Source organism: Uranotaenia lowii, chromosome 3 (assembly GCF_029784155.1).
Source record: "Uranotaenia lowii strain MFRU-FL chromosome 3, ASM2978415v1, whole genome shotgun sequence".
NCBI classification, from domain to species: Eukaryota; Metazoa; Arthropoda; class Insecta; order Diptera; family Culicidae; genus Uranotaenia; species Uranotaenia lowii.
The window spans coordinates 366,148,750-366,292,928 of record NC_073693.1 but is presented as its reverse complement, the minus strand read 5'-3'; the positions used below and the strand labels follow the sequence as shown (position 1 = coordinate 366,292,928).

The following is a 144,179-nucleotide window of genomic DNA, read 5'->3' as shown; positions in this document are numbered from 1 at the left end:
CGCATTTCAACTGCATAGTTGAAAGATCATATAAAATGTCGTCTGAAGTCAGTTTAAATCGGAAATGATAGAAAGCCCACCATGTTTGTAAATTTTGAAATGATTCTGCTCCCGCGCGGGCTTCAAGTGAGAAAGTCATCATCATGTCATGTTTTCTCTGAAACCAGCAGTGCATCCCGATGGTTAAAAATTAGATGAAAAAAGAGTAATATTGACCAATGAAAGAACTGGAAAATATTGTTGCTGTCGTGAGAGCAAAATCTTGCGCCCTCTTGCATTCTTCCGATATGTAGGAATAAGCCTGAATAAGGTGTCAAATAATGCCCAATTGGTGTAGTTTTCGTCGCTTTAGAAAGAAAGGAAACTCATGTAGGGGAGATGGGGGCATAATGGCCACCTTAAGGAAAACGGTTATTTAACCATAGAAAATAGCTATAATATGGAGGTTACATTATTGTTTCGTGTTCAGACACTTGAAAAGCCTATCCCCTAACGGGCTGAAACGTGAAAAACTAGATAAAAACGTTAAAAAATGCATTTTAAAAAATTTTGCCAAAAGCTGAAAACCAGCCACTGTGGAGGCATAATGAGAACCCCCCCTGAGGCAGTATGAGCACCATTAATCAGAGCAAGATGTACGTTTTTGCCGGGGAATCTAGCAGCGAATTCAATTCGATGAAGTCAGGTGAGTCGTAGATTCATCAAACAAAGCAATAACAAAATAATCTAGGTCCGTTTGTAGAATACAAACAATTCACGCACGCTCATACATTAAGTGCTTTGTTCGGAGGATGATGCTACTAGCCGTATAATGTAACAATAAAAAAATTGATCATGAATTGTGAATCGAAAAAAATCACCTCGAACAGAAATCTAACTCTAGTCTTTTGATTACCTCTCCGACACCTTACCAATAGGCTAAATTGTCGGATGAAAACTAGTCAAGGTGTGGCGCTATAATTCAATTTTGATTCGCTGCTAGATTCTACGGCAGAAAATGCTCATTATGCCTCGATAATATGGTGCTCTATATGCCCCTAGTCAACAAATTTAAGTAAAAACGTGTTTTAAAATTGATAAAAGTGAAAAATCAAAAATTTTATGATGGTAAAAATTGAGAAACAATGTGCACATCATGTTGCAGTGCGTACATTATAGATCAAGGTTATTTTAAGATCATAAGAGCTTATTTCGTGGTGCTCAAAAATTATAATATTTTCGTAACTTGAGAACCAAGCTATTTTTTTTAAATATCTCTGTAAAGATGATAAGGAGATTCCTTTTTTTGTCAAAAATTAATACTATAGGAAGTACGAAACAAATCCTCATGAAAATTTATTTAAGAAAATACGCACTTTCGTAGAAAAGCGTAGTTCTCATTATGCCTCGGGTGCTCGTTATGCCCTCATCTCCCCTATCTATGTATATTGCCTCTATTTTGTTGGTAAAAGCTGTTTTTTCAACTTTCATACAATCATTCTATAATTTATATGGAGCTACAGAAATGTTTGCTGTGCTGCATTTTTTCAAATTTTTATAATTTTTTTTTATTGGTTTAGATTCGGTTGGATTATTTAGTAAATAAAATAAAAGCATATTTGAAAGCTATATATCTCTTTTATTTTTCAACGGAGATCATAAAATAGCACATCGAAACGCATTGAAATTTTATCAGCTTTTCAGTTTATTCAATTGCTTTCTGCAAATAAAATTGGTGTGGTAAACTAATCAAACATCTGTACTTCAGGATTCACAATGATATCTTGAACGTTTTTGGATAGTGTAATTTGAGATCACAAAATTAGACATTATAGAGAATAATCTTAAAGACTTCTATGGTCTCTTTGAACCAATCTATAAAATAATCTGTCGATAAAAACATACGGAGCCTTCCGTATCTACGGTTGACAAATTTCGCTTTACTCGTGCTTTTCCTCTACCTTATGAGCTGAATCGTTTAACTCAATTTGACCGCATCATCGATGTCCTAGTCCTACTCTTCTTCACTTCGCTCCAACAAAACTCCCCGGTGGCGAACAGCCATTGCTCTTTTCATATAAGTTTATATAATGACCCCTGTGTGTTCATATAGGTGTGTTATCTATTATAGGGTTGAACAAAAAGGTGAGTTTTGTGACAAGTCCATATGTGACGATTAGGGTGGTTCAACATAAACAATTTTTGGACTTTTACTTTTTATCGTGCCGTATTACTTTTGCTGGGAGGCAAAATCCATCCATTTGGAATTAACTTCCTTATTTGGTAACAACCGAAAATAAACAACGATGAACTCCACTAACCTCACCTCCGGCATACAAGTCCGTTTATACATATGTGACAAGAAAACTCCATAATCCGGAAAAGAGACTCAAATCGTTTGATGCCAAGAGCCCGGGCGGGCAAGTGTTATCATCGTACCGTTTAACTTTGCCCACACACAAAACGGAAACATTTGGCGCTTTGAACCCTCTTCTGACTCTTCTGACGATGCTTCCGACACCCGGACCAAAGTTGACCAGAAGACCGCCTCCAGCTCCTGACATAATACTTCAGCAGTCAGCACATATCGTATAGCTCACTTTTTGTAGTAAGGGAGGATACACGAACCCCATCTCACACATCCTAGAGCTAGAGTAGGTAGGTTAGGCACCGAATTAAGGGAGAAACCGAGCGAGAGGATTGCCTTTATGGTTCGGTGAACGATTTTCTCGCTTCGGTTCCATGCCATGCAGGAAAGATCCCCACCACACCGCACCATACAAAGTGTGGTGTGATAACATTTTCTTCCCTAATGCCCCGACGAAAAGTTCCACTGGATTGGGGAGAGGGAGGGACAGAGCGAAAACATGAACGAGTCCTATTGCCACTCGAGCCGAAACGGGAAATGGACGACATGCTACTGGTGGCACTATCGGCGATTTTCCGACGACGGCCACCAATAATAATACACCTTAATCGCTTGCTGTAGTGGGTCATTTTAATGGTGTTGTAGCTGCCGCTACGATGATAAATTGCTGTTTAATTTTCGGGGCCAAAATAGAGTGCGTCACCTCTGAAGCCCAGCAAAAGGACAATATGTTGCCTGGGTGAGTTTGAACGTGCTTGTGTGTTTATAGGACCTGTCATGTTCTCACTTACGGTCGAGCGAGTTTTAATCACACTAGCGGTTTTGCACACGTGCAAATTATGTTATGGGATTTTTGTTGGCTTTTTAAAGAATGCCAATTAACTCAATTTTTAGCAAACAGAACGTGTCGTCCAAAATGGGCGTAAATCAAGTAAGAATAAAAAAAAAATTAAAAAAAAACTGAAAAAGTTGAAGGGCATGATTTTTTATATTTTTAGTGCTATGTCGACCGATAGATTTTTGGGTAAAATTTTCATTTATTTAACACTTCGGTTTTCTATATTATGATGATTATTTTATTAAACCTATTGTATCTAGTCTCATATGCAGGAAATTACAAAAAAATTCTGCATCCCAAGCATGTTAATACACGATAATCTACACCCACAGATCAGGATCTACTTCAATCACGACATAAAGATATTCGTACATAATTGGCACAGGATTCGCAACACCGCACAATGGAGAAAAAGTGTGTAACCGGGAAAAAATAAAATATCTTCCCTCCTACACGAACCAAGTCTATTGAAATATACTTTCCTTTAGCGAAGCGTTTCAGACGCCGTACAAGCTTACGAACGAAGATATAGTCCTTTTTAACCACTAATTCCCCTTTATTTTGTAAAAAATCCATAAAAACACTGATTTGGACTGAAATTTTTATACAAAAACATACTTTTCTTGTGTTTTTTTAAGGAATCAAATGAAGGCTGTTTGAGCCATTGCACGCATCGCAATAGAGTTATGGCTGATTTTACGCCCCATTCCCCTTGCTTGCTTATTGTTCCGAAAAAACTTGTTCCGACTGAAAATTTTTCAACCAAATGATACCTATCTAGTTTGTTTTTTTTTTTTCGAGGAAGGCTAATTGAATCACCGCACGCATGAGAAAATGGAGTTATGGCTGTTTTACACTCAATTGTCCTACATTTTTAAATATTTCAGAAAAAGATTGTTCGGACTTGAAAATTTTAAATACAATGAAACTTATGTTATGTATTTTTTTCCGAGGAATCATGTTAAGGCTGTTTGAGCCACCGCACGCTTCGTTAAATGGTGTTATGGCTGATTTTACCCTCGATTTCCCTATATTCTTCACTTAATTCAGAAAAAATCATGTCTGGACTTGAAAATTTTCTACCAAATGAGATTTATCCTGTGTGATTTTTTTTCAAGGAATACGAATTACCCTCAATTCCCCTACATTTTTCCAATAGTTAAGCCTTAACTTGATTCTTCGGAAAAAATCACAAAAGATAAGTTTCATTTGATTTAAAATTTTCAAGTCCAAACAAGCTTTTTCTGAAATATTTATCAGAAAAATGTAGGGGAGTTGAGGGTAAAAGGCAACTCATTTTTCCCATGCGTGCGGTGGCTCAAATAGCCTTCATTCGATTCCTCGAAAAAAACCACACAAAATAAATCTCATTTGTTTTAAAATTTTCGAGGCCGATCATGCATTTTTTCTGGAATATTTGAAAATTGTAGGGCAATTCAGGGTAAAACCGCCATAACTCTATTTTTCGATGCGTGCGATTGCTCAAATAGCCTTAATTTGATTCCTCGAGAGAAATTACACCAGATAGATCTCATTTGTTCCAAATGTTTCCTGTGCGAACATGCATTATTCTGAATTAAATGAAAACTGTTTGGAAATTGAAGGTAAAACAGTCATAACTCCAGTTTCCCATGCGTGCTGTGGCTCAAATAGCCTTCGCTGGATATAAAAAAACACACAAGATAAGTCTCATTTGGTTCAATATTTTCCTCCACGAGCGTGTTTTTTTCGGAATTAATTGGATAATGTAGGGAAATTGAAGGTAAAAATAGCCATAGCTCCATTTTCCAAAACGCGCGGAGGCTCACAAAGCCTCGATTAATCAGAAAAAAATTACATAACATAAGTCTCTTTTGGTTCTAAATTTTCAAGTCCGAACATGCTTTTCTGTAACATTTAAAACTTTTGGGGAACTGGGGTTGCTCAATTAGCCTTCATTCGATTTTTCAGCAAAAAATCACACAAGATAGGTCTCATTTAGTCCAAAATTTTCTAGTCCGTACAAGCTTTTTCTGAACTATATTAAAAAGTAAAGGAAATTGAAGGTAAAACAGTCTTAACTCCATTTTCCAATGCGTCCAGTGACTCAAACAGCCTTCACTCGATTTCTCGAATAAAAAATTACACACTTAAAAAAAATACTTTTTTCATAATAAATTGAAAAATATAGGGAAATCGGGGGTAACATCAACCATAATTCCATTTTGCGAAGCGTGTGTTAGCTAAACAGCCTTCATTTAATTTCTCGGAAAAAATCACACTTGATAGGTCTGCCTTTGTTTAAAATTTTCTAGTACGATTCAGTGTTTTTCTGGATTGTTTACAAAATATAGGGGAATTAGTGGCTATAAAGGGACTATACCTCCGTTCGTAAGCTTGTACGGCGTATGAAACTGTATATTTAATAGACTAGGTTCATGTAGGAGGAAAGATATTGAATTTCTTCGTGGTTTATACACTTTTCGCCTATTGTGCACCGTTTCAAAGTTAATAGGTGATATGAATAAGAAAATAGCTATTGCTTTGATAGCTTTTACTTAGCTCGAACTTTAGAATGGCAAAATTTGAAAGCATTTGCCCAACTAGATATGAAAAATTAGTGTAGATCATTTACTTTCAACTAGCTCTGGATTAAAAATATGCATGCCATTCGAAGTATTTGACTCACAAAACTGCTCGAAAACAGCAAAAGCAATTACTAGAGCTTTATTCATATCAGCCAATGTCTGACATAATCGTGCGACCCGTAAGCCAAAGAGCTTATTCCTGAAGATGACAAATCGATTTTGTGCTAGTAAAAGCTACGTGTACTAGTATCGGTAAGGAATAGTATATGTATGATTGGGTGAAAGGCCTCGTAATGAAGATGACAAAAATCGATGTTAGAAGTGTACATCGGCTGGTGGATCAGTTTTCTCTCAATCTGATCCACGCATTTTTCGTTTTAATTATTCATCACGTTGATCTTGTAGATGGAATTCTAACCAATGTTCCTAAAATCAATCATTTTCGATCAGCCATGCTTTACTGCATTCAGAGCCATAAAATCGAAGCAGTCAATTTTTCCTCTCGCACCAAATCATATAAACAATCAACCATGACAACGACGCTGCTGTATTTGAACCATTCCCGCAAAACATGATGTGGTAAAGATGGACGCAGACTATCAGCAACGAACGTCTCGATGCTGATTTTCTTCCTTGACGACTTTCAACGTTTAGGATCATAACTGATGTGTATCAGTTTTGAGCGATCTATGTAGGCTATCAGATGATTTTTTTATTTTTCGCTTTGCGTAGAAGGACAAAATCATGACTAGGTAACCGCAATGAACTGTCCAGCATGTGCTATGGCTTTTTTGAACATGTGGTCCTGGTATTTCTTCAGATTTTTCCTTCTGAAACATTCATGATCGTCTATCAATAACGAACATTATCAACAATGATGCGAGGATAGACGTTCGGAAATGATTGAGAGAGCGACGTTCAAAATGTATCACCAAGTATGTCGATAACTGTCGATTAGCCACGTGACGAATAGCAACGGTAGCCCCCGATGGGGCATGGTATATTTTCTTGTATCAAGTTAGTGTTGATTTTTGACATGTATTCAATGGGTACTTTTACCACGTGCGTATCACAGCACTCGGAGATATCAGTATTCTAGCTAGAAACCAATCCTGATTGCTTTTCTTGAGCGATTTTCTGAACATTGATTCTAACCGTCGAAAAAGAATATTAACATGTTATCTGAATCACGTTCAAGTTTGGAAGCATATTTCAAATGTTGGTTCTGTTGAAGTTGAAAGATTTACACTGCCGGCCAAAAGTTTGGGATCACCCGCTAAAAACATGCAAATTTTGATCGTTCATACCTCAGCCGTCTTAGGACATATTGCAAATCTTCTGATCTCATTTGAAAGATAATGAGCAATAGCTATTTCGGAGTTATTTTGCCCATAAATTATGTTTTAGTTTTGCACCTAAAACTTAACCTAAAGTTAGAACATTTTCAAAAAATCGCACTCAATATTCAAAGCCAATCATCTAGCGATAGGGTGAACCAAATTTCAAAATTTGAGTTGCATTAGAATCCTTATTCTATACTTCTCAAAATACAATCAAAAAATTGTGTGCAAAAATAAAAGAATGTACTTTTAATTAATAAAATAGACACTTAAGTTACCGTCCAAAAGTTTGGGATCACCCCTAGTATGGTGTATCGGCCAAAAGTTTGGGATCATTTTTTAAAAAACATGCAAATTTATTTCATTCATATCTTTCTCATCTTACATCGTATTGCAGATCTGAAGGGTGCATTTGAAAGCTTAGGAATTGTTGTTTTTTCATAAATTCATTAAAAAATTATATTTTAAATCCATAACCATAAAAAATTCACAATCATAAGTGTGAATTTTCAAAAAACAATGATTTTCAGGTAACTTTTTTAAGGTTAACACTTTAAAATATAATTTTTTAATGAATTTATGAAAAAACAACAATTCCTAAGCTTTCAGATGCACCCTTCAGATCTGCAATACGATGTTAGATGAGAAAGATATTAATGAGATAAATTTACATGTTTTTGGCCGATAAACCATACTGAGGGGTGATCCCAAACTTTTGGACGATAACTTTATTTTATTAATTAAAAGTACATTCTACAATATTTGCTCCAAATTTTTTGATTGTGTTTTGAGAAATATAGAATAAGGATTCTAATGCAACTCAAATTATGAAATTTGGTCCACCCTATCGCGAGATGATTGGCTTTGAATATTGAGTGCGATTTTTTGAAAATGTTCTAACTTTAGGTTAAGTTTTAGGTGCAAAACTAAAACATAATTTATGGGCAAAATAACTCCGAAATAGCTATTGCTCATTATCTTTCAAATGAGATCGGAAGATTTGCAATATGTCCTAAGACGGTTGAGATATGAACGATCAAAATTTGCATGTTTTTTAGCGGGTGATCCCAAACTTTTGGCCGGCAGTGTACTTGATCATGGCCAACAAGCGAGACATTCGGAATAGCGTCTTCGAGATTACACAATAAAGGTCCAAAATACGTCGAGAAGGTTCTACAGCGATTCGGTATGGCCGAATGTGAACTCGTGACACTAACGTTCGTTAGACGAAGCGTTCAAAGAATTGACCGCTTGTTTACAGAATTCGGCCACATCTTCGAGAACATGTATGTTTACTCCAATTATTTTCCGGGTGCATCTAATACATTGTTGGCATACTACGAAACGGAAATACTGATCAAATATGCGGATGCAGATTTCGCTTAAGATTTCTATTTCTGTAGATTGATCTGATTGACTCTTAAATTAGATTCTTAACCGATCTTAAATAAAATTATAGTTTAGGTATCCTTGTAAAGTACTAAAATATGATTCATATACTATACTCTGCTATGGTAAAATTTTCCCGTTTTCCGGTGTCGGAGTGAAAAACACATGCTTCAGAAAACCAGCCATAATGCATTGAAAACAATTGTTTTGAATGCATTTAAAAATCTTTTCGAAGCATCTAAAATATGATTTTAAACAATACATATTTCAAGAAAAATTGCAGGAATGAGAGTGATTTACCAAATTATACAGATTTTAAAATTTGAATACTTCATCATTTGCACAGAGCGAAATGAAAGAACCTAATTGAATAAATCCACCATCATCCTCGCGCCACCAGTTAAACTTCGCTCGTGTTCAAAGTGAGACAAATTATGCAGTTAATCTCCTGCTAAAAATTACCTTTTTAACACATTCCCCTTTCGAGTGTCCCCGGGGAAAACGGAACGAAAGAATGAAAGAACCGGAGACTCATTTAATATTCTTGGCTTGGATTGAAATATTTATACACCCAGTTCGCGCGCGCCAACCTTTCCTTCAACCTCTCTCTCATTTCCCGCACTTTCATTTGTAGAAATTTGGTTCCAAAGGTACAAAGCCCGTTGAACCAACCGCGCGGAGAAAATCATGATTGTGCTGCTCTCCGGGAAAAAAAGTTTCCGGAAAATCCCGCACAGGCGGCAGCAGTTGTCGGGCAGCCGACCAGACCAGACCATAGTGTTCATTCCGAGCTGAGGGGATTTTATTTTACGACATGTTTCCCGAAGCACCGATTTTCAGCATTTTCGCTCTCCGGTTTGTGTGTGTGTTCCGGTAGAACAAAAAACAAACAGAAAAAAACGAGTAGAAAGAAACAACTGAACCGACAAAGTGGTTTTTCGAGGGATTCACGCAATGCCGGAAGGAGGAAAAACTTTTTAATATGTTTTCGTGCCCGGCGATAACTGACTGTGCTCAGCTCTCTAAAGTGTTTCCCATCTAAAAACACACAAAGGGAAATTAAAATCATAATACCAACAACAATAGAAAAACCGGAGGCACACGACAGACATGGTTCCTACCACTCCATTATCATATGGGAACCGAACCGATGAGAGCACCCATACATTCAGAGAGTGTTGTTGCTGTTCTGGTACTAGTACATAAAGTTGGGCTCAGCTGGATATGGATGAGGGAAGGATGGTTGGATGCAAAAGAGTGTGTTTTCCTTCAACGCAAAACATTTTTATTTTTCTTTCATTCCAGCCCGAAGTAGCGAAAGACATTGGTGTCTCGAATAAAAGGGGAGGAACAACTGGAAAAAACAATAACATAAATTAAAACTAGCTGACCCGGTGTGCTTTGCCTAACCATCCTAAAACTGTTCAAACTTATTAAAATTAGGAACAAATATCAATTTCTTCTTTTGTCAAAACCCCCCTCCCCCTTTCGAAATTTCCAAAAAACTCGAAGGGGGGAATAAATACAGTTTGATGTATTTTATGTAAATTTCGAAAAAAAAACCAAAACTTATTATGGAAGATGGAAGTTATTTCACCATTTGTATTCTAAATTTTATTGAGCTTTTCGATAAAAAATAACTGTAGTGTAATGATGTAGTATGCAATTTTATTGCATACAAGCTTTTGAGCAGTTTATTCCGGTTTATTTGTTTTTCGCTTTATTTTTTATTATTCCTTCCCCTTCCTCGCGAAGTTCCAACTCCGAGTGTCAAAAAAAAGTATTTTAAATTTGCTCCGGCCTTATAAGGATTTTTAAAAAAATGAAAGCTTAGCTTGAGTTTGTGTTTGAGTTAGGATTGGTCGATCTTGGATCGATCTTTGCGAGATCGATCTTTTGAACTCAAATTTTCGATTTTTTTGATCGACTCTTAAGCCTTAAAATAATCGATTAAATCGGTTTATTTTCGATCCGATATTTCGATCTTTTGAAGTTTTTTTTCTATGTATGGAGATTTCGATGTTCAGTTTCGTGCAAAATGTTGATTCCTACACCATCCAAAAGAATGCTTTTCATTTTCGGTGCTTAAATGCCAATAAAATCGAGACCGACTTAAAATGTAGCGTTTTTTATTTCTTTACTCTTGAGGGGAGCCAGAAATTTTATTAAATGCTTTAGTAATCGAATCCGAGTCTCATCAAGGTTTCCGAAATCACAGAATAATCTCTAATTTTACGGAATGTTTAACAAACTGTCGTCACAGATCACAGAATATTAAAAGTTGCCACATAATGCACAGAACTTATGCATTTGGTACATATTTTTGAAATATGAATTGTGATATCACAATTACCCCCTCATATTTTTAATGAAATATTAGTGCATTTGTTTTAAATTAATTTTTTCCAATGAAATTATTTTAAAAAAACGTGTGAATATTTGTGATTTTTTTATAAAATTCATGACAACAGCATCACTGAAACCCGTCACAGAGTTTTGAGGCAAAAAAACACAACTACAGATTTTAATTAAAAACACAGAATTTTTTTTTCGGCAACCTTGTCTTTTAGTCCAAACTCAGTAGAACGCTGTTCAGCATTTAAATAAGATAATAGAAAAGTATTTCTAGAAAAATAAAGCGTTCAATTTTATACTTACATTTGAATTAATACATTCCTCAAATTAATATTTTCATATTGTCCTCAATCTACACTCATTGAAAATTATACTTGAAAAATTTGGATTCTTAAAGAATTGAGCATGAGCCTTCCAGATAAATGCTTAACACGTTACCTTTGTGTCATGACCTTTGACTGAATTGATGGTATTTTCTATTTTTGATATGTCATATACACTCAACTAAAATTATGAAAAGTTAAACATTCTGATGTTGAATTGGAAAACCTATTTTTTATTGCTCATACATTTGATTTTCAAATGCTTTCCAGTTGATATTCACTAATTTCTTCAGCATAAAGCAGCCCTCAGGTAATATCCCTCTAAAATAACTGAATGCAATTTAGCAATTTTGCTTCGATTTTTTTAGGTGGATCGATCCTAGAACCATTCAGCTGAATCGATCTTTTTCAGAAGATCGAACAATTCTAGTTTGAGTTTCAATATCGAATAAGATTAGTTAAGGCTTAATATGATTATGAACTTTCACGAAAGAAGCAATTATGGTTTTTACTTTATAGTAAGGTTGCTAGGCTGGACGAATCCCGGATATTTTTTTTATAAAAATCTGGCATTATCAGGGCATTTGATGTCAAAATTGTCGACCAAAAATTCGGGCAATATCTCGACAAATTTGGGTATTTAAAACTCAGGAATTATTAACTCAATAAAAATCAAGAAAAAGAAAATCGAAAAAAAAGTGTTGTCATCAAAAGTTATCAGCAGATTTTCAGATTTAAAGCTTCCAAAAAAACTCTCATGATTATCTTAAAAAAACTTGCTCAAAAAACTTTGTTTTGAATGCATAGAGGGAATGAATAAGGGCATAATGGCCACCTAAATAAAGAGGACGCTTATTCAACCATAGAAAACAGCTATAAGTTACTCCGGTTTAGGGTCTCCGACAATACAGAAGCGTCGTTGTCATGCTGAATTGATTGGACTTGTTGACTGCTTCGATTTTTGGCTCTGATTGTAGTAAAGCATGGCTCAGTGAAAATAATTGATTTTCAAAACCTTGGGTAAAATACAAATTAGCAGTACCTACGCACGACGCCCATGGCTTGCAATCTCCCACCATCAGCGAAATTTTCCCTTAGAAAAGCTCGCGCAAAGGAGTCTTCTAGTCAAGTGGGTGAGTTTTCAGTCCGGTCCCCTCCCCCTATCGACCGAGTGATGGTGGTCATCATTAGTCCTCCCCGGTGTTTGTTAACTTGACGTGCAGGAGGTGGAAGACTCGAAAAACTGTTTCAGTATGATACTCACGCAAAGCCCATAATTTTGAACCGTTCCAAGCAGGTCCCGAGTTTCGATTGCCGACCAGGAGAACACCGAAAATTCCTTTTCATTTCGTCACCAAACCCATGACCAACATATGGCATCGGCATATCGAACACCCAGCTTTCCTCGGTACCGGATATGGACAGGCTCCGATGCATTGAGGTTGATCAGAGAGAGCGTATCCTTTTCACACCAACACCATCGTCAAGTTCTATTCTCACACATCGAAACGTGGAGGAGAACACGTTTCGTCCTCATCGTCATCTACAGGGCGAGGATGTGTTGCCTGCCGCCTGTCATGTCGCATAAGTCTTTCGCTTTTTCGCGCGTGTAGGTATTATGCACGAAGCAGCAAACGAGCTCACGGTATGGTGTGTGCAAAACCACTTCATGTTGTGGTTTTTCTTTCAATTTATGGTAATTTGTATGTTCTAGATAATTTGCGCAAACTCTTGGCTCCCGATCCTGGCCGCGATTGCCACGGGAGGGTGATGAGGTTGCAGGAAAGCGCAAAGGGTAAAGAGATGACTCGGGAGAATTTGTTACAGCAGCAAAGGGTCGGTCGGAAAGACTATAACCTCGCATAAAATATGTATTTCCCGATGGCTGACAGGCGAACACTTTTCCGACAGTATAAGTACTTTGTGGAGCTCCCTCATCCTTCTGATGACGGTGGGGGGAGAAAAGGTAAAGCCAAGGGTTACAGGACAGGACCAACAACAAACAGTCGGTCGGTCGTACACTGAGAGAAAAGACGCACACAAACATCATCCACAACAGGATGTTGTACTCCCAGCCCAGCCCACCTTTTCAAAGGGGGTTGATTCTCAGACTCCTTCTTCCGCTAAGAAAGAGAAGAGTTGCTTGGTTGCTTGCTACTTGTAGCAGACAAAACAGATGTGTAACTAAAGCTAAGAGTATAGCTTACCCCGAACACGGACAATTTCATTGCGGGGTGCTTTGGAGTAGGTACCAATGAAGGTATGTTCCTACTTGCACCGTGTCATGATGACGCAGATACACCAAGCCAGCGTTCTTTTCACATTTTATGAGCTTCCGTAGCGGAGGAAATTTATGAACTTTGCGGTTGCACAGTGGCGTTTTCGTAATTTGTGTGGGAAATCTTGAAATATCATGGAAAATAAATTTTAATGATTTCATGGGATGAATCATCCAATAGGATGAAAATCCCGGAAAAAAAAATTCATGATTTCAAAGCAGGATGAACAATTTGCAAAATATCATCTTTGATTCAAAAAATCTCTAAATTATTATGGGATGTTTTCTCAACATTATTTTGACCTCATTTCGAAATAAGATTTTGAATGGTGAATCCTAAATTATGTACCACTAGCTGACCCGGTGAACTTCGTTTTACCTTTAAATAAATAAAAAATAATAAATGTTTTATTTTATCTACACGTCCTTAAAATCGTTACAAAATTGTACGGGTTGTGTCCCATTTAATGTTGATTTTGTATGGGGAACCTCTTCCATAAAAAGTGAGTTTCTTGAAACTATTATATAAACCATCTCTGACCAAAAAAACTCCTCGGATACCCAATTTCACTTCATTCCGACAGACCGTTTATACGTGATGTTGTTACAAAGAAAACGTATCCATTTTTATGTATAAGATGTGTAGAAGAGCTTTTGTATGGAGACCCCCCTTCCATGAAAAGTGAGATTCTTGAAACTATTATACAAACTATCTCCGACCCAAAAAACCCTCGGATACCAAATTTCACTTCATTCCGACCGACCATTCATACGTGATGTTGTTACAAAGAAAACGCCTCCATTTTTATATATATAAGAAGATGTGAAGAAGAGATAATTTTGTATGGGACCCCTTTTTCATAAAAAGTGAGATTCTTGAAACTATTATACAAACCATCTCTGACCCAAAAAACCCTCGGATACCAAATTTCACTTCATTCCGACCGACCATTCATACGTGATGTTGTTACAAAGAAAATGCCTCCATTTTTATATATAAGATTATAATTAAGTCTGTGTAGCGCCAAGGTCTTGCAAGACGGTGTCTTGTCGGAACCAATCCCGGTAACTGCTGGAGTGAGACAGGGATGTATTTTGTCACCGCTGCTTTTTCTCATCGTAGTGGATGAGAACTTGACTGGATCGAATGACTGTATACCAAACCGAGGATTACCGTGGAATCCTTTAGCGATTGAGCAACTGAACGACCTTGACCTGGCAGACGATATTGTTTTGCTCGCCCAAACACAACAAGACACGCAGAGCAAACTCGACGACCTCACCGAAAGCTCCAAGGCAGCAGGTCTCAAAATCAATGTCGGAAAGACCAAGTCGATGGAAATCAACACAGAAAATCGTTCCAATTTCGTGGTAGCTGGACAACAGGTTGAGACAGTGGATTGCTTCTTGTAGTATCTTGGTAGCCAGATAACGCCTGATGGTGGTACCAAGAAGGACGCTCACGCCAGATCTCTCTACGAACTAAGATCCGAATCTTCAACTCAAACGTCAAATCCGTATTGCTGTACGGGTGTGAAACTTGGTGCACATATGCGGTGACGACGCGAAAACTGCAAGTTTTTGTGAATCGCTGCCTGCGGAACATCATCCGCGCTTGGTGACCTGGCAACTGGATCTCAAACGTTGAACTTCATCGCCGGTGTCATCAAAAGGCGCTAGAAATCGAGATTCGGGAACGTAAGTGGAGATGGATTGGGCACACGCTGCGAAGAGATGAAAACGAGATTTGCAGAGAGGCGCTTGACTGGAATCCAGATGGGCATCGAAGAAGAGGCAGACCCAAAAGCTCGTGACGGCGAAGTCTAGCCGCTGAAATCCGCACAGTTGACGAGAACCTTGGCTGGCAGCAAGTGAAGACGCTGGCTCCGGATCGCCAGCAGTGGAGATCTTTTATCTCAGCCCTATGCGTCGGTCAATCGGCGCCGGACCCTTAGGTCGGTAGGTAGGTTCTGAGGGTACCCTACTATTAGAGTTAACAGTAGACTGAATAATGAGTGTTTAGAACTAAGAGTGTAAATGTCAAACGCACACAGAGAGATATAGCTTCGCAGCCTCGAGATATGGCAAAGGTGTCGTGTTTCCAGTGAACCACGCAGCGGACGGTAGCCTATAAATCTAGCAGAAGACAATGGCCTCATTGGGCCCTATAAGCGCTTAAAATGCTTAAAGGACCTTCAAAAGGGTCGTTTTTGGGAGCTGAACGGATCGCTTTTCGGGACTCGATGCGGACGTCGTAAAAGCCAGCCGGATCGAGCCTGAAGTCGTCGAAGGTGCTCTGAGAAGCTGCGGTACGCCCGTTAAAGCAGTTCAACCAGACAGGGTTGCCAGTTTACCAGATGCGACTGTGATATTAGGAATGAAAGCTGTAATACACCTGTGGTGTCCAAGTTGTGATATGATTGTTGTGCGTTTTGTTGATATATGGTAGGAAAAACGGGCCCGTGAGTAGATCTTATGTAAGCTAGTTTATGTTTTTAAGATGTCGTGTGTTAGTAAATAATTATAAATGCTACCAGATTCGGGTTTTGTGTTTTGGGTTAGAGTTAGCCGTGTAACATACACTGAAAGTCAGTGGTGCTCAAATTGTTTCAACTTAACTAAAATAAACTAATCAACAAACAATCTGGATTCTTAATCTAAGTTTTGAGTTATTTTTTGTTTCGAAATTTCAAGGAAGTTAATAGTGGATGTTTGATGAAACGCTTAAACATTGATCTGAAATTTGAGATTGTCGTGTCTGAGCTTTTCCGTTAACGAGAGAGTCGATCTAAGATCGTTCGCGAGTGACCCGACTTCGAATGTCATATACAAAGAATAAACAAGTCAGTCGAAGCTGGACTATCGAGCTGAACAGTAACTATAACTCGTGTGTTTTATTTCCCCTATCGCAGGAAGCCCCAGACACATTAGTGGCGACGAGTGGAAAAAATTAAAAATCTTATTTATTCGTTCGTGTAATTGGCAAGCTGATTTAAAGTGCGTCAGGAAGTTTAAGCTGATTTGGTAAGCTGATGTAAAGTGCGTCAGAAAGTTTGAGGCCATAAAACGTTGTTTTATAACGTGGGTTTCTGATCGGCTACCGTTTCGGACGCGGGATTTAGCATTGCATTTTGGATTTGTGAACAATCAAAAGTAGCTACCAGCGGTGTGCAGTGTGTATTAAACAGTAAGAAACGCTTGGGTTTCGCTAAGCATTGTTTCAGTGCTATTATTCACTGTGGCATTGTTGTAACATCATCAGCGTCGTTTGCCATCAGCATCCGCCATCGCTATTTATCGCCGTCCGTCATCGTCATCGTAATCGTCACTCGCCACCGTCAGAATCAGTCATCTTCATCGTCATCCATCGCCATCATCAGCGGTCGTCAAGCACCAAGTCAACAGTTGTTTAACTGGTGTTGGGTTCCTCGGAGTTGGGAGAGTATATAGTGAGAGGTGAGTTACTAGACTTAGTAAGTTGTTTAATATTATTCTCTCTTGTGATATCGTTGCTATAAATCGTGTGCTGCCGTGTGCAACAAAAGGGTGTGACAAAATTATTGAGTGCCACGCAACACTGTTAATGAGAGATTCACTCATTGTTTACTACACGCTAACTTTTGGCTACCCCTTAAAGGCGTAAAATTGACCCGTTATTGAGAACCCCCATGATCTGTCAAATAACGGGTCATTATATCGGATCAATATTACCCCTTATTTTAAAAGGCTCGATTCCCTTCAAAAAGGGCAGTTTTAGATGCGTTACATTAAAAGCGTTGAATTCGGCATGATGAGAGATGTTGTGGTAAGTTTTAATTGTAACAATTTGAATTGTATTCTTTCCGAATTTATATTCATTCATTTTATTTCAGCAGCACAGCAAAGTTCCGGACGAGCCAGGCAGACACAAATAGAATTTAACATGAAGACACGCACCGAGGCGATCTAAAATTGAAGGTAAGATTGATGGTTAATGTTTTCTTAGCTTAAAATCTAATCTTTTCTTTTCTTTCAGGATGCATCGTAAGATAATTATAATTTTATTTAAGTGAATCCAAATTTGAAAAAAATTGGCATCTCAATAAACTAAATGAAATAAAACATGTTGTTTTTATTTATTTTCCAGGGGACACATTCTCTATAAATAGAACCTTTAATTTCCACCATACGGAAGCTTTTGGAATAAGGGGTAATTTTCATCCGCTGCGTTTGAAATAAGGGGTAAATTTTATCCGGTGCAAGCGTTATCAAGCTGAGTACCCCTTAAAGGGTACAGCGGCTGTATCCTTTAAAAGGAGTTCTCCCAGTCTCATCGAATAACGGGTCAAAAGTATTCGTTAAGGGGTAGCCAAAAGTTAGCGTGTAAAGCAATCATTGCTTGTTTTTCTACGCAGGTAGTGTGAAGTGAAGATTGCTGTTCAGCATCTGTTTACGGCAAGCTTTGAAGCGAGATGTCTACGTTCATCGGTTCGGTTGAGCCGTTTGTACCTGGTACATCGTTTTCAAATTACGCAGAACGCCTACAATATGTATTTGATTACAATAATGTTCCCGAAGCAAACCGAAAATCGTTATTCATTACGGTTGGGGGAGCTGTAGTTTTTGCTGAAATTAAAAAACTTTATCCCGGTGTTGAATTAAATACCCTTAATTATGAAGACATAATAATGAAGCTAAAAACGCGTTTTGATAAAACCAGCGGAAAAATGGATCAAAGAAAAAAGTTTTATGAACGTCAGCAGGGAGCGCAAGAGTCTGCTGAAGATTTTATCTTGGATGTCAAACTGCTCGCGGAAAATTGTAATTTTGCTGAACAAGAAAAAAACACCTTGATCAGAGATAGGCTTGTTTTAGGGGCACATGACAGCAAGGCCCAAGAGCGTTTATATGAATTGGAAGATCCAAGTCTTGATGAGACTGAAAAGGTGTTGATAGCTAGAGAACAAATGATGAAGAATTCGGAACTTTTGGGCAGCTACGACAACAGAGTGAGTGCTATAGATCGCTTGGGTCCGAAGTATGATTCTGGTAGGCCTTCTGGAAATCGAAACGGTCGAAGAGAAATGTACCCAAACCGAATGAGACACAGTTCGGACAGGTACCAATACAGAAGCAGGAGCCGTTCGTATAGCCGTCAGGATAGAAGGAACGAAGGTGTTCCTGTCTGTAGCTTTTGTCGTCAAAGAGGACATGTTCGTCGGAACTGTTTTGAAAGGCAAAGACAACATCAATCCATAAGATTTGTCAACGAATCCACGGAAATAACTTCAGAGAATTCAAACTTCAAGCGTACCGAGAGGCTGCAGGATAGTGACTCAGATGACGATCTGGAGTGTATGACGATAACTGCTGGAATACAGGTAAATAAACCCGTTTTTCTTTTTGTGAAAATGGCTGGGAAAGTTTTTAGAATGGAAGTAGACAGCGGATCTGCTGTTTCGGTTGTAAGCGAACAAATTTATAGAGAAAATTTTAAACATTATAAATTGAAACCATGCAAAAGAAATTTATCCGTTGTGGATGGTAACAAACTTTCGATACTTGGGTTTTTTGACATTGACGTATCATTGAATGGTTTTTGTAAAACAGTCATGCTTATAGTGATCGAAGTTGCAGGTAATTTCGTACCGTTAATTGGCCGTGACTGGCTGGATTCATTTTTCAATGGTTGGAGATCTAGTTTTGTTGAGACTGTGGCGGTAAGAAATGTTAAAACTGTAGATATCAACCAAAAATTAATTGATGATTTGAAAAATAAATTCAAGTCTGTTTTTGATAAAGATTTCACGGTTCCGATTCAGGGTTTCAAAGGTGATCTAGTCATTAAAGATCAAAGACCCATTTTCAAAAAGGCCTATTCAGTTCCTCTAAGACTCAAAGACAAGGTGGTCGAGCATCTGGATTATTTAGAAAAAAATGGAATAATTACACCAATAAAAGCAAGCGAATGGGCTTCGCCCGTAGTAGCAATTGTAAAAAAAGATAACGATATTAGGCTCGTTATCGACTGCAAAGTCTCAATCAATAAAGTAATTGTACCTAATACATATCCTCTACCCTTAGCTCAAGACATTTTTTCCACCTTGTCAGGGTCAAAAATATTTTGCTCGCTCGACCTTGCAGGAGCATATACCCAGCTCGAGCTGTCTGAACAGTCTAAAGAAATTATGACGATAAACACAATTAAAGGACTTTACACCTACAATCATCTGCCCCAAGGTGTAGCATCTAGTACTGCAATTTTCCAACAAATTATTGAACAGGTGCTACACGGTATTCAAGGCGTTTCATGTTACCTGGATGACGTTCTTATTTCTGGAAAAGACAAGGAAGAATGTAAAGTACGATTATTTATGGTTATGAAGCGTTTACAGACAGCAAACATTAAAGTTAAACTTAATAAATGCCAATTTTTCGTAAAAGAGCTCACATTTCTTGGACACATTATTAGTGCTGATGGACTGAAACCATGTCCAGACAAAATTGAGACAATTGTGAAAGCAACTGCACCTAAAAACACTACTGAACTAAAAGCATTTCTAGGTCTAATAAATTTTTATGGGAAGTTCATTCCAAACCTTTCTGTTAAATTAAACTGTTTTTATAATCTGTTGAAAAAGGACTCAAAATATGTTTGGGATCAGCATTGTAGTGAAGCTTTTGAAAAATGCAAACATTATGTGGTTGCATCTAATGTCTTAGAATATTTTGATCCTAAGAAGCCACTGATAGTTGTTACAGATGCGTGTAATTACGGTCTAGGAGGAGTACTAGCACATGTGGTTAATGATCAAGAAAAACCTATTTGCTTCACGTCATTTAGTCTCAATGAAGCACAAAAGAAATATCCTATACTACACCTAGAAGCTCTTGCGGTAGTGAGTTGTATAAAAAAATTTCACCGCTATCTATACGGTCAAAAATTTATCGTGTATACAGACCACAAACCACTTCTAGGTGTATTTGGTAAAGACGGAAAAAATTCCATCTTTGTAACACGTCTGCAACGCTATGTTATGGAACTCTCCATCTACGATTTTGAAATTCGTTATAGGCCATCCAGCAGAATGGGTAATGCAGATTTCTGCTCCCGGTTTCCTCTTCCCTCTGCTGTTCCAAAAAGTATTGACAAGGACTATGTAAATAGTCTGAACTTCACTGACGAACTACCAATCAATTTTTTAAATATTGCTGATGAAACAAAAAAAGATTATATCTTGACAAAAATTATGAAATATCTTAGACAAGGTTGGCCAGAGAAAGTAGAGAAAGAGTTTAAAGATGCAAAATCTCAAGCGCATGACTTTGAACTGCATTCTGATTGCCTTTTGTACAGAAACAGAGTAGTTGTGCCAAAAACCTTACAGGAAAATACTTTAAAACTACTTCATGCAAATCATGCCGGAATAGTTAAGATTAAACAATTAGCGCGTAAAACTGTATTTTGGTTTGGTATAAATGAGGATATAGAGAAATTTGTAAAAAATTGTACAATATGTAATCGAACTTTAATAACTCCCAAGAAAAAACTCGAAACCTCATGGATACCTACGACTCGTCCATTCAGTCGTGTACACGCTGATTTTTTTTATTTCGGTGAGAAAGTATTCCTTTTATTCGTTGATAGCTTCTCTAAGTGGGTGGAAATTGATTATATGCGATTTGGAACAGATGCTAAGAAAGTTATAAGGAAATTCATGAATATTTTTGCTCGTTTCGGATTACCTGACGTACTAGTCACAGATGGAGGACCACCATTTAATTCAGCAGAATTTGTTAATTTCATGAAGAATCAGGGAATATTGGTATTAAAAAGTCCTCCTTATCACCCTGAATCTAATGGGCAAGCAGAAAGGTCCGTGAGAACAATTAAAGAGGTTTTAAAGAAATTTCTTCTTGATCCACAAATTAACAAATTCGACATTGAACAGCAAATAAATTACTTCCTGATTAACTATCGAAATGGCTGTCTAACAAGAACGGGTTCTTTCCCTTCTGAAAATGTCTTTAATTATAAGCCTAAAATGCTGCTTGATCTCATGAACCCTAAGAATCACTACTCGAATAATCTGGATACTAGCTGCCAGAAATCGAAAAGAATACTAAAACCTGATGTCAGCGACAGAGCTGATTATTCAGGACAGAAAATACAACCTGATGCAAGAGATAGAATTGATCATTTCAATCATTTAGTCCCAGGTGATAAAATATGGTATCGCAATCATCAAAAAGGTGCTGAGCGATGGTTAGAAGCCCAGTATGTGAAAAGATGTTCACTAAATACTTTTCAAATTTCTATTAAGGGTCACATTAGATCTGCGCATCGCGATCAGTTAAGGTTGTGCTTGAACAGAATACCTCCTGGAAATTCGATGATCAAAATTGTTAATCGAAAACGAAAATTTGTAGAAGATGACTACGAACCAGACTTTGCAGGATTTCCGGAAAGTCCATCAAATCCTACTGATTCAGGACCGCATTTCGATTCTCTAATTACAGGCGTTAGAAGGTCCGACCGAATAAAGCGGAGGCGTCAACAGGCCATAGGTTCTACAGCTGCATGAATTATGTTTGAATTAAATGAATAGTTTTCGAATTACAAGAATTTGTATGAATAATGATTAGTAAACATACTTGAAGAATAAAGGATTGTCGTGTCTGAGCTTTTCCGTTAACGAGAGAGTCGATCTAAGATCGTTCGCGAGTGACCCGACTTCGAATGTCATATACAAAGAATAAACAAGTCAGTCGAAGCTGGACTATCGAGCTGAACAGTAACTATAACTCGTGTGTTTTATTTCCCCTATCGCAGGAAGCCCCAGACACATTAGAGATAACAAATGCATAAGGTAACTAACCATTTGTTTCCTACTAAAACTTCTGTAGATCTATGTTATTCATTTTTATTTCATTTAATGAACTCTATCATTAAAAATTATAGAAATTTTCTTAGCAATATTTTGACTAAATTTACAACCAGAAGAACCCACAGTGTCTTGTTTCCGCCCTCGCCCACACACCAGCGTCATCCTCGGCAAGAAAGGAGCCCCATTATGGTTGAGAGCTCAATTTTTCACTTTATTAGGTGGTGTCACGGTGTGAACAACTGCCATATCGGACAAGTGTATCAGTAGCAGAGAATTTGCCCTTCCCTCCCACTCCATTTTCCTCTTTGTTCAATTCCTACAATTTTCCCAATTACGTGGGCACTTGATGAAAGAGATCCTTCCCGCTCTCATGGAAAATCGAGTGGCATGGGGAACAAGCAAAAATAGTATTAGGGATCGATCGGTCCCCGAGAAGTGAAAATTTCGAGAGAAGCTGTTGAAGCACTAGAGAACGAAAAAAAAAGTTCCAATAGCTTCAAAACGCTTTCCTCCGTTTTCCAAGGAAAAGCACATCAAGTGGTAACGAGCAAAAAAGAAAAAAAAACTGTTAGCCTGAACTTTCGGTGCGAGACAAGTATACAAAAAATATACTCATCGGGGAGAGCAGATATTTTACATCTGACTGGCACTTTTGCATAGCTTTACACCCGCCCCCACACCTAAGAGAGGACACACTCACACAGCGGTGAATCACATTGCCGCAACATACAATTTTGCCCCGACACGACACCGAACAAACACCGGAACACGGATGAAATCCCTAACTTTTCGCAGGTTGTCGTGTTTATTTTAATTTTGTATGAAATTACACAAAGTTTTCACTTGGGGTTCATTTTCGACTTCCGTCCGCACGTTTTCCTCCACTTTCACCTGGTCACGTTCCTGATTCGCAACTATGGGCGAATCTTTTGGAGTATAGATTGTGGCGCGTTGCAAACTTATTAAAAAACTTTTTTTTTTTGAAAATTATTGAGTCAGTAAGTAGATATTTATTAAAATTTAATTTTAAAATTTATTTGAAAAATTGTTTGAATTTAAAAATTGAAAAAAATCGAACCTCACTGTGCCAGGAATACTTAAGCTCCGCGCTTCCAAGCAGCTTCGGTTACAAAAAAAGGTGGGTGAAAAGTTAAACAAAACCGGAGTAAAAATGGTTTCACACTTTGCTGAGCCATTTTGTTCAAATTTTGTAAAGAAACAGCACCAAAAAAAAACAACTCAGGGACACATTATATGAAAAGCGAAAGACGCGACTTGATTTTTGTGTTCAGTCAGGGGGTGTTATTTCCTGTGTTGCTGTAATCAGTTTTTGGAGGCGAAAAAGTTGTTCGACCGCAATAAGAGAGCGAATCATTTATTTGCTGATAAACTTTTCATCATTCGCGAAACGAAATATATTGATTGATTGACGGTAGTTCGATCGACCCACGGAAGTCAATATTTGTATGAGGATGATTTTTTGTTGTTTTGTATAACTTTTTATTGCGAATTAAACGTTTTATTTCAAAGTAATTGAGAAATGTTGTTTGAAGTTTGAACGTATGTTTTTTTTTAATAATAAAGTTAATTAGAGGCAATTTGAAAGAGCAAAACATAAATTGAAACTTTTGGTGTTTGTATCATATGTTCATACCTACTGAAAAATTAACAAAGTTAAGGATCACGTGAGAAAACTAGTTGTTCAACTCAAAATGGGTCATTCAATTATAGAAGCCATGAGACCTGAGATCTAAAATCTTGACCTGGGACATGCAAACTTAGACATGGGGCGTAAGACCTACGACACGAGACTTTGGTCCTGAGACTTGAGGCCTGTGACATAAGGCAAGGGACTTATGACTTGAGATTTGAAACTAGAGAAGTGAATCATGAGGAATGACGCAAGAGAAGTGAGACGTAAGACCTGAGAGTGGGAAATGATTCGTAAGAAGAGAGTATTTCTAAACTTTATCCTGTAACTGGTGCTGCTAAAAGTTTAAAAATGATATACATAAAGCTAAATTCGTCTTAGCATGTTGTTTGTTGAGGCGAAATTACAAATCTGTAGGAATAGAACTGCATCCAACATCGATAACGACTGGATGACGATCAGTTTTTCGATGTGGACATAAATCATATGAAAATGCGAGATTTTCCATTTTCACATCACGGTTTACCATTGATTAGAATCAAAGGAATCTGAAGAGTATTTCTATACGACTTTCATAAAAAATGAAAACTTTTGATGAACATTTCCGTCTAAATGTGATATAGGATCTCTCTCAATATCCGACGAATGAATAAAAAAAATCCAACGTCAGTTAAAATATTTGAAAATTCGTAAGAGTACTCACGTGCATCGCCCCGCTTATCACCGCCCGGTTGCTTTGGAGAACAGTTTTTCTTATTTGGTATTGGACGTAGATTTACTTGAGACTGAAATACAAGCAAGAGAATTGAAAAGTTCGATCATTCAAAGTTTTTCTCCAACCCCGATGACCCCAGAAACCTACTCTTACATTTTTAATGACTTTATCGCTCCGTTCCCCGCTCGGCAGGCGGGCAACGGACACCTCCGGACTGTCCTCTGGTGGCGGCGGCTGCGCCACCCAGTTGTACTCTCGCTTTTCGATCGCAACGCCCCACCGATCGTACTCAGCTGATTGTTGTCTGCAAAAAAAAAGTTTTACGACCGATCCAATTTGGAAATGAGTGAAAATTAGACATTTTACCTCAGACCCTCGTAGCAATCCAGACACACCACGGCAAACTCTCCGTTCTCCAGCAGCAGCCCGTCGCTTTTCCGATTCGCCACAAAGGGATACTCTCGTATCGGTAGCGCTCGGACCCGCTTCCGGTACGTCGTGATCCCGCACAGGTGGCAGCAGTAGTCGTGGAAGTTGTACTCCCGGCTCGTCGGGGGTACATTGTTTTGAGCTTCATATCTGGAAGGAGTAATGGAATTCACTAAGCACACTTCAAATACAAAAAGGAAATCTAGACAGTGTTTTGAAGTTCTAACACGCTGTAACAACTAATGAGAGATTTGCGAAACTACTAAATTTTACTTTATCGTGACTAGCTCCTTGGGTGGTCAGAAAAAGAATGGTAGAAATTTTTCACATTTGTTACCTCATAGCCATGACATCAAGTCATGGCTAACGTGATCATTCTTTCTGCTATTAATTCCGCCAAATCTTCGAATGGCATCGGATTAAATTTCGGTTAGAAATCTAATTTGTTCCAAGGACCATCCAAATATTATGTAAAGCGTTCAGGGGGTGAGTGAGTATAACAGCTTCTTACATTGTGTGTATTACGTATATGGAAGTGAGATCTAAAATGATAGAAGCCTTACGAAACATTTTAACGGCCCCCAGACATTTTTCGTCGACGATACCTTGAGATTTTCTGACTATTCTACTAGAACTAGGCAAGTACTAATTCATAAAGCTACATATTCGTGATTTGGAACGAGTTGAAATTTATCTTAATGTCTTGGAGAAATTAAAGATTTCTGAGGTAGTACATTAATAAAGAAACAAGAAGTACTTACTTGCGCCATTGATTCAATAGCGAGTGATAACAAAATGTACACACCAACGCTGAACTGTCACTACGTAACTGTTCCTCGTTGGGGGATGACTTAAGTTTTAACAGGAAAGGAAAATAAGGTCTAGAACCCTGAAATGGAAATTAAAATTAGAAATTAGTAACACCTTCCAACAGTATTATGCTTCATTGAAACCCACCTCTTTATTGGCGTATAATAATCTAGCAAAGCTTAACTCCGAATGTAGGCCACAGACAAAGCAGTAGACGGAGGTGCTGGCCGCATTGGATCCGGCCGGCGTCGTCGGTGGTGTGGCCAGCGTGATCGATGGCCGGTGGTGCTGCTGACCCAGGAGGGCACCCCCGGCTGCCGTACCGCCGCTGGGCGACACCGAGCTGCTGCTGTTGGGCGTCGGCGACGGAATGATGTACTTGCGGTGCTCCAGCGGCACCCGCTCGGCATCCATCGTCTCCCACTGGACGGTGAGGTTGTGGACGCAGGACTTGCACGCCAGCACCCGGCCCGGTCCCTGATCGTTGCTGCCTTTGAGGCAGGGAAAATGCATTGCATGCGAATTCATATGCTCGGCACTCGTCGACAGCCACTCCATCGAGTAGGGTGGAAAACTATTCTTACAAATGTAACACCTGTCGAGGAGATAAGACAATTCGTTAATTTTATCTGGAAACTTTATTCGAGGGGTAAAACTTACGAAAAAACATGACCGTTTTCAACGGGTCCTTGAGAGTGAGGCGGTGTATTTGGTCTTGAATCTCTTCGGTAGTCTTTCTGGTCCCGTAACGGTCCCGGAAGGGCGGAGGCGGATTCATAAGGCTGAAAAATAAGTGTGATAATTAGTATTGTGAATTATTGAATTATTGAAAATAAATTAAGAGATGGTAAGCTGTAAAGTTCTATGATCGATGGACTTCAATTATGTAACCTAACAAAAGTAAGAGCTTCCTAATTTCCAATTATTTTGTTTAGTTTTCCTTAGATAGGTTACAAAAGTGTAGTAATAACTGAAATCTTTTCACGTAATTGTTGCAATTGCTGTGCCTTACATCCGGGCAGAAACGCTTCATGCGCCAAATTAAAATGTTTTGGGGAAATGTTCCCCAAAAAACTGTGCAATTTTGCAATGAAATCTTTTAACAGATCGTCAGGATTAGCACTGGATCATTAAGGTCTAATGAAAGTATTCGCTCCAATTATGGCTCCATAGAGTAGCTGGTTTAAGGAGCAGATTAGATTTTGCTCAACGTTTTTTTGTGGCTGATCCCGCGGTGAAAGATGAGGATTCAAAATACTCGACTTGAGCTTTCGAAGGCACTTGAACGAAAAAAACATCCTGTCCGGTGTGCTTCGAGAACCTTTTGAAGCTTATCCTAAGAATTTGTTTTTCTGTCTGCTGGAAGCCGCGGGAATCAGGCGAAGTTAATATTTTGATTCATCTCACGCAGCGCGGGATAAGCCCTTTTTTAATTAAAGCTGTTAAATGATGATGGTCTAATACGTCCTCTACAATCGCTAATGTGGCCACTTCCATCTGTACCGTTGAGCCGTCAACACGTACGCCGGAGCATCGTATCGTTGCTGTGTACCTACAGGAACATTTTTACATTATTTATTTTTTTCTTACCTGTTTTTCAATCAGCACTTTTCAGTGCTAAAATTATTTCTATTTTCTTTTATTCATATTTTTCTCTTTTCTTTCCAGCATGGGGAAGTCATCGGCCGGTTCAAGGGCCGGAAGAAAACGGATTGCCGAACCTAATTCTGGTCCATCGCCCAAAAAAGTTGAAATTTCCAATTCATTCGATGTCCTTCATAACATCGGTGATGAGGAAATATTCATATTTAATTCTGATAAGAGAACCAAGAAACCTTCTTCTTCTTATACTCTTAAAAACGAAAAGATTCCACCAATTACGGTCACAATTCCTGACTTCAATGCATTTCGAAAAGAAATCGTCACTTCCGTCAAGGATGTGAAGATTTCTTTTCAGATCGGTCGAAGGGGAACTGCTCGTATTTTGGCGGAATCTTTTAATGATTTTCAAAAAATTTTAAATTATTTGAATAATAAAAAACACCAATTTTTTACGTACGATACAAGAAGTGATCGTCCTTTTAAAGTTGTACTTCGTGGTCTCACCGGCGATCAGACACCGGATGAGATCACAACTGAATTAAATTCTTTGTTAGGTTTATCTCCGATTCAAGTAATTCAAATGAGGAAAAGAACCAACACGAATAATATCAGTAGTGTTGGTTTTGCTCCTGAGCTCTATTTGATCCATTTTAAAAAGGATCAGGTGAATAATTTGCAAATTCTTGAAAAGGCTCGTCTTATGTTTCATTGTCGAGTCAAATTCGAACCTTTTCGAAAATCTTCTACCAACTTCCTTCAAAATATTACGCAATGTCGTCGTTGTCAAGCTTTTTGTCACGGCACTAAAAATTGTAGAATGAATGCCAGATGCATGCTTTGCGGCTCATTCGATCATGAAAAATCTAAATGCCTTTTTGGTGGTGATAAACCACAAACAGAATTTTTCAAGTGTGCGAATTGCGCAGGTAATCACTCCTCGAATTCTCTAGACTGTCCCATCAGGGCAAAAATTATTGCTTCTAGGAAAAATCCCAAAGTTTCCAGAAAAGTTTCTTCCTCTTTTTCGTCTTCACACGTCGGGCCGGCAAACTACCTGCCTGTTCGCGGTCAGCCTCGGTCTACATTGGAATCACGGCTGGGTAATACCCGAAGTGATTTTAATGTTACCTGTGCTGATTCTGCGCCACAAACTCGTTGTTTATCGTTCTCAGAGGTGGTTGAAAATGGGTTGCCCTCTCCAGGCATAACTAATAAAAAATGGGAAAAAACCAAGTCTCAACGTTCATGCGAAGGCTTGGGAAAATCCCCGAAATTCAAATACTTGTTCTTCTCCTTCATTTTCTGATCCTAACAATTTTGTTGATTTGGGTGAGATTACTGAGGAAAAATTAAAATTTTTGCATCAAAATTTAATGGAAATGATGCAACTTATGTTGAAAGCAAATTCAATGTTTGAAGCTTTCCAAACTTCTTTTAATTATGCTAACAAAATTATTATGATTTTACGATTCCCTCATGGATCCAAATAGATGTTTAAATATTATTGACAATTCGCATATTGACGATCGCTAGTGGAACGAGTAATCGCTAGGATAAAGTGTACCTATGTAATGTTGAATAAAGAATTAACTCTATTACACCACTGAAACGTGCGTTGTTACATGGTTTTAACAGGACCGTACCTTTTAGAGCGGCCTTCTTAGTACCATGGACCTGGATCATTTTCAAAAGGAGGAGTACCAAGCGATGGGATGCTTCATGGGATGAAAATATCAGAAAAAAACGTAGGAAGCATTGACATCCGAATTTGTCTGTGGGAGAGCTTAAGGAGAATAATGTTGATAGGTTCAAATTATCCTCCTATGTTTCACAGCCCGATCCGGATTTCAATGCCTCCTATAACTTTTTTTTTCTGGGGGGGGAGGGATTTTCATCCTTTTGGATGATTCATCGCTTGCTACACTTTCTGTTGAAATGGTCCCGGACAGCATAGCAGGCCGATTTGAAAGATACGGTCCTGTTGAAATGATCCCGAACGATGCAAATTGTATACTTAGGAAAACATGGAGAAGAAGATTTTCACAAGACGCGATTTCTGACTGGGACAGATGTTTTATAAAGAACCACGTACTCATGCCACTCTGACTTCTACTTACAGGACGAAAACTCCGAATAAGTAATGTTTAACTGTCCATTAGACTGCCTCAAATTTGTATGGGAAATTCAAAACCTGTGGAATGTTATGCGCTACAGGCTAAAATTAATCCTAGGCCTAGTACAAGATCTCATGCCAAATTTGGGTCAGATCGGATCACGGGAAGTGGTCGCTCAACGAGCCTGAAGTTTGTATGGGATTTTGAGGCATTTTGTTCGGAAGAAACATGAAATACCAGTTTTTCATCAATAACTTTAGTTCCCGTCGGCCGATTTCTTTCGGTTTTTCTTAAAGCCTAAGTTATGAAAAATATTTCATCCGAAGACTGCATATCGAAAAGAGTTGAGATAAAAAAGTTATTAGGCTTCAAAAATGGGCTAACTTTTTTAAGGATGGTATACCACCGTAAAAAAAGGTTAGCCCATTTTTTGAGCCTAATAACTTTTTTATCTTAACTCTTATCGATATGCAGTCTTTGGATGAAATATTTTTCATAATTTAGGCATTAAGAAAAACCATTTTTGTTAACCGTTTTTGATGAAAAACTGCTATTTCATGTTTCTTCCGAACAAAATGTCTCAAAATCCCATACAAATTTCAGGCTCGTTGAGCGACCCCTTCCCGTGATCCGATCTGGCCCAAATTTGGCATGAGATCTTGTACTAAACCTAGGATCAATTTTAGCCTGCAGCGCATAACTTTTTCAAAAGTCGGGTCATTTGGGCACTCTACTGTCCATGGTGTGAGGTGACCCATCTCAACATACTTGAAGTGGGAGCCATCACTTGGATTGTGGTCAGTGATGGGTTCGTTTGAATAATGACACCCTTGAAGACGGAGGCTCTTGACGCCAGATGAACGACACTTAATCTGAAGACGACGGGGAAGATGTTGAGTAGACTGTGTGAGATTCCACGGAGCTCTGAGTAAAATCTACGACGTAGAGAATGCGTGAGTAGAGTAACTCAACTTCCGGGTAGTATTCCAGTAGTAACTTTTCACGATTCAAGCTGAGAATAGGACTTGGACATTGGAGCAGTGACATCGAAGACAAGCAGTTTTTCACTGACGGGAAATATGCCCAGAGTGAGTATTGCAGTAGAGCGCTCTAGGACGAGAATGGTCTCTCATCCGAAGTAATGGACTAGCGCAGTCCCTGGATGAAATTGGGGTCGAAATTACCAGAGTACTCTAAGACGTTCACCAGAATCGCACAAGTCTATCGTTTGGTGAGTAATATATTTAGACTAAAAGCTGCCCTCAGCCAGCCATAATTTCTCTCAACGAGTGAACTTATTTTTTCAGGATATTCGGCTGTCCTGAAAAATTTTTCTAACAAAAACCTTTGGATTTTAAAAGCATTGTGACATAAGGTTTTGAATTGATCTTCTCGTTGAATACTCTGTAGTGCATTAATAGCATTTTTTTTTCAATTGTTTCTTGTCCAAGCCATGACTTTATGTAAGGATGGAGGACTACTCTGAAACATCAGGTAAACAGAGCTGAATTTTCCACCGGAGGGGGTTGCGCTGCGCAACAACAACAACGCCAAAAAAGGGAATTTTACTTTGATTCTGCGACAAATAAAAAATCCTTTGTTTATAATCTGTTTTCCTTTACTTCAAAGAATTTTCCACCTTTAAAGCCATAGAAATGTATGCGGAGTCAAAGCTCTCAAGTTGAAGCCGCTTCATTGGATGTGGAAAGTTCGTACACATGCTCTATTTGTATTCGGTTGAACTTCCAGGATCCAGAATTCGTGGTTCTGAGAGCGATAAGTGAATTTTAACTACCGGCCTACATACAACTTCCACCGACAACGCCTCGTGCCTGGTTCAGCACCCAAGGTGAGGTCAAGGTCTGATACTGCATTTTAATTACCACAACCTGCAGGTCTGCTTACTCGTACCTGCCTAGGAAGTATGTATGTATGTATGTAGTGGAACCCACCAGTGGCTGATAGGTCTTTCGACCCGAGGCGGTACGGGAAGTCTCGATCACACATTCAAATATTGTTCATGCTTAACTCACAAACAATAATTGCAGCACAACCAAGGGGTCCGTTACCACTGGCTTGGGGCAGGTTTGACTCATCTTACTCACTTCAAACTGTTCGAAACAAATAAAGATACCTAGAAAGGTCCCTAAGAAACCTATTCCAGATTCCAAATTTGCCGAGATACTCCGGCTGGCTTGAACCCACAATCCATTGTATATCAGTTTTCCGCTCGTTTTGTAGGGCTTCAATCCCTGTTGCCTGCACCGAAATGATGCGTTGTTGAATGCAGAATGCTGCAGACAGAACCTTCTTAAATTTTAGTCGAACTACAATAATAACTTCCGAAAAAAGTTACAAAAACTCACCTTATATCGAACAACCTCGTTTATCACACTAGTAGACGTCATTTTCGTAGGAGACGGATACCTATCATCAACATTGTTGTTGCTATTGTTGTTAGCACTACTGCTGCTACTATTGTTGATGTTACTGTTACTGTTGTTATTATTATTATTGTTGTTGCTGTTGTTACTGTTGTTGTTGCTACTACTATTATTGTTGTTGTTGTTCACGTTGATGTGGCTATTGTTGCTGCCACTGCTGACGGTTCCACCTTCAGCTTTCGGGCGGTTCTTTTCATTGCACGTTAAACATATTTGCACCATACCTAAAAAGAAAGTAAGCATATTATATTTGTTGTACCGATTTTTCATTTAAGAAACAAGAAAAAATCCTACCTTGGGGACTGATTGGACTAGCATTGGCCGGCGCTTTCATTGCTTTGATAAAGGGATAGTACGGCTCGCGTTCGGCATTCGGGCAGCAGTAGACGAGCCGCAGCTGCGAGGACGGCGTATCGAAGCCGCACGTGTAGCAGACGAAGGTGGCAGCCCGCTCCTGGGTCGTCTGGCGCTTCCTGATCTGATACTTCCGTTGGTTCTCCGGCATGCAGCGGGCCTGGTGGAAGAAATGAGAGGGGAAACAAGAATACACAATGAGCACTTTGTTCCATGAATTGAAACCATCTGTATTTGGTTGTTATCAGACGCAATTCGTTGAAAGGAAAAGAAAAAAGTGTTCCTAATCTACACCGGTCACACACATGGTAATAAATTTGTTTCTGGCTGATAAACAGGTCCGAACCGGATATTGCAGAACGAGGCGATGTTTATTGGTAAGTTAAAAAGTTGCTGACATATGTTCAGAGTCCATGGTAGGCGATAAGTTGAAATGCGTATAATCTTAGATAGAATATCGATTTGCTATAAATAAAATTTAACAATTTTGGGAAAACCAGACTTATTCAGTTGATTAGGCTTGTCGGATTGAATTTAATCTAGAGTTGATAAGTCATCGGAATGCAGATAACTACTCAATTATGACTTGTTAAAAAAGCAATTCAGCCTCGACGATTAATTCTGTTGAAAACAAGTTTGCAAAAACTTAAGTTGGGGAATACCCATTCCAATAATCCTAAACACGAAGAATATGGGATATTTTTAACTTGCAAAGGCTAAAAATAACACCCACCACCACCTGTTGTTGACTTTTGATGTTCCATGCTCAAACAACGATTAAAAAAAACTTTCAAAGTATGGGCTATCAAACATTGAAGAAAAGCGCAGAAAAACAACAAGAAAATAAATATTTTATTGAATAGGATCGGCTGAATCAGTTTGTTGTTTGTTCCTGGTAAACGAGACTTTCAAATTTCAAATTAAAGACACTTTTTTGCTGGTTCTTAGGCTAGGATGTAAATTAGGGTAACAATGGATGTATAGGTAAAAATTTATTAGCGAATTTCTAAAACGGATCGTGATTTTTGTCATTTTTCGTTTTTGTCCTTTCTGTCCATTCGGTCATTTTTATGATTGCTGCACTGTGCCATTTTTGTAAATTCTATCATTTCTGTTATTTTCAAAAGGATCAAAAACTGTTTCAAGTCAAAAACGATAAAATTTTAATTTTTATCATTTTCGCCATTTTTGTCATTCTCGTCGTGATCATCATTTGCGTCATTTTTTGCTATTTAAGTTAATTACAACATGTAAATGTATGCATTTGCTGTAAATGTCATTGATGGTATTTTTTATGCAAACTATGTCATTTTCGTCGTTTTCATTAATTGCGTCGTTTCTGTCATCGATGTCATTCATGCTTTTTATAGCATTTATGTCTCTTTTTGTAATTTTTGTAATTTTTAACAAATTTCTAATTTTGTCATTTTTGTATTTTTTGTAAGTTTTGACGATTAGATAATTTTATTCATTTTTGTCATAATTGTATTTTTTGTCATTTTTGAGACTTTTATCTTTTTTTTTTATCAATTTTGTCATTTATGTTGTCATTTTTGCCATTATTGTCGTTTTCATCATTTTCGTCATTTTTGTCGTTTTTGTCATTTTTGTGATTTTTGTCAATAAGTCATTTTTGTCATTTAAGTCGTTTTAGTCATTTTTGACAATTTAATTCATTTTTGTCATTTTTGTCATTTTTGTCATTTTTGTCACTTTTGTCATATAAGTCATTTATGCCATTATTTCATGTTTGTCATTTTATCCCTTTTTGTAATTTTAGTCATTTATGCCATTTTGGTCTTTTTTATTCATTTTTGTCACTTTTATCATTTTTGTCATTTTTACCATTTTTGTCATTTCTTGTTTCTTGTAATTTAATTCATATTTGTCCTTTTTCTCTTTTATGTAATTTTGGCACAATAGTTATTTTTATAATTGTTGTCATTTTAACCATCTTTGTCGCTTTTGTTATTTTCGTCATATTTATCATTTCTGTCATTTCTGTCAGTTTTGTAATTTTTTTCATTTTTGGCATTTTTGTAATATTTGTCATTTTTGTAAGCTTTATCACTATTGTCGTTTTTGTGATTTTTGTCATTTATGAAATTTTGTCATTTTTGTTACTTTCGTCATTTTCGTCATTTTCGTCATTTCTGTCATTTTTGTCATTTTGGTCATTTTGGTCATTTTGGTCATTTTGGTCATTTTTGTCATTTTTGTCATTTTTGTCATTTTTGTCATTTTGTCATTTTTGTCATGTTTGTCATTTTTGCCATTTTCATCATTTTTGTTATTTTGGTCATTTTGATTATTTTGGTCATTTTGGTCATTTTAGTCATTTTGGTCGATTTGGTCATTTTTGTCATTTTTGTCATTTTTGTCATTTTTGTCATTTTTGTCATTTTTGTCGTTTTTGTCATTTTTGTCATTTTTGTCATTTTTGTCATTTTTGTCATTTTTGTCATTTTTGTCATTTTTGTCATTTTTGTCATTTTTGTCATTTTTGTCATTTTTGTCATTTTTGTCATTTTTGTCATTTTTGTCATTTTTGTCATTTTTGTAATTTTTGTCATTTTTGTAATTTTTGTAATTTTTGTCTTTTTTGTCATTTTTGTCATTTTTGTCATTTTTGTCATTTTTGTCATTTTTGTCATTTTTGTCATTTTTGTCATTTTTGTCATTTTTGTCATTTTTGTCATTTTTGTCATTTTTGTCATTTTTGTCATTTTTGTCATTTTTGTCATTTTTGTCATTTTTGTCATTTTGGTCATTTTGGTCATTTTGGTCATTTTGGTCATTTTGGTCATTTTGGTCATTTTGGTCATTTTGGTCATTTTTGTCATTTTGGTCATTTTTGTCATTTTTGCCAATTTTGTCATTTTTGTCATTTTTGTAATTTTTTGTAATTTTTGTAATTTTTGTAATTTTTGTAATTTTTGTAATTTTTGTCATTTTTGTCATTTTTGTCATTTTTGTCATTTTTGTCATTTTTGTCATTTTTGTCATTTTTGTCATTTTTGTCATTTTTGTCATTATTGTCATTTTTGTCATTTTTGTCATTTTTGTCATTTTTGTCATTTTTGTCATTTTTGTCATTTTTGTCATTTTTGTCATTTTTGTCATTTTTGTCATTTTTGTCATTTTTGTCATTTTTGTCATTTTTGTCATTTTTGTCATTTTTGTCATTTTTGTCATTTTTGTCATTTTTGTCATTTTTGTCATTTTTGTCATTTTTGTCATTTTTGTCATTTTTGTCATTTTTGTCATTTTTGTCATTTTTGTCATTTTTGTCATTTTTGTCATTTTTGTCATTTTTGTCATTTTTGTCATTTTTGTCATTTTTGTCAATTTTGTCATCTTTGTCATTTTTGTCATTTTTGTTATTTTTGTCATTTTTGTTATTTTTGTCATTTCTGCCATTTTTGTCATTTCTGTCATTTTGTCATTTATGCCATTAAGTCATGTTTGTCATTTTATCCCTTTTTGTAATTTTAGTCATTTATGCCATTTTGGTCATTTTTATTCATTTTTGTCACTTTTATCATTTTTGTCATTTTTACCATTTTTGTCATTTCTTGTTTCTTGTAATTTAATTCATTTTTGTCATTTTTTTTCTTTTATATAATTTTGGCACAATAGTTATTTTTATAACTGTTGTCATTTTAACCATCTTTGTCGCTTTTGTCATTTTTGTCATATTTATCATTTTTGTCAGTTTTGTAATTTTTTTCATTTTTGGCATTTTTGTAAGCTTTATCACTATTGTCGTTTTTGTGATTTTTGTCATTTATGAAATTTTGTCATTTTTGTTACTTTTGTCATTTTCGTCATTTTCGTCATTTCTGTCATTTTTGTCATTATGGTCATTTTGGTCATTTTGGTCATTTTGGTCATTTTTGTCATTTTGGTCATTTTTGCCATTTTCATCATTTTTGTTATTTTGGTCATTTTTGTCATTTCTGTCATTTTTGTCATTTTTGTCATTTTTTGTCATTTTTTGTCATTTTTTGTCATTTTTGTCATTTTTGTCATTTTTGTCATTTTGGTCATTTTGGTCATTTTTGTCATTTTGGTCATTTTTGCCATTTTCATCATTTTTGTTATTTTGGTCATTTTTGTCATTTTTGTCATTTTTGTCATTTTTGTCATTTTTGTCATTTTTGTCATTTTTGTCATTTTGGTCATTTTGGATATTTTGGTCATTATGGTCATTTTGATCATTTTTGTCATTTTTGTCATTTTTGTCATTTTTGTCATTTTTGTCATTTTTGTCATTTTTTGTCATTTTTTGTCATTTTTGTCATTTATGTCATTTTTGTCATTTTTGTCATTTTTGTCATTTTTGTCATTTTGGTCATTTTGGTCATTTTGGTCATATTGGTCATTTTTGTCATTTTTGTCATTTTGGTCATTTTTCTCATTTTTGTCATTTTGGTCATTTTTGACATTTTTGTCATTTTTGTAATTTTTGTCATTTTTGTCTTTTTGTCATTTTTATCATTTTTGTCATTTTTGTCATTTTTGTCATTTTTGTCATTTTTGTCATTTTTGTCATTTTTGTCATTTTTGTCATTTTTGTCATTTTTGTCATTTTTGTCATTTTTGTCATTTTTGTCATTTTTGTCATTTTTGTCATTTTTGTCATTTTTGTCATTTTTGTCATTTTTGTCATTTTTGTCATTTTTGTCATTTTTTGTCATTTTTGTCATTTTTGTCATTTTTGTCATTTTTGTCATTTTTGTCATTTTTGTCATTTTTGTCATTTTTGTCATTTTTGTCATTTTTGTCATTTTTGTCATTTTTGTCATTTTTGTCATTTTTGTCATTTTTGTCATTTTTGTCATTTTTGTCATTTTTGTCATTTTTGTCATTTTTGTCATTTTTGTCATTTTTGTCATTTTTGTCATTTTTGTCATTTTTGTCATTTTTGTCATTTTTGTCATTTTTGTCATTTTTGTCATTTTTGTCATTTTTGTCATTTTTGTCTTTTTTTTTCATTTTTGTATTTTTTTTCACTTTTGTCATTTTTGTATTTTTTGTCATTTTTGTCATTTTTGTCATTTTTGTCATTTTTGTCATTTTTGTAATTTTTGTCATTTTTGTCATTTTTGTCATTTTTGTCATTTTTGTCATTTTGGTCATTTTGGTAATTTTGGTAATTTTGATCATTTTTGTCATTTTTTGTCATTTTTGTCATTTTTGTCATTTATGTCATTTTTGTCATTTTTGTCATTTTTGTCATTTTTGTCATTTTGGTCATTTTTGTCAATTTTGTCATTTTTGTCATTTTTTGTCATTTTTGTCATTTTTGTCATTTTTGTCATTTTGGTCATTTTGGTCATATGTGTCCTTTTTGTCATTTTTGTCATTTTAGTCATTTTTGTCATTTTTGTCACTTTTGTCATTTTTGATATTTTTAAAATTTTTGTCCTTTTTATCATTTTGGTCATTTTTGTCAATTTTGTTCATTTTGTATTTTTTGTCATTTATGGCAATATTGTTATTTTTTGTAATTATTGTCATTTTGGTCATTTTGGTTAATTTTGTCATTTTTGTCATTTTAGTCATTTTGGTCATTTTTATAATTTTTGACATTTTTGTTATTTTTGTCATTTTCATCATTCTTGTCGTTTTGGTCATTTCTGCCATTTTTATCATTTTTGTCATTTTTGTCATTTTCGTCCTTTTTGTCATTTTGGTCATTTTGGCCATTTTTCTCATTTTTGTCCTATTAATCATTCTTGCCATTTTTCTCATTTTTATCACTTTGATCATTTTGGTCATGACAAAAATCATTTTAGTCATTTATGATATTAGTCATTTGTTATTTTAGTCATCTTTCATTTTAGACATTGTTGTCATTTTTATCATTCTTTTTTTTTGTCATTTTTGTATTTTTTGTCATTTTCGTCATTTTGGTCCTTTTAATCATTCTTGCCATTTTTGTCATTTTGGTCATGACAAAAATCATTTAAGTCATTTATGATTTTTGTCATTTGTCTTTTTTGTCATTTTTGTTATTTTTATCATTTTTTTCCTTTTTTTCATTTTTGTATTTTTTTGTCATTTTAGACATTTTGTCATTCTTGTCATATTTGTCATTTGTGTTGTATTTGTCATTTTTGTCATTTTTCTCGTTTTTGTCATTTCAATTATTTTTGTCATTTTTCAGTTTTGTCATTTTTGTCATTTTGGCCATTTCTGACATTTTCGTCAATTTTGTAATTTTTGTTATTTTCGTCTATTTTTGTTATATTTGTCATTTCCGTAATTTTTGTAAATTTTGTCATTATTATATTATTTGTCATTTTTGTCCTTTTTGCTCATTTTTGGCTTTTTGTCATTTTTGTAATTTTTGTCATTCTTGTTTGAACATTTTTGCAATTTTTATCATTTTAATCATTCTTGACATATGTGTCATTTTAGTGTCATTTTTGTAATTTCTGTCATTTTTATCATTTTTGTCATATGTTTCATTTTTGTAGTTTTTGTCATTTTTGTCCTTCTAGTCATTCTTGTCAATTTTGTCATTTGTGTCATATTTGTAATTATTGTCATATTTGTCATTTTTGTTGGTTTTTTCATATTTGTCATTTCTGGCTATTTTATTTTTGACGTTTTTGTCATTTTTGTCGTTTTTGTCATTTTTGTCATTTTTATCATTTTCGTCATTTTTTCACATTTGTGGAATATGAGAAACAATAAAAGATTTTGTTTTTAATTTATATATAAAATACCTCGATTTTTCGATTGTACATATGGAATTTTGTTGCATGCAATCTTTTGTAAAATTCATTCCACTTTTTATTTTATTTTTTTCTATTTTCTCTGTAATCCTCCCTCGTGATGTTTGAATTTGAAATTTGATCAACTAAGTTATCCGCGTAAAAAGCAGCTGATCAATATCTTCAAAAATCTACAGATTATTATCACGTAATGCATGTTAAGCATATAAAAGCAAAACGGCAAAAAGGCAATTATACATTCAAACGGAAATAACACATTCATTAATCGTATTCAAATTATTCCGAGAATACTCATCACAAAACATTTGATATTCGAACGTTAAACGTTACACCAAACTGAGAGATTCCCCATTAAAGATGACTCTAAATGGACAGCGCTTATATTGTTGGAAAAGTTTGTTTTAATTATGACAGGCAGGAGCGGGGCGGATATCACAGACCAGTTACTACAAGTGTGAATTCCCGTCCAACCAAATCCGCCTGAAACTGGTATCAATTTGACCGGCACAGCCGGTAAGTTCCAGACTTCAATTGGTGACGACGATGACAGTCACAAATTGGTCGTGTTGGTTGTCTTTTTGCTGCTGTTTTTTTTTTGTTTATCACAGAGCTGCTATTTTTAGAGCATCCTTTACGGAATGGTTTTTGATTTGAGTGGGTGGGATGATGAAGTGGCTCGATTATCACACGAAATTTAAAAAAAGCTTTTTATTTTAAAATAGTTGGGATAGATTACCCATTGATTCAAAAGATAAGATTATTTCAACATAAAAAAACCCCCAATTGTAAGAGGCAATCATAAATTTAAGATTTCTTGAAAACTTTTCTATTCAATTGGACTTGAGGTATTACAATGGAAAGATTGTTCCGCAGGAGAGTGCCTTTCATTATACATGAAATGTTGGTATATTTAAAATCTTCCACACATACCACTCTTCAATAGAAGAAGTAAAAAAGATTGTTTTTGTTATCCGAAATATTTTCGATACTCTCGAAGTGGTTTAAACTGGTTTCCCCGTGACATTGATTGGTTTATTTGGCCGGTTTGATTGTTCATTCGTGGGGGGATAGCTGTCTGTCTCGCTGTTTCGGCATTTTTTTTGTACGATTCATGGCAATTAGCGCTCAACGGATGCGAAGTTATTGTTGTTGAATGATGATATTTTCATGGTTTCTAAAAATAAACAACTCACGAAGTTAGGTCGAATCAATTTGATTGGAATTCGGCACAAGTTTTTTTTTGCATCCTTTTCCATACATTGTAGGTCGCAATTGAGCAAAAAAATGTGGTCATTTATTTTATGTGAATTTAAGCCTGAACGAACAAAAACAAAAAAAAAACAAAAATATATGAATAATACGTCAATCGCAAGACATCCTTTTATTGCCCAGAGTGGGATGAAAATAGTGCACCGCGCATAATAATAACACGTCATCGTATTATTGATAACGTGTAGCCACTGAAATTCATTTGAAAAGTATAAACGATGATGACCCGCCTAACCCCAGGGGAGTTTCCGAGGTTATCAATCGGTGGCCATCACTCGACAGGAGTATGGGTTTAAACAGCAAAGTGATCGAACGCAGGCATTGAAATTTTACTCATCTTGATGGGAATTCGCACTGGATTGTTAACTTTATATGAATAAAACATCACCTCTTGATAGTCGTTCGTTTGTCAACACAGAAATAGTTAGACCATTGTTTACTTTCCTTTTAGCGGGTCAGATGTTTGACAATCGGAATGGCACGGTGATTGGATGGCTAGGTCAGTAACAACACAAACGCGAGATAACAAGATTAATCGAGAAGGAATACTTCCAACACTTTAGGATCGCCATCATAGGAAAAGTCTTATCGTTTATTTTTCATGATTTCTATTTTCTACTATCCGTAAATTTGACTATGGTTAAACTGAACAAATCTACTTATCCTTCTAGACTAAAGTTGCCAGAGTTTTTCTTAGCACGTATCCGGGCTGGACAAATCCGGGACATTTTGTTCAAAAACCTGGACATTTGATTCAAAAATCGACGACCGAAAATCCGGCAATATCCGGGCAAATTTTGTCAAAACCCAGAAATTACTCAACAAAAATTAACAAAAAAAAAAACCATCAAAACTCATCGACAGATTTTAAATCGCTTTTTAGGCTTCCAAACAACCTACCATGATTATTCTTATGAAACTTGCTTGAAAACATTTCGTTTTGGAGGCATAAATAAAAAAAATATTTTTAAATCTTATCTGATTGTATTTCATGAATTTTGTACAACTATGCTTTTGAAGAAATTAGATTGATTTTCTAAACGTAAATTCATTTTAAAAATTGGTTTGATTTCACCTTGTGAATATAGGTTAGAAAGTTATTGATGTGTCTTCGTTGATTTTATCCATACAACTGCAATGATAACAAAGTTTACAATTCTTAACCCTTAATTTTTCTGAATATACAGTTGCGTTCAAAAAAGAATGAAATCGCGTGAAGTTGCGCACCCACTTCCAACTTTGACAAGCTGCCATTTCTCTCTCAGTTAATATTTTTTCATGAAAATTTCACACAATTTTGTTCAACTATCCAACTAACACTCTACAAAGTTTGAAGTCCTTACAATGCCGGGAAACAAAGATACAGCTATTCCCGTAAAAAAGGGAAATTTGGAATTGCTTCACTAAATTTGCTGTATTTTCGACAATTTTCATTGAAAAATCTTGAAATTTGGTCCAAAGATGTAAAAATGTTTGATCTAATATCAGGCCAAGTTTCGTCGAAATCGATGAACGTGATCAAAAATGGTGCCGGGTAGAAAAATGGGTTCATTATCGCCCAGCAGACGATTTCATTCTTTTTTGGACGGATGTTTGTATGGAAAACATCGTAATCCATGTATTCTTGCTTTTTCTTTCACCAAATCAAAATTTATCACAAAGACTGTTGTAAATTGATAGGAACTTCGTTCGTGCTTTGTTTAGAAATAGAAATTGTTCCAACAGAGCTGGTATTGAAACACAAGAACGAATAGAACACTCGCTGTAATTGTGTATCAAATTTGTTTATTGGTATAATTAGCAGGTCTTTTTTGAAACTCTGTTCTTCTTAGTTGGAACATTTTCTCTTCAGAAACAAAGCACGAATTAAGTTTTTAACAATTTACAACATTCTACAATAAATTTTGATTTTGCGAAAGAAAAACCAAGAATACATGGATTACGATATTTTTCATACAAACATCCGTCCAAAAAAGAATGAAATCGTCTGCTGGGCGATAATGAACCCATTTTTCTACCCGGCACCATTTTTGATCACGTTCATCGATTACACGAAACTTGGCCTGATATTAGATCAAACATTTTTACATCTTTGGACCAAATTTCAAGATTTTTCAATGAAAATTGTCAAAGATACATCAAATTTAGTGAAGCAATACCAAATTTCCCTTTTTTACGGGAATAGCTGTATCTTTGTTTCCCGGCGTTGTAAAGACTTAAAGTTTTGTAAAGTGTTAGTTGGATAGTTGAACTAAATTGCGTGAAATTTTCATGAAAAAATATTAACTGAGAGAGAAATGGCAGCTTGTCAAAGTTGGAAGTGGGTGCGTAGCTTCAAGCGATTTCATTCTTTTTTGAACGCAACTGTACATATTTGATGAGTTACAAATTGCTGAGGACAAGTTGTCGGAATTCAACCAGACCTCATCGGCATTTTTTGAGATATGGACCAGAATTAGTAGTTTTTAATCCACTTAACTATTAACAATCATTTTCGCTTTTTAGGTTTTGTAAATGATATTCAAATTCTGTTGTTTCTATTTTTTTAGAGGCGATGGTGCTCAGTTCGAAAGTTCACTAAAGGTTCAAAATGTTAAATTCTAGCATAAATTAGAAAAAAGCCCCTGAGCTCGAAAATATGCTAGGTTTTCATTGAGAGTTTCAATAATCAAAGTTTAATAATCCAGAACATAGTTAGGGTGTTAGTTTCACAAATTTAGATAGGATTTTAAATCCTGACTTTTTCCCACATTTCCCTGTTCCTACTTCTCTCAGAATTTTGTGATATCGTCTGACGTACCACAAGGTAATCATCTTGGACCGTTACGATTCATTCTGTTTGTGAACGATTTGTGCGACCAAATGACCTCACATAAGCTTTCTCGGCCAATTACGTCACTAACAGTAGACTGTCTTTTACTATAGAATGACCTTAATGCTGTTACGAGATGGTGCATGACAAATGGTATGCTGGTGAATGTTGAGAAATGTAAAACAGTGAGTTTTTCAAGATCACACCTGACCATAAGAACGAAAATTATCGTCCTATTTCTATTCTTAACTGTTTAGCGAAAGTATTCGAGACCTCAGTGTATGATGCTGTTTACCCGTCCGCTATTAATAAATGGCGTCCAGAACGGTTTAATCACCTCAAACCAGATGACATTCACTAATTTTCTAATACAAAAACTCGAGAAATGTAAGCAGGTAGATGTTAATTACATTGATTTATCTTAAGGCTTTGATCGAGTGTCTCACAGATTATTGATAGAGAAACTCCGACGCTTGGGACTACCTGAATGGATTACGGCTTGGTTTGCGTCGTACTTGAATTCCCGCACAACCTCAGAGTCAGAATAAACTCCTACTTCTCTTAGAATTTCGTGATACCGTCCGGCGAACCACAAGGTAGTCATCTTGGACCGTTACGATTCAGTCTGTTCGTGAACGATTTGTGCGACCAAATGACCTCACATAAGCTATTCTAAGCAGATGATCTGAAGCTTTCTCGGCCAATTACGTCACCTCTAGCACAGTTCATTTCAAAGATGTATACACCCAAAAAACGCTTTATTGCTCGATCGTCAGAAGCTTTCTTGAGGCGCAGCTCCTGTTTGGGCCCGTACTAATCGACCCTAAGTCAATCCACAGTGGTGCAGAGCATCAATCTAGCTGTACGAAATTAATAGCGCCCAGGGATGAAGAGGTAGACAGTTGATGTTTTCAGCAACATTATTACATCATTACATCACTCTCAGAAGCTACCCCAAGTAACCAAAAGTTCCATAAAACAGTCTCTTAAAAGCTTACTCAGCCCTTCTCGAAGGCTGTATAGTATTCTATTCAGCTGAAAATTTAAGTTCTTATCTACACTTTCAATTTCTATAATCGAAGCTGAGTAGAAGGCTATTCAGCCTTTGCATGAAACTTTCAATAAAGAGAAAAAAGGAAGAAAAAAACATAGCGTTCACTTTTTACGTACTTTGAAATCTATCAACTTTCAAATCTGTTGTAGGCTAATTTTAACTGTTTTCTAAATTCATATCATACTTACTTAAAATTATTGGCATGTTTGAAGATTTGAACCTGGACCTACGTAGTGAGAACTGAACACGCTACCGCTGTACCATGGCCAATGCTTAAATTGATGTTCTTAAAAACATCAATTTATAGTTTTCACTTTTTCTAAGCAGGCTAAATTTAAAAATGTAAACATTTGTTTTCATCAAATTATGCATAACATATTTTCAAACAAGACCGGCACGATTCGAAATCAAACTAAGTTTATTTAAGTTTTATTTTTCTTTTAATGATTTGTGTGCCTTACTTTTTCTTTGAAAGAAGGAATAGTCCTTGCGGTTGGTCGGCAAGGTGCTGCGGAATCAGTTTCGAAAAAAATAAATGGAATGCCAAATGGAGCTCGTGAAGAAGTACGGTATTTCAAATGAGTATTTTGTTTTGTTTTTTTTTTTGTACCACTAACGATTATTTTGCAAATTTTAGATTCTTGATTGGAGACTAAAATCGCTGTTTTTCAAAATAGATCTGAAAAAAAAAAACACAAAAGATGCATATATTTGATTATTCTCAGCAGTAACAAACCAAGTAAACGGTTGGTATTAATATTATGTGTGCTTCCGGTCGCATTAAACCATCCGTGTCAGCCAGTGACGACCTTGCTGTAGGTGCGGAGGTGTTGCTCTGTTTCTACCGTGACAATTTTTTTTTTCTAAAGAAACAATCAAGGAGACTCGGTGTGTGGAATATAAACAAAGAAAATTTTCAAAACAAAATGTAAATAAAATATCAAACTATTATGTTCGTTTGGTGAAAAAAAACTATACTTTCAATGATTATGATGTATGACCCTGTGATAGATTAATGATGTTGCTAGAGTTAGGCTGATGTCATGCTGAAACAACTAGCAACGCAACGCAACGCAACGTTCCAATAAGATTGCGTTGCATTGCATTGGTATGTCATGCTGGCGCGACCTGTCACTTTGAAATTCCCTACAAATCATCACTTCTCTACATCTGATAATGCTTTGAATCGTCTCCTTTCTTTCCGGAGCCATCAAAAACTCATCAAATCACGACCCGGATTGCAAGAATGCCGAAATTTGAACCGACAAAATTCCTTGTTTTTTTGCCGGAACTAAGAATTCATGAAAATTTTCTCGCCGATTAGGATAGTTTTTAGTTTATTATCACAAGTTCGGACAGATCTTCGTAATATTGTGCTTAAAACCCGGAATCACTGCTTCAAATCGAGAAAAAACAATGTTCCTATTGGATTTCCTACTAGTCGCGCTACTAAACACATTGGCATCAGATTGGTCGCGCTACTCAAAGCGACCAGTATGACAGGTCTGCGCGATTTCCATGGAGATCAAATGAGAGCTGGTTAGTCGTGTGAACGTTGCGTTGTAGGTCGCGTTGCTAGTTGCTTCAGCATGACATCAGCCTTAACGTCGTGATGCGTTTTCCTAAGCCAAATTTTGTTCAAATTACGGGCTTCTTTATTTTCCGAATAATCCATATAACATTCGCTGTTAAAAATTGAGAACAACTCCGAAAAGTTTTCAGGAGAGTGTTAAAAACCATCGAAAAGTTATCGACAAAATTCAATACACATGGAGTTCCATAGAAGTTCAGAATAGAACCAATTAGTTCGTTGGGAGTTCAGAATGGAACCAAAAAGTTCGTTAGGAATCCAGAATGGAACCAAAAAGTTCGTAAGGAGTTCATTAGAAAGTACGACGGTTAAAATTGATATTCAAACTACACAAGTCACTTAGAACGCACAAACATGAACTATGATACTTCTAGGGACTATTCATGTTCGTTCAGAAGTACAAATTGAGCACTTACGAGAATCGGTTATCATTTCTCTCGAGTACTTTTTACTCAGCCAAATGTGAACTTTTATTGTACACGATTAAGTAACTATGTGACTTTTGGTTACTTGGGTACAATCAAAGTAAAATTATACCTTGAAAAAGCAGATTTTAAATCTGACGCGTTGTAGATTGGATAAAAAAAGTTCGCTGGGTTGACAATTATCGAAGATTTCTTTACGTAATATTTGAACGGTCCCAAGAATGTAAAAAATACCTTATTCCCCTGCAGTTTTCATATTTTTAATTTTTTTGAAAATTAATTTAAGTTTATTAATATTTGTCACGCAGGAGCATTCAAATACATTTTGCTTAGAAAGCATATCATCAATGCAAGGGAAATTTGAGATTCAATTGAACTTACAACGTTTAAATTAAAATCATGAGCAGACTCAAATTGTTGGGCTAATTTTTTAGCTTTTCTGGGATTAGTTAAAAGAAGTTTATCCCATCCTTCAAAGTAAGAATTGGCTTTTGGGGCTTTTTCAGAATATTAGGTTATTTCCAAAATGGTTTTGAGTAGGGTTTTTGCAAAATTTTCATTGCGAATAAAATTCAAACGAATTTAAATCTCTTTTTGAAGATCGCAATAAATAAATTTCAAATAAGGATATAATTCGTTGATTTTGGCGTTGACGAATGTTTTTCAGTCGTATCAAAAACTGAAGATCATAATCGATCAAAGGTAGATTAAATTATATTTAACTATGGGTATAGAAGCGGCTTTAGCGTTGACTTTTTAAGATGTCAGTGGAACGTTCACATCCAAATTACGTTCAATAAAATTCCTATATCGCTATTGATTTTAAAGAGTTTTCAATGGGACTTTAGGATATAGAAAAATTACTGGAAGGCTGGTCTGAATGGAGGTCCGCATGAGTAACTAATTGACTACAATACTCGCCTAAATACGTTAGAACCAATTCAATTGTGGAAAGATTTCTAATTGAAGAGAAACAAGTATGCCCATTAGGATATTTTTTTTTTTAAATATTGTTAAAAATCAATTACATTTTTTTTTATTTTTTTTTATTTTTATTTTTTTTTTTATAATAATAGTAATAATTTATTTAAAACTAACGTTCGGGTTAACAATTAATTCCATTACATTTCATATCACTATCTTACACCAATAAAGACTAATTAAATATCATTAATTCGTTATTTCATAATGTTGAAACATTTTATCTAGCTAAAACTTTATTCATTGAGAATTTGCTACACTGTTCGGCTTTGTTCTAAGTACACGATCGTTCTTGGGTGCACAAGCATTGTTGTTCACATTTCCATTGCTGACGCGCATTTTCAGTACCTTCTTCTTCTGATTCCTAGTAAGAGTTGACTGCTGTTCGCTTATAGTTTTTGGACTTTCTGATCCACTGTCAGAATCCGATGCATCATACGAAGTTTGTTCCTGTTCAGTTGTCATTCCACATTTCTCACCTTTCCTGTCACGTTTCAAGCTTCTCTCCATCTGCATATCAACCGTCATCGTATCCACTTTTTCCGCCAACGAAGTTTCCTTTATAGTCGAATGGTCCACTGCCGTTTCCAGTGACTTGTTATTTTCCAAAGCGACTGGGAGTGAGTTCCGTTTGGGGTTTATTTTCGGGTGTAGCTCATTTGGATTCGTCGTAGAACTCTGAGTGACTACACTGTCTGTAGTTACTAGAGGAGACGCAGTATGGGATCTTCCTTTCGTCCATGTGCTAACCACAATACTATAGGTTGGCTGCGCTAGAGTAGCATTATCGTCGACCACGTGGTGAACTGATTCTACATCATCAGGCTGCAATCTTTCGTTAGGTGTTCGTTTGTTTGGGCAATTCGCTTTCAAATGTCCGACGCTGCCACAATGGAAGCATTTGTTTATCAAACCTTCATAAAAAATGCGAGCACGAATGTTCCGAATGTTTATCGAAGCGGGTATCTCCACACCGTCAGCAACCTCCATGTAAACACCTCTTACGGAAGTCCAAATAGGGAATCCCGTATCTGCCCCGTATTTCTCTCGTACCGTCCTTTGCACCTTCCCAAATCGTTCCAAAACTGTCCATATTTCACGATCTTGAATTTCAGGAGGCAAATTGAAAATTCTTACATATCGCACACCTGCGTTAGCTAACGACAATTCCACCGGGCAGCTCTGGTGTTCGTTGAAAACGAAATCTATTGAACCTGGATTACTTGGCATCACTTTCACACTTGAATTTTATAATCACCGAACATTCCAATTTATCTTTATACATAGCTAGCAAGTTTTCAGGTTTCAAACTGAGTTTAACTTTCATAAACTGAAACACCTGAACGTCACTTGGTTCTCTAGATCCCCGAGGAAAACGGATGCGTAATGAATTAGATTTTAATTCCATATCCGCCATTTTCCTTTTTGTCCACTAAAAAGAACTCCAACAGCAATACACCGCTCAGCACAATAGCTGATAACGAAAACTATAGGAACTCGAACAAGCCAGTATTTGTAAGTCTGACTTGCACGAGATCTAAACACGAACTGATATTCAACAGTATAATAACCTGCAGAGCAGTCATTAAATAAAATATTCCCATTAGAATTTGATGAAATATTATTCCAAGATCGGTGTTTTGCATTTAGGACTTTAGGCTAACAACCTACTGCTCCTGATTTGAAATTGTTACGGAATCCGAAAGAAATGACCGACCTGGAACTTTGGCGACGACTTTTAGCATGAAAACACGGACACGAATTGGAACTTGGAATGTTTTAACCCTTGCCCAACAAGGCAAACTGGAACAACTTGCTAGAGAGGCTAGCCGCCTCAAGCTTGAAATTCTGGGACTGAGCGAAGTCCGTTGGCCTAATACTGGAGAACACAAGACACAATCCGGGCAAGTCCTGCTTTACTCTGGCATACGAGGAGAACATGCTACTCGGGAACGAGGAGTTGGTTTTCTGTTAAGCCCGCAGGCCTACGCGGCCCTCATTAGATGGGAACCGATAAACGAAAGAATAATCGTAGCCAGATTTAGAACACGGGTTAGAAACCTTACAATGGTCCAGTGTTATGCGCCAACTGACGTTGCCGACTTGCAGGAGAAAGAGCAGTTTTACAGTCAACTGAACAGCGTGGTAGAGAGAATTCCGAAGGGTGACATTCAAATCCATTTGGGCGACTTCAACGCAAAGATTGGCTCCGACAATCAGGACCTTGAGCGCATCATGGGGCGCCATGGCCTAGGACAGATGAGCGAAAACGGAGAGCTGTTCGTAGAATTTTGTGGCAACAACAACATGGTGATCGGTGGATCGCTCTTCCCCCATCGACCAGCACATAAGGTCACTTGGGTATCCCGAGATGGCCGAACAGAAAATCAAATTGACCACATCTGCATCAGCCGAAAATGGAGAAGGAGCCTTCTTGATGTCCGCAACAAGCGAAGCGCAGACATTGCATCTGACCATCACCTCGTCCTTGGCGAGATACGACTGAGAGTTGCACGTGTCCAACGGCGCGAGGAGAAAGTAGGGTGTCGATACGACGTCCGCCGGTTGGAGAATCCAGAGGTGAAAAACGCATACGTTGAACAGCTAGAATCCCGGGCCTCGGAGCTGCCGACAGACGGAACAGTCGAAGAACAGTGGTGTGGAATCAAGAATGCCTTTATCACGACGAGCCATGGTACTCTCGGTAAAGTTTGTGGAAGAAGGAGTGAATGGATGTCGGATGAAACTTGGAGGATGGTCGATGATCGGAGAAAGGCGAAAGTCGGAATTGAGCAGGCATGTACCGGGTCAGCCAAAGCAGCCGCCCGCTTACGATATGCGGAGCTGGAAAAGGCAGTTAAACGAGCTTGTAGACGAGACAAGAGAGCCTGGACAAACTCCCTAGCCGAAGAGGGAGAAAGAGCCGCCGCCAATGGAGATATCCGATTACTTTATGACATTTCTCGCCGCCTCAGTGGTGCTAGGACTAATGCAAGAATGCCGCTAAAAGACCGAGCAGGTCAGTTACTGACCGATCGAACAGATCAGCTCAAACGATGGACTGAGCACTTCGAACAACTCTTCCGAGTCACGAATAGCGATGGCCAACAGAATCTGCAGCTCGAAGCGCCAACAGTAAGTCGCATAAATGGCGTCAACTCGGAAGCGCCTTCGCTGGCTGAAATAGAAGCGGCAATCAAAAACATGAAATCCAACAAAGCACCTGGGATCGATTGCATCCCTGCTGAAATGCTGAAAGCCGACCCTGCCCTATCAGCACAAATGTTGCACCGTCTTTTCGCTGACATCTGGGATACTGCAACATTCCCGGCCGACTGGATGCAGGGTATCCTCGTAAAGGTCCCGAAGAAAGGAGACCTGACAGAGTGCGGTAACTGGCGAGGCATAACGTTGATCTGTACAACCCTCAAAGTACTCTGCAAAGTGATTCTGAACAGGATCCAGGAGAAAATAGACGCTACACTCCGACGGCAACAAGCTGGATTCCGATCTCGACGACCATGTGTGGACCACATCACAACGCTACGAATCATACTGGAACAAATCAACGAATTCCAGGACTCTCTTCTGCTGGTGTTCGTTGATTTCGAAAAAGCATTCGACCGACTTAACCATGAAAACATCTGGGCGGCTCTAAGGCGACGAGGGGTCCCAGAGAAACTAGTCCATCTCATCGAAGCACAGTATGAGGCATTTTCGTGCAAGGCCTTGCACGACGGTGTCTTGTCCGAACCAATCCCGGTAACTGCTGGAGTGAGACAAGGATGTATTCTATCACCGCTACTTTTTCTAATCGTAATGGATGAGATTCTGATTGGATCGATTGACTGTGCACCGAACCGAGGATTGCCGTGGAATCCTTCAACAATGGAGCAACTGAACGACCTTGACCTGGCTGACGATATTGTTTTGCTCGCCCAAACACAACCAGATATGCAGAGCAAACTCGACGACCTCACCGAAAGTTCCAAGGCAGCAGGTCTCAAAGTCAATGTCGGAAAGACCAAGTCGATGGAGATCAACACAGGAAATCCCTCCAGTTTCATGGTAGCTGGGCAACAAGTTGAGAAAGTGGAGTGCTTCCAGTATCTTGGTAGCCAGATTACGCCTGATGGTGGTACCAGAAAAGATATCGAAACACGGATCAGAAAGGCCCGATTTGCGTTTGCGAGTCTCCGAAACATCTGGCGGTCACGCCAGATCTCTCTACGAACAAAAATCCGAATCTTCAACTCAAACGTCAAATCCGTATTGCTGTACGGGTGCGAAACTTGGTGCACATATGCGGTAACGACGCGAAAACTGCAAGTATTTGTAAATCGCTGCCTGCGGAATATCATCCGCGCTTGGTGGCCTGGCAACTGGATCTCGAATGAGGAACTACATCGCCGGTGTCATCAAAAGGCGCTAGAAATCGAGATTCGGGAACGTAAGTGGAGATGGATTGGGCACACGCTGCGAAGAGATGAAAACGAGATTTGCAGAGAGGCGCTAGATTGGAATCCAGAAGGTCATCGAAGAAGAGGCAGACCCAGAAACTCGTGGCGGCGGAGCCTAGCCGCTGAAATCCGAACTGTCGACGAGAATCTTGACTGGGACCAGGTGAAGACGCTGGCTCCGGATCGTCAACAGTGGAGGTCTTTTACCACGGCCCTATGCACCGGAGGATCGGCGCGGGATCATTAAGTAAGTAAGTAAGGTGTTTTGCATTAAAGTAACCAATAATGAAAAAAATAGATTTATTTCTGGTGATTTTTTTGTAAATCTCCCTTCACTAAATTTTTCTGTTCACCGCTACATTGGATAGGCAAATATGCGGCAACAATCATAATTTTCCCTATAGAAGTTTCTTATTCAATTCTTGTTTCTAAGCTTCTTGTGTTGAAAAAAAGGAAACAGTCTTAATTTGAGACGACTATTAATTGATGACAATAGCTACACCCCCACCTTGTCAATCAAGTCAGCCATTTCGAAAAATTTTAAAGAAAGCATTGCTTTTCAAGTTATTGTCTGGCTTTCAAAAATTTTCAGTGATGGCAGCAATATGTATGTTTTGAGTTTTCAAAAAATCCAAAAACAAATCATCTTGGTTAGCCAGCAATGATCTAGCGATGAAATTCGTGATATTTAAAAATCTATTTGGATCCATAAGGGAATTGCAAAGCTGTAATAATTTTGTTAGCAAACTGAAAAAAAGTTTGGAAAGCTTCAAACATAGAATTAGCATTCAACCTAAGTTGCATCATTTCCGTTGAAGTTTGATGCAGAAATTTTAATTTTCCTCGGAAATTTCACCCAAATCAACAGAATGATCAAAAATTAAAAAAGAAGAGAAGGTTCCTGGGACTTTCCCAAGCATTCGCATTTGCGTTAAGACTTGTTTTTTTCTCGATTAACTATACCCAAAGCAGACAATCCATTTTCAACAACCTCTGAGAACATCAAACAACGAGCCTGTGGCGATGAATCAGCCAAGGTAACATTGAAATCACTTTGAGCATTACCAAGACGTGATTCCAAGGTAGACCGAGGCTGACCGCGAACAGGCAGATTGTTGGTCGGCTTGACGTGTGAAGACGAGAAAGAGTAAGGAGGAGAAGAAACTTTTCTGGCAACTTCAGAATTTTCCCTAGAAGCCATAACTTTAGCTCTAACGGGACAGTTGATGGAATTAAAGGAATGATTACCTGCGAAATTCACACACCTGAAAAATTTAGATTTTGGTTTATGACCCTCAAAAAGGCATTTCGATTTTTCGTGATCGCAAAGCATCCATTTGGCAATCATTCTACAGTTTTTAGTGCTGTGATCAAAAGCTTGACTACGTTCACATTGTGTAATATTTTGGAAGAAAGATTTTCTAAACGATTCAAATTTGACTTGACAATGAAACAAGAGGCGAGCCTTTTCAAGAATTTGCAAGTCCTGATTCTTTTTTAAATGGATCAAATAAAGCTCAGGAGCCAAACCAACACTACTGGTGTGTATTATTCGTGTTAGTCATTTTCCTTATTTGAATTACTTGAATTGCAAAAAACTTAACAAAGAATTTAATTCGGTTGTGATTTCATCCGGTGATACCACGAAGTACAACTTTGAAAGGACTATCGCTTTTAGTGTCGTAGGTAAAAAATAGGTAATTTTTCATATTTAAATAATTTGAAAAAAAATTGAAAATCATCAAAAGATTCCACCAATATACAGACAGTTCCACTTCGACCGATCTGAAAAGAAATCTTCACATCCTTGACGGAAGTGACGATTTCTTTCCTAAAGGCATTGAAGTCAGGAATCGTGACCGTAGTTGGTGGAACCATTTAATTTTCAAGAGTATAAGAAGAAGAAGGATTCTTATTACTCTCATCAGAATTAAATATGAATATTTCCTTATCATCGTTGTTATGAAGAACATCGAATAAATTGGAAATTTCAACTTTTTTGGTCGATGGACCAGAATTAGGTTCGGCAATTTTTTTTCTTCCGGCTTTTGCGCCGGCCGAGAACTTCCCATTGTTGTGAAAGAACAGAGAAAAATATGAATAAAAGAAAATGAAAATAATTTTAGCACTAGAAAGTCGTGATTGAAAAACAAGTAAGAACATAAAATAAATAATGTAAATGTTCCTTAAGGTACACAGCAATGATACGATGCTCCGGCGTACGTGTTGACGGCTCAACGGTACAGATGGAAATGGAACTGAGAGATCGATAATGCAGGTTCTTAAGGCTGTTATTAAAACAAAAAAGGTTCGGCATATATTTTCAAAAGTTTCTTGCGTAGTTCCTCCGACGAAACCGTAGCCGTTCCTCAAATGCTGACCCAACCTTATCGAGAAGATAGTGAAAATCAAAAACAGTTTTGCATTACGGAAAAAATGCTTTGAAACTCGTAAAACGCTCCAGTAAACATTGAATGAACAGTTGCGAAAGTTGATTTGCAAATATTGGTACTTCTCGGCAGAAAACAAGACAATCGCCCGGCATTGTATTCCAGAAGACACCACGCGGTATCCCACTTGCCCACTGTCTCTGTCTGCTGTGGGTAAACATTAGAGCACGGGAAAATCGTGATGTTGTTTATAAGTTCCGGTTGGTACCCGCTTGGGTCGCTGCTCCCCGACTGGGACGTTTCGAACAACATGTGCCGCTGACAGCAAAAAAAAACTCATTCGCCAATTAGCGGCAATTATCAGCTTTATCAAAGAGCACGAGGTTGCACGCCCAATACCAGACTAGTAGACCCGTCTCCTCCTCAGTAGTGGTTGTGATTTTTAGTGAGAAGAAAAATATTGACAAATGCCACTTCTGCTGGTCGAAGGATGGTTATCAGATTTAAAGATGAGTGACACTGATTGTAAATATTTATTGGCAGTTCTGAAGTTTCAGCCTTATAATAAAATAATTGATATTCTAAACAAATCCATAAAAAATGGAATATTATTACTGGAAAATTACAGTTGACATCTCAAAACTGTTATCTAAAGTGCTATACATTAGATTTTGATTGCAGGCGTTGTTCGAACAAGCTTAATTATCACTTTGTAATGATTGGATGTTCCCACCCTTTGGAAGAGCGTACATTTTGGTGTGAACCTCAACTCATTCATGATGATGACTACCAGTTTACTCGTGTTTTCTTCTTGATACTACTAGCAATACAAGCTGGCTTACAAAGATAGCACATCGATGATACAGTCAGTCTCTATGTTACCGATACACGCTTAAACTACTGGCTCTTCACATAATTATCTTTTTGAGAAGCCGGTAAGGTAAAGAGGCGGTCCAAACCAGTTATACAAATGTGATTCCCAGTTAGGAATCCAGTTTGCACCACTCAAATCAGCGATGATGGCGCCATTCAAGTCTCTTGGGAGGTCTATACTAGGCTTAGTAGGTAAATGACGAGCAGGAAGATTAATCACACCTCTAATTTCTGTGCCAAGGTCATGACGACTTCAGTTGAGCAGTAATTCAGATGTTTTTAGATGATCCCAATCAAAACACGCGCGAATTCGACGACCGATCGAAAAGTTTCAAATCCAAATATGTCAATCTCGAATGAAGAATCAACAGGATGTTGCTTATACTCAAAAGCAAAGAACACGCACACCGGACGACTTTCAAAACAACACTGAGCGCGAAGCGAAGTTCAGTGATTTCTTCTTCGTCGTCATAAATCAAAATAAACCTACACACAAACCCAACAGCGGAGAAAACTAACACACCAAAAACAGTCGTTGAGCGATCAGTTACTTATCAACTTAGGGTAAGAAGCTAAATAAAATCCAGCTCCAAACACTCCCTCAGCTGCCTCAGGTTAGCCTTATCAATCTCTGATCGAGGTGTTAAAAAGTGAGGAATCAATTTACACGTCGACTTATAACAGAGCTACCATTTGAGAAAAGGTGGGAGTAGTTTGGTTGACCACCCGGTTATCGCACAGGCAGATTTGATTTGAGACGTTCGTTGATTTTGCGGGTATGATTAACGGTAGAAGTCGTTTTAACTGGTTTTTTCTCCCCATCCAACAGCAACCAATGTTCATTATCTGAACGGCTAGACTTTCTGATAACCGAACCTTGAATTTTGGGAGGCAGCGCGTGTTTTTTCCTGAGGCATGTGCAAATATTTTCGAAGTATTGGGATTGGGGGTTCGGCCGAAGGTCAATTATTTGAATACTGTTTACGGTTAGTCAGTTAATCATGTACATATGCTTGGTATCGAAACGTTTTATTGGCTCAAGCATTTCCTTCAAATGAAAAGAAATTTCTTAACACCGATTTTAGCTGCACTTGAATTTTTCGAGGTAGATCGCTTTAGGCGTCCGGAAAAGCATATTTAAATTATTTTCAAATTTCTTCGAAAATCGGGCAGATAAATGTTCCTGATCTGGCTGATGATGCATATTTTAGTGCTCCCTGAAAGACGACTTCAAGAAAGCTCCGAAGCCACCACAGAAAATACTTTCAATTTCACTGATGATGACGTCTGAATGTGATACCAGAAAGGACTTCAAAGCTGTACCAAAAACGTCCGATTTGTATTTCCTGGTCTCCGAAACATCTGGCAGTTACATCAGATTTGTTTACGATAGAAAGTTCTCATCGCTAATTCAAACGTCAAAACCGTGCAAAATTTGACGCGTTGACAACTTGAAAATTGGAGGTATTCGTTAATTGTTGCCTACGGAATATCTTAGGGTTTTCAGAATCTATGTTTGTGTACAAGCTTAGCTTAGCTCATTTGGCTACTCACATTCACCTCGAATCGTTGAATCAAGGCCATCAATTTTGCACAGAAGTCAAAAGAAAGGCGATTGGAATAAGCAGCATATTCCCAGAGTACAAAACTGATGCTCTCTCTTTGAACATCAATAACGGCGCCGGCCACGTCCTAGTAGTCAATAGATATGTAGGTAGTAAACAAGGAAAGGGATAAATGAAATGAATTTGTCGTTTGGGACCGAGTCTACCTTCGCAATCTAGCAAATAATCCGGGTTGAGAGAGTGGTATAAAGAATAAGGCAGGGGACGCTTTTGACAAGTTTTTTTTAATGCTTATTATAAATCCTGTTCTTATTCTACTGTGCTTCATCAAGTTCATATTATGTTAGCAAAAGGCTCAGTAACAGTCATTTAATCTTGTCGAACAATTAAAAAAGGCTCTTTTATATTCATTAGGCTCACAAAACTGAAAAGGCGTAATCAAACGAAGAAAGTACTTTACCGTAAGTTAAAACCTAATCCGAACAACCGTTTTTTGAATATTCTGAATTGGATAACTGGATATTCATCAGCATTTGTAAAACCTTCTGAAACCTAGCAGTAAATTGTGCAATTAGGAAAGGCCCTGTTGCAACTCAAAGCAATATTGAAGCGAGTTAAGGAAAATTTAATGTATTTCAAGGACAGTTAAAAAATACAAGTAATGTTCTGTTTTTATTTCAAATTTAAGTTTTCAGTCTTGTTCAAATGATGATGTGAGTTTCAAAAGTTATGTTTTATTCGATCTCAAATGAAACAAACTGTCCCTTGAAAAAGCGAAATGTATTCAAGGAAAGATTTGAAAATATTCAGGGATAAAAAAGTAGAAAAAAAACTGTCTTATCTAGAGATATGAAGAAATTACTTATTTTTTCTTTACATGGTGTTCCATCTCATATTCCTTATGAAGAAATTACTTTAAAATTGTTATTTTGAAAACTAAAATTTGAACTGAAAAGTACTTCTTTGGAACGGAGATTTGTGCTCAAATTTTTAAACTTCCCTGTTCACACAGCCATGATATAATTAAAACGAATTGAAAATATAAGAAACGTTACATAAAGTTACAGCAAAAACACGTCCTCTTCACTCGGCCACAGCCTACCAAATCCGACAGCCTATGTTCGTGTACAAGGATTGCTCAATATCATCCAACTCCCGCGTAACTAAAAATCTATCAAATGTGACTTTTTCTTAGACACAAAAAATGGCATAAATTTTAGAAAAAATCAATGTTTCAGTTCAATTTCAGCGAAATTGTGAACAAAAATCTGGACACACATCCAACAGACCTCTTGCATGTATGTGTAGCAATCTGTCCTATATGCTAATGTGCTAATTGATGCTTACGATAAGGAGGTTGACGCAATTTTCGAGGAAACCAAAAATCTTTGGTCCCACTTGTGATAACTTAAATTTTAACGATAATGTTCCACTTGATGTACCTGACGGTGTATAGTGCGCATTACTCATTTTGAAACTAGAAGCTTAAACTATCAAACTTCTCGCATCGATTTTAGTCATCTACAAATCAAATCCTTCGTAAGGGGTCCAGAATCTAGATATAGTCAGAACTAGGCAAGATATAGTCAGAAAACGACTGTTTAACATCGCATTTTTAAACAGTAGCTAACACTAACACACTTCTTATATCGATTTTTGTCAGCCGAGTATTTTCTCTTAAGGGCCGCACGAAATAGACAAAAATCAGTTGTATTTTCACTGGCTCTCGTACTAATACCAGTAATTTGTATTTGAACACATATAACATCGATTACTGGTACTAGTATGTACTAGAATTAGTAGGTAATAGCGTCCTTCTGACATCGATTTCTGTCATCCACAAGACAAGGCTTTTCATCCAATCTATCGATAACTCTTCATTTGTTCAACTTTCAAAGATTGAAAGTTGGAAAAGCCGTTCCATTTTTTACACAAATCATTGCACCTTCAGAGCAATCTTTTAAAGGCTTTTCCATAGAGTACACATTTCTCTGTGAGATAAAAAGAAAGTGATGCCTAAAGGACCCAGTGTGAAGGTCTTATCCGGCGAGTCACGTGACGTGACTTGCCATTTCACTCCGATCTGCTGACCGGAGCTTCTTTGAACTTACATTTACTACCTGAAGTGTCTAGGAGTCATTCGATGAAGTGAAATCTCGCGAGTCACGTTCCGTGTCCTTCAGAACTAGTCCTTGTATTTGTAACTTTGAGACGAACTACACCTTTTTTTTATTCTTTGAGAGCAACGTTCGAAGAGTGGAACAGATTTAGGCGGAGCGGGAGTATCTGAAGATAATTCATAACCACAGTTTTGAATTTCAAGTGAGAAAGTATATTCCTGTTTCCGATGATTTATCGATAGCAAATTTGAATTTATCATAAACTCTGTTGAAATCAAAGAATCTCTCGATAATTTCTAAATCCGGAACCATACGTTTGTCAACTTTGGTTTATATAAAGTGATAGCCGATTTTATTGTAACATGTAACATAGATGTTTAAAACCTTTTTTATTTTAACAACACTCGGCCGAGTCTCGTTTGAACTACGGTACGTTGCACATCGTGTGTGTGAGCTGAATCGAAATCTAATTTATTTTTCTTCTCTCCTTCCACACGCTATTGTCGAGCGGTGCAATGACCCACAACGATACACCAAGGTCATCGAAAAATGAAGTTCGAGTGCGGAAATATCACGAAAATTATGCTGGGCCATATCTCGTTATGGCTGAAACAAATGTCGGAAATATATCTGCTGCGAAGATTGCTAAAAGTCTGGTGAAGAAATTTGGTGACGATTTTATACGTGCTATGCCGGTTTCTAAAACCAAAATGAAAATTTTGATGCGATCGAGGGATGCTGCTAATGAAATAGCAGGCATCGGTACCTCAAATGAAGTGCGTTTTTTTATCCCCCAACGGCTGGTGGAGTGCCTTGGGGTAGCCTATATTGAGCCGGATATTTGTGATGAAGAATTGAAGTTTGCTAATGCGTACGATAAACGCAAGTCGAATCAAGTTGATAACCCGGAGATAGTTCATGCTCGTCGTGTGCTTAGAAAATTAGCTGATGATAAAGAGGAAGCCCTGTTTACGGTGATTTTTACTTTCGCTGGGCAGAGTTTACCTACTCACATCGAGTTGAATAGAGTGCTTTATTCTGTTAAGCAGTACATTTATCCTGTCCGCCAGTGTGGTAACTGCTGGCGCTTGGGACATGATAAAAAAGGATGCAAGAGTGCTAAACGCTGTAACCAATGCTTGGAGCAAGTGGGCGGCGAAGATCATGCATGTGAAAATAGTGAGCCCCAGTGCGTTAACTGTTTGGGCTCCCATCGGGCCAATGATCACAAGCTTTGTCCGAAAATAATTCAAAAAAAGAAAACCGATAAAGAGCGGCGCGACACTTTTTCACAAGGACGTGTCGATTGGTTTTGTGGAACAACTTCAAATGAATCATCAAACTCACTAACTATCATCTCCCAACCAACAACAAAATCAACCGTGGCAGTTGCTTGCCAAACAAGTAATGTTGACAAGAATGGGTCTAATCCTTCCAGCAAACGTCGTCATAATGTCGATTCGGACGATGAGCTTCCCCAACTTGAAGTTAACATTTCTGACGGGGTTTGCGATTCGATCCGATCGACGATTGAATCTACTGAGGTCATCGATATCGTTGCAGAGGCTCTGGAAGTTCCTGAGGAAGATGTTGAAACTCGACAAAAAATTCAACAAATGGTTTTGGAGAGAATTTCGGATGTTGTAAGTGATAAAATGAAAGGATATTTTGCTAATCTCAGATTATGAAAAACACCACACCGAGCACTTTAACAGCCACCGTTCCTCTGCAATGTCTACAATGGAATTGTAGAGGGATAAATAGTAAACGCTCATCTTTAATCCAGCTCATAAATACACACAATATCAATATTTCGCTTTTGAGTGAAACACATCTCGACAATCACACAAACTTTAGTCTACCGCAGCACACCATTTTTCGTAAAGATCACAGACGAAACTCGATGGGCGTAGCCATCGCGATTCGTTCAGAACTGAATCCCGTAGCATTTCCTATTGCACTGTCAGCGGATATTCAAGCCGTTGCCTGCCAGATCAAATACATCTCCGGGTTGATCACTATTGTATCTGTGTACATACACCCGCAAGCCAACATATCGCAGACTCAGTTTGATAATTTTTTATCAACCGTTCCGAAACCGTGCATCATTGGAGGAGACTTTAACGCAAAACATCACCTATGGGGAAGCGATCATGGAAACACACGTGGAGACCGTCTTCATCAAGCCATCGAAACATCTCATCTCGTCATTCTCAACAATGGTCAGCCAACTAGGTTTGATGTAAACCGGTCGTGGGGCGCAATTGATATCACGCTGGTTTCTTCGAGCCTTAGTTTGTGCTTCGACTGGGAGGTTTTGGATTCACCAAATGGAAGCGATCATTTTCCGATAGTTTTTCATTCGAGTACTACATGCGCGATGAAATTCTACTCTGGAATCAATGTTCGGAAAATCGACTGGGAACGTTTTACCGGAAGCCTCGAGGAATCATTCGTCGAAAATGGAGAACCGGATAGCTTTGATGTCTTCTTTGAGCTGATTTGGCAAGCACTGCGCAGATCCTGTCCATCAGTAAACTCGAACCACACTCGCCGAATACCGCAACCCTATTGGGACGAAGAGCTAACAGAAGCGAAGAAAGCCACCAGAGTTGCTTTCCGCGCTTGGAAACGAGAGCTGTCAACCGAAGCTTACGAAGGGTACGCTAATACAGAACGAAGGTTCAGAAATTTGGTACGCGAGAAGAAGAGGAAAAGTTGGCAACATTTTTGTGATAGTTGTGATAGTTCTACGTCCCTCACAACCTTATGGAGGATGGCTAGAAGATTCAAAGGGCGCGGAGAGCCATCAAAAAACCTTAGAATTTCGGACAATTTGGCCAACGATGTTTTGGACAAGTTGGCTCCCTCATCTGCCAAAAATCCACCCCCGGCTTTTCTACAATGTTCGTGTTGCCCTCAAACTGGTTTACCATTCTCAGTATCGGATATTCAAGCAGTTTTAAAAATCGGTAAAGATTCGGCTCCTGGTTTGGATGGTGTTCCATATTCCGTCATAAATCATCTCCCATGGGCGGCGCTTAGTCAGTTGCGAAAAATCTATTGCCAAATTTTTGCTTCAGGAAGAATTCCGGAAAGCTGGAAAACCTTTAAAATTGTACCGATTCCTAAAAGTGGTCATGATCCGATTTCTCCTTCTGCTGTTCGCCCAATCGCGTTAGCTTCATGTTTTCGCAAAGTGTATGAACTCATAATCAAAGATCGACTAGAACATTTCATCGAAAACAACAACTTATTCCCTTCAGCTATCAACGGTTTTAGGAAAGGACGAGGAACAATGGATGCGTTGTTTCCCCTGATTAATGAAGCTTCTTTAGCTTTGAAAAGAAGAGAGCATGTGGTGATATGTAGCCTCGATATCAAAGCCGCCTACGACAACGTGGAAATTAATGTTCTGGTCCGCGAATTACGCTCATTAACAGTCCCTGAATGCCTAGTAAGAAGTATCTTCCATCTTTTTGAAGAAAGGAATTTGTGCATTTCAAATGGATTAGATTCAATATCTAGGACAACGTGGAAAGGCCTTCCTCAGGGATCTCCACTAAGTCCGTTATGCTTTAATGTTGTGATCAGTGGATTGATCAACAGTGTCCCTCCTGATGTGATAACCGTAAATTACGCCGATGACACAACAATTGCTGTAAGAGGAACCTCGCTGGAGCATAGTTGCGAATCTCTCCAAAGGGCAGTGGATATAGTTGTGGAAAATATTTTCGACCTTGGGTTAGAACTTTCGCCCACGAAATGTAAGTGCCTTCTGATCTCGACACAACAATGCGATAATCCCCCAGAAATAAATATCGGCGGTTGCACTTTGGAATACGTCAGATCCCTGAGGTTACTCGGCATGTACCTCACACGAAATCTGTCGTGGTCGTGTCATATTAGAGAGGTACAAAAACGTACGGCTCCGTATCTTAACTTTCTACGAAGCATATCGGGCCAGTCATGGGGAGCACATCCAGCAGCAATGTTAGCTATTTTCAAGTCATGTGTGAGATCAATATTGGAATACGGTTCCATATTTATGACGGAGTTAACACAAAAAGAAGCCATCGTTTTGGATAGACTACAATGGGCAGGAATTCGAATCTGTTTGGGCTCCACAAAAACCACCCACACAGGTTCACTCGAAGTGATGGCTGGTATTATTCCGCTGCAACAAAGAAGAGAACTTGCTGTCATGCGTTTTGTAAATAAAAGAGCGTCACTTTCTTCTTGGCATGGTCAATACTCCAGACCGATCTTGGAAGGTGGCTTAGTGGCTACGGGAATACACCGCGCCATAAGAATGCTTAACGAATTTATTCCACTTGAACAGCCTCTAAATAATCTCCCATGCTACATGGTCAACCGTGAAGTTGTAAGAACAATAATATCCATTGATCTCACTGTTAAACGGTTATGTTCAGAACACCAGAACTCATCGGCAGCTGATTTGGTTTCAAACTATCTCTTGGAAGTGTATGCCAACGCGAAAATCTTGGCAACTGACGGGTCGAAAGATATACACGGCACAGGTTATGCTGTGGTAAATAGTTTTGGAGCGCCTGCAGAAGGGATCAAACTCGACAGTAAAGCATCAGTTTATATGGCAGAGCTTCTAGCAATCAGGCATGCTGCGAAAATGATCGTAAGCCTTCCTGTTGCTCAGTATATTATTCTAACCGATAGTTTGAGTTGTCTCACGAGCCTTCAAAAAATCAACATCAATCAAAAATATCCCGTTGCTTGGTACGATATAAAAGCTTCCATTCTTGAAGGACAAAGAATGGGGCACGAGATCCATCTGATATGGGTTCCGTCTCACAGAGGTATTCCAATGAACGAGTTGGCAGATCAAGAGGCGAAAAGTGCGTGAATCAATGGTGGTACAGCAGATTATATTTTAACATCATTCGACATCCAGTTTCCGATTCGGCGTACAACAGTGCACAAATGGCAAGCAAAGTGGAATGCAGGAACTAAAGGACGTTTCTGTCACAGCATCATCTCTAACGTTTCGCTCCAACCATGGTTTAGTAGCTTGGATCTCAACCGCAGACAAATTGTAATCCTTTCCAAATTAATATCAAATCATTCACGGCTCCCTGCTCATCTGACTAGAAATGGTATCCTATTGGACGCGACGTGCAGTTGTGGCGAATCCATCGCAGATCCTGATCACATTATCTTCGCATGCAGCAGATTTGAAAATCTTCGTAGACCTATTTGGCGAATTTTAATGAAAAAAGGAATTCCACCCGATATTCATTTGATACTAAAAAAGAAAGACATTGAATTATATAAAACGATAGCTAATTTTGTAATTGAATGTAAAATAGACATGTAAGTAGAAGAGTAATTAACACTTGGCCGGTTATGTTATAGAGGTAAAGCCAATAAAAAAATTAAAAAAAAAAAAAAAAAAAAAACAACACTCGGCCGGTTATGTAATTAGAGGTAAAGCCAATAAATAGTTAAGGGAAAAAAAGAATCTCTCGATGTATTGTTAAGTTCTAACTTCAAAAAAGACTGTTCAATAACATCTAGTTAAACGTTGCCCCAACATTGATTCTACATTCTACAAAAGCTGCCTTTTCTGAGGGCTCCTTGACTTCATGACGAAATTGCAGTAGTCGAGAGAGCAACAAAGATGTTGAAATTGAGCCATCAACAGTTTGGAGATCTTAAATGAACAGTTGTTCAATAATAATGAGACGCTTGTATTGGAAGCTTAGCGTTTTCTATAAAAAAAATCCTTAAAGAATTTACGAGTCATCCACGTATTTTGGACGCTTTTCTTCGTTGATTATCATTAACAGAAGCTTAACAAACCATCAGCGTTACTGAATGGCCTGAACGTCCCCCTTTCAGTATAGCTATTTCTTCCTGGCGCCGATAGTTTATGTAACGACTTTTCAAGTAAAGTCCACTTTCGTCTGCATTTAAAATCTGACCTGCGGACATTATTTTTCTGCAATGCTTTCGTTTAAAAAACCATTTAGGTCATACTATTTTTTCACACTCAGTAATAGTAAAATGATAGTTTTCGTGGGATAAATTTTTGACTCGATAATCTGTCGGATTCCGACCTGTATGGTGTGGAAGGTACAAATCTGCACTTTTCCGAGTTTTAATATCGACTAGAGTGTTTTTGTTTTTGAAACTTCTAATACACTGCAGAGAAATATAAATCCAGCTAGAGTAGAGGTAATCATTCTTGCATCCTGATAACTTTTCCGGTGCTTTTTCTCAAAGTTCTACAATGCAATAAGTACTTAATTAATTTGTTCATAACGCTTTTTTTTCAGCACAACCGGAAAAATTACCAGGGTGCAAGAATGATTATCTCTAGATGGATTATTACTTCTATGCAGTGACTAAACGAAACTAGTTATCATACAAATTATGTTCAAATATCCACGATTCTGGTACAAAATAAAAATTACCTAGGGCAGAATATTCATCCGATTTGCGCTTGGCGGCGAACGTATAAATGATTATTCAACAGCTTGATACAGTTTAATTATTCACTCGTTTGACTATATACTGTATGCGCTTTTTTAATAACTTTTAAAGATCTTGCTTAAATAAATACTTGGTTTAAAATTTTTATGTCGTACCTAGTTTTTTCAACCATACAATTCATCTTAAACTGAACGTTTATAATTATTTCTCAAGAAAATAAAATAAATACTCACGTTAAACGTCTGCCATTGGTTGATCAAGAACTGATAGCAGGGTTTGCAAGCTTGCACCATGCCTTTCGGGTCAATCGGCCTAGATCGCGCAGGTCTAAAATGGAAAGAACCAACAATTAGCAGGTTGTTCATTTCTTAGAAAAAAAACCATTATTACCTGGCATGCGTTTCGTCGAAGATCGGAAAGTAAGGCTTCTCTTGGTCCTTGGCGTCCTTTGGCCGCACGGTGGCAATTTCCACCAGACTCCCCCGCCGCTGCTCGTCCCCGCAAACGTAGCATACCTCGGTCACTGAGTTCTTGTCCGGCATCGATAGGTCCAGTATGTCGGTTCCGGTCCCGGGCACCACAGATCCACCCATGACGGAATTTCGCAAATCGAGAGCCCCATCCTCCTCCATCGTCCGATGGTGCGAAGACGACGAGGTGGACGAGGACGATTTGTTGTCGACGTTTGTGGCCCCAGGGTTGTTGGCAGTTGCGGGCAGCATAGTTGCCAATTTTCAGTTTGTGATGCGCGAACGAGGACATCTTCATGCCATCGAATCGACTGGTTAGCACGGGAGAGGCGGTGGCCGATTGGACCGTCCCTGAGGTAGGTGGCGCAATCGCATTCGGTGTAGCCACAGGAGACGGATTTTCCCGTGACATAGGCCTCGGTGTGGTACTTTTTTCGTTTCTACTGGAAGGCCTCGATCCCTGTTGGCTGTAACTGCCACTGTTGTTGATGTGGTTTTCGATGTACCGTTTGGTCGGATGGTATGGTTCGGTTTTGCCCTGCGGGGATTCGTTCCGCGAGTTGGACCTTATTGGACTATCATTTCTAGTTACTTGATAATGTTGCTGCTGGGCAGCGGCACCTGGATGATCTTGTTGTGATCGTGACCTTGCTATGCTATTGGGACTTTCTATCCTACCATAAGAACTCATTTGTTGCGACTGGGGCGTACCGGATGTGGGTGGTACCTGTTCCGGATTCAATCCGAGAACCTGTGCGGCGTATTCGCCTTGGGTGGACATTTCCGCACCGATGTAGTTTTTACCATCCATGCGTTTCAGCCAGTACAATCTCTGCGAAACGGGCTTCCCTTCCTGCTCGTGGTAATCCCATTGGCGGGCGAAGGTCGTGAAGCAAAGATTGCAGGCCCGTACCCCTACCTGGGCCGGTGTCCACGGAGTAACTCCGGTCGGTGGAGTGTGTGATTCCAGGAGCGGAAAGTACGGTTCATTGGGACGCTCCGGATTGGGCCGCACCCGCAGATAGAACTGATCCAGGGCTCCCCGGGCTCCACAGACGTAGCAAATGTTGGACGACATCTGATCTTCGCCAATGGACTGATGCTGCTGATGCTGGGGTACTGATTGGTGTTGTTGTTGCTGATGATGCTGCTGCTGGGATTGATGCTGATGTTGTTGATTGGCTGGCGGGGGCTCCGGGTGCGATGCCAAGGAGCCCCCACGCAATTCGTTCTTGATGTAGGCTTTCGCCTTTTCCATAATAATCTGCGGAATAGGGAGAGAACAGAAATTGATGTTAAGTTTCAGTATAGATCTCATTGAGGCCGGAACAAATTTTTCTTCTTCTTCTTCTTTTGTCAATTGGAATTGAAACATCACGAGGGGGGTGGATAAATAAAAAATAATCCTAAATAAATTGGGACAAATTTGATAAAAATTTGCGTGAAATAAATTAATATATACAGTCTACATTTACATCTATTTCTCTCTTTAGAATTTTTTGAAAAATTTCGAAGTGAGGGGGCGGGGGGGGGGGGGGTTGGTTGTTACGACAAAAAAAATTGATATTCATTCCGGCCTCATTGTTAACGGACTTCATCTATAAGTTAAAACTGCCGAAAAGTTTATACACTAGCTTCGAATGAAGTGGGATCAATATTCAGACAGCGAACGCAAAAATTTTCCTCCCTCTCCTACCATCTATATTTCTGGAAACCCCTGAGAGGAGAATACACAAAAATTGAAGCATTTTATGCAAAATTCGATAAGTTTGTAGAATATTCAAACAAAAAGCAAAAAACAGAATGTAGAAGATCACGAACGTCACAAACGTGGTAAAGTGTCTATAATTAGAAAAAAAAGAATGTACAAGATTGAATTTTTCACCTTTCGCAAAACTGGATTCTTCGAATTTGTTCAATGCTGATTTTATGAAGCATTGAAGATCATAACCACAATGGATGAAGAATGACTGAACGTTATTTTAGTTTCAATTCTAAGAATTAGATGCACTTAAAGAGGTGATACGGTCAAAATTTGGTCAATATCAACTTGACGTATTTCTTTCAATCTTGTATTTAAAAAACCTCATTTTGAAGGTGTGTGTGTGTGTAGAATGTTGCTCCTATTTTGATTTTGGAATTCACTCTTCAGTTGTCAAAATGCCGTCCAAGGAAGAAGAGCAGCGTATCAAAATTTTGCTCGCGCATTGCGAAAATCCGACCTACTCGCACGCAAAGCTGGCAAAATCGCTAAAAGTTGCCAAATCAACCGTTACAAATGTACTTAAAGTGTTTGGGAAACGTTTGTCCACAGCTAGGAAGTCTGGATCGGGAGGAAATCGAAAACCGGAACCGCTGAGACGACAAAGAGAGTTACCGGTAGTTTCAAGTGAAACCCTAACCTCTCTCTCCGAGATGCCACAAATAAGCTGGGTTCTACAACCGTGCATCGAGCCAAAAAACGAGCCGGACTATCGACTTACAAGAAGGTAGTGACTCCAAATCGCGATGATAAACAAAATACGACGGCCAAAGCGCGATCCCGGAGGCTGTACACGACGATGATGACGAAGTTTGACTGCGTGGTAATGGACGACGAAACCTACGTCAAAGCCGACTACAAGTAGCTTCCGGGACAGGAGTTTTATACGGCAAAAGGAAGGGCAAAGGTAGCAGATATTTTAAAGCACATGAAACTGTCAAAGTTCGCGAAGAAATATCTGGTTTGGCAAGCCATCTATACCTGTGGCTTGAAAATCAGCATTTTCATAGCTTCTGGGACTGTCAACCAAGAAATTTACGTGAAAGCGTGTTTGAATAAACGTCTGCTGCCTATCCTGAAGAAACAAGGTTGTTCCGTACTGTTTTGGCCGGATTTGGCATCTTGCCATTCCGGTGAAAAGGCCATGGAGTGGTACGCCGCCAACAACGTGCAGGTGGTTCCCAAGGACAAGGACCCTCCCAACACGCCAAAGCTCCGCCCAATTGAGAAATACTGGGCTATTGTCAAGCGGAACCTAAAGAAGATCAAAAAAACTGCTAAGGACGAGCAGCAGTTCAAGGCAAACTGGCTTTCTGCGGCGAAGAAGGTGGACAAGGTGGCTGTACAAAATCTGATGGCAGGGGTTAAGCGTAAGGCCCGGCAATTCGGATGTGGAAAAGCGGAAGCCTAACTAAATTTTTTTTTCTGAATTTTATACTAATTAAACTTGAAGAAGAAATTTAATTTTTTCCTATAACATTTTTGCTTGCGAAATATTTATATAAAGACTAGTTTAAAAAATTGAAAATTGATACTAAAAGTATCTTATTATTCGGGTTTTAGTTTCGCATTAATATTTATTCATTTAAAATCAATACTTTCGAATAAAGTGCTAGGTTTTATTTGAAGCTGTAAAAATATATGAGAGATCTTGTGGGCTTCATTTGTAAGAAAAACTTGTTTGGGGTTCAAATCAGATTTATTTTCAACTCTTTTAAACTCGATACATTCAGATTTTAGTTTAAATTTTTGAAGTTTCTTCAATTAATGATGTGAAACAACAAACCAATAAAATACATTACTAGCTGGATTTTCCTGAACTTGAAAATTGAGTTCAAGTTATTTTATCAACAATATATTCTGTTGTGTTGTGAGCCTACTTGGTTGAACGATTCAGCTAAATCAAAGCAATCGAAAGATTCCTTTTGATCGAATCGAAAACGCTCACTGAAGAAGGTTGTAAGTTGCTATCGAAATTCCGGTATATGAACTTTTCATTTACCGTGGTTGAATTAAAAGGAATCTTTCTATTGCTTTGATTCAACAATGTTTTATTGTAAATCCTGTGGAAAAAAATTAAATTTAAATTAAGATTTAAAAAAAAAACGCAACATGAGTTCATTTCTTATTTTAAAATAGTGGTTTTCAACTGTTTTGTATTTTGTTTTGGACCATTTAGAATTTTAATTCCGAATCTGAATTCTGCGTTTTGGACCTGAATGAAAATTCCTGATTTTAAATCAATTTTTGAACCTAAATTCCAAACAAAAATTCGCAAAAATCTTGAACCACTAATGGCATTTTATAACAGATCCTTAATCAGAAATCTCTTATTTGAATTCTGAATCTTTGATTTTTTATATGATTTCATTCTTCAATTATTTATTCGCAATTCAACTAATGAATCTGAATGAAAATTCCGAATGACGATACTCTGATATTTCGATTCTATATCAGCATTATAGATTCAATTCTGCATGAGAATTAAGATTCAAAATTTCAAATCCAAATCTCAAAAATGGTTAGTTATTTTGAACATTTTCTTAAATATTTTGGAATGATGGGTTTCATAAATGGAAAATGAATCTAATTATAGGCAAAATAAGGATTCGAATCAGCATTTCGTCCTTATGATGAACCAAACCAGATTCCACAATCCGATTAGAGGCAACAAATTTTGATTTTTATAAAAAAAAATTGAAACCAGAACATCGCAAACGATTTAAACCTAAGCTCACCAGATATTTTCCGCACTTATCAGGGCAAGGCATATCCGAGCTATTTTATCTAAAAACCTTGCAAAATCCGGGCATTCGATTTCAAAGTTTGCAAACAACCCTAAATCTGGACAATACCCTGGAAAATTTGGGAATCAGGCAACCTTAATGAGTCTAATCTTATTGAAATTCGATATTAAAGACTATGGACTGTACCCTAAATTTATGCCCCAACTTCTTTTGTGAATAACTTTTCATAGCGTTTTCAGAGCACAGTCTTTAAATGTCTATCAACAAGAGAGATTTTTTTTTTAAAACAGTAATAGAATTGTGGACCTGGGATAAGATTTCGAAGTTTTGGCCTTAGTTCTGAGTGGAGATTGTTACTCTTGGTTCACTTTAATAGTTCATTAAAATTTAATTAGGAATTTAAAATTTTGAGTTAAGAGAAGAAGATTTTGCTTGACGTTTTTTGGACCCTCATGGGGGAAATTTTTCATACAAAATTAAAACTCGTGGCGCTAATTCAAAACTGAATAACAAAATTTTTATTGCTTTTTCTGGCAGCAAAAACAACCAAAAAAGCTATGGGAGGTGTAAAAATTTAAGAATTTGAAATTTCCGTACAAAGCTAGCAGCAGTCTAATGTATATGATCGTTTTACAAAATTCGATAATAAAATTTCTAAAATTGTCCATTGCCACCCTAATGAAGATACATAATATATTTTATTGATATATTTTTGTGTTTGTAGGATTTCGTTTTGTTTTTCGCCTTTGTTTTATTTGTTCAATTTTTTATTCTGTATTTAATTTTGTTTTTATGGTTGCTCTGGTTGTTTTTTAATTGTGTTTAGTTATATTTTGTTACATTTTTTTTATAATTTCGCTGATTATTTTATGTAGTTTTTTTTGTATTTTAATTGTGTTTTTTGTTATTCCTTTAATTTATGTGTTGTGGTAAAATTTATTTTGTTAGTTCCGGATTTTGTTAAGGTTAATTATTTTCTGCATATTTCATTAACCGTTTTAACTTAATTTGCTCTTCAATGAATTTAATTATTTATTATTAATGAGTTTTAAAATTTATGTATTTGTTCAATAAAATGTTTTCTATTGGTTTAGAGTTTAGATTATATTTTCTACGGGCTATCTTGTTTTACATAATTTGGTCATTGAATACATTTTGTCCGAAAAAAGCTAACGATTCTTTTAGCGTTTTCAAAATATTAATTCCATTCGATTATTATTTCACAGAAGGAGAGTGAGAAAGATCTCATTAATCTAGAAATATATAGTGATTTTATAGCACTACACAACAAGTTGATCGTCAAATGATAACAGCAAACGGTAGTAGATCAGCAAGTCTCTTTGCCTCTTTCTCTCTCCCTTTTTCTCTCATTGACGAAAAAAACAAAAACAACACTGTATAAAACCAACTTGTGATCATCCGTTACAATCTATGCGCTATGTTTACATTTTTGTGTCTGACGGCGACGACTTTGGCTGGCTCCTCCAATTCCGAAAGGGCAGAAGATCAACGGAGGCTATCGGTTGGGGTTATCAGGAGGGGCTTTTGCAGAGTTCCATCTCCATCATTCATCATCATGTCTTTGCTGCTGCGCTAACTAAATACTCTTCACATCATTCTCCTCGTGCTTTTTTTCCGTAGCCTTACTCGTCTTTTCCAAATAAATAATAATAAAAATAATCACGCGAACGATTTTCCTGCCACATTCTCCGGTCCTTCTGTCTGTACACAGACACACGTTCGTCGTAGCTTGATACATCATCCTATGATGGTTTATAAATTTTTCATCACTTTTCATGGCCTTCATTAAAGTGAAGGTACGAAAGTTTTACCGGTGTTGCGGTTCCGATACGTCGCGGATTATTTTTGTTGGACAAAACAGGTTCGCGAAATTAAAATGTGCTATCAAAAATGTAACGTTAAACACTGACATAAATCTGTCTTATTGAGCTTTCACCTGAATAGTTCTTTCGCGAAATCCATACAAGTGGTAAAAATCAATTGAAGTAAATTCAAAACCACAGTTTTTTGAAAGTAAAATATTTGAAAATTTATGTAAAAAGAAAAATAAAACTTTTAGGAAACAGATTTAAGGAGAATTGATAAACTTGAAACATGAAAATTTTTGACACGTAATTTTTGGTGCACACCGGTGTTGGTGGCACTCATCTCAACGCTTAAAATCGGCGGTGGAAAGCCGAGCAGCTATAAAAGTAATGGCCATTTTTTGTTATTGTTTTCGAATTATTCAAAAGTTTGACTTTTCAACCCGGCTGCCGCTGCTGCTGCTGGATGGATGCCTTTTACCGTTTTGCTGATGCTTTCGGTCTAGCGATGATAATAAAATCCTCCAAACGAATACAGTCAGCGGACGCAAATCAAGAAGACCACGAGCGTGGAACAACTTTTCGACCCAACATTTGAGAGGATGATTTTGTTTTTTAAATGGTGACACTAAACTAATAGCGATTGTTTATTTACCAAAGCATCAATGGTCTTCCATTTTTGCAATTTTTTTCCAGAGATAGTGGCATTCCGTAACAACTCAAATTTTGTAGTTGAGATAAGCGGATTTTCCAAATTGTTTTCCCCATAATCGATAATCGGGCTCGTAATCTCATTACTCAAAATCGATTGAATTTCATCATCCCGCGTCGGAGTGATTGCCGCCCTGCTTCTAAGTGCCAAAGTAAACAACGAAAAGGAACCACACCACACCAAATTCAGAATAAACACGACTTGCGGCATAATTGCCGGCGGGAACCAGTTTCTCCATGTGTGGCGGCGGTAATTTCCGGCTTGATGATGCTCACGAGCTCCCCGAAATTGGCGATAAGCGCTGTGCTCCCACTAAAACCTTCCGAAAGAGCTGCTGCTGCCAAACAGAGACAGGCACAGAGGGTATCATGTATAAGCGAGAAGAGCATAGGCATAGGCAGGCACGCAAACCAACCGCGCCGCCGACAAGCTTGCAAATGAGATAAGCAAGCATCGTTTGTTAAGAGTTCTCATTGAAGGAAAAAAAAAAAAAAGAAATAAGAAAGCTTTTCGACCGCCTTTCCCCATTCCATTTTGTTGCCATTTTTACTGGACCGCTACCTTATCAAACGATATGGCTAAGAATCGTCGTAACGAATCGTATCAACAGCAGGGTGGCTGAATTTGATGAAAGCAGGTAATTCTGTCAAAAAATAATTTTTGAGCAGTCAGTCAACATAGGAACTTGTTTTGAACAAATTTCGAGTAGGGTTACAAATTAATATTAAACAATTTACTTTCTCCCTCATCCCCTTCTAATTAATGTAAGGAGGGTCTCGAACTATCATAGAAAAAAATTCGTACCAAAGTAACGCAACATGCCACTTTCTTTTCATGTACATTCCTATTGCAAATTAGGTGCAATTTTCTCGATTAATTCTCGAGTTATTTTCAAAATTGTATGGATGACTCCTTCTCCCCTTCGAATATCTCCACTGAAAGAAGGGAGGTGTCTCTAACCGTTGGAGTAACATTACTTGTATACAAATACAATCCTATGCCGCTTCTAGTTCAATTTTTTCAATCATTTCTTAAGTTATCTGAAAAATTGTATGGGAGCCCCATTTCCCTCTTTCTACTCCTACTGGAAGGAGGAATAATCAGAGATTCGGACTGCCGGTCAGTAGATCAGAAGATGACATATCTTGTCTTGTTGAGCGAAATGCAGCCTATGGATATTAGACTGGCCCAAATTTGTATGGGATGATTTTTACAACATTTTTTTCAACGCGGCACCCCCAAGATTGGTGCATTTAGGTGAAAAAATGACTTTCTGAAAGTTTCAGGTCATTTGGAAGAAGCACGAGCTGGCGCAAAGGACTTGAAATTTGTATGGAGATTTTCGGCAAAATGTATGAAAAATCGACATACTTTCACTCTTTATGTTCTAAAATATGTTTCCAGTATGCTAGAAAGCTCAGAATTTCAGGAATTGTAGTTCAAAGAATGACAAACAGAAACAAGTTTGTTATGTTCACAAGATATCAATGAAATGCGAAAAAAATCACAAATTTAATCGCGGATAACTCTTCACAGTCAACTCGTATCGCTTCACAATCTTCTACAAACTTGTTTGTCATTCTTTGAACTTTTTTATTTACATAGTATTCCGTCTCACGACATAACTTGACGAACATAATTCCTAAAATTCACTCGGTTCATAGCAACCGTTCTCCAATTTCTCGGGCACCCCACGTTCGCCAGATCACGCTCCACTTGGTCTAACCACCTTGCTCGTTGCGCCCCCGCTCGTCTTGTTCCTACCGGATTCGTAGCGAACACCTGTTTTGCAGGACAGTCGTCCGGCATTCTCGCAACATGTCCCGCCCAGCGTATCCGGCCAGCCTTAACCACCTTCTGGATACTGGGTTCGCCGTAGAGTCGCGCGAGCTCGTGGTTCATCCTTCGCCTCCACACTCCGTTCTCCTGTACGCCGCCAAAGATGGTTCTTAACACTCGTCGCTCGAATACTCCGAGTGTACGCAGGTCCTCCTCGAGCAATATCCATGTCTCGTGCCCGTAGAGAACAACCGGTCTAATAAGCGTCATATACAGGTTACACTTCGTGCGAGGGCTAAGTCTTCTCGACCGCAGTTGCTTGTGGAGTCCATAGTAGGCACGACTTCCGCTGATAATTCGCCTCCGGATCTCACGGCTGGTGTCATTGTCTGCGGTCACCAGTGAGCCGAGATAGACAAAGTCTTCGACTATCTCCAGCTCGTCGCCGTCGATCGTGACCTTGTTATTACTGGACAAGCGGGTTCGGTCGGTCTCGGATCCGCAGGCCAGCATATACTTCGTCTTGGACGTATTAATCATCAACCCAATCCTTCCTGCTTCGCGTTTCAGTTTGCGGTAGATCTCCTCCACCGCCGCAGATGATCTGCCGACTATATCAATGTCATCGGCAAAGCAGATAAGTTGACTGGATCTGTTGAAAATCGTGCCCCGCATTTCGCCCACCGCTCGTCGAGTAACACCTTCTAGCGCCACGTTGAACATCATGCAGGATAGACCATCACCTTGTCGAAGTCCCCTGCGCGATTCGAATGAACTCGACAATTCACCCGAAATCCGCACACAGCACTGCGTTCCATCCATCGTCGCCTTGATCAGTCTGATTAGCTTCCCGGAAAAGCCGTTCTCGTCCATGATTTTCCATAGCTCGTTACGGTCGATCGTGTCGTATGCGGCTTTGAAGTCGATGAATAGATGATGCGTAGGGACTTGGTGTTCACGGCATTTTTGGAGGATTTGCCGTAATGTGAATATCTGGTCCGTCGTAGACCGTCCCTCCATGAAGCCGGCCTGATGACTTCCCACGAATCTGTTTGCTTGTGGCGTGAGGCGGCGGAGTAGGATTCGGGACAACACTTTGTAGGCGGCATTGAGGACAGTGATCGCTCGGTAGTTCTCACAGTCCAATTTGTCGCCCTTCTTGTAGATGGGGCATATTACCCCCTCCTTCCACTCCTCCGGTAGCTGTTCTATGTCCCAGATCCGGACTATCAACCGGTGTAGGCAATCGGCCAACCTGTCCGGGCCCATTTTGATGAGTTCAGCTGCGATGCCATCCTTCCCAGCTGACTTGTTTTTATTCAGCTGGCGAATGGCTTCCTTAACTTCACTCATCGTTGGGAGTGGCTCCTCTTCGTCGTTGGCTACGCCGGCGATGTACCTTCCCCCACCGTCTTGATCTCCTGCATGTGCGCCGTTCAGGTGTTCATCGAAGTGCTGCTTCCACCTTTTGATCACCTCACGATTGTCCGTCCTTATCCCGGCACATTTCGGCTTGCGGCACGAAGCCTTTGCGGGATGCGTTGAGTTTCTGATAGAACTTTCGTGTTTCTTGGGAACGATGCAGCTGCTCCAGCTCCTCGAGCTCCTCCTCCTCCAGGCGGCGCTTTTTCTCCTGGAAAAGTCGAACTCGCTGCCTCTTCCGCTGTCGGTGATTTTCCACATTTCGACGGGTGCCTCTTTGCACTACTGCCGCCCGCGCGGCATTCTCTTCGTCCATCACCCTCCTACACTCCTCGTCGAACCAGTCGTTCCGTCGAGATCGCTCCACATAACCGATGACGTTCTCCGCAGCACTGTTGATGGCTGTTTTGATGGTATCCCAACAGTCCTCGAGAGGGGCTTCGTCAAGCTCGCCCTCTGCCGGCAGCGCTGCTTCGACCGATTGCGCGTAGTCTGCCGCGACCTCAGGTTGCTTCAGTCGCGCGATATTTAACCGAGGCGGGCGCCGGTTTCGCGTGTTGTTCACTACGGAGAGTTTTGGGCGCATCTTCACCATCACCAGATAATGGTCCGACTCGATGTTAGCGCCCCGACAGGATCTGACGTCGATGATGTCCGAGAAGTGCCGGCTGTCGATCAAAACGTGGTCGATCTGTGATTGAGTTTGGTACGGTGATCTCCAGGTGTACTTGTGTGGGAGGCGGTGCTGAAAAAAGGTACTACGTACGGCCATTCGTTTGGAGGCGGCGAAATCAATGAGTCTGAGGCCGTTTTCGTTGGTCAGCTGGTGCGCGCTGAACCTTCCAATTGTCGGTTTAAATTCCTCCTCCTGGCCGACCTGAGCATTGAAATCCCTGATGACGATCTTGATATCATGTTTTGGGCAACGGTCGTATTCACGCTCCAGCTGCGCGTAAAATTCGTCTTTGTCGTCACCGGTACTTCCGAGGTGAGGGCTGTGCACGTTGATGATGCTGATGTTGAAGAACCGGCCCTTGATTCTCAACCGGCACATTCGTGAGTTGATCGGCCACCACCCGATCACGCGCTTTTGCATCTTTCCCATCACTATAAAAGCTGTTCCAAGCTCGTGTGTGTTGCCGCAGCTCTGGTAGATGGCACGACCATCTGGATACGTTCGTACCGTGGAGCCCTTCCAGCATACCTCCTGCAGCGCTACGATGTCGAATTTGCGGCTCTTCAATTCGTTGGAGAGCACGTGGGTACTGCCCACAAAATTTAGAGATCGGCAGTTCCATGTTCCAAGTTTCCAATCGCTAGTCCCTTTTCGTCGCGTGGGTCTTTGCCGATTTCCATCCGAAATTTGTTGTTCGTTATTCGTTGCTTATGTTTTTTAGTAGTCACAGGCTCGCAAGGCCCGCAGCTAACCCCACTATCTCGCAGGAGGACCGTCGTGATGTTGCTGTTTTGGGTCCCGAACACCACCAGGACGTTGTTGCACTCCGCACGCCGCCCCTAACATGGAGAACAGACGCGTACGAAGCCCCCTAACTCATTCTGCATGCGACCAAAGCATCCACCGGGGTTGGGTACCCGATCTCCGCTAAGGTTGCTCGCACCCCAGCTAGTACCACGGGGAGGTAGAGAATCGGAGTTGCAGACAAGAGGTGATATGACCACTACCCGAAGGTTGGGTGTATGGGGTCTCGAGTTGCACATTGTCTACTTCACTAGCCCATTCTTTGAACTACAATTCCTGAAATTCTGAGCTTTCTAGCATACTGGAAACATATCGAAAAACACAAGTGAAAGTATGTCGATTTTTCAAACATTTTGCCGAAAATCTCCATACAAATTTCAATTCCTCTGCGCCAGCTCGTGCTTCTTCCAAATGACCTGAAACTTTCAGAAAGTCATTTTTTCACCTAAATGCACCAACCTAGGGGGTGTCGCGTGGAATATAAGGATTTTTTTTGTTGTGGGCCAGTCTAATGGATATCGTTCACATACAAGGTAAACAAAAAGGGGTCCCAGGTTGCTGCCTTGAGGAAAACCAACGGGAGGTATCCAAGATCACTTGTCGATTGATTAATTTGTACATACTGCTTCCTATTCGCAAGGTAGCCAGCGAAGAGAGAATTGGCAATACCTCTGATTCCGTAGGCATCCAATTGGTTCAGTAGTATGGAATGGTCGTTCGTGACAAAGATTTTTTTAAATCTAGGAATAACACACCCATTAACTTGCGATTGTCGAGGGCATTGTGTAGTACATATCAACGATTTTTTTAGTCACTGCTGTTAAGGTACTGGAACCTTCTCGCAAACCAATCATATGGTACACGTACAATAGGTTGTGCTGCTTTAAGAATTGTAATTATTTTTTTATTTCGCCAAACATCGTAGACTACATATATTATATTGATAAACCTAGGAGCTACTATCTTAATATAAACTTACATGTTACAATGTTAAGAGTGTCTGTTGCCGTAAAAAGCATTTTTAGCTGCTCACGGTGTGTTTATAGAAGATGTTTGAAAGAAAAAAATACAGTAGCTCTAATTTTTTCAGAAATGGAAAATTTCGGCTTTTCTGAAAAATTTTTAGGCAAAATTTAAATATTTGGTCGGTGAGTCCCCATACGATTTGTTATTTTGAAGATTTGTAGTCCATATTTAGACATTTTTAACTGTTTTTTTTTTTTTTTTGTTTCGATTATAGTCGTTTTACCATCTTAATGGCATTCGCGACTTGTTTTAACTGTGAAATCATTCCAGTGTAAAGGAATAGAAACTTTTTTCATTAAAAATTTATTTTTTTATTATTATTCAAGTTTTTGAAATTCTGAAACAATAGAGAATGTCAACGCCTGGAAAGATAAGTTATTTGGATTTTCTGAACATTTAATTTAAAATTTTGTTATTTGGAATATCCTTGTTATAATTGGTTTTATCCAAATGTAACATGAATTATCTTGAAGAACTATTTTTGGTGAAAATAAATTTTATGATACATAACTAACAGTCCAACACCATTTGTTTTGTTTTCAACAAAATATAAAAAATCTCTTCTTTTTTTCAAAATTGTTCTTTGAAATATTTCCACAATATTTGCGGGCTCTTCTGCTTATCGATACGCACTTTAGAAAACAAAAATCTTATTTTTTATGATACATTTCGTTTATGGCATTTTTGAATTTTGTTTACCTCTGAAAAGAATTTAATATATCTAAGCAGACAAGTTTTCAATAGAATTAAAAATATAAAATTTAGTTGAAAGTTTATATACTTGCACTGAAAACAGTTCATCGTCTGCTACATAATATCAATTTGAAATTTATCTTACTCATATTGAAGGTGAATAAATTTTCTATCAATAATTTGAAATTCATTATTGCTTAAGAGTTGAAGTACTGTTGATATTTGCGAATTCATGATCAACAAAATGATGAAAAACGATTTTTTTTTCAAGGTAAATTTTAATTTCATCGACAGTTTTAGAACACATGTATGCATTTTTTTGTTTTTTTTTAATCCTTAATATGGTTTATTCAAAACAATGATTTCCATAGTTTTTACCATAATTGGTATAAAATTGTAGAAGTTATGATTGTTTTACTGTAACATTAATGCTTAGTTAAGGTTCTATTTAATAATAAAAAAAGAACTTCAGTGTACAGTAGAATAACTTAAATAAGTAAGGGATGAACAAAATATGATGAATCTTACGCGCTGCAGGCTCGATATCGATCATCAGCAATCCACTTTTGCCAACAGTACTGTTAATTTTTGTAGATTTAAGATCGACAAAAAGATTGTAATGCTTTTTTTTTTTGGAAATATTTCAAATTTATCACAGTTTTAGACTAGATTCATTCATTTGATAAATTAATTTCCAAAAAATATAAAATTAAATTTCAAACAAAGTATTCAAGAGATTGTTTAAATAATATAGTGGGTTGGAAACCGTAGAAGGTATGATTATTTAACCTGTAATGTTAGCTCTTTGAATAAAATGGAAGAATCAAAAAGGCAGGGTTACAAAAAATCGGCTAAAAAATCATGAAAATAAAAAAGTTAAAGGAAAATCCTGGCTTTTAATGATAATTTATCAAAAGACAATAACAAGCCAAATTTAAGCTAGATTGAACTGCTGCAGCGATTTGCAATGAGTCGGAAGTGCGAATGGAATTTTGAGACATTTAACATAGGAGAAAACTGATTTTTCTTCTTAAATCGTTTATAACGTACTTTTAAATATTCATTATCTTATTATTTTTTTCTAAACCTAAATTAAGGCAAACGTTTCTACTCCAGATCGCATCACGATAAGCGTTATCAGAAAGTTATAGCGGTTCCTAGTGTTTACAGATTTTCTTAATCATTGACATTTTTTTAAAAATAGAGTTCCCTCCAGTGTCGCCACAACCAGAAAATCTAAAGATTCAAATGGATTCATATTTTTTCAGATAATCCGTATAATTTCAAATAATTTGACATTCTCAGACTGTTGACAGGATTTGCCACAAAATTTTTAAATTTTAAGATTACAATATACTTTTTAAGCATTTTTAAGGTTTAAACAGCTCTTAACTAGTTTAAATAAAATTTTAAAATTTTTCTAAGTTTTTGATGACATTGTTGAGTTACCTGTTCAATTTAAAAGTATTGAAAATTAAAACTTAAAAAATTAGCACCTCTTTGAAATACAGGGCTAGAAGCGCCCATGCGGTAAAAAAGTAGGGCAAAATAGTTACTTTGAAGTGAAATTAGGGTAAAATTAGTGACCAGATCAAGACGAAAACTAACTAAAAAATGACATTGAAAACTAAAACAAAACGCTTTAAAGACAGTTCTGATAATTGAAAAACGTTTTTTGGAAGGCTCTTGGCCTCACTTGTAGAAAAGCAAAATGTTGGACGAAAGAGGAACATTTTAAATGAGCTCGGATAATTTAAGAATAGCGACCGCAGAATCCTAAAGTTCTATAAAAAAGGTTGGGAGGGAACCAAAAGATCGTACTGTAAAGACTAGCAAAACTAAGCCCGACAAGAACTTTGAGTTTATCCATTTTCTTTGAAAAAACCCCACAAGTTTGAAAATTCATTCTATAGTGTCAAAACCATCAGATTTTTTTCAATGTCACTAAAACAGTTCGAAATAAATTTACAGAAACCAAAATTTTCAACAAAATTGTTATATGTGAGAGATCTACAAATGCAAATAAAAAACCAGCACATGTTTAACGAAAAGTTTAAAGAATTTACTTGAAATTGAGTTAAGATTTACATTTATAGAAATTTCATTTCATTAAAGAGTCATGAAATTAAAAATTTTAAGGTCCTCATGAAAAAGTGACAAAACAATGATAGAGGTTTGAAAAAAGATAAAGGACAAAATGTTGACAGAAGATTGACAATTACTTAAAGAAGCTTAGCGAAAAAATTGACTTAAGATGATAATAACACAAAAAGGCTCAATAATTTTACGAGACTAATCTTCAAGGTAGAATATAATTTTTCAAATTTAAAACTAATTCAAAGAGAATTTACTTACAAAAATAGAACATTTCGTAAGAGATTTACTGCAGACTTTATTGCATGATTCATATATCAATCATTAGAAAGATTTACTAGAAAAAATTTATGTCCAAAAAGGATGGAATTAAAAAAAATATTCATAAATGATTTAACACGACAATTTATTTTAAAAAAAATAACAGATCCAAGAAACACCTCAGAAATATTGTATCCATCCAAGAAACACCTATTGGAATATTGTAGAAAATATATCAGTAAACCTCTAAAAAGGTACTTAAATTACTTATCTACCAATCTTTCAAATGATTCGAAAATGTCTAGAAATAAAGGAACTTAAAAATTAAAATATCTGATATTTTCGATTCAAGAGTCACTTTTCACAAGTTTACCTTCCATTTGATAAAACCAAGAGCATTGAAAGCATGGAATGTTTCCAGCCATGTGATTTAGTTCACTATACAGATTTTCATTGATTTTTTAAGAATAAAGTTGAAAATTTTTTTTAACAAATTCAAGCTTTAGAAGTCATAACACTTCAAATCTTGGTTAAACATGTTGTAATAGTGTCACTTTAGGAAATATTTTTTCTTGACACGAATGCCAAAACTTTGGTAAAATGTCACAAATTAACAAAAAACTAAATATTTTTAGGCGAAAAACTATTTTTGTTTAAATTACAATTGTCATCCATATAATGTTTAAGTGTAAGCGATATATCAAAGCAAAACAAAACAATAATCTTCCTTACTGAATCCGAGCCATTCTCTCAATTTAGGTCGTGTGAATTCCCACAGGACTCGAAAGGAAAGAAAAGAATCCCGCCAAACAAATAATAAACTAATAACCTAATAATAAACTAATGAATACCACTTGTCGTGAAACAATATATGTAATATTTTTAATAATGAGTAGAAAAAGTTTAAAAAAATAAGCTCAGTTGTAAGGAAATTATATACGAAATAGTGACTTTAGGGACCAAATTTCAAAAAAAGTAACTTCTGAGTGACCAGCCTGAAAAAAGTGACTAAGTTACTAAAAAGTGAGCAACTTCTAGCCCTGGAAATAATAAAACATTAAAAATATATTATTTTTTTATGAATTTAAATAGAAAAAATTCAAAAAAAAAAATTTTATGGGGGGTCACGACAAAACATTTTGATTTTTGGTGAAAATAAACCGGAAAAAGCTGTTCTTTCTGCCCAAGCAAAAATTAGCGTTACTGTTTTTTTTTCTTTAAGTCCTTCTACGCCGTGTGCTGTTTAGACATAGTAAAATCTATGTTCTGGTCATTTTTATTATAATTCTGCATTAGACAATTGATTAGACTATTTTTTTCCATAATCAGCTCGACCAGAGGTTAAAATAAACAGATTTCTGGTTCTCAAATGGCGACACGGACAATAACAGTTTAACTGATTTGAAAGATAAGAAGACTGAACAGAACATGCTTATTAATTATGTCGTTTACAAAGAGATTGCAGCAAATTCTCTTTTAACACTTAATATTTATTTGTAAACAGCGTGATTGGTAGCTTGGTTATAGGTTTTGAGACCATCCTAGATTTCCTAAAGCCAATAGAACAAATTGTTTTTGAATGGACTCTAAACGGTTTTTATGAAACATTTGAAAGGGGGACCACACAACGCTACAGTACTCAAGTATGGATCGGACATAAGCTGTGCTCAATGTTTTTACTGTATATCGGTCTCGGAAATTATAACTAAAGCCAAGCATACTATTTGATTTATGAATTACTGTGTTATAGTGATCTGCTGATACAAAGGTAATTTTTAAGTCCAATATAATACCTAGATCTCTTATCTTATTGATTCTCTCCACATGCTCATTTCCTAATGCAACAATTTCATATGATGGATGTTTTTTCCTTGTTAATAGAATATTTGAACATTTTTTCACGTTCAGTTATAGAAGACTTTTACTGCACCATTGGTAAAATAAATTTATTTCATTTTGAAACACCCTGAAATCTTCTTCGTTATTGACTTTCATATAAAGCTTCATATCGTCTGCACGTTTAGCTGATTTAGTAGATAAGTTATGTCATTGACGTATAAGATGAATAATAAGGGACCAAGATGGGAGCCTTGAGGCACAGCAGATGTAACGGAGATGCTTTTCGAAAGTGAACCATTGAATCTAACAATTAGTGTACGGTTTGTCAAATACGACTCAATCCATTTCCACAGTTGTGCACTAAATCCATTTTTATGTAGTTCAGAAATTAACAAAGGGATGGCGATTATATCAAAAGCTTTACTGAAGTCCGTGTATAGAGCCTTCGTGGTCATTCACCCTCTGTGTTGTATACTGTCCTTTAACAAATCCATGATGCCTTTCAGTTATGAGTGTTTTCAATTGATTGCAAAACACGAGTTGGTAGAAGTTTTTCCAGCATTTTACTAAACCTATATGGGGCGGTAGTTGGTGCAATTCGTTTTTTCCTGCTTTGCATATCACTGGCTGTTGACACGGGCTGTTGTAAGGAATTCTGGAAAACCAACTGATTTAATACAGTCATTAAATATGTCTCGAATCAATGGGGCTGAAATATTATGAGGAGTTTTGACAAATTGCGCCAAAATACCATCGGGCTTTTTTATAGAATCCAGATTGTTCATCAAAATAAGAGCTTCTTGGTTGGATGCTGGCTGCAAGTAAATACTATCACGATTAAGAGTGTTGTCTTTGATTCGTATAGGTTTCCATACGTCTAACGACATCCATGGGCAGTAGCCTTTTATTTTTATTTCGACAAATATTGTTTTCGAGTGTCTAGCTTTTAGAGTACTGTGAAATTCGATAATTTTGTTCAACTTCTCCAAGATATTAGAGGCCTGTATGTGCTTAACTTCTACTAGAAACATTTATTGTACTCGAGAAGCCTTCCATGCAAAATTAGGTATAGAGTGAGCGAAATAAGAATAGTACCACTATGTGTTTTGCTTGTTAAAATCTGATTGATTGAAAATCACCGAAATTTTCTTCTACAATTTGTTTTGAATTGTTTAACGGATAAAACAAGCAAAATTCCTTTTCTGGACGTTGCAATTGAGGTTGAGGACCAACAATATGAAAAAAGAGTTCAAAATAAGAATAGTTCCACTTGTGTTTTTTAACAAAAACAAGATTATTTCTAAAAATTTACTGTGTAAAAGTGAATAATAATGCTTCTACGAATTATTTGATTAGATAACTGCATTTTAAGGAGTTTTTTTAGAATTCCAAAGGATTTCAAAATTTTTAAAAGGGGGTTTTAAGAGATGCTCCTCTAGCGTTTAGTAATTTGATATTTGAGCTATAATACTTTATCAAACTGCTTGATTTCTTCATTAACATTCATACATAAGTATGAGTTTGAATCCAAAAAACAGGCGTAAAATTAAAAAAACTAATGTATTTAAATAGTCAAATACTATTTCTTTAGTTTCAAGTCATAGATGGCAGCACTATCTTGCAATCAAACCGAATTGATGCCCATTTTCGAATATCTGCACGGAAAATAATAAAAAGGTAAAATTGACCGAGATAGCAAGGTGAATGCTCGTGAAAGCCAAAAAGGTAACCTTTACCTCTTCGAGGTGAAACTCACCTCACAGCGAGGTAAAATTTACCTGAATCGAGGTTCGAAAAAAAGTACAATTCACCGAGAAAAAAAAAGTGAAACCAAAAAAGGTAAATCTTATCTCGTAGCTTTTTAGCTGAATAAAACAGTATAATTCACCTAGAAAAAAAGGTAAATCTAAATAAGGTAAAACTTACCTCGTAGCGAGGTGAAGTTGACCTGGATTGAGCTAAACAAAACGGTACAATTCATCTTGAAAAAAAGTAACTATTTGCCGAATCCGTTTATTGAGGTTAAGCTGTTTTGTCGTTCAGAAGGGAAGTTTTGCTTCGTACCCAATATGAAATAATCGGAACAGAATGGGAATTGTTTATCTACTTAGATATCATTTAGTTGTGCTGGTTCTCTTCATAATACTTTGCTTTTTTTCAGATCAGCCCAGCTTCGAGGTGTAATCCACGTCATCCTCCAGATATTATTCCGGAAAAGCCGGATCTGACCTGATTAGTCGAACGGAGAAGGGCATGAATGTGTTACGCATTGCAGAAGGATTATGGCCATTATGGCGCGAAAGAACGCGAAGCCGAATTGCCACGAGCCTGGCGAAAAAGGACTTACCTCAATATTTTTTTTAAACACGGTGAAACATGTCAAAAATAAATATAAGGTAAAAGTCCCTATACCTATTTCAAATAAATATAAATTTTTTAACGAATTTTGTTTTTATTTTTATTGAAGAAACCAACCAAACCTTATAAATCAGTGAATGGGAGAACGATATTATTTACTATTTTGCTACGTGAACGCGGAAAGGTAAAATTTACCTTTTTGCTAGGTAAATTGAAAAAAGGTAAAATTTACCTTTTATCTAGGTGAATGAAAAAAGGTAAAATTTACCTCGAAAGAGGGGTGGAAAAAAATCAGCTCGCGAAAAGGTTAATTTTACCTTTTTTTTTATTTTCCGTGTGGGATTAATTCAGGTTTGCAGGTTATTTTGGTCAAGAAATTAGTACTTGGTATCGTGTGACCGCCTTGGAAATTCTAAGATCACAAAAACAAAAAAAAAATGAATTTCATCAAGGTCACTAAAAGTGAATTTCTTGGACCGATAATCAGAATAATTTCGTACTTTCCGATGGATCTTGTTGGACCAGACAACTAGCAGTATTATTGGTATGATTTGAAATTGAATTGAAGCTTGAGATGAGCAGGAATTTCGGTGTTGATATTTTCATGTGCTGGTGATTTTTTTTTTTGGAAATCCAGAAAAGCTTTCTGCAGCGTGAACTCCAACAAAACTGTGTTAGAAAACTACCTCGAAATGATAAATATGGGCCTGAATAAACCTGGAAAATCAATACTGTGACTTAATTTGGTTTTAACTGCAAGATAGTGCTACCATCTATGACTTGAAACTGGAAAAAGTGAGGTTTATTGAAAAAAATCTAAGTTTTTCAATTCCAACCTTTTTTTTCTGATTCAAAATAGACCCAGAATGTTTGTTTCATCATTTCACGTCATTTTAATGAAGAAAGTCAGTGATTTGGTAAAGAATTAGAGCTCAAATATCAAATTCTTTTATTCTAGAAGAGCTTTTTCACGTCCCCAATAACCATATACTTTCAACCATAGTTGAGATCAAGGGTTCCATTCCGATGCTTGGTTTGAACTTCGTGAGCATTCTAGAATGGCTCCTTATACTTCTTAACCATTTGAGCCAAAAAAATTTCAGAAAAATCCAACAGTTCCTGAGTTTTCATGTCAACAATGACGAATTTCCGAGGCGACTGTGCAACATTATTTTTACCATGTCTTTTTGCATCGTGAATATCTCTAACACACGTTAATTAAAAAAATAAGCAAGCTGCTAAATTTTTGCATATTCGAGCTCCGGTAACGTAGCTATCACCGAAAAGATGTGTCCGGATTCTAAATGATCATAGACTTTTGAATTATTTTTTGCAAAAAATCTTCGACCATCGTAAGTTTTTTCACCTGCAATTAATTGAGTATTTTGTTTATTTTGCAGATAAAATAAAATTCTATATTGATATTCATGAAAAAAAAACCTCGACCTTTGAAAGAAATTTTTCAACACATATCTATACAAATATTTGGAAGAAATTTTACAAAAAAAAACACTTGTTCAAATTGACGTATGCGTTGACAAAATCGTTTTCATCCATCCTCCATCCCGAAAAAAAACGTACACACTCTGCTGAGTCATGTATTTCTTTTTTTTTTCTTGCAAACGTCATCGCCACCATGGAAGGGGGCTGCTGCTATTCCAAATCACCTGTTTTTTGCCAACAGCACTCATGTATGTATTATCAACCAAGTCACCCTAACGTTCAGCCACAACAAGTATAAGAAGTAGACAAAGATAGCTTGAATGAAACAAACAAGGTGGAAAAGGTTAATGATCATCACAAGAAGACGGGGTCGGGCGCACGCATCAAAAAGCATAAGAAGCGAAAGAAGGCTCGTCAAAGCAAAGTAGAAAGGCAAAACAGCAGCGAATTTGAAAAGAAAAATGTAAAAAATTCTCACTATTCATAACTGATGCGGCGTGTGGTGCGGAATAAAATGACTCAAGATGGGATTGGGATGGAAACTGGGTATGGAGGGTGGTTGAGTTGCTAAGGGGTTGAAGAGAGGAAGACAGACGGGAATGGATAGGCAGAAAATACAATTAAATTACGAAACATGCGGAACAGTGAACCGAGAGCAGCCACAACAGCAATCCCTAGTAGGTATGTGAAGTAGCTATACGTATTATGGTTGTTGGTTTGTTATTGGCACAGGAAGGTAGGTAGGTAGATGAGAATAACAGAACTGGCGAGGCGACTTTTGCCACAGAATGCGCGATGATGGCCGCATGGCCCGGGTGAAGGTTCATGAACCGATGTTGAAATAACAAATAAAGGCACCGCACGGTGGGCCGAAGTTGTCGAAAACAATAACCAGTAACAGTTATCAAAATTGTTTTTTTAACCGATTAAACATAATTCATATTGGTACAAAATTACTGAAGATTGGCCTTATCGATAAAAAGAACTGACCTTGAAAAAGAAACAACAAAACTAGTTGATACGTTAGGTATTTAAAAATGGACATTGGTGGATGAAACAATCATAACTCATTTTTTGACAATTCTTTTGACCACTGTCCATAATGGTGGTGAGCCGCTTAAGTTGTTGTTTTTGTGAACGTTGGTTGTTATTGCTGTTTTAAATGCTTCTTCAGATGACCCGGCTGGCGTCTGTTGTGATAGTTTTGTTGTTGCGTTTTTCTTTCTGTTTCACAGCCGGATTATGATGGTTCGCGGCATCAGAATTTGTTGGGCGCTGAGATACACCAACCAGAAGTGAATGCTACTCCGGAGGTTTTTTTTTCTATTTTTGTTCGAATTTGGTAGCCAGCTGATTGCCTTCTAAATTTTTGGTAACAAATCTTTTTAAAATGATGCCTTCAGAGCCAAAGGGGTGTAACTGCAAAGATGATAAATTTTGAGTTATCAATGCCAAACGATTCATCATGTTTCAAACAATATTTGGTATTTTTAGCTAATAAGGTGTTTGTGTTCTTCTCAGTCCACCGTCTACAAATTCGGACTCATCGACACTTTAATTCGACTTAAATTTTCAAAATGTTTATTTCAATATCTTATTTAACTGTGTTTCCCTTTTGCTACAAACAAATAAAGATCATCCGTTTTTCACACATTTCCTTTGAAGACTATAATATGATACGAGTTACAGAAAAGTTCTTCAGGGTAGAAGAGAGATAATAATATCAATAAATAAAAGTATTCAAAATAGGAAACTTCATCACCCGATGACCAAGGTTGCCGAAAAAAAATCTGTGTTTTTGAAAAAAATAATTCTGACTTTCTGTGATTTTACCCAAAAATTCTGTGATGGATTTCTGTGATCAGGTATCAGGTATCAGAATAGGGGTAGGCTTAATAGCGGCACGTTATCCAAACATACGGGAAAATTGTGCCTAGCCTTTTTTTATCCAAGATTTCATCATTTACCTGAGAAACCTGAAAAACCTATAAAAGGAAGAAATAAATTCAATCTATTTAAGATGGCATAAAGCCTTTCCACTAGGGATTATTAGCATTAAAGCTCTTTTCTACATTCGGTAAGGAATGATAGAATGTTTTTTAAGTTTAATTTCTTAAACTCAGATTCGCTTAAAGCGTAAGATCCCAGAGTACGAAAACGTAGTCTGGCAAATGAGGGACAGTTACATATAAGATGGAAGGGATCTTCCACATCTGATTCACAACTACCACATACTGGAGATTCAGCACGCTGAATGTTGTGCATGTGATAGTTGAGTTTACAATGACCGGAGAGTGCTCTGATCAAGATGCTGCAATGAAATTTATTTAAAGTTAATAAGTAACTCGATATGATTGGAGATGGTTTTTCTAAAAATAATTTAGTTTGACGACAAGTGTCCAACTCTTCCCAGTATCGTTCATGCTGGTTAGAGGACCAAGTTTGAATTTGGTTTCTGAACCAACATGGTGATATTGGGACAGCCGGCTCTGGTCCGTAAAATTCCTTTTCCGACCCAGCTCTAGCGAGTTCGTCGGCGCATTCGTTTCCAAAAATTCCCTTATGTCCGGGTACCCATAGAAGGTTTAATCCATTGCCTTCAGCAAGTTCTTCAATTGCTTTCCGGCATGCGATTACCAGTTTTGATCTAGAACTGGAAGCACTGAGTGATTTGATAGCTGCTTGGCTATCTGAACAGAAATAAATTGTTCTGAACATAATCTTCTTTTGAAGTGCAATTTGCACTCCATACATAATAGCATATAGCTCAGCCTGAAAGACTGTACAATATTTTCCTAGAGGTTGAGCATATTCTATGTTCAACTCGTGACAGTAAATTCCTGCACCTGCACGGCCGTTTGATAATGAACCGTCAGTATAGAATACAATATGAGAGGACATTTGGTCCTCTACGAAACCTGATAACCATTCTTGAGGAGAAGGAAATTTGACTTTAAACCCCATGTAGGGAAAACTACTCGAGAGTGTTAAATCGTTTGGCGCTAGATTAAACTTGTTTAATCTAACTAATTCAGGCCACACATTTGTATGACTCGATGATCTTTCGATATTTCCTGACAGCCAGAGACCAACTGCCTGTAGACGAAAAGCACATGAGAAGGCTTCCTGTTTTAGGAACAAGTGTAGAGGTTTGATAGAAAACAGAGCCTCTAGTGCTGCAGTAGGAGTTGTAGTGAACGATCCGGACATCCCCAAAAGACACATTCTTTGAAGGTGATTTAGTTTAGTCCGAACTGTTGCAACTTCTCCTTTCTGCCACCACACTAGACACCCATAGGCCAGAATTGGTCTTACTATTGTGGAATAAATCCAGTGAATATGTTTAGGTTTGAGTCCCCAGTTTTTTCCGATTGCACGTCGGCATTGTCCGAAGGCCATGCATGCTTTTTTGATTCTGAATTCGATGTGATCAGACCAGTTTAATTTGGAGTCAAGAATGACACCCAAATATTTAACTTGATTAGACACGGTGATTTCGGAACCATAAAACAGCAGAGGGCGCACCCCGCGGGTGATACGTTTTTTAGTAAATAAAACAATGTTAGTTTTTAGAGGATTAACTGAAAGTTCTACATGAGAACACCATCGTTCAACAGAGCGCAGAGCTTGTTGCATTATATCAAATAATGTGCTTATGCACAAACCTCTTACCAGCAGAAGATAATCATCTGCGAATCCATAGGTTGGTATTCCACGGTCATTGAGTTTTCTCAACAAACCGTCTGCAACTAGGTTCCACAAAAGAGGTGATAGTACACCTCCCTGTGGGCAACCACGTGTGCTAACTTTTGTTATTGAAGCCTGTCTTAAAGACGAATGAAGATTCCTGTTACTTAGCATTGCGCTAATCCAGTTAGTTATAACACTAGGCACTCCATGAAGTAGTGCCGCATCCATTATTGATGTAAACGAGACATTATCAAATGCTCCTTCTATGTCTAGAAATGCTCCTAGACATGATTCTTTCTGTGAAAAACTATTTTCAATATTATGTACTACGTTGTGCAGAAGAGTTAATGTTGATTTTCCTGTTTGGTATGCATGTTGTGTCGCATTAAGCGGATGTTGGACAAGGCATTCTTGCCTGATATGATGATCAATTAAACGTTCAAGTGCTTTTAATAGAAATGAACTTAGACTAATAGGACGAAAGCTTTTGGCTTCGTCGTATGATGATCGTCCCCCTTTAGGGATGAATTTCACGGCTATCTGCCGCCAAAGTTTAGGAATATATCCATGAGCAAAACTGCTTATCATTATTTTTCTTAATATGTGTTTGAAATGATCGAAACCTTTTTGAAGCAAAACTGGAAATAAACCGTCACTTCCAGGAGATTTGTATTGAGCAAAACCATCGATTGCCCATTTGATCGATTCTGTAGTAACTATTTTCCGAGCAAAATGCAAGGAATCTAGACTGCCAGAAAAGAACTCAGGCTCTATCGATGAATCTTGATCAACACATCCTGGAAAGTGAGTATTGAATAGACAACTTAATGTATCTTCGTCGTTTGATGTATAATCACCACTAGGGGTTTTAAGGTATGAAACCTGATAATCTTTTGATTTGGCTAAGACTTTATTTAACCTACTTGCTTCGTGCAAGCTTGAAATGTTTGTGCAGTAGCTCTGCCAACTTGAGCGTTCGGCAGCTCTTGTTGCTTTCCGGTAAGCTCTGCGAGCCAACTTGAAGGCATCAAAACCTTCCGTGCGCCTTCGGTTCCAAGAGCGTCTGCAGTTTTTTCGTAATTTACTGAGATTTGAGTTCCACCATGGTGTACTGTTTTTGTTGAATTTCAACGTTCGTACGGGACACGCTTCTTCATAAGAATTTAAAATAATTTCGGTGGTTTTTGCAACCACTTCATCCAACTCAGAAGGAGTAGTAATTTCAGGTGTATATCCATGAAATTTAATAGCAATATGCTCCAAATAAAGGTCCCAATTAGTTGTTCTTGGATTTCTGAATGTAATTGTTTCTAAAAACTCACCTGAGTGTTCAAAATAGATAAACCTGTGGTCAGAAATCGATTCTTCGTTAGGCACATGCCAATTTGAAATTTCCTGAGAAATTGTTCTAGAACAAAGTGTGATGTCAATCACCTCTTCTCTGTCACACCTAACAAAAGTTGGTTTATTTCCTACATTTAGAATTTCTAAATCAGTGCTGCTTAAATATTCCATTAAATTTGAGCCTCTCAGATTGATATCTGAGCTACCCCATACAAAATGATGAGCATTGGCATCACAGCCTATTACAAGAGGTGTATTTTGTGATTCACAGAATGAAATGACATTTTTTAAATCATCCGTAGGGGATGATTGTTCATATGGTAAGTATGCTGAACAGTAGACGTATTTTCTATCAGGCAGCGAAACCTGAACGACGCAAATATCTCTTGTTGTTAGATTGGGTATAAGTGTTGCATTTAAAGAATTGTTTATCAATATACATGCACGAGGCATTATTCGGGCATTAGTCATTCCAATTACACTGAACACAGTAAAGTTTGGTTTGAGCAAATTCCCTAAGTAAAAAGTTCCATTTCGGAAATAGGGTTCTTGCACCAAGGCGATTGATGCAGTTCCATTAAGGATTAAATGACATAAGTTAAGTGTAGCGGTTCTTTTGTGCTGCAGATTTATCTGTGCAACCTTAATAGAAAGCATTTCTATCAAAGAATTCCACACATATTTCCATCACACACAAGAACCTCTGCACCTTCATATCGACGCATGAAGCGGGGTATCCCATACAGGATGAAAATTTAAAAATCGTGTGTATAATCTGAATCCCACGAGTTGCCAGGAAAAATACGGCCCTTTGCACCAGTGCCTGGCTATAGTGCAGACCTTAACAACGTTCTGCTTAAGGTAGGATTATTATACACCCTCCTACCCCCACTTTGGGGCCCACAGGCACAGAACCACCCTGAAGCGGGTGTTTACAAAATTTAGGAGAATTCAACTCGTGCATGCGCATTAATAGCAATAAGCACAATTGGTGAATCCTCCCTGAAGAAAACTTGGCTTAGAACTTCAAAATCCCAAGCCAAGTTTTCCCCCCTCCCAATGTGATAGTCGCATTTGAGAATGACTAACGCATATGGGAAGTACTGGATAAGTCGCCTTTTACGACGTGGACCAGTATCCCAGTGGTAGTATTCTATAAGCCGCCACCACACAGCACAAACATTTAACTGTGTTTCCCTTTTGCTACAAACAAATAAAGATCATCCGTTTTTCACACATTTCCTTTGAAGACTATAATATGATACGAGTTACAGAAAAGTTCTTCAGGGTAGAAGAGAGATAATAATATCAATAAATAAAAGTATTCAAAATAGGAAACTTCATCACCCGATGACCAAGGTTGCCGAAAAAAAATCTGTGTTTTTGAAAAAAATAATTCTGACTTTCTGTGATTTTACCCAAAAATTCTGTGATGGATTTCTGTGATGCTATATCCTTGAATTTCATAGAAAATTCATGATAAATTGGGTCTTTTTCATATTTTAGTTGGGCAAAATCAATCACCATTATCGATCTTATCATACTTTTCTAATTTAAAGTAAAAAATCTAAATTTGATGCTGTCCAAAAAATTATAATTTTGGAAATCCTTTCCAAATTTAAAAATTCTGTGAAATCTGTGAAAATTTCAAAATTCTGTGTTCTGTGACACAGATTCTGTGATGAAAATTTGCTCAAAATTCTGTGAAATTACAGATTTTTCTGTGATTTCGGCAACCTTGCCGATGACCTATAAGAGTTTTTAAATTTCATATACATAACACAGATTTTTAATAAAAAAAAATGTAAAATGGCCAAATTGAAAATATTTCATTAAATAAAAATGGCGATATCAACAAAAATTCAAACATTAAAACAAAAATTAAAATAACTATATTTTTTCATGTCATGTGTAGCTTTGTTATTTTTTTTTGTAATTTTTATCATTTTTGTTTTTCTGTGCGCATTTTCGAAAAGTTTTTTCATAATTTAAGTTCTTTCCCTCGAAGTTCCGGTTTTATTCTACTTATGACTTTGGTAATGTGGATTCCATATCTAGTAGGGGGGGAGTAGGCTTTAAAAACAATAGAAACATGATTGCATTACGCGAGAACTGATCATGATAATGGAACCAAATTTTGCATGGAAGAATATTTGGGTACTTGAAAAAGTGTTATGAATATTTGGTACCCCTTTTACCTTCTATTGGGGAAACAGGAAGGAGGAAGGGGGCTGCTATACAATATTTTTCATAACTGTAGAAATAGTCAAACAAAGGGAACTAAATTTGGCATGGGATGATATTTGGATACGGGAAAAACTGAATGGTTGTTTGAGATTCCATTGAAAAAATAAAGGTAGAGGAAAAGAATAGCTTTTTAAAGACGTACTCAGCCTATTTAGGCTTTACAGACTGACTAAACGTGGTTAACTTAAGATTTGAAATTTAACGCACAGTACTCAAATATGAATCGAATCCATGCCATCAATAAAACTCCGATAATTAAACATAATTAAAATTTCAGTAATTTTTACTAGGTGTAGCAAAGCACACCGGGTCAGCTAGTGACAGATATTGGTTTTGTCGAAAATTCAGAATTTTTCGTCAGAGAAGCTGATGCTGTGTCATGTCGATTAGGAATCTAAAACTGTTAACCCAGTCTTTATTTTTTATTTCCTCAATTTTTTAGAACAAAAATATTTCATTTGTTTATAGTTTTTGTTTTTTTAATTCTTTTTCAGAACTAGTCTTTTTCAGAATTTGATGAAATATAAATATTCTGCGAAGCACATTCATCATGCAACTTTTTCTTTGCTTGAAACGAAAAACTAATGTTCTCACTTACAAACTTCTGTGATCTCTGCAGCCTTCCGATTTTTTGTTGGCTTTCCCGGCCCTCTTTTGTGGATTTGAATTTCATAGTGGAAGTTAATTATTAAAAAATGCAATCTGAACAAAAAAAAACTCCAACATACGTTTTGCCAACAAACAATATTGTCGTACGAACACAATTAATGCTTAAAATGCTAGAAAAAATTTTCAATCTGAATAATTGCGCGACAAATGCAACTACGAACAAGTGAAGTGAATTGGAATTAGTATGAATTGCTGGGTGGCCCTCAATTTCAGTTTTTTATTTGTAGCATTATTCCCGACTTTCTCCCGCATGATCTCACGAACTTTCCGATTCTGAAAAACAAAAAAATCAATCACGAAAGATCAATTAAACGGTTTTCTACCTTCAATAAGTGATGTAATTATATTTTTTCCACTAAACATTAACATCCTAGCATATTGAAGATTTCAATTTAAAAAACTTCACCGTACCGAGAACGGCCTTAATTTTGGACATTTTTTTTAAATCAATAATCAAATAAAAAAAAAAGTCACACCAAAAAAAAAAAAGGGCAATGCTTGTTTGGGTAGTTTATGAGAATTTTGAGGGAAGGGATGGCATTCCAAATGATTCAACACAGCCGCGAAAAAGAAGGTGAAATCATGTTAACATGAAGGTAATTTTTTAACCTTAGATATGTGCAATCATTTGTTTTATTTATTTCAAAATCTGCTTTTTCGGTCTTGTCACCATTCAAATTCTAATGTTTGGAAATTATTTGATGGCGATGGCCCAAATATTCGTTAAAAAAATTCACAAGGTTCAAAGTGTTGAAACGTAGCAAAAATTAAAAGATAAGCTTCTTAACATTTAAGAACGCTAGGTATTTTTTGGGAGTTTATTGATTTATAGTTTATGTCTGAACCTTTTCACTATTTAAAGATTCAACGATTCAAGAAATCTCTTTGAAGCTAATATAAACGAAGAATCTCTGACTTCACTTCATATGCAGATATCGTATTCGTATTCGAAGTTCTTTTTTCAAATGCTATTTTAATCACACACTTGTGCGTGTTAATACGTGTACACATTATTTGCTTGATTTTTTGACGTTCGGAGTTTTGCTGAAACATTCCGTTACTTAACACTAAACATACCGACACTTTGTATATACCTATTCATACCGCGAGCGGTCAAATGACGGTTTACACTGTTTTCGCTAAAACTTTCTTGTTTCTCAACCGATTTCTTTAAAGTTTATAGTTTTGAAAAGCCTATAATGTGACTCAAATATGTTTCTCAGACAGTTTTCAGCTACAATCAATAATTTCTAAGTTATTTTAAGTCCAAAAAATTTTTTTATGAAAAAACATGCTTCAGGAAAATTGCTATAAATTAGTTATTTAGTGCTCGAAAAAAATTTCACTTATTGCCTGAGAAAGCTGAAGTTAGAAGCTATATGTTGGACATACAGAAATTTTTATCAAATTTTTTTTAAGATCATTCCCACAAAAAATGTAAAACAGTTGTGTAAGCCCCGTACTTTCCAATCAATCAACCGCCAAAGCTGTTCCTGTTACAGTAGAAAAATTTCAAGAATGAATTGGAAAGTTGACGTAATTTGTCACATTTTGGCATCTTAAGATTTTGTAAAATACGAAATACATAATTTATGACGAATTTTCAAAGGTAGCTGTTTTTCGAACATTTCATCAATTCGGATTTTAGATACAATTCCTACACCTAAATTCAGCTTTGCACTGGATTTTGAGTGTGTTATCGTAAGGTTTAGGCAAAAAAATTATATGCAAAAGAAAGAAAATTTCATACCGGTTCTAGTGGTGTAACTGCATTGGCGGTGCAATGCTTGACAAAAATATAATAAATATATTTCTGAAAGTAAAACCAGAAAATTTGAGCGAATGCTAGTTTGTTTTTTCGTTTCCTAGCTGTGAGATATTACCACCCACTGCGCTCGTCTGCCAAGCAAGAATTTTTGCTGACTTCTCAAAATTCAGAAACAACTTCACTGTTTTTTTTTATCATATTTTTGCTAAGCATTGCACCGCCAATGCAGTTACATATTATTTTATCGCCTAAACCTCACGTTAAAGTACTCAAAATCCAGTGCAAAGCTGAGCTTAGGTGTAGGAATTGTATCAAAAATCCAAATTGATAAAAAGTTCGAAAAACAGCTACCTTTGAAAAGTCGTCATAAATTATGTAATTCGTATTTCACAAAATCTAAAGATGCCAAAATGTGACAAATTACGTCCCCTTTCCAATTCACATTTTAAATTTTCTCTACTGTAACAGGAACAGCTTTGGCGGTTGATTGATTGAAAAGTACGGGTTTCACACAACTTTTTTACATTTTTTGTGGGCATGATCTTAAAAAAAATTTGATAAAAATTTCCGTATGTGCAACATATAGCTTCTAACTTCAGCTTTCTCAGGCACTAAGTGAAAATTTTTTCGAGCACTAAATAACTGATTTATAGCAATTTTCCTGAAGCATGTTTTTTCATAAAAAATTTTTTGGACTCAAAATAACTTAGAAATTATTGATTGTAGCTGAAAACTGTCTGAGAAACATATTTGAGTCACATTATAGGCTTTTCAAAACTATAAACTTTAAAGAAATCGGTTGAGAAACAAGAAAGTTTTAGCGAAAACAGTGTAAACCGTCATTTGACCGCTCGCGGTATGAATAGGTATACCACATGCGTTATTCAAAAACCACAACACTTAGAAAAAAATTAAAAACGCAAAAATACTTGCATTTTGAAAATAAAAATAGTCCTGTCGCTAAATTGGCGGAAAAAAAATTATATAAGGCGTAATCGTCCTTCAAAGTTTAAAAACCGTCATTTGACCGCCTCCGGTACGTTTAGTGTTAAACAAAAAAGAAGATGCAAGTTAAACGAGAGTTGACATATTAAAGATCGCAAAGAAATTCAATCGGAGAAATCTTGTATCTCTACTATCTATTTCTCGGTAACAACTGAACCTGCACTGAAGTCTACAATCTTATCATTTTTTAGTTGCTCGAAATTTCGAGTTGATTTGTTTACAACATGGTTTGAGTGTTAGTTTTACATTTGTTTTTCAGCTATCCTGGCGCATTGAAGGCACCGTAATATATGAATTGAGCAGCTGAGCTGATTTCTTGGAGGAATTACCGAGTTTTTTCGGATAATCCCGCATTTCTCAACTTTCTCGAATTAGTGACCACCCTGGAATTTGTATATTATGATGATAAACAATCAATCGTTAAAAAACTTTTTTTTCATGCACACAAAATTTATCTGAATTAAATCTGTAACTTAACAGATAATTTTTTAAATTTGAAAACCGATATCAGCATCAATAATCTATTCTTTTCACATAAAAAATAAAGTTGTAATATTTCGAGGATTTGAAAAAAGGTTTATTTGTATTGTCTAAAATTTTCATATACAAATTGTGTATTGCACTAACATTGAGTTCCAAATACTTCAGTAATAAGTTGTATATAAATAACTTTAGCAATAAAGAACAATCAAGTCAAAACATCCATTCTAAATGCTGATTGAAGTACAATATTTTTCGGCTTTTGAGTAAACCTTATGATTTTTTTGTTTCAATTATTCTTTGATAGTATGTAGAGATGTAGAGATTTGGCACACGAAGCCCAAGGTGGTTTTAGTGGGACGAACCCACTCACGGCAGAGATACTTCGTAATCATATTCAATCTTTTTAATAATATTTTATCCAGATTGTCTCCAGGTAATTTTGGAAGGTTCCATTTACCTCAAATATTCAGCTTTTAAGAAAATATGGATTTGGTCGGTTAACAGAATTGAGGTTTAAGTTGTTTAATGGTAAGATAAGGTTTTGGGTTTCATAAAAAGAAGTGCACAATTCAATTTTTGTTTGTTTTATTGTATACTAGCTGACCCGGTGTGCTTTGCTACACCCTTAAAAAATAAATGATATTTTCAGAAATAATTCAAATTTTTATTGCTTTGGTAGTATTATTTTAAACCAAATTATTACATAATTCAAAAGCAACCGTTATACAATGAGAGTTGCAGCCGGAGTTTCGAATTGCAACACAGATATGACTTAAATCCTTTCTTTCCTTCTCTACACTGTAAAGCGTGAGTGTCTATAACAATAGTAGAAAAATATCTCGTAACCAAATACCTTTCTATATTTGTTTCCATTTGTTGGCTTCGTTAGCATTAATTGAGAACTTATGCTAACAAAATTATATTGGGCTCAACTCCCTCCTTCTATGTACCAACTCACTGAAAAGAGGATGGTGTGTCAGATAATCATACGATTTTCCATGTTAAGTTTTGGCTTTTTCTTCGATTTTATAAAAATTAAAAGTTTAATATAAGCCTTTCTCTTCCCTTCCTGTATTCCCAATTCTATTCTCCTACTGCTGGAAAGGAATTGTTTCACATAGAAAAGTTTCTCGTAATGAAATATCTTCTCATGCCAAATTTGGTTTCATTTGCGTAGTCAACTCTTGAGTTATGCATAAATTTGAAAGGAAGTACCATCCCCCCTTCCGTTCTCCCGATTGAATGAATCGGTAAAAACTTAATATTCATAAAAGTATTTTTCGTACTCAAATACTTTTTGATGCAAAATTTGGTTTCATTTGCTCGATTAATTCTTGAGTTATGCAAAAAAAATTGTATGGAAGCCCTCCTTTCCCCTTTATATCCTTCCGCTGAAAAAAGGTGGGGCTTCGATTTATAATAGAATTATTAAAATACCCTCACATGTTAAATATGGTTCCATTTGCACGATTAGCTCTCCAGTTATACTGAAAATTGTAAGGGAGACTCTCCTCCCCCATTTTACCCACCTCTTTGAAGGAATGAGGGATACCAAATATTGATAGAAGCATTTCTCGTACCCAAATAGCGTTCCATGTCAAATTTGGTTCCATTTGCTGTTGAAATTCTCAAGTTATGCAGTTTAAATTGCATGGAATTCCCCTCCCTCTTTCTTTTCTTACCGCTGGAAGAAGGAAAAGGCCTGAAACAATCATTAGAACACGACACGTTCCAAAATACCCGCCCATGCCTAATTTGGTTCCATTTGCTTAATAGGTTATTGAGCTATGTAAAAAATTATAAGAGGCCCTCACCCCTTCCTATGTATCCTTACTGGAAAGAGGGAGGGGTTTCAAATAATCATAGAAAAAATTTTCGTGTCCAAATACTCCCAAGCCAAATTTGGTTCCATTTGCTTTATTAGTTTCCGAATTATGTAAAAAAAATATTAAAGAGGCCCCCTCCCCCTTTCTACTGGAAAGAGGGAGGGGTCTCAATTAATCATGGACACATTTTTCGTATCCAAATACCCTCCCATGTTAAATTTGGTTCCAATATCTTGATTAGTTTTCGAGTAATTATTTTAAAAATTGTAAGGTAGCCCCCCTTCCCCCTTCCTATCATCCCACTGAGAGGAGGGCGGGGTAACTTATATTCATAAAAATATTCCCTGTTCTTGAATACCACTCCAAGCCAAATTTGATACCATTTGCTTGATTGGTTGTCGAGTTATGCAAAATTTGTCTTTTTTTTTGGGAGGCCCCTCCCACCCTTCATAAGAGAGGGAGGGGTTTCAAACTATTATAGGAACCTTCCCCTGCCTTCAATACCCCTACCTGCCAAGTTTTACGCTAATCTGTTCAGTAGTTTCAGAGTCTATAGGGAACAGACGCACAGACAGGAATCCATTTTAATATATATAGATAAAATATTGGAAAACCCTATCACTTGACAACTGGGCAGGTATCTAAACGTGTGCGTAATATCTGTCTTGGATTATTTACATTAACAATGTTATAAATGTTCTGCGTAATTGATTGACTTGTTCATCCAAATAACACTTACATTAACACATACCATATTCATTCCATACAGTTTACACGAAGCCATGGTGTCCGATATGCGGTGATTTGCATTGAAGATTAAGTTATCTAAAGAGTGAAATTCAGCGCATGCGTTGGCGAAACTGCGGTGAATCTGTGCACCCATGGTGGATTATCTACATACATACATACATACACTGCCGGCCAAAAGTTTGGGATCACCCACTAAAAACATGCAAATTTTGATCGTTCATATCTCAGCCGTCTTAGGACATATTGCAAATCTTCTGATCTCATTTGAAAGGTAATGAGCAATAGCTATTTCGGAGGTATTTTTCCCAAATATATTTTTTTAGTTTTGAACTTAAAACTTAACCTAAAGTTTAAACATTTTCAAAAAACCGCACTCAATATTTAAAGCCGATCATCTTGGGATAGGGTGGACCAAATCTCAAAATTTGAGTGGCATTAGAATCCCTATTCTTTACTTCTCAAAACACAATCAAAAAAATTTGTGAAAAAATTCAAGAATGTACTTTTAATTAATAAAATAGACACTTGAGTTATCGTCCAAAAGTTTGGGATCACCCCTTTGTATGGTGAGTTTGGGATCATTCTTATAAAAACATGCAAATTTATTTTATTCATATCTTTCTCATCTAAAATCGTTTTGCAGATCTGAAGGGTTCATTTGGAAGCTAAGGAATTGTTGTTATATCATAAATTCATCCAAAAATTATACTTTGAAGTGATAACCATAAAAAAATCACCTGAAATTAATTGTTTTTTTTTAAAGTTCCCAGTTATTATTCTGATTATTTTATAGTTCTCACCATAAAATATAATTTTTGAATGAATTTATGATATAACAACAATTCCTTAGCTTCCAAATGAACCCTTCAGATCTGCAATACGATGTTAGATGAGAAAGATATGAGTAAAATAAATTTGCATGTTTTTATAAGAATGATCCCAAACTCACCATACAAAGGGGTGATCCCAAACTTTTGGACGATAACTCAAGTGTCTATTTTATTAATTAAAAGTACATTCTTGAATTTTTTCACAAATTTTTTTTATTGTGTTTTGAGAAGTAAAGAATAGGGATTCTAATGCCACTCAAATTTTGAGATTTGGTACACCCAAGATGATCGGCTTTAAATATTGAGTGCGGTTTTTTGAAAATGTTTAAACTTTAGGTTAACCATTCTTTTAAAAACATGCAAATTTATTTCATTCATATCTTTCTCATCTAACATCGTATTGCAGATCTGAAGGGTGCATTTGAAAGCTTAGGAATTGTTGTTTTTTCATAAATTCATTAAAAAATTATATTTTAAAGTGATAACCATAAAAAATTCACAATCATAAGTGTGAATTTTCAAAAAACAATTAATTTCAGGTAATTCTTTTATGGTTATCACTTTAAAATATAATTTTTGTATGAATTTATGAAAAAACAACAATTCCTAAGCCTTCAAATGCACCCTTCAGATCTGCAATACGATGTTAGATGAGATAGATATGAATGAGATAAATTTGCATGTTTTTGGCCGGTACACCATACTAATGGGTGATCCCAAACTTTTGGACGATAACTTAAGTGTCTATTTTGATAATTAAAAGTACATTCTTTAATTTTTGCACAAAATTTTTTTGATTGTGTTTTGAGAAGTATAGAATAAGGATTCCAATGCAGCTCAAATTTTGAAATTTGGTTCACCCTATCGCGAGATGATTGGCTTTGAATATTGAATGAGATTTTTTGAAAATGTTCTAACTTTAGGTTAAGTTTTAGGTGCAAAACTAAAACATTATTTATGGGCAAAATACCTCCGAAATAGCTATTGCTCATCATCATTCAAATGAAATCAGAAGATTTGCAATATGTCCTAAGACGGTTTAGATACGAACGATCAAAATTTGCATGTTTTTTAGCGGGTGATCCCAAACTTTTGGCCGGCAGTGTAGATACTTATAGATTGTTTCTTACACCCTAAACTTTCATTTGAAGGTTCGGCCCCCAGAATCCCAGACAAAGTACAATGTTGGGCCATCCTTGTGTGCAATAATCTTCTAACCTAGCCAAACAATATTCTTGTTGACTCCGGTAGCTGATTGAAGTAGTTGTACTATTCGTTGAGCCTTACTTCCAAATCGCCGATACCAATTAGGAATCTTTATCGCCCTTTGCTTATCAGAAGCTAGCTTAATGTTACAATATTTCACAACACTTGAACGAACGGTCCGCTATCGATCGATCCGAAAAGTGACCTAAAAACCGCGCTGTCAGACAAAATAATCCATCGCCCAGCAGGCATAAATAGGCCCAAGCCAGTTAGGGAGGCAGCGAGCCACCCAGCTTACGCTCTACTCTACGAACTATATAGCTAAGTAGTATGAGAGCGACTGTTTAAATCCGAACCGGCATCACCGGCAACCGTTCCTCGTCATGATTCATCGATGTTCATAAGCGCAATCTAAAGTGCTTCAGACGACAACTGAATGGAGCCGCCGCCGCGACCCAACCGGTTGAGTTACGCCTCTCAAGGGTCTCTCTCTCGGCCTATACTGAGTAGATCGGGGGTTTTGGTGGAGTGGGTGAATCAAAATCCACCAACCACCATATCAATTAATGTGTTGCGTTTTCATTCGGTCTCTGGCACAAACAGCCAGCCAGCTACTAGTAGGTAGCAGTCGACCGGTAATAGTTTTCAGTTTAACACTTTCGCAGCAGCTGCCACACCTTTTGGCCGCGGGAATCCAGCAGATTCGAGGTGGATCGATGACGTGAGACCCGCTTGGTTTGTCGACGGGATATGGCCCCTTCCCCTAGGAACCCCACCCTTTCTCGTGTACTTATCCAACAATTGCTGGCGAAATCAATTTGGGAAGAAGTAGGGAGGTACGAGAGAGTCCAGAGAGCTGACTGAGCAAATTATTCCGCAACCGACGTAACTACTCGTGCCCCCTCGTTTCGGTTCCGCCCTATAGCCTCTTTCAAAAAACGACCGCCCCGGTTGGCCAGCAAACAACGAAAGCCGCCATAAAACAGATCATCGATTTGATCCGCAAAAAATCTGATGGCTGATCCGTTTAAACTTTAAAGCGTACTGTGCTGAAACTACATATATGAAGGTGGTTTTCCTAATAAAAGAAGTAAATTTTCATGGGAGACTCAACAAGTCTTTGGTCACCGATTTCACGAAACGTTTACTATTCAGCCCATGAAAAAAGATGCATCGCAGAAGGGAGCTTGGTGGAAGAAGGGCCAGAGGCTTCTAGGAGTTCGCATTCGCAAATTATGTGGTCGGATTGCAGCACGCACGCGGCGAATTCCAGGGTGCAATAAATATCTATAGCACCCAGCAGCTTTAACTCGACCAGAGCGTGAGCCGAAGTTTGCACGTACCTACCCCTTTCTGCCCGCTAGTAGACTTTGCTGCATATTTATATGTACTGAACACATATGATGATGAACCATTACTTCCTCCTTCGGCGCTTCTTGTCAACAAACATGGCGCTTGCAGTTCCATCCAGTTTTGAAGAATAACTCTCATTGAGTTGGTAAAACTGAACCAGAACACGCGGGAGTCAGCGCTTATACTCGTCGTATGTAGTAGGTATGATGTGTGAATATTTACACAGATTTTTGAGCAGATAACATACGGACGAACGTGGTAGCAGCAGCAGGGGGAGTATCAAGAAATACGGTTAAATGAAGCAGTTTTGGCGGTGCCTTGAGAATTCTCTGCCACAGTTACTTCGAAGCAGAAGATAATCAAAGTTGGACGAAGTGTTTACTACGTTTGTAGTTTTCATGAGTCTCAATGGTCAATTAGATCATTTGATAAGATTTAGTACAAATAACTCATATTTAATCTCTGCCTGTTTAATAATGCCATGCCATTTAAATGGTTGAATACCTAATACTTTCACATCAATATGAACAAAAAAATCTTTTTTGGTAGTGTTTCCCGGTAAAGGTTAAGTTTTAGGTGCAAAACTAAAACATTATTTATGGGCAAAATACCTCCGAAATAGCTATTGCTCATCATCATTCAAATGATATGAGAAGATTCGCAATATGTCCTAAGACAGCTGAGATATGAACGATCAAAATTTACATGTTTTTTAGTGGGTGATCCCAAACTTTTGGCCGGCAGTGTATAAAAAACAATTTCTGTATGTTTGTTTGTTTGTCCTCTATAGGCTCAGCCGTCTTAAGCCCTAGAGAACTGAAATTTGGCCTGGACACTCATTAGGACCAGGAATGATGAAAAATGTTATTAAATTTTCGGATGACTCCTTTTGAAGTGGGTCGTCCATACATGACAAATATTGTTTGAGCGATATTGGTGTTATTATACATTGGATTGTGATGGAAATTTGCACATGAGTGTTTTGAGAGACAATATATCGATTCTAGGTATCAAATTTAGGAACATAGGTCGGCCAAAGGGGTCGTCCATATCAACTGTTCATTGTTTTTGCGTTATTGGCGCTAATATACCGTCAAACGGGGCATCATGCAACAGCGGGGTAGATTGCAACGTTTGCACACCCAATCGTTTTTTTTCATTTTTAAATTTTATACAATGCAAATAAGCTATCGCAAAATACTTTCAAAGTATCGTAAACATAGTAGTTCTCATTCTAAGTACTATTTTTTTTCTTTTTGACCCTTCTAAAAAATTAAAAAAATTATTTAATAGGTGTTGAAATTTTTCAATTTTTTTCATGGTAAAAAAACATTACCTCATATGACGGATTGGCTTGATGATTGCTGCTACAAACTTTATATTGGTTCAAGTACTTTATACAAACACTGTTTGTGAAATAATAGATACGAAAAAATATTAAAGTTTACTTAAATAAACGTATTAATGTTACAGTTGCTCGTCCGGGGTAAGACGCAACAGAATTCCAACCTAAGCGGCGCGTTGCTTTTTTCTTTTTTCATCATTTTCAACCCGCATCAGTGTGATAAATTTGGCAACCCGTGTTTGTTTACATTACGATTTTCTCCATTCCGTGCATAGAATTTGGTGAATTAATACTCGATTTGGACTGCGTAAGTAAAAAAAATCAACTAAAGTGCATCAATCATGATATATTTCGTGCGAAATATCACAGGTACCACTCAGGAATGCCTCGTACGCCTAAGAGAGTCCCGGGAAGTCGGGTCTATGGAAACTACTCAAGGCCGCTGTTAGTGGAAGCAATAAAACAAGTGCGGAACCAGAATATGTTACTGCGGGAAGCAGCTAGAATATACGGAATCTGCCCTTCAACAATCAGCCGGAATATGCAAAAGGATTTATCCGATGTGTGTTCAATTAAGTATGGAGCTCCCCGGGTCCTATCAGACTCGGATGAGGAGCGTTTAGCTGAGGGACTAATCAAAGCAGCTGATTGGGGAATGCCGTTTACCCGCACCGATGTCCGGCTTGTAGTGAAAGGCTATCTTAATCGGATGGGAAGAACGGAATCTCGTTTCAAGGAAAACTGTCCAGGGAATGATTGGTGTTTTTCCTTTTTGGAACGCCACAAGGAGCTCAGCCAACGTCTCTGTGAAAATATAAAACGCAGCCGAGCTAATGTCTCAGCTGTAACAGTACAGCGTTTCTTCGAAAATCTTGAAAGTTCTCTCTCAGGGGTTTCTGAAAATCTCATCGTTAACTATGACGAAACCAATATGACGGACGATCCTGGTCGAGTCAAAGTCATCGTACGTCGCAGCGCAAAACATGCTGACCGTATAATGGACTCTTCAAAAGTAAGTACGTCGGTCATGTTTGCCGGAACTGCTTCAGGAACACTTTTGCCACCATTCGTCGTTTATAAAAGTAAACATCTTTACGACACTTGGACCAAGAATCCAAAAGGAACTGTTTACGGTTGCTCGCCGTCTGGTTGGTTTGACAACGATTTATTTGAGAAGTGGTTCTTCAAAGTTGTTCTTGTTTACTTCCAAAAAACAGATTCTAATGGTGGAAAAAATCCGAAACTTTTAATTGGCGATAACTTGGCTAGCCATATTTCGTTGGCCGTCATTGAAGCATGCCACGAAAACAACATCCGGTTTGTGCTTTTACCACCAAATAGTACTCATTTGTGTCAACCGCTAGACGTCGCTTTTTTTCGTCCATTGAAAATTAAATGGAGATCTAATCTGCAAGACTATAAATTGAAGTACAAAGGGACTGTTCCGAAGGCTTATTTTCCAGAACTCTTGAAGAAGACTATAAATTCTCTGACAAATGCTTCCACAAACCTGCGCTCTGGCTTTAGAGCTTCTGGGATCGTTCCTCTAGATCCACAACAAGTTTTGAAACGACTTCCTGATGGCAAGGAATCGGATCAATCAAAATCGGATTCATCATGGTCTGAAGCTTTTATCGAAGTGCTAAAAGAAAACCGTACAGCTGTAGCTGCTCCTCCACAACAACGCCGGAAAATTCTGGTTGAAGCTGGCCAAGCCGTTACAGTGGAATTTGTTAAAGAGTTCAAAAAGGAGAAGAAAACCAGACGGTGATTGCAACGAAGGACTGCATTGTTAAGCAAGAACCGCCAAATGCATGCGTTAAGCAGGAACCAGAGGACAATGAAAACAAATCATCAAAAAAACCAGGACCCAAAAAAGGATATCGTCGCAAGACTAACGGCGCGTTCGTAAATTGATTTTTTTGGGTGATGCATCAGTCGATTGATTTGTTTGGTAGATGTCAAATCACTTTCCATATGCTTTTGCATACGTTTGTTTGGAATTTACGAACGCCAGCATCGATAAAAAAAATCACTTCGATAGAAAAAATCAATTTACGAACACGCCGTAAGAAACAATAATTTTTGTTTTTTATTTCGTCGCTCTTTAAGTTCAATGTTTTTTTTATGAAATAACAATGAAATAATATGTTTGAACAAAATAAAAATTGAAATTTGCTTTTAAGCTGAGGTATCTTATGATTCGTTAAAAAAGAAATCCCTTGACTTCTTTGCTAAAAAAAATCAGTTCAATTTTTAAGCATCTAAAAGTAGAGCTGACTCTAAAATTTAAAAAAAAAAGTATTTGTATACATATTTTTATAACTGTTTTAAAAGAAGAAAACCTTTTGAAAAAATTTCCATGCAAAATATTGTGAAGGAATTCTACATTTTTTCATGGCACTCAGATTAAAAAAAGATTGGTTTTCTCCCAGGTTCCCAAATGTTAAAATTTTTTTTTATGTCATCATATTTTTTTCCAAAATGTTGCTTTTATTTCTTTTTTAAAGAGTAACGTAAATTGCCTAGATCGGAAACTGAAAGATAAGATCAGTCCTTGAGAATGCTTATCAAATTCTTTTGGGGTTTCCGTTACACTTAATGCAAAATTTGTTTGTTGCATGCTACCCCTTTTCTTGGGTATCATGCAACATGCATGTTTTTGAGAATTTAAAAATTACTGAGGACATTAATAATTTTTCTAACCACGTCAATCTGCTGCCCTACTAACCTTAAAACTTTTAATGCACAAGCATTATGATTCCCTACAAACATAAATGTTCCAGATACAATTGAAGTTGAAAATCGTTGCATGTTACCCCGGTTGACGGTACATTAGATTTATACCGTATTCGTTTTCTCCCCTCGCTCAGTATTCCACCGTACCCGATAAAAACAAACACAAATCGTCGCCAGTGTATTGCTACCTCATTCACTCACAAGCTCTCTCGCAACACTGACAAAATTTTCGGGACAACACCGCCTGATGGCAGTGCAACACCAGGTTAAAACCAGTGCAACACTGTCCGAGTGTCCGAATAAACAAACCGTTTGACAGCACCTAGTGGTGCATCAGTGCAACACTAGTGCGACACTCGGCATAAACAAATACGGTATTAGATGAAAATTCCCACATAGGAGTTTTGAGTGACAAGCAACCAATTCCAGGTATTAAATTTGGGGTCAGGGGTCGGTCAAAGAAGCCGTCCCTATCTACTTTTAAATGTTTTTTTTGCGATATTTGCGTAATTATGCATCGGATTGTGATGCAAATTAGCACATAAGTATTCTGAGGGACGAGCAATCAATTCCAGGTTTCATATTTAGGATCAGGGGGCTTCCATATCAAACTTTAAATGTTTTTGCGATATTGAAGTTATTCTATATTGAATTGAGATAAAAAATTTCACAAAGGAGTTTTAAAGGACGCTCTATTGCTTTCAGGTTTTAAATTTTCAGTCAGGGGTCGGCAAAAGGGGTCGTCCATATAATCTGTTCACTGTTTTTGCGATATTGTTTTGATTGTGCATAGGATTGTAAAGAAAATTGGCACATGGGGGTTTCACAGTAAAGGTAATTGATTTCAGGTGTCAAGTTTTGGATCGTGGTCCAAAAAAGGGATCAACCATGTTAGTTGTTCACTGTTTTCGCGATATTGTCGTGATTGTAATTGTCGGATTGAAATGAAAATCTTCAGATGGGGGTTATGAGCTATGAGCTGAATTATAACTCATTTTGATAGAAAAAACAAAAATATCAAAATATTTCATCTTGATATAATTTTGTTTTTCCCTTCTGATCGGGCTGCCAAACGAAAAATTAAAAAAAATGTTTTCTTTCCGACTTCGCTCTGAAAAAAGGGAGGGTCTTAAATTATTCGTACGCAAACAAACTCTCTCAAAGATGATTCCCTTTGATTGATAAGTGCTTAATTTATGCGAAAAAGTCGTATGGAAGCCCTCTGCTTTCCCTTTCCATCCACCACTACTTCAGGGAGGTAGGTATTTTCTACAATCATACCCATTTTTCGTACCCAATACGCTCTCAAACTCAAATCTGGTTTTATTGGTTGATATGTTTTTAAACGATACGACCAAATGATATGGAACACCTGCTTCCCTCGGCTATCCTCTATGCAAGGTGGAAGGGTTTATAACGATCATAGAAACATATGTTGTACCCAAATACTTTCCCATGCCAAATTTGGTTCCATTCGCTTGATTTATTTCCAAGCTATACCAACTAAATTGTATAAGGGTCCCTTCCCATTCCTATGTACTCACTGAAAGAAGGGTAATTTCTCAAAAAATAATGTTGGGGAGAGTGGGGTATCGTGGGCCATGGGGAAACGTGGGCCACTTTTAATATCTCAAATGTGTGTTGAGATAAAAATCTCAAACCAAATGTCATCGTCGTCGCTTTGCGTGAGCATATATTTCTATATGTCGTTGACTTAAATACGCATCATATGCTTCTTTTATTTATCAAGCTAAAAAAAGTTAGAAAAATTGTCTTACATAATTAAAAAAACACTAGCTAATTGCATCGATGGGAAACCTAAAGTTCATAAAAAAAATGCTCATACGCTTATGATCTTAGTTTTGTCATGTTCTTTCATGTGGAAAAGGAATTTTTGATGAAACATCAATAAGTCACACAAAAGAAACCAATTTGCAAATCATAGCTTGTGGGGAATCGTAGCCCACACATCTTGAAGCACCTATATTTTTATGCTTTTATACACATTCACAACTTAAAATCTTATCTGTAAAGTTTTCTCATGCCAAATGAAGAGTTATGAAAAATATTTCGTCCATCCTATACAATGAATTTTGCCAAAACGTTCGCGAGCCAGGTTTTGGAATCTATTCGATTATAAACAGCCCTCTTTTTTATTTCATCATTTGAAATTGCTTTAAAATGACGAAATGAATTATGAAATCACAGTTTTGGGTCAGCTCATAAATTTTCCATGTTATTTGGTCAATTTAGATTTAGTGGCCCACGATTCCCCACCATTTTTCAAAATCTAAAAAATATTGCTTTTTTTTAAAACAGTCAGAATTAGGGGAAAATATTTTTTTTTTTATGATACCTTGAAAATGTAGAAAACTATACCATTTTTTATTTTCATTTTATCTTTCATAATAAAGAAGTTATGGAACAAAGAAAAAAAGTGGCCCATGATTTCCCACTCTCCTATACTTAATTGTTTTTCCATGTAGATTTTTTTTTTCATTTCTTAGATAAGTTCTGGAGTTGTGCAAAAAATTGTATGGGGGCCTCCCTCCTTTCTTCATAAACCCCCAATGGAAGTATGGAGGGGTTTCAATCAATCATATAACCATTTCTCATATCAAATGTATACTCATGACAAATTTAGTTCCATTTGTTTTATTAGTTCTCAAGTTACGCAAAAACTTATAAAGGAGCCCATTCCCCTTTCCTATTCTCCCGATGAAAGGAGGGAATGGTACCAAATATCAACAGAAACATTTTTGATCTCGAAATGTGCAATAAAAATATTATGGAAGCCCCACTTCTCCCATCCCAGCTTTCTGGAAGAAGAGAGAGGTCTAAAATATTTATAAATTGTAAAGGAGCATTCCTCCTTTCTCCAATCACCCACTGGAAGGAAGGAAGGGTACCAAATATTCAGGAAAACATTTATCGTAACCTCCCATGAAAAATTTGATTACATTTGCTTGATTTTTTCTTCTTTTATATACTAAATTGTATGGAAACTCCTTCCCTCTTTCCTATTTCCTCATTTGAAAAAAGAGGGTCTTAAATTATCATAAATAAAATCCGCGTAGCAAAATATGCGCCGATGTGGTCTAGTGGATAGCCTGGCACGAGTCTGGTATTGGTATGCCAGGCGTACTGGGTTCGAGTCCAGGTATCGGTAGAAAAACTTTTGGCTTCGAATCCTATAAGTGGCCGACAGGTAAGATGTGTTTCATTTTATAAGTGGCTATATAATAGGAATGTTCAATCATGTGCCAGCTGGCCAGGTATATACGCGGATGCCGGAATACTTGTAAGTAAACTAGCCCACTTGATCGATTCGTTCTTCTAAAATATACCTACATCAACACACCCAATACATTCACTCCATAACAGTTCATACGAAGCCATGGGATCCGGGTATGAAGGCGCGCTGCATTGGGGATTTGTCGAACTTAATAATCTTAAGAATGCATGTGAGCACATACTTAGGCAGGGGTCAAATCAACACTGTGGTGAATCCGTGCACCCATGGTGGATTACCAACATAAAACATACAATAAATTCTGGGTAGCCAATTACCCCTCCCATGCCAAATTTGGTTCCATTTGCACAATTGGTTCTCCAGATATGCAAAAAATATTCATTGACCTTTTTCTCGTACCCTAATACCATTCCGTGCCAAATTTTGTTTTATTTGCTTTATAAGTTTTTGAGTTATGTAAAAATTGTAAGAGAGCCCCATTCCCCCTTCCTTTTTTCTTCTAGTAAAATCTTAAATTATCATTGGCATATTTTTCGTACTCAAATTGGTCCATTTGCTTGATCAGTCCTCGAGTTATGTGTTCTTTTTTTTTTCTACAAAGTTAGTTCGGAATTAGTATAGCATGTAAAAGCAATATGCTTCAGGATCTAAGTCCCAACATATTTCGTGTGTGCCTGTGTTGTTTCAGCTAAACAATAATAAATTCCTCTTATCCCATGTTGTGATGAGGTATTTATAGTAAGGACTAAAGTTTCCCATCCATGAAAGACAATCATCAAGGAGTGTTTCCTTGGAAACGTCCCCACATCGAGGGATCATTTAGCAAAGTGAGGAAGCTGGCTGGCTGACTGCTGATCTGGTGAAACTACAAGAGTAAAACTTCAGCAAGCACGCACAAATTCTGCTCAAGATTGATGGACAATGTCTATTAATGTTGTTGCTGGGATGTCATCAAAACAGAGACCGGGGGCTATGCACGTTTCTGATATGATGATGTCTCCAGTCCGTCGTCAAAGGAGAGATGCAAACCGCATTATGCCATGCGTTTTAACTATACGCAATGCATAAAGTGTAGATTATGTGCACTTCTGGTGCGTGCACCAAATGTAGGCGTTAATGGCTGCTGCGGGTCGAGCGAGACGTTCGGCTGGGACAGGTTTATCTTTCTGCTGCCAGCGGTGTACATTACCGTAGGTAATTCATTTATTGATTGGGTGTTTTGATAAGGAATGATTGGATAATTTTGAACAAGGCGGTTCAGAATAGCTGCTTGGATAAACAATCCCTTTAAATTTTTTGCATGAATTGAGACACAATACATATATTAGTAATTTTGATGATTAAAATTATACTTTTTTTAATTAATCGCATAATCCATTGAAAAAAATACTCCTTAGCCATAAATTAATCTGCGTTCAGTCGTGAGTAGATGAAATATATCTATATCGTGGATATTTGAAGTGCCCCATGGATAGTAAATCGAAGATTTGCCATAAATCAACGTAGAGCACCGGACCGCCACGGACAACTTTTGCCATTGAGTAAAGCTCGTTATGCCTTTGAAAGAAGGCAGAGAAGAAAATAAACACGCTCCAAGATTGCGGTTGTGGCAGTGAGTCGTCGCCAAAACCGGACTCAGCAAATCCAAATCCGTCCATCGACAATAACTCTGCTCGGTGTGCTAAAGTAGTGATGATTTAATCCAGTTCACCCGGTGATTCCGGCATCAATTAAACGACAACGACTAAACCGTTTTCTAGTTCAATAGATGAAGAACTGACCTATTCGTTAGTTTAAGAATATCGATAACGGTATACGTATAAGTATAGTTTCTAAATTTCAGACTAACTATCATCAAGTCCAGGTAAAATTTGCAATTCAAGAGCATTTTTTTTGATTGTGTAAGGAATCTTGTAGTTTTTTTCCTTCAGCTAACTTAAGCTGAAGTCATTCATACGATTATCCCCCCGCACTAAGTGGTGGGTCTAGCTTTGTGAATGTGCTGCTGTGCTACTGACTGGCTAAGCTAACAACGAACTAGTTGGTATATGTGTGAGGCAGCACTAGAGCTTTTCTGCACACTTCATCAGACTAGAGAGGCGAGTAAGCAACACAGAAGGAAAGATTATCACCGACTAATTTAAACGACGCGACGGCGGCCGATTTTTTTTTGCTTCTTCAAAGCAACTAACAGCCAGCAGCGTTGGAAAACGCGAAACCGCAAAAATAGGTATAGATTACACATTGATCGTAGGTAATTGGCAAAAAATTTAAGACTCCTAACGCCCGCCATCGACGATGGCCGATGACTGACCGTTCTTTTGCTTTTTCTTCCATTTACTACTAATAAATAAATCTCGTAATCTATGTAGCTTTGTTCAGCTATACCATTACTATCAAGTGCTAGTGCACCTCAACAGTATTCAACTTGATACTTTACGCTAGTGGTTATAAGCTGCTGCCTTGTACTTTGGCTGCCGGAACGGACTGACTGACAGACTACAATGTTTACAACTTGATTTACCATCCCATTGTAAGCCGGTGCGTTAGTTGGCGTTAAACCGAAACGATACTGTGAAATCGATACAATTTTAGTAAATGCCACTGTAGGGTACATATTATTTTAAATTTAGGTTTCTGTAAAAGCTTTTAAATGTTCAATGAACCAGAGTTCTATGGACGTGAAATCTATATACAGGTATAACATGACATGACTCTTTACCCATTTACTTATTTATTGATAATGGGTGTTTTAACCCTCATCCATCCCTGAAATTTTTACCCGTTACAATCCCTGGAGTGTCAATTTGACACTCCTGACTAAAACCAATATATCTCTCTAGTTTCTCAACAGATTTTAACAAAATTTATAATTTTAGAAACTTTGTGATGTTTCTCTTACAATATTCACCTACAACACTAGACTAGTTTTCCTTTATTCAAAGTCTAAGAAAAAACATGCTTCGGAAAAAGGCTGTAGATCAGCTATGGAATGCTCAAAAAAAATTCACTAGGTGTCCAAAAAAGCTGAAGTTAGAAACTATACGTTGCTCAGCTAAGGATATATTCTTTGAACTTTTTTAAGATCATGATCATAAAAAACGTAAAAAAGTGGTGTAAAAATCCTACTTTTCAAGCAACGAATCGTTTCTTCACTCCAATTGGCTGTCATTCTTATTGGAATCTGTGTAAGAGTAAAGAGCAAGCTTTATTCTTTTAAGCAGGCCCAAGCCGAATTAGCAGCTCATTCTCACTGGACAAAACTGATGCTCTCTCTCTTTGAAACGGCGCCGGCCACGTCCTAGTATTGAATAGATAGATTGGAAAACAGAGAAGGGAATGAAGGACATAAATTTGTGCTTCAGGACCGAGGTCATCTCTGCATCCTAGCAAAACATTTTGATTTGGAGTGTGGGTTGAAGAATTTGGTCAGGAAACACTTTCGACCAGTGTGATCTAGTATTATTTGAGAAATTAAAATGTGAAATACTTTCTAATATTCATAAGTTGAAGCAAACTACCGCTAGCAGCTGCTTGTTCGTTACGAAATTTTGTGCGACTGGGCGGTGTAGAGATAGGGGATTGATACCTAATAAAGAAAATAAAACTGAAATTAAATAGAACAATAAGACTAATAAGAAGAAGTCATTCGAAAACCCACTAAAATGACACAGGTTTATGGCTATATCTCCTTAGTTTGCTTGAATTACTAGGTAAATGTTAGTAATTTACAATCCTGTTGATAGAGGATATACCCAAACGCCCCAAACCAATCCAATTCATTGCCAAACAAAGGATAATTTTGAAGAAATGTTTAATTTTGGATTTACAATTCTTCAAAAGTTGGTTGGTATCGCAAGAACTCTGAGATGGTGGTCTCTATCACGGACATCTTTTTGATAGTACATGTCTGAGCACACCTTAGAAGATATTCTTGTGACGGTTGTCTATAACCACAGTTTTGTGCTCTAAAGGAGTTTAGTGAACTTGCTCTTACAGAATAATAGCGGTCTTTTTTGTGTTAACTTTTTTGTTCTCGAGTTTCCGGTTTAGCCAACGGAAGCCGCTTCTTCTGGTAGTCAGACGGATTCGTGAGCGTTTACCATGTTTTACTTACTTTGGCCAAATCTAGTGATTATTGTAGTTTTGTGAAAGTTAAAAGCAGCTGACTACGACTTCCCGCAAGCGATCGGACAAAGAAACGAAAAAGTTTGAAAATTTTATTTATGAAAATCTGCGCTTAAGCTTTCATTTTCCATCTTTAAGTTTTGAACATTCGTGTGCTTTGCAACATAAAACGTTACACGATAAACGATGAATTTAAAAGGCAGTTTTCTAAACGTTTTTTACAATATGGTTACGAATCTCGTGACAAGATTAATATATTCAATTCGAAGAAGCATAAACATTTGAAATGAGTTCAATGATTTAAAATTAATATCATTAGGTAATATTAATATACTCTAATCTCTCTTAAATTGTAAAAAGTAATAAGAAAAAGCTGATGAAGAAATAATGGCGATTTCCCGAAAATAACAATAAAATAAAACGAAATCTTTAGAAATAAACGATACATCCTGTCTATTGCTCGAGAGTAGGGGCTAAAGGCATGACAAAAAAATTAGTTCAAACTGTGAAAAAGCTACAGGAGGGGAAGATTGTTGTGATGAAGAAAATGGAAACCAATTTCTAAATATTATACCAGAAAATATTTTACCAAACGAAAGTCCACAAAGAATAGCCAAAATTCCAAAGAAATATGATGGCATGTTGCTTTATACTATTTACAGTTAAAGAGTAGAGATTACAGGTATTGTAAAGATAGGCGATTCATAATAAAGAAAATAAAACTGAAATTAAACAGAACAATAAGACTAATAAGAAGAAGTCATTCGAAACCCCACTAAAATGACATAGATTTATGAATATATCTCCTTAGTTTGCTTGAATTACTAGGTAAATGTTAGTAATTTACAACCCTGATAATAGAGGATTTACCCAAACGAACAATTCATTGCAAAACAAAGTGTAATTTTGAAGAAAAGTTTAATATTGGATATACAATTCTTCAAAAGTTGGTTGGTTTCGCAAGAATTTTGAGAAGGTGGTCTCTTTCACGGACATCTCTTTAATAGTACATGTCTGAGCACACCTTGGAAGATATTCTTGTGATTTGTGACGGTTGTTTATAACCACAGTTTTGTGCTCTAAAGGAGTTACGTGAACATGGAGATTCTAAGTACCTCCAAAACTAGCTTATCTACAGTCTTTTTCCGAAGCATGTTTTTCGGATTTTTTTTTTCTTAGACTTTAAATAACGGAAAATTGAAGTCTTGTAGGTGAACAATGTCAGAGAAACATATTTGAGGTAAAGTCTGCTTCATTTAATATTGGAACAAATTCTTTTGCTCATTGTGGCGCTCCTAGTGGACGGATTTGGAAACTTTTTTCACCCACGTGTCGGGAAATTCATTACCTTTCACCATGTATTTATGTCATAACACCAAACGATAGCATTTTGTAAACAACCGCCATGGAAGCCGAACGGAGAGATCAAATTGTGCACAGTTTTCTTACGAGTACGAGTACGAGAATTTCTTCGAAACAGCAATGAATAAATTTTTTAATTTTTTTTTATGAAAGAGTAAAGAAAATGCTACATTTGTATGAAAAACAAATTATGAATTCGTTAATAAATGACTGAATTACACGCAATTGTTTGTGCTCCAATATTAAATGAAGCAGACTTTACATCCGTCGAACTTGGTCAGCACTTGGTCGTACAGCTTTCGAGCACGGATTCTGGCCACATTGTTCTGCTTCAGCGTCCGATTTGGCTGTTTGCTGGCTCGGAATGACCTTGTTCCTTCCCGGAGACGAATTCGTCGCACCGTACTGTGAGCGGCCTGGAACTTATTGGCCAAATCGCGGTCTGAAAGATTGGGATTCCTCTTGACGGCCTTGATGACTTTCCCACGCAGATTCCGGTCGACAGTTCCACTCCGACGCTTCGAATGCGGCTTCCGAGCCGTCGTCAATGTTTCCTTGTACTGCTTGATAACACGCCATACAGCAGGGGTGAGCAACCTTTTGAAGCAACGGGCCACTTTTAATTTAAAACCCTTTCGGCGGGCCGCATCTAGATAAAATTTTAGTAATCATAGGTTGCAGAGCTTTACGTTATGCTTTGTAACGAAGAATTTTTGATAAAAAAATGAAAAAGGATAAAACATATATTCATGTGCTTGCATAAACATTTTTTATTCAATTAAAGCTGATTAATAAACCAGCCAAAATTGATTAGGTTTATCAATAAATCTTGATAATTTTCCAATAATTTCAATGTTTTGAGTGATTTGAAATGGTTAGCGAATATTTTTAACAAAAAGGAAATCTCATTTGCTTCCTTTTTATTTACTAAAATCGAAAAATTTTGTAAGTCTTTCTATGCTTCCTTAAAAGATTTGAACCGTTTTCTGAGAAAAACCCCTTTTTTGTTCGAACCGATGCGATTGCTTTTTTTCGTGATCACTGAAATTTAAAATTTTCATGGAGCTTAACCATAAGGATTTTTTTCTGTGCCCTTTTTCGGAAAGTTATTATCACAACTCATTTGGATTTGATCGTGAAGCTCCAATTTTTTTTTTCTAAAATGGTGATTTTTTTAATTTGAAGTTTCGTATGAAAAAATTGCATTGAGATGTTGAGCAAGGTTTATCGAAAAAAAAGTTTTTAACCAGATTTGTCAATGTTACAGATTTCATAAATTTTAAATTAAATTTGGATTTCTCTGAGATAGGCTTTCTTAGGATGAATCATGAAAATCTTATGACTTTGGAAATGTAGATGTCAAATTTTTAAGTTAAATGACTCTTTTTAATCAATATTTTGCATGATTTGCCTATGAAATTTCTGAAAATAGCATCACAAATAACACAAGTTAACAAAATTCACTTTTTTCCGAGGTGCAAGGAATCTCTGAACTGATTTTGACTTATGAAGGAGCGCTGAATCCAAATATATATTCAATTAGTTTTTTTGTCAGCTCCAGTTCTCGAGATAACTTCAAAAAATTGGTAAAAAATTTGCTATTCAATTTACATCCTTTTGAATTTGACAAAACTGTTAAATACAAAGACTTATTGACTCAATTATTAACTTTCAAAAAAGCCTCGAGTAATTTTGAATTCTGAGAAAAAAAGATTTGGAAGTTTTCTTTTTGTTATCCAAACCTGCGAAAACCAGGAATTTATACGAAATTATAAAGAAAAATCAAATTAAATTGAATCTTTGATGTTTTCAAAATCGTAAGTCAAATCATTTCGCAGTCTTCAACAAACCTGCTGAAAAAATAAATTCCTCAATATTCAATAACATTTTTTAAGGAGGTCAGAAGAAGTTGTAGTCTTATTTTTTTTTTGAATTTCAATAAATTGTAGAATTTTATTGAATCTGTGAAATAAGAATATCTTGACAATATCTGAGTCCTTGATTGAAAAAAGAGTAGTAAATTGATTGAAAATCAGCTTTGATTGTTATGTAGGTTTATTGGTTTATCATTTAGGAAAGATCGATTTTACCCAAAATTGATCAATTTAAAAATTTCCACACGCCATATTACCGAAACTAGAAGTGCAAGGAAAAATGACCCTAACGGGTTATACTCCTATCAAAAAGAAGAAAAAAAAGAAACTAGAAGCGATAGCCAAGTTATTGATATATTATATTTTTGGTTTAGCAGGGACTGCTATTTTGTGATAATTAACAATCTGTTACAGAGAAAAATCGTGAAATTAATTAAATTTGAGATAAGCTTCGCGGGCCGCACAAACATGTCTCGAGGGCCGCATGCGGCCCGCGGGCCGCGGGTTGCTCACCCCTGCCATACAGTATTTCTGGGCATTTTAAGCTGTTTAGCTAGCTTCGATGCCGACAACAATGGATTTTCAAGAAAACTGTGCACAATTTGATCTCTCCGTTCGACTTCCATGGCGGTTGTTTACAAAATGCTATCGTTTGGTGTTATGACATAAATACATGGTGAAAGGTAATGAATTTCCCGACACGTGGGTGAAAAAAGTTTCCAAATCCGTCCACTAGGAGCGCCACAATGAGCAAAAGAATTTGTTCCAATATTAAATGAAGCAGGCTTTACATTAAAAGGTTTCCAAAATTATATATTTTGTAAAAATTTGTTGAGAAACAAAAGATATATAGCGGTTTTAAGCGAGGAGTGTCAAATTGACAATCAAGGTCTTATTAGGGAGTTTTTTCCTGGGCTTTCAGTGTGCATCCATAAAAAAGTAATGACGCAAAATTAAAGATTTCAAGAATTCATTGAGGGTCTCCGAAGAAGTTACTTTATTTGGATGCACCCGAATAAAGTTACAAACTTCCAGAAACTCAAGAGCGGATTAGGGTTAAGAGCAGAAAACACAAATACTCAAAAAAAAGCTTCATCGGTATCGTTTCGTCGTTTAATTTTAATAGTTTTATAACCATTCTACGTATTTAAATGGTGTCCAAACTAGCAACAGTATATTTTTTTTATTGATTCTTACTTTCAAAGGACTGCGTGAAATATTTATCATTTGAGGTACAAAAGTAACAACCGGAATCCTTTGCCTAGTATGAAGAATTTGGTAGTTTTATAAACGATGTTCAAAGTTTTATTCAGCTGAGACTGACTTTTTAACACCTTTAAAGTTAGATATTTTAGTACAGCTTTCTGGGCGCCTTAAAGGTATTTGAAATTGATGATAAATTACTGAAACCGACTGCTATCTCACTAGCTAGCACGCTCCAGAATACAACGTAGAGGTAGGTATGCGTTGTTGTAGGACCAAATCAAAACACATTCTGAATTCTGACAGACAAGACAACCGCTCTGCTCGGATTCGGTCTCACGAATACCATCGCAGAGCATGGCTGGTAGATTGGATTGGTTGTCGACTCACCTCGTTTTCACTTTCCGAAAGTTAATCCTGCTGGGTTCGCCAACTCTGCTACAACTCTTTATTCCGGTTTACTCCTTTACTTTTGCTCGGGAGCAGATCCCAGATGATGATTGTTAGATTCCACCGAGTGATTCCGAATTGAAGCTATATGTTATCCGATTATCACACCACCAACAAATGCATAGATCGGACTTCGATTGGAACCATTGTGGGTTGTAACTTGTTCTACACTTTTTTTTTCGAAATGTGCACTAGCTTATTTTTTAAAACTTATTAGCCAACCTACTAGTTGGTTGTTGTTACCACACCTTTGCTTCTATTTATTCTTTTCTATGCATATATTTCGCAACTTTGATAGACCTTTTTCTCGTGCTTCTTCTTCTGAATTTTCAACACTTTGAAGAATGGAAAGAAGAAAAACACGATTGTCGTTGTTTTCCTATTCCATCAACTCTTTCGGCTTTTGATTCCTATGGAACACTTTGAAAAACATGCACCATTGATAAAGAAAAATAATATACTCGAATCATATACACACTACCAGACCACCTCATTCGGACGGACGGAGAACCACAATCAAAAAAGCAGCGATGATGGTACACAAAACGGTATGCACACACTTCTTTTTGCTATTATTTTTATTCGCCGTAGAAGGTTGCTCTTCCTTTATATTTTTCAACTTGATCTAGTGTGGATGGATGGCGTTTTGACACCTCTTCTTTGCCACAAAGTTGGCCGCCGTCGTTGCTTCTTCTCCTGCCTGGTAGTTGTGTGGAGCCGGAAAGACATTCACGATGGCCGGGTCGGTTTCGGGAGTTGCCAGATTTGCCGTTCCATTCCGAGTCAATGATGGTGAGGACATGAAAAAATATCAGAGAAAACCAACACATTAAAGATCTTAAAAATTTTAGTTGATTTTAGCAAAGTTATTCAAACTTCTCAGAAGAGTAACTTGTGTTATCTTCAAACATTTCAAGCGTGAGTTTTCAAAAGGACGTATGTCGCAAAAGTAAACAAATTGAGTTACTGTTTGCACGGTATAGTAAATTTTATTTTCTTCTGTATGAATTAACTGTTTGTACAAAAAAAAAAAATATGCCGTTAGCTAAAAAATATACAAACGACCTATGTCATCTTTTCTCAGTGTTTTCGAAATTCTTCTTTACACCTCTTTTTGGTAAAACGACGCATCTGTCAAAACAAATAATATCGCACACACAGCAGATAGGATCGCAGCAAACCGTCGTATGCGTCAAATCAGATACGTCGGTTTTTTCACATCATTGCAGATGCGTCAGTTTTAAAATAATAATTAAGGTACACCGGGGTAAGTGTGGACGGGTTTTCGTATAGTTCAACTTTAAAAAATCATTAAAAAATCAGCAGTGGAGCAATTTTGATAAATTGACGTTCAATGTGATGCAGAACATGTTGTTTACAAAAGCTGAAGAGATGAGCTCGATAGAAGCAAAGCGAAAAAAGTTATCACGTAAATCGTTATGGACGGCTGGTGTCTTCACTTACCCCGCTTTATGGGGTAAGTGTGGACGGTAGATTTTCTCTTTGATTTCTCAGGAAATTTTCAAAAAATTTGTGTTTTCTTGGTTGAATACGTTACTTTATTGCTCGAACCGTCCAAAATTTTGAAAAAAGTTCATGATACTATAATTATAGTGTGTAATTTATGTTACAACACACGAGATCCGATTCTATCAAAAACACAGAACAAATAAATACTTTACTCAAATTTTCATGATCCGAATGCTAAATATAGCTAAATAATACAACTCATAAAGGATGAAGGACAGAAAATTGAAAAAATGTGTAAACATCAAGACTTTTTAAAGCCGTCCACACTTACCCCAGGTAGGGGTTGGAGACAAAATTTTAGTTTTTTGTAAATAAACTCTTTTTTCTTAATTTTTAACCGCCGTTTCTTTTCCTAACTGGTTGTTTGGAATGTAAGGATTGTTTCAATGTAGAGTTTTTCATCGAGAGCCAGCTAGTTTAGGAGAAATTTGCATTTGAAAAAGATGCACATCAACTCGACATCGTAGTTGAAAATAGAAAATTCCGAAAAAGTCACTGTAAACATCCGGTATTGTCTGAATCGTATCTTTTTCACAGTTATTGGATAGATTACAAGTAAATTGAACATTCTGCATCAAAAGTTTGAAAAAATAGTGCACAGTATTGTTTTTATAGCCATCGTCCACACTTACCCCGCGTCCACACTTACCCCGGTGTACCTTATTTTAAAACTGACGCATCTGCAATGATGTGAAAAAACCGACGTATCTGATTTGACGCATAATAGCTTCGTTCAATCGTTAGTAAAAATCGGTTTCAACTGGTTTCTGTTAACTGATAGACGTTCAACGAGCCAATGTTTTGGTCGAAACTAGTCAGGTCGATGTTCAATGGAGCAAGTTGAAACTAGTCGAAACCAATCCAGCTCGGCAGCAGGATTAGTTTCGACTTGGTAGAAATCGGTCGAAGTCAATTGGAAAGAGACAGGTGATCAACTGTCAATCCATTTCTACTTGATTCGACCCGTTTCGACTAGAGTTGATTGAACAGACATAATGAAAACAATTTGTCCTAGCGACGAATCATAAAGGGTGTATGTAAATATTAAACTGTCACAACGACGAATCATTATGGCGTATGTGAAAAAAAAACTCAACAATACGGTGTAAAATATTTTTTTTAACAAATTCACTAGGAAACAGCAAAAAATCCAGTATGCTCAAACCTATAATTAAAACATTATTGTTTTTCCTACAGCTGCCATGATAAAACTTGATTCTAGATCAAACAGCTTTAAATAGCATTTATTTATATTAACATAATTTTGTCCCTCCTTTTTCTCAGATTTTGTCTGATGTTACATACGTCCTTTTGAAAACTCACGCTTGATTTATTGATTTGTCTGACTTAGGAAATCTGCTTACGATTAATTTATACGACGACTAATTTAAAACTACGTTTACACATGTTAAAATTGAACTGATTAAACACTGATTTGAACGTTTACAACATTTATCTATTCGGAGAATACTGCCAATACTGCCAATGTTACAACTCTAGAACTTTTTGGTATTATAAGTTACATATAATATCACGGCTTTGAACTTTTGTAGTTAATCCTAACCCTTTGAAAATCTATTTAAAATTTATGTAATCTAGTCAAAGCACGTTCTGCCCGATTTCTATTCAGGTCAGATTCTGAAGCGTTGAAGAGATTTTAATAATAAAAAAAAAGAACATAAGCCGTAAATATTATGAATTTTTCGAAAAAGATACAACAACGGCTTGCCGACAGGACTTGAACCCGCAATCTTCGCTTCAGTTCAACGGTGCGTTAGCCAATTTCACCACGGTGAACGTGATGGGATCGACCGACACGAGCGTACACGTCGAGCCCCACCGATCAACAGCTCTACCTTCTATCGAAACATCATGTATATCCCACATGTGATCTTTCCCAATATTGATCTCTCTTGTTTCTTTATCACCACTCATCGACTCGGGATTTTGGCCGGGCCTGGTGCCTACCGGGTTCGCAGCGAATACCTTTTAAAATATTCAACTAAGATCATCTAAAGCCTGTCAATCAACGCTGTAACATAGAGACACAGGGAGTGTTCAATAATAGCAGAGAACATATGTTTCGTGATATTCGAAGATAGGACTTCAAAAGATTTAAGGCTTTTAAATATTCAAGCTTCATGAAAATTATCAATCGATCGGAATATCCCGATGTAAACATTGCCTGGAACATTACAGGCATCCTGGCAACACTTGTTCCATGGTTGCCCTTTGTCCCTCTTCCTCAACAAATCCCATTCCCTTACACAATCTGGCTCATTCGAACCCATTGCGAAACATACACCCACCTTCTCTCTTCCTGTCACTCCACCGTCGGCGGATGGCTACGATCGAGCTACAAAGAAGACCACGCGTAATTCGACACCCCTCTCGCTTTCGCACTAGCACTTCGAACCGGAATCCGTCGATTTCCTTCTCGGCACCAACAGTACGTGCTCTCTCGCTCTGTCTGTACTACGACGTTGCGTCCATTTTAGACATCTACCCAGTAATTTTCCCCGGGATTCATCGCGATTTCCGTGCCACGAACTGGGAACCGATCCGTCGCACCGGAAGCTCTGGCCGTGGCCGACCGAAAACGCAACCCGTGACGCGTTCTAGGTTTCTTTTCGCGACGACAGAACACTGCAAAAACACGCTCGAAACGCAACGAGTACGAACCTCGGGAACGGCACAATAAAAAAAAAGAACGGGAACCAAAAATCGCACTGACTTGATGTGTGAACCTTCTTTTCCCCGTTCGGAATATAATTTTTATTACAAATGCTCGCACACACGACGACGACAGACGATTAATGATGGATGATGTTCGACGACCACCACTTCTTCCACGCCACTGGCATTTGACTTTTCGTCGAGTCGTGACAGAGCCCCACGGAATATACGGAACCTCGCTGGAGGGGAAGAGAAGGCAATATGATCCGTCCTGCTTAGCTCTGTTCAAGTGTGTGCGTGCAATGATTTCGATTAGACCAGTTTGAGTTGTGCCGAATCGTTTTAAACGTCAGCTCTGCTACGGATTTAAAAATATCAAAAAAGATTTGAAAAAAGATAAAAAATAATGCATTTTTTAAGATAAGAAATTTTGTTTGTGATTTTTTGTTTAAAACCACTGGTAAGTCCTTATTTTCAATTTTCATATTAAGAAATTGGTATATGTGCAAAGGGAATTGTATTTTTAAATTTTGTCCTATCAACGAGGGGCACTCGATAATTTTTTTTTTACGAAATTTTAGACGAGTTCCCTACAGTGAAGATGCGATAATTTAAACGTTGATCAGCCTTCATTTGTATGCTCCGATTTTTCCCTTAGGGGTTGTTCACATACCACGTGGACAACTTTGGGGGAGGGGGGGGTGTATGGAAATGTCCACGCTTGTCCATGGAGAGGGGGGTAGGGGTTTAAGTCATGTCCACGTGGACATACTTACTTCCAAAATATTTTCTAATGGTGAATAAATATTTAAATTTTTAAATCTAAATCTAAAAATTGTAAAACTTTCCAGTTTTTTTTTAGTTGGTAACCACAGGTGGTAAATCCCGGTTTACGGATTGTATTCCAAGGCACGGCGAGCCACCGCGTCCCCCCAGTTTGCTACTCTGGGTCCATGGGTACAATGGGAAGACTCATGATATACTCCGTGTATACCCCCTACTCCCTAAACTCCACCTGGGGCCGCAGACCTGGTTCCCACCTCGAACTGTTTAGTACACTATGCTTCAATAGTGGGAGGTCTAAAAACTTTCCAGTTTAAGTTGACCAATTAGTATAGCTACCTGAAAGAAAGCGATAAATATGATAATAAGAAATTTTAAATTATTTTATGTCAGACTTATTCGTTTTTTTTCGAAATCAGCCATTTCAATGATTAAAAGGCAAAAAGTATTGTTTTCTAACTGTCAAATTAGAATTACAAAAAAAAACCGATTTCGAGTCTGTTCAAGTGGTCATTCGGGTAGGGGGGTAGGGGTTTACCAAATGTCCACGGAGAGGAGGAGGGGGTCAAAAATTTCATTTTTCTGTCCACGCGGTATCTGAACGGCTCCTTATTTCCTAATCGCTTTGCAACAGCTGCAAATTTTAAACTTGGAAAATAAAAATTATTCCGAATGGATTATAATTACTTACTTATACCGTATTTGTTTATGCCGAGTGTTGCACTAGTGCACCACTAGGTCCTGTCAAACTGTTTATTCGGACGGTGTTGCATTGGTTTTGACGCGGTGTTGCACTGCCATTGGGCGGTAGTGCCCCGAAAATTTTGTCAGTGTTGCGAGAGAGCGTGTGAGTGAGTGAGGCAGCAATAAACACGATTTGTGTTTGTTTTTGTCGGGAACGGTGGAACACTGATCGAGGGGAGAAAACAAATACGGTATTACTTACTCACCTAATGATCCCGCGTCGATTCTCCGGCGCGTAGGGCCGTTGTAAAAGACTTTCACTGTAGACGATCCGGAGCGTCTTTTTGGTCTCAGCACAGACACCAGAAACCAGACTGACCACTGAAGGTTGATTGTGGCGCTTGTTCCGCAGCGCTATCTACGGGTTACCGTGAAACTAATGGCCACATATACAAAAGAAAAAACACTTACACTAACATAACTATTTTTGTGTGCATATTAAAACGCCCTTGATATATCACACACACATTTGCGTTGTGCAATTTGTTTTTTCAAATCTAGCGATGAACGCGATCGTTTTCGATTACCTACTTTCGATAGAAAAAATATCACGATATATATTTCGAAAATCACTAAAGAACCATTTTTGAATCAGAGATTGAATTATAAGTCAATCATAAAGCTTATCGACTACAACAGAATCGTTTACGATTTTAAGATCTTAAGATCGAACTTTCGTATTTCGTAAGTATAAATAGTGAAAACGACAGGAAAGCTCATACATTTGAATATCAAATGTATGTGCGATAAAAAAAATGTTTTCAAATTCAACATCAGAATGTCTAACTTTTCATGACTTTGGCTTTCATACAAACATTCAAGTTCAAATTATAAGCGCGTTAGATAGGAATTGGCGCGTTAGGATTGATTTAAACAATTCAACCATTTTAAGTTAGTTCACTTGGTGAAATGCTTATTTTCAAAAGAATTTGGATTTTTATTTACACATGGTGTTTTTAATACCAACAACTCAGCCATAGGTTATGGCACAAAGATAACGCGTTCAGTAGACTGCCCCAAATTTGTATGAGAAATTTCAAGCTTGTGAAATGCTATGCGCTGGAGGCTTAAATTGATCCTAGGCCTAGTACAAGGTCTCATGCCAAATTTGGGCCAGATCGGATCATGGGAAGAGGTCGCTCAACGAGTCTTAAGTTTGTATGAGATTTTGGGACATTTTGTTCGGGAGGAACATGAAAAACCAGTTTTTTATCAATAACTCTGGTCTCCTTCGGCCGATTTCTTTTGAAAACGGGTTTTCTTCATTCTATTTCATCCGAAGACTGTATTTCGATTCGACTTATGATAAAAAAGTTATTGAACTTTAAAAAATGTGGTAACTTTTTTCAGGGTGATATGCATCACTGTTAATGCTGCATCAAAATGTTCGAAGCAGTGTCTCTCATTAATAGTAATGAATATCACCCTTAGAAAGGTAACTATTTTTTGAAGCTTAATAACTTGTGTGTCTTTGCTTGAATCCAAATGCAGTCTTGGGATGATATATTTGTCATAGTTTAGGCTTTCAGAAAAACTGTCATAGTTATTCATGAAAAACTGGATTTTCATGTTCCTCCCGAACAAAATGTCCCAATATCCCATACAAACTTTAGGCTCGTTGAGCGACCTCTTCCCATGATCCGATCTGGCCCAAATTGGGCATAAAGACCTTGTATTGGGCCTAGAATCAATTGAGGCCTGCAGCGCATAACTTTTACAAATGTCGGGTCATTTGGGGCACTCTAGTGTTCAGCTACCATCTGGAAGGCTCAAGTTCAATTGTTCAAGCATCCAAATTTTTTAAATATCACTTTTATTAAGAATAAATGCAATTTTAAAATATTAACTTGTTAACTTTCTTGTGTTGACACTTAATTTGATTTGAAATTTACCGAAAAATATCAACCCGAACAGTTAACAACAATCGGCGATCATTAAAACTCGATAACGAATATCAATTTTAGAAATGTTGTAACATTCATTTATATCAAAATATAAATTTTTAATAAATGTACAAAACAACTTTCCCTCCGTGTCATTAAATGTGAGTGAAGCACTTGTCAATAGGATTAGGTACACCCAAAATAATTTTCACTTAAAAAATAAGTGACATCTGTAGTAAATTCTCGCCATACGTAATTTCATTTGAATTTTAAGTGATGGGTCAAGTGAATTCACTTAAGTGACCGGTCAAGTGAATTACACTATGACGTTCGAGTGAAATTTATCTGAGTTTCTAAGTAAGTTCTAGTTAATTACACGCAGCGAAAAGATTTTTTATTTCAAAGGAAAGTGCCGCAAAAACAAAGGATTTTTTCCTTTGATTTTGGGATAAATAAAAATTCCTTTGATTCAAATGCAATTTCGTTTGTTCCAAAGAATTTTTCTTTTGAAAAAACTTTGAATCAAAATATTAATGCTTTGAAACAAAAAACAGTTCCATTTGATGCAAAGTTGTTCTCGTTTGCTACAATGTAATTTAGACTTAGATTTAAAAGGAATGGTTCATTGAACCATTTTCTTTTTATTCCAATTGGAAGACATATTTTATGTTGTCTGAAGTTCCTATAAGGAATTTTGAATAATAAAAAGAATGAATTTACATTTTAAATTCATTTTTATTCACAAAATTAACACTAACACTGGTTCACTATAATTGAATCATCCGGGATAATTTTGGCCTGAGGGCATTCGTTTTGGGCCGCTTAATAGGGTTCCGGAAGCAGCTCCAGTTGCTAGCTTTAGAAGTCATCCAACTGGTGATTGCCGCTGAAGATCGGACCGAAGATAATCAGACCGCTGGATTTGGGGCGGAATCAGCCGTGGTCCTGTAACAATGCAAGAGTTTATATAAAATCTTAAACATTCACTTTTTGATTAATGGATTAACACACACTTACCATTCTTCATCCTGAATCCTCCAAAATAGCTATCTCTGATTCACTAGTTTTGATTTTCAACACAACCGGACAAACTTTATTCGGAATTCGGTTCTTGCTCAATCCAAAATATCTTCTAAGTTTGAAATTTTAATTTAAAGAAATTATTCCTTTCTGTTGAAAACAATTTTCTTTGGTTGAAAGAAAATTTACTTTGTTTTAAACGAAATGTGCAATTGAACAAATTTCTTTTGAATCAAAGAATTTGTTTAAAATCGAAGTCCAACATTATTCAGTTTAAAAAATTAATTCTTTCTTTCAAAAATTATTCATTTGAATCAGAACGAAAATTCATTGATTCAAAGAAAACAGGAGTTTGATTCAAAAAACTGAATGTTTTGAATCAAAGTCAGTTTTGTTTTGTATCAAAATCCAAGTTTTCTCTGCGTGTATCTCTCGCGTTTTTAAATAAAAGAATATTTATAGAACAGCACTACGATTTCAAATACTTACATATACGCTTTCGCCATAAATTTATGGCGAAAGGAAAATTGCATCGTAATCCCAAGGCAGATCGGTTACTGCGGATAGTGCGACTTCTAAATCTTCCCTGCTGCAAACCAGAAAATCTGTCCCGTTCAACCCACAAGCTGAAACATGATAACACCTTTAAATAACTTTTTCTTACATCACGTAACACAAACCATCGCCAAAATCGCCTATTAAAGAATTGGGAAAATCCAAATCCAGCATAAGCTTCAAACGCTGCTCTTTAGAATTTGCCATTTTGAACTCTGAAAACAAACACAATTACAACCCGACATTCACTTGAAATTCAAGTGATGTGGAAGTGAATATTTTTTCTCACTTCAAATTCAAGTGACGACTGAAGTGAATGTGGATGAATTCACTTGAAATTTAAGTGACTGCCAAGTGAAATGTATATGTCGCACTTGAATGGAAGAAAATCACTGGATCCTTATTTTTAAGTGAAAAATTATGTGTATTTTAAGAGTGAATTTGGGTTCAGTGTACCCAGGCTTGGTCTCTGAGATTTTTGAGCGCTTGCGCGATCTTCAGGGTTCAACACGCAGGAGTGCGTCGAATGAGAAAGAGCAAATAAAACGCAGCTCTTTCGTTCTCGGTTCACGGGCACATTTGATTGCTCGAAATTCTCTCGAGAAATTTGCGACCGAAACGCAGATTGAAAATTTTTGAGCAGAGCGAATTCGCGCGCGCCTATTCGAGAGCGCGAGCGGTTCGGAAACTGCGTTTGCGTTTTTCTGCCGCGTGCGTGTAGGAACACCGAGCATCTATCGAGAGGACACGGCAGCTCACCGGACAGCGCGCGCGGCTCTCTTTAGCACACGGAGTGTTCGCCGTGTTTTAAGGGCCGACGGAATAATCTGTGCGAATAATTAAATCAATAGATATGGTAAAACAGATAGAAGCAAGCAATAGCCTTGGGAGGAGGGTTATAACAATCCATGTTAGTAGTTTTTAAATACATACTAGTAATAGTAACTAGCACTAGTAACTATGAAAAATTGACCATGCAACAGTAAAATTTCGCAAAAAACGCCAAATCAAAGCGTTTTTAAGGATTGTTAAAATGAATGTTAAAAATGTTTTAGCCACTAGTAATAGTTACCAGCACTAGTAACTATGAAAAATTTAACATGAAATATTAAAACTTCGCGAAAAACGCCAAATGAAAGAGCTTTACACAAGGATTGTTAAAATGAATGTTAAAAATATTCTAGCCACTAGTAATAGTTACCAGCACTAGTAACTATGAAAAATTTACCAATAAATAGTAAAATTTCGCGAAAAACGCCAAATCAAAGAGCTTTACACAAGGATTGTTAAAATGAATGTTAAAAATATTCTAGCCACTAGTAATAGTTACCAGCACTAGTAACTATGAAAAATTTACCATGAAATAGTAAAATTTCGCAAAAAACGCCAAATCAAAGAGCTTTACACAAGGATTGTTAAAATGAATGTTGAAAATTTTCTAGCCAGTAGTACTAGTTACCAGCACTAGTAACTATGAAAAATTTACCATGAAATAGTAAAATTTCGCAAAAAACGCCAAATCAAAGAGAGTTTTTAATAAGAAAGGTAAAAAAAACTTATCCGAAAACACCACCAGTTTTAGCGCACTGTTAGATCCGCTAGGAATCCTTAAACGACTTTGGTTGAATATATCATGTGAATTTTAATAAAAAATTTAGAAACGTCGCTAGTGAACTGGCAACAAAACACAGACTTCCGACAATCTAGTACTTCACTTTTCTTTGTCGGAAGTCGGAAGTCGGGACTTCCGAAGTAAAATTTAGTGCTGGCGCGTTAATAACTGATTTCCAGCTATTTTTGGGTTTCCCACTGCCAGTGCCAGTGGGCCACTGGGACTTTCCTAAATTTTTCTCGATCCTGCTCTGTAAATTTTGCTCATACATTTCTGTATTGAACCCTATCCCAAAAACCTCTTGACTGATTGTCACCTTATTTTTCTCACGTACACATTACATTAATAGGTAGCTTCACTGAAATTTTCATCGATTTCCATCCATACATTGAAAAGGTATTCACAAAACAATTGTTGAGTTTCTTTTTTAATACACTCGTTAGTTTTTTTTGGTGTTACGAACTTAATCATGGGTTATCCAAAATTTCAGTAGGTCCATAGAATATAAAGGTGTTTCGGATTGTTTTAGTTGCAAAAGAGAATTCGATATTCATTTTCATATTTGGGGTTAAATTTAATTGTCTCACAGCGCGCTTGCAGCAGCATTTGGCTGCTGCAAATGTTAAAATGTATTCAAGACGGGCTCTTCCTGACATTTGATGACAGTGAAATTTTTCTCCTCGCCTTTGTAGTGTCGTTATCTTACGTTTCACACACACCTATGTATGTATGTACATTATGACGCGTACAAATACATGCATGAAATTGACATTTTTTTAATGTCCAGTAAAAACAGTTTTTTAGGATAAAGGTGTATAAAAATACTTAACAAAATAAAAAAAAATACTTTTTTTGCTAAAATTATTCGTCGTCCTGCCTGATTGAAGCTTTTAACAAAAGCGAAACAGCCAATCTTTTTTGTGTTTGCCTACGCTCTAGATTCTCTTATAGAAAGTTGATTAAATTGCATTGATATATGACTACGTTTAACGTTTGTTGTTGTTGTTGTTCTTTTTTCTGATATAATTTAATTCGTTTCATTTCCTGTAGATTTTTATACTTTATAGTCCTTACACTTCTACATATATGTATGTATTATCAGTTGTTAGTTGAACCTAACGAATCTAAAAATTAAATATCACGTTTGTTTACTGCGCCTATGTGGGGTTGTAACGAAACTCAAACGATACCAATAAATTTTTGGGTTTCGGTTCTTCTGCACATTGTTTGAATAATTTCTTTTTCCCTCTAAAGTGGCTCTTTCTGTGGTGATTCCTAATACTAAAAGTGACTATATTGCCTCTGCTGTACGCTGCAGGTAGGATGGAGAAGGGGGGGGGGGGGGGGTTGTGGGCGTTAGTCACTATCGGCAGGGGTCTACTTGATGTAAGTAATATAGGGTGGTAAGCCTAGTGGTAATGTAGTTACAGTTGTTGGGTATATTGGGGGTATTTGTACCCTAGGTCTTGTAGGAGGTGCTTTCACTGAGCACTAACTGCGATAGGTAATGACGGAGTTTTGGGACTCCTCGTCGTTCGAAGCACTGGTGGCAGGAATGCCTTTTGGACGCACTCGACATTCGTCCGGCACAAGGGACACCGATCACATCTGCGGAAGAAAGAGAAATAGGTGTTAGTTATATGGTACCGATAGGCTACTCCACGAGGATAACTTACTGTTTAGCACACTGCAGACAAGCAGTGATATGTCCGCAGGGAAGGAACATGGTATCCATCATATTGTCGGCACAGATGATGCATGTGACGGCTTCCATGATTCGCTCTTCGACGAGCCTTTCCAGTTTGTCCGATTCATCGGCACTGTCGGCAAGCGACTGTTGAAGCTTCTCTGCCTGAATCTGCGGACTGTCCTGCTGAACCTTGCTGATCTCGATACCACGGGTGTGTAGAATTCGCCTCGAGTTGTCGTACACTTCGCGGCACGTTCGCTGGATGTCAAAGACGTATCGTTTGCCGAGTTCAGTATCTTCATTGAACATGGAGATGATGGTTCCCTTGAGATCTCGGATGAACTGGGTGGTTACGATCGGTCGAACCGTTTCGCAAGAGTAGAACACGTGCTTTTCGGTTATCGCTCGATACAGCGAAGCAGCCGTCCGGTGATTTGGAAGCTTCAACTCCACATTGCTTTCCTCATGTTCTTCGTTCATGTACGTTAGACGGAATGATCGCTTGATTGACTTGGCTGCTTTAACAGCAGTGAATGGAACACTGTAGAGAGAGAGAAAAAAATAAATTAGCAGCTGGTATATAGAAACCCCGTTAAATAAAACTTACCTAAATTTCTGTTCCTCTTTGGTGATTGTAAGTCCGTGAGGGCTGACCCCAATTTTGCACCGAACGGAAGGATCGCCAATGGTGAATCCCTCGAAGACTTCCTCTCCGTAACCGTTCAAGGAAGAAATTTCTTCCAGCAACCAATACTGCGCAGACGTAGCGGTCATTTTGATTTTGCTTAGCACTTCATGTTCCTTGGCAACCATTTGGAAAAAGTTCTCTGGCATTGGTTCGGGTTCGACATCATCGAATTTGGGTCCGACGACATAGGTGTGGTAGATGTTCTTTGGTATAGATTCGCTACTGGTTTCCTCTAAAATAACCGTAGAGCCAATGCTGCCGCGTTTGGATTCCGATTCTGAGCATTTCCGTTTGGATGGCCGCCTCAGTTGTCTTCGTTCCGAGGTATTCACGGGACTTCCTGCTCGATCGGATGGAGCAGGTTCTGTTGGAACCTTGCTAGGGTCGTATTTGTAGCCGTCGGCTTGAAGTAGCAGTGCCGACAGATGAGCTGCATTGGTCCAATCAGCGGCAGTAATGTGTCCATCGAGCAATTCTTGACGGGCCTGCATGTAGAACAGCTTTCGTACGCTCTCCTGTAGAATTAAATGCGCTGGTACCCAAAACTTGACCCTCAACGACAACAAAATTGGGTGGTTGCGATCGTTCGCGTGCAGACTCAACGGGTTGCGCAAATTGATCCACTGCTTAGCTGTACATTCATCCGCCTCAGCAACGTCCCCTTCGCGAACCGGAATCAATCCGAAGTAATCCGTCTCACAGATGATGCCAAGGTCACTGCACACCTGAAAGTCGGCAGATAGGAAAAGACTCATTAAGTGATTTGTTTCGTTATTGACCGGCAAAACAGTGCCATAAAAGTGGATATTCTTATCGAAATGACCGGTGGATCAGAGAGGTCTAATCTAACTATGACACTCTGGGCTGGGTTTTTCCGAGTTTTTTTCTTCGGAATTCCCACTGATAAGCTCTCCGGTATCCATGATAATAAAGACATTTTATTTTTGGCTTAACGCTCTTTCATCAACCGTTTTTTGATCTATGACTTAGCATTCCTCGGTTCAGCAAACCCGCCGAAAATGAGTGTTAGTAGGTCAAAAATAGTCCCGTACACTAAGTACGGTGCCATATTTTGTGTGAGTGAGGTTCTATTTATGTAACGTATCAATTGGCGATAATTTTGCCATCAAGATAGGAGTGATTGTTCAAATATTTGCTCGTTGAAAAGTTTGAACGAGATTGTCGCGAATGTTTTCCTACCTTGTTGTTATCAATTGCCAACCATTGCAAAAAGTACAAAACACGTCTGGGCGCTGTAAAGCTAACGACGTTTCAGAATTGAAGAAGTAATGAAGAAAGTAATGAAATGTTTTCTGTTCCTATTGGTTTTGTCTCAGTTTCGCGCTTATTTAAAAGCTTTTTCCGTCACCATAGTAGGCTTAATAACGGCCTAGGTTTTCTCGTGACGGAGGTCGCAATTTAAGTATAGGTAGATCAATTCCATAAAATTTAATCACACCCATTATTTCGAATGCCGTAGATTGAATTATAATGCGGCAGCTCTTGAACGTTTCGTGTGGACTGCCATTCGAATATCAATGAACTTCACAAATCTTCACAACCTCAACGCGACCGGTTTGCACGTGTAGATGATGGAATATAGCCGACCAACCCTTGAAATTGACGAAAATCGGTGCCTTTCGTCAGCCCTGGGCAAAGCGGGCGTTTGCTTAATATTCAAAAAATATAAAATCTTATTCGTCAATCGAAGAGATCTTTTTTTTTTTAAATCATAACTGGCATGTCATTTTAGAAGGCGAACAAAAAAAAATGTGTCAAGTCATGGGCAAAAAGAGGAACGTGCACCAAGACATTTATCATCGCTCGAAAACCGGCTCCCAGCCTGCTGCTTTGCCTTGTGTGCGGATTTGTCAAACGACGGATCAATTCAACAACAACAAACCATCTTTCTGTCATCGTCGCCTTCGTCGGGTTAACTTGTTTGTTTTTGTACCACTTTCTCGGTGTATTTTTTTTGCTTACAACAAAATGCTACTCTTTGTTTCTTTGTGCGTTTCGTACAGGTGGTGGTTTTGTCTCTACAAATTTAGTAATATATTTACGCGATGTCTGTTGCCACTCTCTAGGGTGGCACTTTTTCAATGTCATTTTGAATAATGATTGTATATCATTCTATTTTCAGATTTGTGGAGCAGCGCCTGGCAGACAAAAATCAAAGCTGAAACGAGTTAGGATTTCAGGTATAGTTCATAAGCTCTATAGTTTTCTTCTAGTTTTCATTTCAGATTTCATTCTTACAATCCGGAGTCAAATCTTGATTTTTGCCTGATGTGAAAACTTTCCTATTGCTCTCGCTGCAATTATTCCAGTCATCATAAGTAAACTGTAAAATAGTAGGCAATCCAAAGCAAGTAAGATAACAATTTTGAATTTTCAATAATTTCAATAATTTTTTTCAGATTTCTTCAAACAACAAACGTTGATTTTTGGCTAATATGATAACATTTTTTTAAACTATTACATCAAACTTGTTCAAGAGGACATACTAAATCAACCCAACTAAACCCACCCTACCGGTGCTATTTTAGCATTTCTGATAGATATGTCTGAGTGCCACCCTGTGCTCATCCATCTGTGTGCAGTATAGTGTGTATATTGACATAACAAAAATTGGCGAAAATTCACACAACTAGCCTTTTCAGCAATTTAAGTTGGACTTTGGACCGGTCGCTGCCGAATTGTGCCGTTCGGGTTGGACTTTGTACCCGGACCGGTTGCAGCATGTGAAGTGCAAAATAAAAAACCCAACCAGCTATTTTTCAGCACTAGGCGTGTGCTCATTGAAACAAAACGACGCGACGAGTTAAATTGAAGCCGATATTTTCGGCTGGCTAAAAGCAGCGAGCCTGTTGCTATGTGAGCTTAATTCAGCTAGAATGCACAATGGTGATGCAGCTGTTTTTTCATCGATCAGCGATCAGATATTATCATAACGCTCTCGTTAACGAATGTCATGAGGTGGCCCATTACTGTAGAAAACTGCTTCAATTGAAGAATCATCAGTGGCTGGGCATGCAATGAGATCACTGCTGCGTGGAAAGAGCTACGTGCGGGCAATCACGCCTCGATCATATGGGGAAGCACGTGCTAGGCAATTGAGAAACTGTATATAGTGTCGGGTCCAAAGTCCAGTGCGGTGGGATATTATCGTTCGCCACCGGTAACGGCTTGCAATGGTGTTCAATTATCGGTTCTTACTTCGCGAGCCGTTTTCTGTACGCCTAGCAGACATGTGGTCGATATGTTCTAGGAAGCTTCAGTTTCAGGCGTGTAAAGTACGATGAATCATGGTGCACCGAACTTCCTGATTATAGAACACACAACGCCTCGACGCCTCCAGAAGTCAAGGGTCTCGCGAGAGCTGCTTATTGCAGCTACCCGATTAATTCATACTTAATGATGGTAGTTTGAATATATTGGCTACTATAAGGACGAGCGAGCCCACTATCAACGGGCAATTATATTGTTCATTGAATTGATAACCCCTGGACCGGGTAGCCAACCAGAGAGCGCAAGCATCAGTCACACAGTAACAGACAGAGGGCGAGAGACTCGCTATGATTGGAAACCGGTGGCAACGAGAGATCCTTGTTCGGATTGCAATTTCACCGCCGCGCTTTGTCGTGCTGGTCGATTGATTTTGCGCGAAGCGCGTACCTTATCTTGTTGCTTAGCGTTATCTTTATGGATGGGCGTTGTAAATAGCATTTATTGCTTTGTTGCTTAGAGGAGGAACTCGTTCTCATTTGTACGATTAGTATCAGCGAGCTGACCTCTGTGGGTTCACGACGATAAGCTCAAAAGAGAGGAAATCTAAATAACTCGGCATATCACCACCGTTACATCATCGGTTAGTAATGTGTGGTGTTCGGTTCGATTTCCAAAGTACACAAAAAGGCCTGAGAATGAGTGACTGGAAACTCTTTTTTCCTCGCCTTGTACTTGAGTAGCCGTAAATGGCAACAGTTGTATTAAGCTGATAAAAACACACATTGAATCTCATTTTATCACGCACAGCACGGCGTATCTGCTCCATACCGTAAACAAGCCCATCAATAGCCCAATTTATTTTATGCGCAATAACAGTTCTTATTCAGACCGGATAATGGAATGTGGAGGACTGGGTATTGCGTAGTAATAATTTTGTTTCCCCGAAAAAAAATACAAAATTTGCCTAGCTTGACGATGCTCTTCTTTCGAAAGCAACGTGAAGCGCGTGGGATTACATTTCAAGATTGAAAACAGTTCTCAAGTGTTATGCTCCATCCTGTGTCGCTGTGTTTTTTTGGTGAGGATATTTTTTTCATATATTTTTATTTACTTGTTTTTATTCGCATGTTTACGCCGCTGATTCTACGATACGTTAAACCGCACGGTAGAAGACCAAATCCCCCCATTAATTAGAGAATACCAAACAGCGGGCCGTCGCTTTTGTGTGGAAGGTCGCGCGAAGGGTGATTGAGCTTTTTGCGTCTTGGTTAAATTAATTTCAAACCGGGAGCGAAGGCGATTAGCATATTTCCACCGAACCGCGACACCCCGAAACTAGTTAGCGATAGTGCAGAAGTCAAGTGTCCCACTTAATTATCGGGGAGGACTATTCCGACCAGTTAGTGCTAAGATAGATTTGCGAAATGTATAGCTCGATTTCAAACTCAAGAATGAGCAAAATCCTATGGTCTTTATAAATAGACTGCTTATTGTTTATCAAAGTGTTTTGCAAGTGTTTTGATCGTCAAATTGATATACGGGCCTAGGGTTCAGGGACATTATCGAGACTGTTTACATACTTTGCAATGCCACGGTTGGAATGTGCTTGCAACTGGGAAGTATTTTCATACGTTTATGATAATTTTTCAAACCCACTAGAGACAGAATTAACAAATTCTGACCACTACCGTGCCGGCTTGAAGAAAATCCGAAAGCACCGCTGGGTTCAACAACAAGCGCAGCAGCAGCGTATGCATAAATTAAAAGGTGTGCACAGGCTGAGTCAAAGAAGCGAAGGTAAATGAGGAAGGACAACACTGTCGTCAGACAAGCTTCTGCTGCACACTGCCGGCAGGGGTAGCTAATTTCATTCGAAAACATGCCTATCCAAACAATTTTACGGAACGTGAAGTTCTAGTAGCGAGTCGCTACATATTTGGTAATCCGAAAGCGGAAAATTGGCGGAACCATTACCAAAAGCCCGGCGGCCTTCCATCGCGCTTAGCTCCCGAGAGTGAGAGCAGCTGAATCAATTCTAGAGGCATCAGACAAAGAAGATACGCCGGCGGCACAAAGACCGGCGTTTGACGGATGCCTCCCTCGACCGGAGACCGGCACTTGTGTAATGTGATGTAAGTTCAAAAGGCACAAAACACGGCAATCAAATCGTTGTCTGGAGTGACAACGTTGCCACCGTCGTCGTCTGTTATGCATTGTGTAACTAGCTAAATAATCTCGTTAGCTTCGTGCTCCCCCCTCAGGGAGAAGAGTTTATCTTATTTGTCTACTTTCAGCAGACAAAGAAGCCTCCTTTTGAACTACGGTAGAACTTGGCTCCTAAAGGGCACTTGAGCCGAAGTATCGAGCTGTGAAATGAATCATGAGAAGTTGACAGTTTGATAAAAAAAAAACATAGTCAACAACAACGTGACTTATTTACATCCTTTTCAAAGGCCGCATACTTCAATATTTAAATTGCTATTGAAACCTGCAAATGGACGTAATCCTGGTGATAATTTATTACCCGGAGGAGTCGTCGTCGTGGCCTGGAGACCTGGCTGGCCCAGCTACAAAACAGTTTCAATGGTTCAAGATTTGCATTCAGTTTGCTGCCGCTGATTAATGAAGAAATGATAAATTCCTACTAGTTGCTTATTCAAATGTTTCTTTTTTTTCCTGTTGTTGAAATCGTTATTGCTGATTAGGTACACTTAGGTTTTGCGCAGTTACGATTAGAAAACAACCGGTCGGTCTAAAGTCCAAAATTTACATACAGTTGAAAGTTCCTGTTTCTAGGAAACAATGTGAACCAACTTTTATATGAAAAATTTATCTTGTTCTAAGATTTTCAACGATCAAGAGTAAACAGAGTGTCTATTGATCATAGTTCAGCCAACTGTGAAATTGTTATAATCTAGCTGTTTCACGGTGAAAACTTTTACAATCGAGCCTGTGAGACATTAGGATTCGAAGCGACAACGACCGGTATGAGTTTCACATCCATTATCGAGCAAACCAAATCGCTATACCTACATATAGAGGTTGCAAAATTATTCTTCATTCGAAATTCCCACCGTACTTGTCTGCCCGATTCGCTGGTGCAGCAGCGAGCTACTAGTCTACAAATATAGATACCTACATTACATATGATGATCGTTTCTAGCGAAAACTAGCAGTTTCACGCGCCGCCTCGCGCTTGTGGAAGAATAATTTAGTTTGGACTTTGGACCCGGCGATCACTCGCCGACCATGTGCTCAGCTCGGCTCGCTTTCCGCTTGTTTCGGAGCTCTTTTTTTTTGCTTCTCTAAATGTTGTTTGTACTACTGCTGTTGCTAGAGCCTTACAAACACAAATGTTGGCTGCGATCACCACCACAGACCCAGGCTGCAATGGAGACGATCGCGAAATTGTAGCAAAACAAATAAAAAAAAACTACCATTTCTCTGTTTCCCCCCAACAAACGAATGTACCCGATGGGTACAGCCGGGGGACGCTATCAGAGCTATGGTCGACGGGGGAGATCACGATTTCTCATCGAGGCCGGCTCGATAAACTGACCCATATGCCAGTTCCGAGATTTGTGCTCAAAAGAATTTGTTGTCTTGGCGAAGATCAATCAAAATAAAGACTAAATGACAGGATCGCCATTGTGAATCGAATTTATGTTTTCGGGCAAAAATCACGATAAAATTCTTGTTACAGGAAGGTTTTTGGCGATTGCTATCACTTTGGCGATCCTGTCAATTTCCCATGTTTGGAAATCGTCAAGAAAGACGTTGCACATACTGCTTAAGTCACTTTACACTCATCACGACAGAAGTAGCCATGCGTGAAGTCATACACCGGTCGTCGTTCGTTCAGCCGGTCTCTACCTTTGAATGGATCTCGTCGACTAGAGCTTGTTCGTTGAGATGTTTTTGTTGATGGTGTTGTTTAAAGAGTGCTGCTGCTCGTTTTGATCAAATGGCGACCAGGACGACGAGCTTATGTATGTTTTGAATGTTTGGAACGCCGCAGCTAGCATGTAACACCGTGCGGCGAACTCGTTTTTTGTTTCGATTGGAATACAACCAATTTTGTTGTGTTGTGGATTTGGTTTGCTACTCTCGTTTTCGCCTTCTTGCATCTTTCAAAAGGGTCGAGGAGGTTTCGCACAGTTTCATTTCCAATTGAAGTGATTCAAAAGGATAATATATCCGAGTTTTTTTCGCTCAATTCAATCTCAAGCTTCCATCGGCCTACATATAAAGTATTGCTATTCGAATACTCAGCCTATGTCTGTAGAGTAGCATGACCTCCACTGTGGTTCTGTTGCGGCTGTTTTCTGTTCTGTTCGATTCTGTGTTCTAGCCCAGAGGAGAATGTCATGGTCATCATGCACAGCGCCGGACTCGGAGTCAGTGTTATTGCATCTCAAGGCAGATCGTTTTATCTCTGTTACCGGGTTGGAACTAAAACGCGAAACGATGCAATCAACTGCACGGCGAGACGATGTTCATATTTCCAATAAATCATTAAACGAGGAGCACGTTCCGTTTTCAGGATTTCAGGCGTTGAATAACAAAATACCTCCATGTTAAAATGTAGTGATGAACAACAACCTTTCAAAAAGCTGTCTTATCTTGTTTCATTGTTTTTGTTTTGTTTTGAAAAGAAAGCCTTCAATTATTCTCTCTAACATCTTTCAATTTCGATGTGTTATCTATATTTCTGGCTAATTAGCAAAATCAATCAGCACTTTCCTTGAACTGACGACGACTGACTGATAGCAATAACTCACCCACTGTTAGGTTGACTCATTGACTTGCGGTAGTACTTATGTGGATTAAGCGAACCAAATTAAATGTTAAATTGCTCACCGGGATGGATTAGGAAAAGGATTAGCTGGGATCCGAAAGCTCAAATTTGGGCAAAACTCAGCTTGGAAAACCCCGGACGCACGTTCTCGAACAATTTTCTAATTTTTTGATAAACAAAAGCCACCAGTAGGGTAGGTTATTTTGGGACAATGGGAACGTTTCCGTCATTAGCACCTTGCTGGTGCTGATGAATTAGTTATACGCACAAATGTGGTGGAGACCATCACGGATTTGCGTCATCCTGTTTTATTTTTGGAGGTCTTTGAAGGTGTTAATTCGATTTTTGAATGTTTAATCAGTTTGAGCTTCAAAAGTGATAACACTCTTGGTTATTTTAGAAAGTAGTAGATCCATGGATCATTCTGGAATCAAAATATGCGTTAAGAATCTAAATAAGTGCCTGATTTTATTAGAAAGTGAAATCTGAATCTCAATATGACTCTTAATTCTTAATCTGATATTTTAATCCAGAACGCCATCAAAATTTCTGTTTTTTTTGTAAATCTTTATTTGAAACGGCTCATACCTTCAGGTTCTAAGGAGCCAAACTCGTTTTTTGTTTTTACAATATTGTTTGATTGGCAATTGTTTGACAAGCAGCTGTCAAAAGCTACATCAAAGAGAGACATAAAAATCAAGCTATTTTTCTGAAAATCATCATTTTGTTAGCTTCAGAAATCCCTGTTTCATGTGTTTTTCGATCTTTCAAAACTATAGGCAGTTACATCTAAGAGTAACCATTTTTTCTGGACTGATTTAGGTTAGATGGAAGAGGTGAAACATAAACCCTATCTAAAGGCAGGATTGAAAAAAAAAAAAATAACAACAAATCGAGGAATGTGTAACTTGTTTACTTTTCGTATAAGTTGACATATTTGTGGAACAATTTTAACAAAAATTGTATGAAAATATAACTATGAAGCAGTCTTAATATGTTTCATAATTGAGGAAAAATAGTTGAAGTGTGTAAAATATGCAACCGAAAATGTATGTACTGAAAATTAAGTTTTTTAGCCCCTGTGGTTATGCAATATATGATAAAGTAGAACACAAATTGTTTCTTATCATAAAACTAAACTTTGTAAATTTTCCAGTAAAAAAACGAGTTTCGGTTCGTAAGTCTATTTAAATTTTCCTTCCTTTTTCATTTTAGAAAAGTTTTAAATTGCTTGGCAAATCTCAGTACTGAAACTAAGATCTGGATCTGAATCAAAATTTCAAATCTAAAATCTGATTTTGAGAAGTTAGTTCAAAATTGAGCCTGAAATAAACAAAATTTGATCTGAAATCTGGAAAGTGAACCAAAAATTTCTCAATATGGCATCAGAATCTAACTCTGAAATCAGTCACATCTGTGCGGGGATCACTTATCCATCCACTCGTTAAGTAAACTTAGCTAAACCGCAACTGACGTATAGCAGTTGTTCGCGAAGCTTGGATTGGACTTTGATCGGTCGTGATTTCACACAAAACGGTTGATAGGAGGGCGACGGAACCGCAGCCGAGAATCACGTTTGAGTAACAGCAGAACAGCAGACTGACTTCGTTGGAACGGATAAAGGGATAAGCTGGCTCGCGAAAACCAACCGACTATCTTCGGCAGAAGGAGATGGGAAAAACCCAACCAACGCTGCCTGCAGTTGACACAGATGATAATCGCCGCGATTTGCGCCGATTTTTTTTTAGAGTGAAAACGTGTCACCCCGCTTATCGGATACACGCGACTTAATCCCAGAAAGGTAAAGCGGATTTTTTATTCCATTGATTTGACTCAGTTTGCCGTTGACAGAGTCATCGATTGATCGAAGCATCATCGGTAGGAAAAATTTCCAATGGCGGTTTCAACGGTTGAAGTTGGACTTTGATCGCGGATTTTACACCTGTAGTGATCATTCACACGCAAACATACAGACACATATAGTACAGCAATCGACTTAAGCTTAGGCGTTCGATTGCTGCCGTATAGGAGTCGCGCCGGTATTTATTTAATTTTATACGCCTAGAGCAGCGGTCGGCAACCTTTTGAGACAGAAGAGCCAAAAATGGCAAATTAAGGAAATTTTCAAGTCTGAAAGAGCCGCACTTCATTTCATCCTTACTACAAATAATGGTGATCGCTAAGATACATAGCATCTTGATGTGAACTCAGTTTCAATATCCTTTTTCACATCGCTACACATTTTCGTTGTTTTTTTGGCAAACGGAAGCGATTTTCTTTCATCTGAATCAAGCCATTTTCAAAACGTGTAGAGCTACGGTAACGTTGAAATTTTGGCGATTTGCCATTGTG

The 144,179-nt window shown here is 37.4% G+C and overlaps 2 protein-coding genes across 2 annotated transcripts in view; both read right to left on the bottom strand.

The window, feature by feature from the left end:
* Positions 1-24,563: 24,563 nt before the first annotated feature.
* Positions 24,564-125,013, bottom strand: LOC129750911 (basic-leucine zipper transcription factor A). Its single transcript, XM_055746107.1, is given in 13 exon segments — positions 24,564-24,740; positions 24,824-24,974; positions 25,037-25,249; positions 25,861-25,988; positions 26,057-26,504; positions 26,570-26,691; positions 31,992-32,293; positions 32,364-32,583; positions 65,414-65,507; positions 65,571-65,897; positions 65,899-66,914; positions 120,558-121,317; positions 124,457-125,013. Coding segments are annotated over 11 exon segments (3,192 nt in total). The 5' UTR covers positions 66,909-66,914; positions 120,558-121,317; positions 124,457-125,013.
* Positions 125,014-131,969: 6,956 nt separating this feature from the next.
* The window catches only part of LOC129755710 (E3 ubiquitin-protein ligase MYLIP), a 16,369-nt gene continuing 4,159 nt past the window's right edge, over positions 131,970-144,179 (bottom strand). The window contains exons 2-4 of the mRNA XM_055752327.1: positions 133,718-134,523; positions 133,097-133,651; positions 131,970-133,028 (exon numbers count right to left, since the gene is read on the bottom strand). Coding sequence (XP_055608302.1) covers positions 132,902-133,028; positions 133,097-133,651; positions 133,718-134,523 — 1,488 coding nt within the window. The 3' untranslated portion in view covers positions 131,970-132,901. The remainder of the gene's footprint in view (positions 133,029-133,096; positions 133,652-133,717; positions 134,524-144,179) is intronic.